The sequence below is a fragment of the Panthera tigris genome, chromosome D2, assembly GCF_018350195.1.
Source record: "Panthera tigris isolate Pti1 chromosome D2, P.tigris_Pti1_mat1.1, whole genome shotgun sequence".
Taxonomy (NCBI): domain Eukaryota; kingdom Metazoa; phylum Chordata; class Mammalia; order Carnivora; family Felidae; genus Panthera; species Panthera tigris.
In genome coordinates, this window is record NC_056670.1 from 44902904 (window position 1) to 45045201 (window position 142298).

At 47.4% G+C, this 142298-nt stretch overlaps 5 protein-coding genes across 7 annotated transcripts; 1 reads left to right on the plus strand and 4 right to left on the minus strand.

The window, feature by feature from the left end:
- Window positions 1-6962: 6962 nt before the first annotated feature.
- Window positions 6963-64958, minus strand: LOC102951144 (anthrax toxin receptor-like). 3 transcript variants are annotated; one of them, XM_042960807.1, is made up of 17 exons: window positions 64479-64958; window positions 41273-41344; window positions 39869-39940; window positions 37314-37395; window positions 37180-37213; window positions 36427-36506; window positions 36282-36350; window positions 35872-35952; window positions 35708-35768; window positions 17112-17207; window positions 15803-15872; window positions 15156-15234; window positions 13332-13547; window positions 12029-12064; window positions 10816-10899; window positions 9303-9380; window positions 6964-7536 (listed from the first exon to the last, which is right to left on the minus strand). In XM_042960807.1, the coding sequence occupies exons 1-17, from the start codon at window positions 64751-64753 to the stop codon at window positions 7309-7311; spliced, it is 1713 nt and encodes a 570-aa protein (XP_042816741.1). In that variant the 5' UTR covers window positions 64754-64958; the 3' UTR covers window positions 6964-7308. The 3 variants fall into 3 exon arrangements, with proteins under 3 accessions (XP_042816742.1, XP_042816741.1, XP_042816743.1); XM_042960809.1 differs by lacking the exon at window positions 64479-64958 and adding an exon at window positions 62456-62538 and having other exon boundaries at window positions 6965-7536; XM_042960808.1 differs by lacking the exon at window positions 12029-12064 and having other exon boundaries at window positions 6963-7536.
- Window positions 64959-65030: 72 nt separating this feature from the next.
- Window positions 65031-78830, plus strand: ZNF488 (zinc finger protein 488). The gene is made up of 2 exons (XM_015542494.2): window positions 65031-65316; window positions 77489-78830. The coding sequence occupies exon 2, from the start codon at window positions 77647-77649 to the stop codon at window positions 78616-78618; it is 972 nt and encodes a 323-aa protein (XP_015397980.2). The 5' UTR covers window positions 65031-65316; window positions 77489-77646; the 3' UTR covers window positions 78619-78830.
- Window positions 78831-88758: 9928 nt separating this feature from the next.
- On the minus strand, window positions 88759-97757 carry RBP3 (retinol binding protein 3). The gene is made up of 4 exons (XM_007093164.3): window positions 94710-97757; window positions 92336-92526; window positions 90678-90820; window positions 88759-89153 (listed from the first exon to the last, which is right to left on the minus strand). The coding sequence occupies exons 1-4, from the start codon at window positions 97755-97757 to the stop codon at window positions 88759-88761; spliced, it is 3777 nt and encodes a 1258-aa protein (XP_007093226.3).
- Window positions 97758-112485: 14728 nt separating this feature from the next.
- On the minus strand, window positions 112486-116318 carry GDF2 (growth differentiation factor 2). Its single transcript, XM_007093165.3, has 2 exons — window positions 115973-116318; window positions 112486-113427 (listed from the first exon to the last, which is right to left on the minus strand). Exons 1-2 carry the CDS (start codon window positions 116316-116318, stop codon window positions 112487-112489), a joined length of 1287 nt encoding a protein of 428 aa, XP_007093227.2. The 3' UTR covers window position 112486.
- Window positions 116319-126160: 9842 nt separating this feature from the next.
- GDF10 (growth differentiation factor 10) lies at window positions 126161-138989 on the minus strand. Its single transcript, XM_042960454.1, has 3 exons — window positions 138435-138989; window positions 129072-129997; window positions 126161-127110 (listed from the first exon to the last, which is right to left on the minus strand). The coding sequence occupies exons 1-3, from the start codon at window positions 138748-138750 to the stop codon at window positions 126919-126921; spliced, it is 1434 nt and encodes a 477-aa protein (XP_042816388.1). The 5' UTR covers window positions 138751-138989; the 3' UTR covers window positions 126161-126918.
- Window positions 138990-142298: the final 3309 nt, after the last annotated feature.

Consider the following 142298-nt stretch of genomic DNA (forward strand, 5'->3'; position numbering starts at 1 on the left):
AACCACAAGAAAAAATTTGGAAAGCCCTCACAGACACGGAAGTTAATGAATATGCTACTAAAGAATGAATGGATTCACCAGGAAATTAAAGAAGAAATAAAAAAAACATGGAAGCAAATGAAAATAAAACAAGTAAGTCCAAACACTCTGGAATGCAGCAATGGGACTCCTAAGAGGAAACTACATTGCAATTCAGACCTATCTCAAGAAGCAAGGAAGGTCCTATATACACAACCTCACCTTGCAACTAAAGGAGCTAGAAAAGGAGCAGCAAATAAAGGCCAAAGCCAGCAGAAGAAAGGAAATATTAAAGATGAGAGCATAAATAAATTATAAAAACAAACAAACAAACAAAAAAACAACCCAGTGGAAAAAATCAATGAAACTAAAAGTTGGTTTTTTGAAAGAATAAACAAAATTGGTAATGTCCTAGCCAGACTTCTCAAAAAGAAAAAAATGAGAGGATGCAAATAGATAAAATCATGAATGAAAGAGGATAGATCACAACCAACACTACAGAAACGCAAACAATTATAAGAGAATATGATGAAAAATTATATGCAAACTAACTGGGCAATCTGGAAAAAATGACAAATTATTAGAAACTCACACGCTACCAAAACTCGAACAGGAAGAAACAGAAAATTTGAACAGGCTCATAACCAGCAAAGAAATTAATCAGTTATCAAAAATCTCCCAACAAATAAGAGTCTTAGGCCAGATGGCTTCCCAGGGGAATTCTGCCAGATATTTAAAGAAGAGTTAATATCTATTCTCATCAAACTGTTCCAAAAAATAGAAATGGAAGGAAAGTTTCCACACTCATTGTATGAAGCCAGCATTAACTTGATTCAAAAACTGGACAAAGGTCCCACCAGAAAGGAGAATTACAGGCCAATATCCCTGATGAACCAGGATGAAAAAAATTCTCAACAAGATACTAGCAAATTGAATGCAACAGAACAGTAGAAGAATTATTCACCATGATCAAGTGGGATTTATTCCTGGTCTCAGGGATGGTTCAATATTTGCAAATCAATCAATGTTATACACCACATTAATGAAAGAAAGGATAAGAACCACATGATTCCGTCAATATGATGGAGGAAAAGCATTTGGCAAAATACAGCATCCTTTCTTGATAAAAACCTTCGAAAATATGGATAGAAGGAATATACCTCAACATCACAAAAGCCATATATGAAAGGCCCACAGCTAAAATCATCCTCAGTGAGGAAAAACTGAGAGTTTTTCCCCTAAGGTCAGGAATATGGCAGGGATGTCCACTCTCACCACTGTTGTTCAACATAGAACTGGATGTCCTAGCCTCAGCAGTCAAACAAAAAGAAATATAATACAACCAAATTGGCAAGGAAAAAGTCAAACTTTCACTCTTTGCAAATGACATGGAAAACTCGAAGGACTCCACCAAAAAACTGCTGATACATGAATTCAGCAGCTACAGGATATAAAATTAATGTACAGAAATCAGTTGCATTTCTATACACCAATAAGGAAGCAGCAGAAAGAGGTATCAAGGAATCAGTCTGATTTATAATTGCACCCAAAACCAGAAGATACCTAGGAATAAACCTAAAGAGGCAAAAGAGCTGTATGCTGAAAACTATAGAAAGCTTATGAATGAAATTGAAGAAGACACAAAGAAGTGGAAAAACATTCCATGCTCATTGACTGGAAGAACAAATATTACTAAAATGTCGATACTACCCAAAGCAATTTACACAGTCAATGCAATCCCTATAAAAATAACACCAGTATTCTTCACAGAGCTAAGACAAACAATCCTAAAATTTGTATGGAACTAGAAAAGACTCTGACTAGCCAAAGAAGAGTTGAAAAGAAAACCAACGCTGGAGGTATCACAATTCCAGACTCGAAGCTGTCTTACAAAGCTGTAATCATCAAAAAGGTATGGTATTGGCACAAAAACAGATACATAGATCAAAGGAACAGAATGGAGAACCCAGAAATTCATCCACAAATGTATTGCCAACTAACCTTTGACAAAATAGGAAAGAGTTATCCAATTGAAAACATACAGTCTCTTCAGTAAATGGTGCTTGGAGAACTACTGGGCAGTGACATGCAGAAGAATGAAACTGGACCACTTTCTTACATCATACACAAAAATAAATTCAAAATTGATGAAATACCTAAATGTGAGACAGAAAACCATCAAAATCCTGGAGGAGAAAACAGGCAGCGATCTCTTGAACTTGGATGCAGCAACGTCTTACTAGACATGTCTCTGGAGGCAAGGGAAATAAAAGCAAAAATGAACTATTGGGACCTCACCAAGATAAAAAGTCTCTGCATAGTGAAGGAAACAATCAACAATACTAAAAGGCAACTAATGGAATGGGAGAAGATATTTGCAAATGACCTATCAGATAAAGGGTAGTACCCAAAATCTATAAAGAACTTATCAAATTCAACACCCCCCCCCCAAATAATCCAATGAAGAAATGGGCAGAAGACATGAACAGACACTTTTCCAAAGAAGATATCCAGATGGCTAACAGACACGTGAGAAGATGCTCAACACCACTCATAATCAGGGAAATACAAATCAAGACCACAATGACATATCTCACACCTGTCAGAATGGCTAAAATTAACAACTCAGTTAACAACAGATGTTGGCAAGGATGTGGTGAAAGGGGAACCCTCTTGCACTGCCGATGGGAATGCAAACTGGTGCAGCCACTCTGCAAAACAGTATGGAGTTTCCTCAAAAAATTAAAAATAGAAGTACCTTAGAGCCCAGCAATTGCACTACTAGGTATTTATCCAAAGGATACAAAAATGCTGAATTGATATGGTACTTGCACCCTAATGTTTATAGCAGAACTATAAACAATAGTCAAATTATGGAAAGACCCCAAATGTCCATTTACTGATGAATGGGTAAAGAAGATATGCCATATATATATATACATATACGTATATACATATACATATACATGTATATATGTATATATATACATACATATACACACACACACACACACAATGAAATATTACTTGGTGATGAAAACGAATGAAATCTTGCCATTTGGAACAATGTGGGTGGAAATAGAGTGTATTATGCCGAGAAAAATAAGTCCATCAGAGGAAGACAGATATTTTATGATTTCACTCACATGTGCAATTTAAGAAACACAACAGATGAACAACAGAGAAATTAAGGAAAAATAGGAAAGAGAGAGGGAGGGAGAAAACAGAGGGAGACAAACCACAAGAGACTCTTAAAGAGAAAAAGTTGAGGGTTGCTGGAAGGGAGGTGAGTGGGGGGATGAGCTAAATGGTGATGGGTATTAAGGAGGGTACTTGTTAGAATGAGCACTGGGTGTCATATGTAAGAGATGAATCACTGGATTCTACTCCTGAAACCAATACTACACTGTATGTCAACTAACTTGAAATTAAATAAATAAATAAAAGTAAAAATTAAAAAATAAAAGAAAAAATAAAATACTATGCGCATATATACTTATGTATACATTGATTAACTTTGGAAAGAAACAGAGGGGTTTGTAACTGAGGCTGCCTTCCAGGAAGGGAACTGGGCAGGCATAGTGACGGGGAGATTTCTTTTTCATTGCATACCCTCTGTAACTTTTGAATTTTGTATATATTATGTATCAAAATGAATTTTTGATTAGGAGTAAATGAATTAAAACACCCCCCAAAAAGACAGAGGCAAACTTAGAATCCTGAAAATGTTTGGAAGTTTCAAGATACCAGTTAAAACAGACATCCCATTCAATTTGCTTGTTTGTTTTCATTTGTTTTTGTTAGCCGAAGCCATGCCTTTCTAATTTAATTTTGAAAAAAACAAGTGTGGGAGACTGAAAATTCCCCACAGTGGTCAATGCAGTTCTAAATTACTTTTGGTTAAGTTGGTCCACTTAGTTATAAATGTGCATGAGGAGGCACCACAGATTTTAAATCTAAAGTCCCAGTGGTGGTGGGGAAAGTCTCAAAGCATTTTGATGACTGGGATCCCATTCTTGGAGGGTTTGTTGTTGTTGTTGTTGTTGTTGTTGTTAATCTAGAGCAAAAAGAACAATTTCTAAATGGTGCAGTTTCAATAGGAATGGGCTAGTTCCCAAAGGAATCAGACCAAAGGCCAGTACAGTTCAATAGCAATAGTCCATTTCCAAAAACGTGTCAGGCCAAAGGCTATACTCACAGAAAGGACAAGGCCTGAAAACAGATTCTGAATAAAGCAAGCCAGGAGAACTCATACACAGAGAGTGGAGCACAAAATCCAGGAGAAAACTTACCCTCAAACTCCAGGGTTGGCAAGAAAGCAGTGAGTCCAATTAGCTCTGGGGGTACCACCATCTGTTTGCTCACCAGCCTTGGAATTGTTGGGGGTCTTCTCTAGATCCCACTTCTGATCACCAATTATTGTTAACCTTAGAAATAAAACTGTCAGTTATTTTACCAGGAATAGCAGAGAACTGCAATTTGGAACAGGCAAGCTACTGCAAAACCACAGGCAAATCCTGAGAACAAAGGAGAGGACTGCTCTTTAAACAGAGGAAAAGGGAAGTTTGGAGGGCTGTTATAAAAAAAAAAAAAGTCACTGGAGTAAACTGGGAATCTGAAGTATAGTGAGTTTCCATTGGCTGAGTTGAGACAGTCTCTCATTGGCAGGGCTGTTGCTGGGGAAGGAGGAAAACCTTTCTTCCTCCTGTCAGCATAGTAAAGTAGTTGTGGACTTGAGGGGTTTGGTCTCTTCCTGTGGAGTCTGAAATTGAGGAAGAGAGGTAGGGCCTGAGAGCTCCCCCTGTTGGCCTTTTTAATTAAAAAAAATTTTTTTTAAATTTTTTAGTACAATTTATTGTCAAATTGTCTAACATACAGTGTGTAAAGTGTGCTCTTGGTTTTTGTGGTAGATTCCATGTTGGCCTTCTGACTCCATCTCGGTAAGGCTTTCTTTTCACAATGTTTCGATTTCCTTGCTGATCTTCTCATTTTGTTCATGTATTGTTTTTCCTAATTTTGTTTAGTTTTGTGCCTGTGTGTTCATGTAGTTCACTAAAGTTCTTCAAAATGATTATTCTGAATTCTCTGCCATAAAGTTCATATATCTCCATCTCTTTAAAGTCAGTTACTGGAACTTTATTAGTTTGTACTCACTGTGTCGTGTTTACCTGATTGTGATTTTCAGATTCATTGTGTTGGTATGTACACATTTGACTAAACAGTCTCTTAGTGCTGACTTTACAAGTTTGCTCCGGCAGACACAGTTCTTCACAAGTCAGCTCAGCTTGAGGTTCTGGAAGGGTCAGTAGACAGTGTATTTGAGTAAGTGGGGCTTGCTATCAGGCTTTCTATTTGAGTGAGGCCACTGTCCAAGCCCTGAGGTCAGTGGAGTGATACTGGCTGGGAACAGTCAGATAGCACTGTTTTCTTGATTCCATGCACCAGTGTGGTTGTAGAATGGGCTCTGTAGTTGCCCAAGTTCTCTGGTCAGACTGCCTAGTGCTCTACTCAGTAGCATGTGGGGCCATGAACCCATTTCCCTCTCTAGGCAGGACAGCAGAACAGACTCCAAGATGCTTCATTGGTTATAGACAAAAATCAGGCAGAACTGCCCACGAAGTTCTCTGGCCAGATAGGGCCACCACTTTGGTTCTGCAGTTGGGAAGAGTTGCCGGATGCATTCTTTGCTTGGATGCCACTGTAAGCAGTGCAATAAGATGAGCTATGCAGCTTTCAGGTATTCTGGTTAGGCTTCCTGACTGTGAACTGGAGGCCATATTCACTCGTAGATGGGGGTAGAAATTTGCTTCCCTGCCTGGGTGAAGGGCTACAACAGGCTGTAAGGGCTGCATGGCTTGTTGGCTGGAGGCCTGAAACAGGCAGAACTGCCCTAAGTTTCCTTGACTAGATGGGACCATTGTCTTGGTTCTCCTTGAGAACTACTTGCTAGTATCTGTACTCCAGGATCACCAAGAGGGGGAACACAATCTGCCAATTTCTGAACACTGGTTGCTATGAGACCTTCCTATCTATTCCATCCAAATCAAATTCCACACTCAATCCCTACAGCTTACACCTGTGATTCTGGTTAGGGAGACCAGAGTAGGTTTTCTGGGAGTGTCCCATAAAGGTGGGAAAGGCTAGATGTCCACCTTAGTCTCTCCCCTCTCCCCCCCCCCTCCCGGAGAAACCATAGGCCGGAGGGAACCCTTTCACTGTAGTGCAATGACAGCCTGGGAGAGGGGTGGTGAGGTCAGAATGTAGTAATTTCTCCTGCCCTTTTCAGACACCATGGTCCAGGGAAATGCTATAACGTCACTCCCATGTTCTGGAATTTTAAAAATGGGGCCTTATATATGGATGGTTTTCAAACATGTTAGTGTAGAAGAAAAACTTTGATCAGGTCAACACAGACTTAATGAGAAAGGGTTTGAACAACTGGGAAGTCTGCCTCTGTCAGGAGGGAAGCAGATTTGAAAGCTCAGGAAAGTGGGCACCACGGTTCTCCTTTGTATCATGAGAAATATTAAGGGTATGGAAAAGGAACTAACATTTTTGAAGGAGGTAGTAAATACCATGGCTTTTCCCACTGGTGTTTTGGAGGTTATGTGCGTGGTGGACCTGGGGGTATACCAACCCCATGCCCTGGTGGCCAGAGCTGAAAGGCTCAGGCATGGTCTCCATTCTGACTGCCCTGACCTCACCAGATATTTCTTGATGTCTCTGAGCTCATCTTTCTGTCCACTCCTAAAACAAAAAACAAAGACATTAGCTACTGGACATCTGAGTCTTTAGTAGGGACCTGGCCCTGTGCTAGGCACACTGCAGTGCACACCATCACCCTAAAGGCCATCCTGTAGAGAAGACACCATTATCTCCATCTTTTCAATGAGGTAATTGAAACACAGAGAGATTAAGTAACTTGCCCCAAATATTAAATAATAGCCAATGACTGGTTGACACAGGGCATATTCACATTTCAGAGACACTATGGGTTTTCCTCAAAGAACAGAATTTGGCTAAATCTCCACATGACAGATAAAGAGTGGGCTGTGGGGACTCGGGCGCATCAACGTCTGCATCCACAGAACAACAGGGTGCTTTCTCCTGGCAAGAGCAGTATAGATACGTCACATACAGAGAAACAGTGCTTACCAGGCAACAAATTCTTGTTGATCAGCCACAATTCCAACTCCTTTGATCGTAAACCAAGACTCAATATATATATATCCAATTTGGTACATAAAGAGCTCTTAACAGTCTTGGGTCTTGGGGACTTTAGAGGCTGGGTTATGGGGGTGGGAGTGACAAAGTAGTTCTGGAGAGTGCATGGGCAGGAGGAGGGAGCAGTGACAGCATCCTGGAGGGTGGCTGGGAGCATATGAAGCAGGGGTGTTGGCATTGTGAGCAGCAGCTGTTGAGAGGAAAGCACTCCTGGCTGGGTGGAAGGCAAATGTTTGGGCTATAGGGCAACTGCCCGCAGAGGGGATTCACGAAGTTGAAGATGATATACTTCCCCTGTAGGAAAAGAAGAGAGAGAAGGTCACTGGGAAGCCACTGGAATTAGGACCAGAAGGCTTTGGTGTCTTTGGCTCAGGGATTTAAACCCTTTGGACCAACACAGTAGGCCTTTCTTGATGCCCTTCCTCTCTTGGGTGCTGGTTTCCAGGCTGGGCTGCTATTTTAAGACTCTGTTTGGCTGTTGGAAGTCTTCCCTGTGTCCCCCAGCCACCCCAGGTTTTCTGACTCAGAACACCCTTTCCCTCTGGTATTGGACTTGATGTTCCTTGTTGGACTGGGGGCCTGGGAAGCAAGGAGGCCTTGCAGCTCCAGTGTTTCCCAGGCTTTCTGTGGGAGTATGTGATGAAGGGATAAGCCTTCATCTCAGCCCTCAGGCCAGGATCCAGGTCCCCCAAAGTCAGGGAGTGTAGGGGTACCTTCCCATGGGTGATGGGAAGATGGCAGCAGAACCCATCGGTCTCTTGGTGTGGGAAGAGAATGATACTGCTCAGCATTCTGAAGGTCCATCTGCCCAGCCAGACAGTGAGTATTCATTGAATGTGACCAGGGCAGGCCTCACTACAGATACTGGGGACCACAATATTCTCTAGGCACTGGGCCCAGTCTTTGAAAAGGGTCTGATCATGGGGAAGCCCAGGGAATGATTCCCAGGCAAGCCTGGATGTGTGTTAGCACACATCCAGTGTGTCTCCTCAGCAGGGTCCCCACTCCCAGGCATGCCCAGGACTCCTAATGCTCACCTGGCCACCAGGGACAGTCATGCTTGCCTGAACCAAGCAAATGACTAATGCAGCCCGCACTATAGATACTGGGGACACCACGTCCTCCAGGCACCTGGCCCAGTCCGAGGTTCTGATCATGGGGAAACTTAGGCACATGATTCCCAGGCAAGCCAGGAGCATGCTATTCATGGGCCCTAATTCTGAGCCCTGCATTGGTTTTGGGGAAACCATTATGGTTTCATGAGTGCTGACCTGATGGGGGGGGCAGGGCAGTGAGAAGGGTGGTGGCAGGCCCTGGGGTTCAAGTCTAGCTCTGCCACTCCCAGGTTCTGTGACCTGGGGCAAGTTGCTTGATTTCTCTGTGCCTTAGTTCCCCTTGGAAAAAGTGGCATATTAGTACCTGCACGTACAGTTACTGGCAGGATTGAATGTGAAATTATGGAAAGTTCTTAGACTGGCAGCTGGCATAGGAGGAACTCTAACAATTAGCCGTCACAACTATTAAATTCCAAGGGGAACACCTGTAACATGCAGGCTTCTCCCCACTGTCACAGGCAGTGGCACGTGGAGGGAATCTACTAGCTGGCAAAAGCACGCAATGTTGGTCAACAACATGGGGGTGTCACCATGCCCTCCAGCATTCCTGGCACATGAGGGAGCCGCCCAGGAGAGTCTCAGAGGATGAGGGTGTGGATCCAGCAGATACAGGTTGGGGAGCTCGGTGGGGAGGGATGATGGTTGAGGGTCAGGAGAACTTGCTGGCCTGCTCCTTCTCCAGCTTCTTTCACTTAAGTTTGGAGGCACTGGGTAACACTCTCCCCAAGAAAGCTTCTTGTCCTTCTGATGGGGACCAGCAAGGAAATGCAGGCGCCCCACCCAGAATCCACACGGGAGGCTCATGAGCACCATGTCTCCTCGTCTGGGGCATCCTCCCGGCTGATGCCTGGACAGGGCTCTCTGACCCATAGTCCCTGAGCTCAGCTGCCAAGGGCAAAGAGAAAAGGGCGCCTGCCCAGGGAACATCCCTGTGCCCCTGCTTACCGCGTTCCTGGGCTGACACCACATCAATGGGATCTGGTTGCAGCTTTGCACAAAGTCACACAAGGTGTCCAGTTTGCCCTGAAAAGCAGATGTAGCTGTGAGGAAGCTCCAGGGCCTGGCCGTCACCTCCAGAGGGGTAGAGGCCCCTCTGCCTGAGATGGCTCCAGAGGGCTCTGTCCCCAGGAACACACCGAGGCCGCCCTGTAGTCTCCACCTGGGGCAGGGGCCTGGTGGCCTTGTGTGTTTCAGGGCAGGCAGTGTCAGTGTAGGTCACAGATTGTTTTGGAACCCGAAATGAGTCTGTATTTCTGCTGTAGGAGGAGAAGGCAGGGGCTACTTTGAGAGGAAGGGTCCAAGGTGGGGGACATGCAGGGTCACAAGGAGAGGTCTTGCAGGGGAACGTGATGTGGGCATCAGGGAGCTGGGCAGGAGCTGGGAGAAGGGGACAAGGGCCTGCACTGGGGCACACCAGGAGCAGGTGGGGACGAGGGCTGATTCCGGGGCTGCTCCGGAGAGAGGAGGGGAGGACACCAGTGAGAGGCCCTGGACCCAGGGGCAGGTGGCCTCCCGACTTCAGGACCTGCAGTTCAGGCCTCTCTGGGCCCTACTGAGGGGGCAGGTGGGGCTGTGCCTTGTGAGCAGGAACAAGCCCCAGGCCATGACCTTTGCCCTGTCTGGAGGCGGTTTGGCTTCTTTGAGCCCCCAGGCTGACTGTCTGCAGGCTGTCATGTTGCCATCTGGGGCTCCTTGCAGGGTCAACAGGGAGACAGCCGGACTAGACTAACGTGCCCGGGCCCTGGTAGAATGGTTCCAACAGGTGCATCACCACAGATGCAGGACCAGGAGGAGGGCACAGCCCATAAAGGAAGAATATTGGGTTCTTCCTTCCTCAGCCAGGACTGCCTGGGGCCTCCCCACCCTGTCTTCATGCCTCCCTGCAGGGATGGGAGCTCCCTACCAGGGTGCGGCCCTAGCACTTTCTGTGAGGATGTTTCCTCACAGCCTCCTCCTCCTTGAGGCCCTTGTCCCCATGTCAGTGTGTCCAAGGACAACGTAGTTAGCTTAGTCCCTCACTCTGCTGAGCTGACTCATGGAACAAACTTTGCTCAGAATTTTCCTTAAATGATTCTTTTTCTGACCTGTGGGAGACTGTGATTGAGCTTGTGTTTTACTCCTCTGCCTGCTGGCCACAAAAATGGAAGCCATTGTTGGTGCTGCTGACAACCTCAGACAGCCTGGGACTGGTGGGCTGTGGCCAGCCACCAACATCTGCAGACCTGGGCCCCTTCCAAGCCTGGTGCCGGGCTCCAAGTGGTGTTGGTGATGGCAGGAGACCTCACACTCTTTGCCTTCTCCTGGGGCCCAGGATTGGGATGGCCTCGGCATTTTCTCTGGTGCCCAGCAATCGATGTAGTGCCCACAAAGTTCATCTCCACCCAAGCCATGGTTCATGTGGGGGCATGGACTGGCTGCCCTCCCTTGTCCCTCAGCCCCACCTAAAGGCCCTTCTCACCTCTATCCGTCTTATAGTGTCTTCCTGGTACATACAAGAAGGGACAATCACCGGGGTACGTGTCTGTATACATGTCTCTGGCTTCTAGGAAGAGAAAGCACATTTTGCTGTTTTGTCTGGGAGCTTCTGGTGCAGACATATAACATCTGTTGCTCCCGCACCTCTTAGTGGCCACTCAGCAATGGTGCATTGGGAGATTTTAAGGACACATCAGTAGCATCCTACACTATGTCAGTGTCCCACATGGTAAAAACCAGGAAATGCAATTTATTTGTAAATATGACCTTTTCCCCAAAGGCTGACAAAGTCTCTCCTGTCCCTTTGGTCCCGGGGTCTGCCTTTGGTGGAAAACCCTGGTCTTAGGGCTGTGCAGTGGACAGGAAGGCTGTCAGGGTGGGAGCATTTGCAGGGGCCCAGGCTGCATTCATTTGCCCCTGGCAGATGCAGCCTCCTCAGGCAACAGTGCCATCAGTCAGTACAGCGCTGGCCAGTGGGGTCTTTTTCCTACCCAAACCCAGGCCCGGTCCCCTTCCTCTGACATAGTGTCCTGCTATAACTACTTCCTCTGGATCTCTTTTAGGCTTCTACCCTGAGGATCCACAGACAGCTCACCGGCCCTGGCTCTTTGTGCTCATCTGGGCCGGGCCTGCCTCACAGCTCAATGCCAAGTAACACACTCTCCTCCAACCTCCCCAGCCTGTAGTCACTAAAATATAATTGTGGCCAAGCCTGTTGCCCTGGCGGGTGACAGGGATGGAGATCAACAAAATGCAGCCCAACATACATCAGAGCCTGAGCAGGGACCAAGTTCTGAAATCGAAGGCTCCTTTTCTGAAAGTTCACCTGTGTACTATAAATAGTCCTTTGGAAATTGATAAAAATTTAAAAAGCCACTAATATTTCAATGAGGATCACAGCACTTGCTGAAACAGGTTATCTCAAGTTACTAATTTGGTGGCAAAGGCCCTGGATCAGGCTGTGGCGCACACTTGGGAAAGGTGTTTTGAGTCCTAAGGCCTCCTGAGGCCCCTCCCTGCCGCTCCATCACCCTCTTTTTTCGGCCAGCTCTCTCTGCCCAGGTAGGTGGCAGGCAGTGGGGCAGGGGGTAGAAATGTCCCACAGGCAGGTTTTGTGAAGGTCTGTGTGGTTCCCTTTTGTGAAGGTCTGTGTGGGCACCGGGCACGCTGACATGAGGACAAAAATCAGGACTTACCATTACTATCTTCTGCACTGGTGGCTCCTTGCAGGGCTAGAATGTTAAAGAGACATGAACATAGGCTGGAGGAGCATGAGGGCACTGGCTCGGCCATGCAGACAGAAGGGGACCCTACTCAGCACCAGTGGGACAGAACGTGGGCTTTGGGTGTCAGTCTGCGAGCCCACTGTCTATGGGATGTGGCCAACCGGCTCCAGCATCCCGAGGCTCAGGCTCCTGGGTTATCACAGGGATATCGGACCTCCCTGGCGGTGGACAGGGAGACAGCCAGACTAGGGTGCCTGGTCCCTGGCGGAGGTGTCCACGCAGTAGTTTTCATTAGGAGCCCTTCCGTGACATGAAGACAAGAGAACACATCCAATTCCCTTCCTCCTCTTCCCTCACCTCCCACAGCCCGCAGCCTTCCCTAGTCCCCACTCTGTGCTGACAGCCCCCACTCGCGCTTTCTGTCCTCACAGCTCCCCCTCCACAGCAATCCAGTCTGCTTCTGTCTTGCTGTTTTGCTCTGTCCTTTCCTACCTCTGTGGTTTCCTCTTCCTTCACCCAGCTCTGTCCCGGGTCCTTGCAAACCCAGCAGCCAGTACGTCTGCCCTTCTCCCTCCCCGGAGGCCAGTGTCTCTCCTTTGCTAGGGCCCTGATGCCACAGCCTATGAGGCTGACATTTTACCCGCCACCCCCAGGTACCAATACCAGAGCAGACACCAGACTGTGAGCTCCTGTGTGCAAGATGGTGGCAGCTCCTTTCCCATCCCTGTGTGCCAAGTATGGGGCCCATCATGTCCTGGCCCTTAGTAATGACTGAGGAAGGAAGGAGGGATGCACTGGTTGTGTGCAGAAATCTGTACTGGTTTCCAAGGCTCAGTTGCCTCAGAGGCTAGGAATCATCCCTTCCAGCAGATTCTCTTTTGTGGGCCCCAGTGCCTCCTATGGGACCCGCTTTCCTCTCTCAGCATCAGAGGCCTCTTCTGGTGCTTGGTCTCCCTGAGTTCTCCAGAAGCCTGGCTGCTGTGATGCCTCCCTTGTCACTAGGTACTGGGGTGACTTCTCCCCAGAGGACAGGGCAACTCATAGGCCACTTCTGGAAACAAGTATGAAGCAGGGGGTCCCTGAGATGCAAGCTGAGTCTCTGCCCAGGAATGGTAGACACAGTCTGTGCCTGTGTTTGCTCATGTGATGAACTGGGAGCTGCTGGGAACCTGCCCACTGGCAGGATCATGGGGTGAGTGGGGCTTGGTTACCTTGTGGCCTGGGGACAGTTTGTGTCATAGGGCCGTGTGGATCACTCACAGGGGTCACTCACTTTCCTGCAGCAGCAGAGACAGCAGATCACCACCACGATAATGATCAGGGTTGGGACGAACAATGGGAATAGGTAGTCAAGGGTAGGCTTTTCTGTGACAACCATGGGTGCTGGTGCCTCCTGTGTGACAACTGTGGGCACTGTTGTCTTCTGTGTGCCAACTGTGGGGACTGAAGTCTCCTCCTTTGGGGCATCTGTGGGCTCCGATGTATTGGCCTGCAAAAAGCACAAAAGTCAGAGTCCTGGGTGGGTCTGGATGGCCCTCACTGGGTGCCTCCCCCCAGCACCTTACACTACACCTGCACATCGCCTGTTCCCACTCACCTCAGATTTCCCCACCTCCAGGGAGCACTGAAGGCCTGGAGGACAAGACTGCACTCAAAGAGCCGCTGCGGAGCCCCGGGCCACAGAGCCCACCACTGGCTTCGTTCCGAGGCTCTGGCCCAGAGCCCTGACAAGGACCGGAATCCCCATGTGTGACATGCCAGCCCCCACTGCATGCCTCAGCCGCACGCGGTGCAGTCCTGCCCTAACCAAATGCTCGGCTTTCCCTGACGCAGGGGAGCTACAGGGGACAGAGTCTGTGCCCAGGAGGGCGAAGCAGGGTGGGGGCCCATGAACTCAGGCTCCTCCTGAGTTCTTTCCTAAATGTGCCTGCTGAGGGCGGCCTGTCAGTTAGGCTCCTGAGGGACAAATGGCTGAGTGTGGTCTGCTGGTCGGTGAGTGCCTGTCCTGACACAAGTGAACACACAGTCGGAGGACTGTCTGTGCTGCTGGAACCCTCCCAGCTGGGACTGGACACTAGGCTGGTGGCAATCAGGCACGGGCATCGCTCCTCCCAGGCAGCCCTCTTCCTGTGCCTAACGTGCTCTGTCGCCCATGTCATGCTGCCCCGCCCCAGGTGTCCGGGTGACGTGGAGCTCCGAGAAGTGGGCACCTGGGAGCAGCACCCTCTTTCCCACGTGCCCGTCCCTGAGCTGAGTCCCAGGCCCTCCCCACAGCCCTGGCAGCTTCCCACCAAGTGCCGGAGAGCAAGGTCCAGCAGAGGTCAGAGAGTTAGCGGAGACGGATGGCTGAGGAGCACAAGAAAGCAGCAGAGGCAGAGGGGAGGCTGATGCCCTCTGCAAAATGACAGGGGTGTTCCTCAAGCGGGCTTGGGCTTGCGGGCAGTGATGGGCGTGTGTGGGTTCATCTGTGTCAGCAGCTGCTGAAACACCCTGACTGCACAGGGCCACAGTGGGTCCCGCCCTCCAGATCCCCTGTGTCTGGGGCCCAGGTTTGGAGCACCCCACTGACCCAGAGGTCCTGGACTCGGGCTCCTAACACTTGCCTCCAAGCCTCTCCCACTTGCCCAGCTGGAATGCAGGATGGAGCCCCGAGCTCCCCACCACTATTCTTGGGCCAGCAGAGGTGGCAAGGGGCGAGGCGGGGTGGCAGAGCCCCAGCACCATTTCTGGACTCTGCTTAGAGCTCTAACCGTTCCCTTTCCTTTGCCTTCAGGGACACCTGGTTCCCAGAGAGAGACAGCAGAGGTTCTGTAGCACCTGCTAGACAGGAAGCTACATGGCAGGTGCTCTTGTGGAAGCGCTCCCAGGGCACCTCACAAGCCTGATGTGCGGATGGTTTGCCGATGAAGGGCTGAGGGCCCCAAGCTGGCTGTGAGAAGTCGTCCCAGCTGCCTGTCTGCATAAGCTACTTTCTCAGGCCCTCCAGCATGTGTCCTCTTTCCGTGCCCCCCCTCCCCCCCGCCAACTATCTTCTCCTCCAATGCCAGTGCTCTTGACAGTCCCAGGATGGAGGATGCCGCCCCACTGTGGCACTCACACAATTCAGGCTGGTTACTTTCATGCTCTCCTCAATGAAGGTGACACCATTGTTCAGGCTGTATTGAACGATGACCACCCTAAAGCACAGAAAGGTCATGTCGTGTGTACTACCCTGCAGACGTTTTGTTCTTGCACTTGGCTCAAACCACAGCCTACAGCTGTCCTCATTGTAAAGACTCTGATAAGCAGGCTTTTGATCCATCATTGAGCACACAGCATGGATAAGAGGGGGCTCATCCCAAGCCCTACAAGGTCAACCTCTGCAGTGAAGGCTGACCAGGCATGAGGAACCCTGCATGGGTCAGATGCCATCATGGCCATAGGCTAAGTTTCCAAGGAGGTCGGCTTGGTATCACCATCCTGACTCTTCTCTATTTACAAAGTTTTGGCTTAGCCCTGATAGGCTGCATGTAGCAAAGGCACCACCCTTGGGAACATCAGTTCTCATATTCTGCCCTCCTCAGCAGAGACTGGGCCACAGCAGAACCCTGAGCATCTCAGGGGAGGACCAATAAGAGTAGTTATGAAGGATGCCCTGAGCCCTCTGAAACAGACATGTAGTGTCACAGCAGAAGTAGCATGCCACATTCTGTATAGCACATGGTGACAAAAACTGCCCACTGGTCCCTGACCTGAGGTACTTACTGTCCAGGCTCCTTAAATATATGTCCTGGGCAAGCTAAAGATTCATCATCCTTAAGTAGAGGTTTTTTATCTAGGAGAAAACCACAAGAGAATAATGTCAAGGAGCATGTCCATCCATCCATCTCCCCTCAGCTGGCCCCTGGCAAGCAGACTAACACTGGCAGATGCCAGCTTCTCTTTGCTGCCTTCCTCTGAGCCCCTGCCATGCACCAGGCCCTGTGCAATGCCTGGTTGGAATGGAAAAGATTAAGTCCCTGCTCTCAAGGGCCCTACATTTGAGGGATGGGAGGGAGACAATGAAATAACAAAGAACAAAATAAATGTTGAGAGGGACACTTCTTTAGACCACAATAAACAACAGAAGGCACAGCGAATAGAGGGGAAGGGACAGCTGCTTAGGAATGTGGGGCCTGTCCTGTCCCTAAGAGACACCATTTCTCTTAAGGGACTGAAACATTTACTGTGTAATGTTGTGATGTCTGGAGGTAGCTCTGGATTTACCAGATGGCCCTGCAGTAAGACATCACGGCACACAATCTCATCAGGTCCAATGAATGCACTGGGGAGGCTCAGCGGGAGATAGTCCTACTGTACCACCCTGCTCTCTGGGGAGGATCACACCCATCTCAGCGTGAGGGCACATCTACGTACCCAACATGTGCTTCTACTGGCCACTCACCCATCATGGAGGAATACCTGATGCCTGAGTATTTCCTTACATTATAGGCTTACATAGGGGATGTGGTTTAGCTCGACTGTCATATTGACTTCCTCTTGCAGTAGAGGAAAAAGAAGCTGAGAATAGAACCCTCATTTGGTCAAGGTCAGACAAGTAATGTGTGCCTGTGCCAGGATTCCTGGGCCTGGGCCTGGGCCTGGAAGCTGGCATCCTGTGTCAATCCCAGATGCACACATTCTCCTGTGAAGCTCCCAGTGCACCTGGCCCAGGGCTGCCTGTGTTTCTCGCCAGCAGACTCAATGGATTCGGGTCCTTGTCTCTCAAGGCCAGTGAGAGCTGAGCCAAGGGAGGGGGAATACAGCTCTGGGGCACACCCAGCACACCACAGCCATTCCTGGCAAGGGTTAAAGCCCTGCTAGGAGAGGCTCTTGTGGTTGATGACTTCCCAGCTTTGAGGTATAGGTCACCAGGCTTCCCAGCCAGGTCTCTCCTTCTACTTGTCCATGCTGATCTATCCTCACAGGACCAACAGTGAATGGCCAGCAAGGGCTTTAAAGGCCTGGTGGGCTGAGGGGAAGGCAGCCTACTGTAGGGAGTTTGTCACTTAGAGGCACCAAGGTGGCTACTTACGGAGGATATTGTCGACATCCAACTTATATCTGCAAACAATTTCATCCATCGTGTGTTGATGTAAGTCAGTATCATAAAATCTCATATCATATTCTTCTGCAAAGTCAATATCCAAAGATCTGTGTGAGGGAGGGATGAGGGCTGTCTTTCCTCTGATTGGCTACTAATAGCAGGTCACCCAAAAACTGCATTTCCAAGGACTCCTCATAAGGAAGCAACTACGTCAAAACCAAGATGTGTGACCCGTGTGGTCAGATCCTCACCTGATTTCACTGAGGGTCCACTATGAGTGCTGAGGGGGCTTGAGCACTCAGGGTCCCCTCACCTCCACCCTTGATCTTTGGAGCCCATTAAGGCATTCAGCCTCATCTCCTGCATAGGGGCAATGCCAGCCCTGGGTTTCTTACCCCGAAATGTCCAAATACTCTCTGAAGGGTGCAGGAGGTCCTCTCCATGGGGTCTACCATATACATGAGAGAAGAGCTAGGATAACAAGGCTGAAAACAGCCCTGTCCCATGCCGGAGCTGGTTGTCCAGGCCTGGGTGCCTTATGACTTCCTGATGCATGGAGTTTCCTCCTCCTCCCAGTCTTTCTGTTTGCCTATCACAGGCTGAAGGCCCAGGAGCAGGGATGGGACTCAGGTGAGGCAGGCAAAGAGCCCAGGACTCTGTACAGAAGAATCCCCCAGGTAAAGATAAGTTCTGTCTTAGCTGTGGTTCTGGAAGTCTCACATGATTGCTCTTCCCCTGCCTTTGCCTGAGGCTTCATGGACTACAGACAACCCGCCCAGGATTCAGGAAGCACTAACTCTCTCAGTGTGGAAACACTGATATGTGAGGTGCAAGTCTAGGCCCTAGACCTTTACCAGGGTGCTGAGGCTTCCCTAGTGCTTCCCAGACCCTGAAGTAAACACCAGGAGACAGAGAGGACAGATGGTAGACAGGATCCCAAAGGATTCAGCCAGGATAACATGCAGGTCTTCAGCTGCAAGCCCAAAGTCATTAGCCTCCACTGCTGCACATGTCCAAGACTGAATCATTCCAGTCCCTGAAGCCTGATTAGCCTTAGGTCGATGAACTAATGGAACAATTTCTCAAAATTCCAGGGCAACCTTGGGTATGGCTATCCTGATTTCTCCTGCTTCAGGTCTTCTTGCAGCTCCCACTGATTGAGGCAACATTTACAAATTCTGCTTTAAAGAAAATAGATTCTTGCCCTGTAGCTGAGCAAGTCCTGCTGATATGGTATGTTAGTCTTTCAAGTGTTTCCCCAAAATTGAATTCAACATTGAAAGTCTACATATTGTCCCTAAAAATCCATATTACTAGCTTTTATGGAAAATGGGAGCACCTGGCATCAGCGGGTTCACATTTCTACATGTCAACCATTGGCTTGAACATGGGCCACTGTTTTGTTCACAAGGGAGCAGTTTGCCATGGCCAGCAGACCACCACTCCAGAACCAATCACACTGCAGTGAATCATCCTTTGTTTGGCCTGAGCCCATCCTAATGTGCATGGAACCTGCCTGGCACCTAAAGGCTCCTGCTGGCAGTGGCCCTGCCCAAGGAAGCTCATGAGTCTTATAGAAGTGAGAAGAGAGCACTGAGGTTTTGATAGAGGGCAGGAGGGGCAGCTGATGGCCCTGTGCTAAAAAAATCTGCATGTTGTCCATCTAGGCAGGCTTGATGTCCTTAAGGAATATGTTCTCTCTAACCAAGCTTCAGGGACTGGAATGATCCAGTCTTGGACATGTGCAGCAGTGGAGGCTAATGACTTTGGGCTTGCAGCTGTGTAAACTGTGGTATACAGTAACCAATACCACAATTGTGTCAGGTTGCCTTCTCACTGTTCACACTTCATAAGGACCCTTTCCATCATGACACAGGGCTCTATGATTGGCCTGGAAGGAGCAGTTGGCCTTGTCTCCTGCAAACCCTTTCACCAGCCCAGCTAGGAGCACCCTCAGCAGAGCTGCTGGCCCTCAGTCTCAAGGAAGTGTCATCTGCAATTTACATTCCAGGATTTTTTGTTGCAAAGAAGCATTTCCTTGCAAGACAGAACTGTAAATTGATAGCCCACATTATAATTAGATACAGGCAGAGAAGGGAAAAGTCAGCTGGCTGCATGTGGACAGATCAGGCTCCAGAGGAGGCAAAAGGCAAGTAGAGCCTTTCTTCCACAAGCACACAGGCAGAAGGAACCCTAAGTGGGCAAATCTGTGCCAGGCCCAAGCCATGTAACACCGGTGTTCATCCAAAATGACACTCCTCACTAACTGAGCATATACTATGGGCCAATCTACACTTTCCTTAACCTCCAACACCCATGAGTTAGGCATACCTATCCAAGCTTACAGAGAGGGAAACTGAGGCTAAGAGAGGGCAGATGGCCTCTCCCAGACCCCTGGCAGGTACAAGGCCAGGATCTGACATCTAGAGCCTAATCCAGGCCACTTCTGCCCCCCTCTGTTCTTGTCTTAGTTCCGAGCATCTATCACGCCATTGCTCAGGATGTAGGGCAGCCACTGAGGATAGGGCTGCTTGACAGCCTGGAACCTTGCAGTGTCTGCACTACTCGGGAAACTTGCACACTGTCCATACGTCTGTGACCCCCTTCCCACCATGTACGCCTTGCAGCTCTTCAGGCCCTGCTCAATCATTACTTCTCCTCTACAGCAGTGCCCTCTGTGTCCCCAGGCACTACTGCTCTCAGAAAACGTCACTATGGAAAGTCTTGGTAAGTGGAAGGCAGGGTGATGGTGTCAGACTTTCGAGCAGAAGGGACATGGAGTTAAAGGATTTTGCTTTGAAGCCAAGGACAGATGAACACTGGCTTTCAGGGAGCTGTGTTTCCCAGGTAGAGTCCCACTGTGCACCCACTCTCGGGTGGCACAGGGACCATCCAGTCCCTGGCAGGGAGACCAATCCTTCTTTATGAGAGCTTTCTTTCTGGAGGAAGAGTTCTACACCAGGCCTCCTGGGCTCCAGAGAGAGGAGATGGGAAGGCAGGCAGCCCACTGACAAGTCAGGAGGAAGCCAAGCAGTGAGGAAGGACAACCAACCAACCATGAGACTGACAAGGGCACCGGGTGGAAGTGACCTGTCCTGGGAGGGTCAGGCTCTGGGACACCACCTGCTGCTCAGCACCGGCTCTTTGGGAGAAATTCAACTCTATTGACCAACGTTTAAGCTGTGTGTCCTCTTAATGCCACAATTCTACTTCTGGAATTGATCCGGGGAATCCTGACCCACGCCCACAGAGAGGTGAGCCTCAGGGTGTGCACAGCCTGCTGTAGCCACAATATCGACCAGGGGAGACTAATGAAAGAAATTTCCTCCATCTGTGTAATGGAGTATGTGCAGATGGCTGGAAAATGTTATGAACTGCATGATCCCATTAATGTAAAAATACCTTGAAAAGCATATACAAATAGCTATTTGCATCTATATGATCAATTATATATGGTAGCTATTTCTGGGAGGCAGTAGTAATAGAAAAAGGGGAACCTCATTGTGGGGGGACAGTAGCTATCCAAGCTGGTGGCAATGGTGTCTTTGCACTGCTTTTGCCTTCTGGGTCCTACTGTCCTACAGTCTGCTTTGCCTTCTGCACACAGTGAGTCTCCTGGCCACCCTGCAGGACCTGTCCACCAGCTCTCAGAGAAAAGCCCGCCTCTGCCCTGTGTCCTACTATGTGCCACCACTGATGTGCCATGGTTGTTGGGCTCTGTAGACACTCGCTCTGGGCCAGCCACACACAGGAAAAAGAATGAGAACGTGCCACCTCCAGCTGTCCTCCCAGACACAAATATCGAAGTATATCCAGCAAACATACAGGAGTGATGATTCTCCAAACCACTGTGCCAAGAGTACCTGGCCAAACAGAATGTTTAAATACAATGTTCATGCTACCTGAGTGTACTGAGAAGAGATTTTACAGGACCAAACAGCCTATGGAGGAAAAACTGAGAAGAATTGCCTTCAGGGGTTGGGGACAAGGATTGCCTGGCAAGTGATCTGAGGAGATTTTCCAGGGACAATGGTAAATTCTGTCTTCCTGGAGTGTGCATTTTTTCATAAGTTGTCAAATGATACACTGAAGTTTGCTGCAATTTAAGGAGAGCTCTTAAGAAATATTAGTATAAATTAGGGCCACCTGGATGGCTCAGTCAGTTAAGCATCTGACTTTGGCTCGGGTCATGATCTTGCAGTCTGTGAGTTCGAGCCCCATGTCGGGCTCTGTGCTGACAACTCAGAGCCTGGAGCCTGCTTCAGATTCTGTGTCTCCCTCTCTCTGCCCCTACCCCATTCATGCTCTGTTTCTCTTGCTCTCAAAAATAAATAAAACATAAAAAAAGAAATATTTGTGTAAATAAAGATATGCAGACTGATGGGTTTTGGAAGCGAGGTAGCCTGATGTCTGTAATTGACTTGAAACACATAAAAAAATAAGATGCAATGTGTGTGTGTGTGTGTGTGTGTGTGTGTGTGTGTGTGTGTAAGAGAGAGAGGGAGAGAGACAAAGCACATTGGATAAACAATAAAGAAATATGGTGAGATATTAAACAGTAACTTCAAAATCCAGGTAGTATAGACAGAGGTGTTCATTGTACAGTTGCTTCCACTTTGCTGTAGGTTTGAAAGCTTCCTTCATAAAAGGTTGGTAACACATCAAAGAACTGAATGAGAAGAATCAACCGTGACACAGCCAAGCAGAAGTCATGGCACATTCAAGGTGAGAAGCGACTAATGAGAAGGACAGACCAAGGGCTGTGGGAATCCAGAGGGGCCAGTGAACCAAGAAAGGGACAAGGATGAACCTCCTGTGAGTGTGGCGTCAAAGGATGGATGGGCTGGACCCTGTAAAGTGGGGGGAAGTAGGGTCTTGTAGGAAGCCTAGTGACACCCCCAGCCTGAGAGCTGAGGGAAGACCTGACTGGCCCTGCTGTGGGGCCAGGGGCCTCAGACTTCCAGGCCAGGCTGGGGTGAGGGAAGGGGCTTTCTCAGTGCCCTGAGGTCCTGTGCGGAGCACAGGCCTAGAGGCAGGAAGGCCAGCAGAGGCCTCTCTGCCTCATCCTGGAGAGCACCCTGAGAGACTGAAGAGGTCAGGAGTGTCGTGCTCATGCCCTGTCTGCTTCCCAAGGCACCCTGACCCACTGATTTATTTCAAATGACAGCCTGATGAAATGGCTCTTTCTATTTCATTTGGGGTCCAGGTTCCTGCCTTGAGCTTTGCCTCCAAGTGACTGTCATGTCGTGTGGCAGCTTTCGTCAAGAGGGCGACAATCTTAAAGGTCAGAGCAGGAAATGCTGAGTTGAGCTGTCAGCGGGTGTGTGGCAGGCACCTGTAACCCTGGCCAGGCCGCCATGGGGGATGGACAACGACTGATGTCTGCACCTGCAGTTTGACATGCTGCTCAGACGCCATGACCTGCGTGTGTGCGGGGGACATAATCAGAGGAATGAAGCTGTCAGGTCGGCTGCACGGCAGGGTGCTTTAAAGCAGAAGCAGGGCAAGAGCCTACTTGTGTGGGAGTCTCCTGCCCGCCTCCAACCTCTCACTGCGAGTTGGTTAAGAAGACAGGAAGAGTCGGAGAGCTGCTGCCAACAGCTGGCTCAGCGGGAGACGCTTTCATACTGGTGATTTTATGCCCTCCCCCCCCCCCCCCCGCCCATGAGCTCAGCCTTGGGGTGGAGGCGTCAAGGATGGTGGGGCTATTAGTACCACTACTATTGGTTAGGGCTTCCCAGCTTCTAGATCCTGTGCCGGTCCTTGTAAGATTGCCCGGCCTTACGTCTTACGATAGATGAGCTAGTGGGTGTTGTTGGAGACGAAAGGGGAGCTCACAGATATTTGGTAATTTGCTCCAGGTTGCAGCAGAGCCAGATCTGAACACAGCTGTGTCTGACCCCATGGTCTACTGCACGATAGCCTTACAGTTAAGAGCACAGAGGCCGACCCGGTCTCTGGGTCTGCGTTTGGCCAGATCCAGCTGTGTGTGCTGTTACCAGGGGAGTAAGTGTGCTTATCCACCCTCCTCAGTACCAGTCTCCATGATGAGACATATAAGCCTGTACACACAGAGCTCATCGCAGGGAGGGGGCTTCTATCACAAAAGTCACTGCACAGGATGTCCTCACCAGACTGACTCAGGGACCTTTGTAGGGGGGGAGAGGGCACGCTTGTGAAGTTCCAGATGTCGGGGAGAGGCGTTCCCCATAGAACAAGGTGTGTTTAGTTGTCTTTGTGTGGATACCTTTTGTCGGACTATGTTTCTAGTATGATGCTGGCCACTGAACTGTATCTAATTCTTTTATTTTTTTTTTCAAATTTTTATTTAAGTTCTAGTTAATATACATTGCAATATGGGTTTCAGGAGTAGAAATCAGTGATTCATCACTTACAGATAACACCAAGTGTCCTCATAACAACTGCCCTCCTTAATACCCATCACCCATTTAGCCCATCCCCTGCTTACCTCCCCTATCAAGCCTCAGTGTGTTCTCTATAGTTAAGAGTCTTTTGTGGTTTGCTTTCCTTTCTTTCATCTTACTTTCCATATGGTCATCTGTTTTCTTTCTTAAGTTCCACATAAAATGAAATCATGTAATTTTCTTTTCTGACTGAGGTATTTCACTTATCATAATACACTGTATCTCCATGGCAAGAGATACACTGTATCTCTTTGCAAATGGCAAGATATCATTCTTTTTTATGGCTGAGTAATATTCCCTTGTGTATATATAGGGCATCTTCTTTAACTATTTATCAGTCCATGGACATTTGGGCTTTCCATAATTTGGCTATTGTTGATAATGCTGCTATGAACATCAGGGTGCATGTACCCCTTCAAATCTGTATTATTGTAATTTTGGTGTATATACCTAGTAGTGAAGTTGCTGGTCATACGGTAGTTCTGTTGTTAAATTTTTAGGGAACCTCCATACTGTTCTTCAGAGTGGCTGCACCAGTTTGCATTCCCACAAACACTGTAAGAGGGTTCCCCTTTCTCCACATCCTCACCAACACCTGTTGTTTCTTGTGTTGTTAATTTTAGCCACTCTGACAGGTGTGAGGTGGTATCTCACTGTGGTTTTGATTTGTATTTCTGTGATGATGAGTGATGTTGAGCATCATTTCATGTGTCTGTTAACCATCTGTATGTCTTCTTTGGAAAAATATCTGTTTATGTCTTCTGCCCATTTCTTCATCGGATTATTTGTTTCTTTGGGTGTTGAGTCTGATAAGTTTTTTTTATAGATTTTGAAAACTAACCCTTTATCTGATATGTCATTTGCAAATATCTTCTCCCATTCAGTAGGCTGCCTTTTAGTTTTTTTGATTGTTTCCTTCGCTGTGCAGAAGCTTTTTATCTTGATGAAGTCCCAATAGTTCATTTTTCCTTTCGTTCCTCTTGCCTTCGGAGACACATCTAGTAAAACGTTGCTATAGGAAAATCAAACAGGTTGCTGCATGTGTTCTCCTCTAAGGTTTTGATGGTTTCCTGCTTCACATTTAGGTATTTTATCCATTTTGAATTTATTTTTATATATGGTGTAAGAAAGTGGTCCAGTTTCATTCTTCTGCATGTCACTGTCCAGTTTTCCTGACACCAACTGTTGAAAAGACCGTCTTTTTTCCATTGGATACTCTTTGCTGCCTTGTTAAAGATTAGTTGACCATATAGTTGTGATTACATTTCTGGGTTTTACATTCTGTTGCATTATCTATGTGACTGTTTTTATGCCAGTACCATATTGTCTTGATGACTACAGCTTTGTAATATAGCTTGAAGTCCGGAATTGTGACGCCTCCAGCTGTTTTTCTTTTTCAGGATTGCCTTGGCTATCTGACGTCTTTTTTGGTTCTATGCAAATTTTAGGATTGTTTGTTCTAGCTCTGTGAAAAATGCTGCTGGTATTTTGATAGGGATTGCATTAAATGAGGAGATTGCTCTGGGTAATATAGACATTTAACAATGTTTGTTCTTCCAATCCATGAGCATGGAATATTTTTCCATTTATGTGTCCTCTTCAATTTCTTTCATAAGTGTTCTATAGTTTTCAGAGTATAGAAATTTTACCTCTTGTTAGGTTTATTCCTAGGTATCTTATTGTTTTTGGTGCAATTGTAAATGGGATCGAATCCTTGATTTCTTTTTTTGTTGCTTCACTATTGGAGTATAGAAATGCAATGAATTTCTGTACATTGATTTTATATCCTGCCACTTTGCTGAAATCATGTATTTGTTCTAGCAATTTTTTGGTGAAGCCTTTAGGATTTTCTACATAGAGTATAATGTCTGAAAATAGTATGGGTCTGTTCAAATTTTCTATTTCTTCCTGTTTCACTTTGGTAGTTTGTGAGTTTCTAGGAATTTATCCATTTCTTCCAGATTGCCCAGTTTGTTGGCATATAATTTTTCATAATATTCTCTTATAATTGTATCTGTGGTATTGGTTGTGATCTCTCCTTTTTCATTTGTGATTTTGTTTAATTGGGTCCTTTCTCTTCTCTTTTTGATAAATCTGGCTTGGGTTTACAAATTTTATTAACTCTTTCAATGAACCACCTCTTAGTTTTGTTAATCTGTTCTATTATTTTTGTTTGTTTCTCTATTATTTATTTCCTCTCTAGTTTTTATCATTTCCCTTCTTCTGCTGGCTTTATGCTTTATTTGCTGTTCCTATTCTAGCTCCTTTAGGTGTAAAGTTTGGTTGTGTATTTAGGACTTTTCTTGCTTCTTACGGTATAGCTGTTTTGCAATATACTTCCCTTTGGGACCACTTTTGCTGCATCCCAAAGGTTTTGTAGTGTTGTGCTTTCATTTTTATTTGCTTCCATGTACTTTTTAATTTCTTCTTCAATTTTATGGTTAACCTATTCATTCTTTAGTAGAAGGTTCTTTAACCTCCATGTATTTGTGGTCTTCCCCAATTTTTTCTTGTGGTTGACTTCAAGTTTCATAGCATTGTCATTTGAATATATGCATGGCATGATCTAAATCTTTTTGTACTTGTTGAGGGCTGATTTGTGACCCAATATGTGATGTATTCTGGAGGATGTTTTTGTGCACTCAACAATAATGTGTATTCTAATGCTTTAGGATGAAATGTTCTAAATATATCTGTTAAGTCCATCTGTTCCAGTGTGTCATTTAAAGCCATTGTTTTCTTGTTGATTTTCTGCTTAGATGATCTGTCCCTTGCTGTAGTTGGGGTGTTAAAGTCCCTACTATTATTGTATTATTGTCAATGAGTTTGTTTGTTATTAATTGATTTACATATTTGGGTTCCCCAAGTTGGGGGCATATATAATTGTTAGATCTTCTTGATGGATTATGATATAGTGCCCTTCTTCATCTCTTTTTACATTCTTTGGTTTAAAATCTAGTTCATATGGGTAGACAAAAGGACCACGGAAGAGGGTAGGAAGGGTGGAGAGGCGGTGCATGCTACACAGACTGGTGGGAGGGAGCCTGGGCGGTGGAGGGGCAGCCCGCCCAGAAAGGCAGAGCCCCCGAAGTCTGGCTTACAAAAGCAGAAGGGCCGGACTCTGTGAATTCTAACAGCCAGAGGGACTTAAAATCTGGAAGTTAAAAGTCAGCAGCTCTGCTCTTGGAGAGCGAGGAGGGCAAGAGGACACCAGGAGGGAGAGTTGTTGAGACCCGGAAGACAGAGCTCAGCTTGGCAGGGGAACAAAGGCTCTGGCAAGCGCCATCTCCCTCTCCCATCCCCCAGCTGAAATTCCAAAGGGAACCAGTCCCCATCACCAAAGTTGCTTGTACCATGGAAACGCCCAAAGCTGTGCTTCTGTGGAGCCATCCCTCTGACAGGGCTGTCTCCCTCCCTGTGCTGCAGGGCCCCTCCCGCAGGGGACCACTGATGGCAAAGCGAGCTAAGCCTGTCCCTCCTACCCCTTTGCACCTTGCGGATCCAGCCCGGCTAATATGCCAGATCCCATCAAAGCAGCACCACAAGCCTGGCAGTGTGCAAGTAGCCCAGACAGGGGCCACACCACTCCACAGTGAGTCCTGCTCCTGGGACAGGGGAAGATAAGGTACACACCAGTCTGACTGTGGCCCCAGTGGTGGGCTGGGGGCAGACACTGGGTCTGACTGCAGCCCCACCCACCAACACAAGTTACTCCTGACAGCACAGGGGAAGTGCTCTGCAGTTTGGAGCCACTACAGGGACTACCCAAAATGATGAAATGTTAGAATTTTCCTCAAAAGAAACATCAGGAAGTAGTGACAGCTAATGAATTGGTCAAAAACGATTTAAGCAATATAATGGAACAAGAATTTAGAATAATAGTCACAAAATTAGTTGCTGGGCTTGAAAAAAGCATAGAGGACAGCAGAGAATCTATTGCTACAGAGATCAAGGGACTAAGAAATAGTCATGAGGAGCTAAAAAATGCTATAAATGAGGTGCAAAATAAAATGCAGGCAGCCATAACATGGACTGAAGAGGCAGAGGAGAGAACAGGTGAATTAGAAGATAAAATTATGGAAAAAGAGGAAGCTGAGAAAAAGAGAGAAAAAAAAATCCAGGAGTATGAGGGGAGAATTAGAGAACTAAGTGATGCAATCAAACGGAACAATATGCATATCATAGGAATTCCAGAAGAAGAAAAGAGAGAGAAAGGGGCTGAAGGTGTACTTGAACAAATCATAGCTGAGAACTTCCCTGATCTGGGGAAGGACAAAGGCACTGAAATCCAAGAGGCACAGAGAACTCCCTTCAGACGTAACTTGAATCGATCTTCTGCATGACATATCATAGTGAAACTGGCAAAATACAAGGATAAAGAGAGAATTCTGAAAGCAGCTAGGGATAGACAGGCTCTAACTTACAAAGGGAGACCCATAAGAGTAGTGGCAGACCTATCTACTAAAACTTGGCAGGCCATAAATAAATGGCAGGAAATCTTCAATGTGATGAACCAAAAAAATATGCAGCTGACAATCCTTTATCCAGCAAGTCTGTCATTCAGAATAGAAGGAGAGATAAAGGTTTTCCCAAACAAACAAAAACTGAAGGAATTCATCACCACTAAACTAGCCCTACAAGAGATCCTCAGGGGGATTCTGTGAGTGAAATGTTGCAAGGACCACAAAGTACCAGAGACATCACTACCAGCATGAAACCTACAGACATCATAGTGACTCTAAATCCATATCTTTCAATAATAACACTGAATGTAAACGGACTAAATGCTCCAACCAAAAGACATAGGGTATCAGAATGGATAAAAAAACAAGACCACATCTATTTGCTGTCTATAAGAGACTCATTTTAGACCTGAGGACACCTTCAGATTGAAAGTGAGGGGATGGAGACCTATCTATCATGCTACTGGAAGTCAAAAGAAAGCTGGAGTAGCCATACTTATATCAGACAAACTAGACTTTAAACTAAAGGCTGTAACAAGAGATGAAGAAGGGCACTATATAATAATTACAGGGTCTATCCATCAGGAAGAGCTAACAATTATAAATGTCTACATGCCGAATATGGAAGCCCCCAAATATATAAAACAATGAATCACAAACATAAGCAAATAAGAATGTGGTAATTGCAGGCGACTTTAATACAGGGGACTTACAACAATGGATAGATCATCTAGACACAGGATCAATAAAGGAACAAGGGCCCTGAATGATACATTGGATCAGATGGACTTGACAGATATATTTAGAACTCTGCATCCCAAAGCAACAGAATATAATTTCTTCTCCAGTGCACATGGAACATTCTCCAAGATAGATCACATACTGGGTCACAAAACAGCCCTTCATAAGTTTACAAGAATTGAAATTATACCATGCATACTTTCAGACCACAATGCTATGAAACTTGAAATCAACCACAGGGAAAAGTCTGGAAAACCTCCAAAAGCATGGAGGTTAAAGAACACCCTACTAAAGAATGAATGCATCAACCAGGCATTTAGAGAAAAAATTAAAAAATATATGGAAACAAATGAAAATGAAAATACAACAATCCAAATGCTTTGGGATGCAGCGAAGGCAGTCCTGAGTGGAAAATACATTGCAATCCAGGCCTATCTCAAGAAACCAGAAAAATCCCAAATACAAAATCTAACAGCACACCTAAAGGAAATAGAAGCAGAACAGTAAAAACACCCCAAACCCAGCAGAAGAAGATAAATAATAAAGATCAGAGCAGAAATAAACAATATAGAATCTAAAGAAACTGTAGAGCAGATCAATGAAATTAAGAATTGTTTTTTTGAAAAAAGAAACAAAATTGATAAACCTCTAGCCAGGCTTCTCAAGAAGAAAAGGGAGATGACCTAAATAGATAAAATTGTGAATAAAAATGGAATTATTACAACCAATCCCTCAGAAATACAAGCAATTATCAGGGAATACTATGAAAAATTATATGCCAACAAACTGGACAACCTGGAAGAAATGGACAAATTCCTAAGCACCCACACACTTCCAAAACTCAAATAGAAAGAAATAGAAAACTTGAACAGACCCATAACCAGCAAAGAAATTGAATCAGTTATCAAAAATCTCCCAACAAATAAGAGTCCAGCACCAGATGGCTTCCCTGGGGAATTCTACCAGACATTTAAAGCAGAGATAATACCTATCCTTCTCAAGCTGTTCCAAAAAATAGAAAGGGAAGGAAAACTTCCAGACTCATTCTATGAAGCCAGCATTACTTTGATTCCTAAACCAGACAGAGACCCAGCAAAAAAAGAGAACTACAGGTCAATATCCCTGATGAATATGAAGTAAAAATTCTCAATAAGATACTAGCAAATCGAATTCAACAGCAGATGAAAAGAATTATTCACCACGATCAACTGGGATTCATTCCTGGGCTGCAGGGCTGGTTCAACATTCGCAAATCAATCAATGTGGTACATCACATTAATAAAAGAAAAGAACCATATGATCCTCTCTATCAATGCAGAAAAAGCATTTGACAAAATTCAGCATCCTTTCTTAATAAAAACCCTCAAGAAAGTCGGGATAGAAGGAACATACTTAAACATCATAAAAGCCATTTACGAAAAGCCCACAGCTAATATCATCCTCAATGGGGAAAAACTGAGAGCTTTCCCCCTGAGATCAGGAACACGACAGGGATGTCCACTCTCACCGCTATTGTTTAACATAGTGTTGGAAGTTCTAGCATCAGCAATCAGACGACAAAAGGAAATCAAAGGCATCTACATTGGCAAAGATGAAGTCAAGGTTTCACTTTTTGCAGATGACATGATATTATACATGGAAAATCCAATGGACTCCACCAAAAGTCTGCTAGAACTGATACATGAATTCAGCAAAGTCGCATGATACAAAATTAATGTACAGAAATCAGTTGCATTCTTATACACTAATAATGAAGCAACAGAAAGACAAATAAAGAAACTGATCCCATTCACAACTGCACCAAGAAGCATAAAATACCTAGGAATAAACCTAATCAAAGATGTAAAAGATATGTAGGCTGAAAACTATAGAAAGCTTATGAAGGAAATTGAAGAAGATACAAAGAAATGGAAAAACATTCCATGCTCATGGACTGGAAGAATAAATATTGTTAAAATATCAATACTGCCCAAAGCTATATACACATTTAATGCAATCCCAATCAAAATTGCACCAGCATTCTTCTCAAAGCTAGAACAAGCAATCCTAAAATTTGTATGGAACCAGAAAAGACCCCGAATAGCCAAAGTAATATTGAAGAAGAAGACCAAAGTGGGAGGCATCATAATCCCAGACTTCAGACACCACTACAAAGCTGTAATCATCAAGACAGCATGGTATTGGCACAAAAACAGACACACAGACCAATGGAATAGAATAAAGACTCCAGAATTGGACCCACAAAAGTATGTCCAACTAATCTTTGAAAAACAGGGAAGAATATCCAATGGAAAAAAGACAGTCTCTTTAACAAATGGTGCTGGGAGAACTGGACAGCCACATGCAGAAGAATGAAACTATACCACTTTCTCACACCATTCACAAAAATAAACTCAAAATGGATAAAGGACCTGAATGTGAGACAGGAAACCATCAAAACCCTAGAGGAGAAAGCAGGAAAAGACCTCTCTGACCTCAGCCGTAGCAATTTCTTACTTGACACATCTCTACAGGCAAGGGAATTAAAAGCAAAAATGAACTACTGGGACCTTATGAAGATAAAAAGCTTCTGCACTGCAAAGGAAACAATCAACAGAACTAAAAGGTATCCAACGGAATGGGAAAGTATTTGCAAATGACATATCAGACAAAGGGCTAGTATCCAAAACCTATTAAGAACTCACCAAACTCCATACCCCAAAAACACGTAATCCAGTGAAGAAATGGGCAGAAACATGAATAGACACTTCTCTAAAGAAGACATCCAGATGGCCAACAGGCACATGAAAAGATGCTCAATGTCGCTCCTCATCAGGGAAATACAAATCAAAACCACACTGAGATACCACCTCACACCAGTCAGGGTGGCTAAAATGAACAAATCAGGAGACTATATATGCTGGAGAAGATGTGGAGAAATGGGAACCCTCTTGCACTGTTGGTGGGAATTCAAACTGGTGCAGCTGCTCTGGAAAACAGTGTGGAGGTTCCTCAAAAAATTAAAAATAGACCTACCCTATGACCCAGCAATAGCACTACTAGGAATTTGCCCAAGGGATACAGAGGTGCTGATGCATAAGGGCACTTGTACCCCAATGTTTACAGCAGCACTTTCAACAATAGCCAAATTATGGAAAGAGCCTAAATGTCCATCAACTGATGAATGGATAAAGAAATTGTGGTTTATATACACAATGGAATACTACTTGGCAATGAGAAAGAATGAAATATGGCCTTTTGTAGCAACATGGATGGAACTGGAGAGTGTTATGCTAAGTGAAATAAGTCCTACAGACAAAGATAGATACCATATGTTTTCACTCTTATGTGGATCCTGAGAAACTTAACAGAAGATCATGGGGGAGGGGAAGGAAAAAAAAAGTTAAAGAGGGAGAGAGCCAAACCATAACAGACTCTTAAAAACTGAGAATAAACTGAGGGTTCACAGGGGGTGGGAGGGTGGGGAGGGTGGGTGATAGTCACTGAGGGCACCTGTTGGGATGAGCACTGGGTGTTGTATGGAAACCAGTTTGACAACAAGTTTCATATTAAAAAAAATCTAGTTCATCTGATATAAGTATGGTACTCTGGCTTTTTTTTTTTTTTTGATCTCCAGTAGCATGATAGATTATTCTCCATCCCCTCACTTTCAATCTGGAGGTGTCTTTAGGTCTAAAATAAGTCTCTTGTAGGTAGCATATAGATGGGTGTTGTTTGTTTGTTTGATTGTTTGAATCTATTTGATACCCAGTGTCTTTTGATTGGAGCATTTAGTCCATTTACATTGAAGAGTGATTACTGATAGATATGAATTTAGTGCCATCATGTTACCTATAAAGTTGGTGTTTCTGGTGATGTCTTTTTTTCCTTTATACTCTTCGTTGCTTTTGCTCTTTCATTCCCATGCAGAGTCCCCTTTAGTATTTCTTGCAGGGCTGGTTTGGCGTTCATGAACTCCTTTAGTTTTTGTTTGTGTGGGAAACTCTTTATCTCTCCTATTCTGAATGACAGCCTGGTGGATAAAGTCATTTTGGCTGCATATTTTCCCCATTCAGCACAGTTTATATATCATGCCACTACCTTCTAGACTGTCAAGTTTCTGTGGACAGATGTGCCATGAACCTGATCTGTCTTCCCTTGTAGGTTAAGGACTTTTTTTCCCTTGCTGCTTTCAAGATTCTTTCCTTGTCTGTGTATTTTATGAATGATATGTCTAAGTGATGACTGGCTTTTGTTGAATTTGATGAGAATTCTCTGTGCCTCTTGGGTTTTGATATCTGTTTCCTTCCCCAGATAAGGGAAGGTTTCAGTTAAATTTGCTCAAATAAACCTTTTTGCCCCCTTTCCCCTCTCTTCTTCTGGGATTCCTATGGTATGTTACTACACTTTAAGGTGTTGCTGAATTCCCTAAGTCCACATTCATGATCCAATACTTTTCTTCCCCTCCTCTTCTCAGCTTATTTCCCATAATTTTATCTACTATATCACTGATCTGTTCCTCTATTTTGTCCATCCTCTGCATTGTACCAAGTCGGTTTTGCGTCTTGGTTGTAGCATTTTTAATTTCAGCCTAACTAGATTTTAGTTCTTTTATTTCTGTAATAAGGGATTCTCTAGTGTCTTCTATGCTTTTCTTAAGCCAAGCTATTATCCATTGTGATTACTGTTTTAAATTCTGGTTCAGGAATCTTACTCATATCTGTTTTGATTAAATACCTGGCTGTGATTTCTTCCTGTTATTTCTTTTGGGATGAATACCTCCATCTTGTCATTTTTGTCTAGGTCACTGTTGTGTGTGTGTGTGTGTGTGTGTGTGTGTGTGTGTGTGTGTGTGTTAGGAAAGGCTGTTATATTCCTGCTCCTGAGAATAATGGCTATAATAAGAAGGGGTTCTATACTGTCTTGTGCCTGGTGCTTCAGGAAATGTTTCAGAGTGTGGACTCTACTGTTGTGTTTTGGCTGCTCCGTCCCTCAAGTCAGTCCTCTGCAGAGTTTTTCCTTGCTTACAGTACAGAGTGGTTGGACCTTGTCCACTATATGGAAAGTTTTAGGTGTGTTTTGGTCTGCTTGTTAAAAGAAGCTAGATCTTATTTCCGCTAGGCTGAAGCTTTGGAGCACTGTATATGATCACTGAACTTGGTGCATGCAGGGGATTTGTTCCAGTCTTCTGGGGGAGGGGCCTGTTGTGCTGGTACTCAGAGTGACTTGTCCTTGTAAAGATGTACCTGCAGGTGCAGTGGGGCGGGGCTTGGTGTAAGTCGCTGCAGCCTCCGGTGGAGTTGATGTGCTGCTCACCGAAGTCTGTTTGTATTAATGTGCAGGCAGAAAATGGTGTCATCCCACTCTTTCATCCCTGGAGAGGGGAGTACACACCTGCCACTATTCAGGAAGCCATCACAGAAGAGCAAACAATCTCGACTCTTGTATCCCAGATTTATGTCAGAACGCTGCCTTCACCCTGTCTGTCTGAGCCGTCTGTCTGCCTGGCAGCACAGTACTCCTGTGTTTTATCTCAGGCATGTGACTGGGTTTCAGAGCTCCAAATTTAGGGACCTGGTGTGGCATGGACCCACACTGATCCTCTGGGGGAGAGTCTTGCTGTGCTATGGCTGGTGTTTATTTGTGCCAGAAAAACAGTTGCATGACTGTGCAGTGGTTTGACGTTTATGGTAAAGCACAGAAAAAGCCATAACCAAGGTTTGCTGCCTTCAGCAAGTGTCTCTGTTCCTATTCTAGTGAACAGGGCAGCATGTTGGTGCCCACCAGCTCTTTTTTTCCTGGGAAGCCATGCCACCTCTCCCAAATGCATTCCAAGAAGAGGAACTGTCTCCCTGTGTGTCTCGGGGGATCCTCAGACCACACTGCCCACTCCTGGGCTTCTGGTCTCCTTCCCCATAAGAGCACTACTAAGCCCACCAGGTATGACCCTGGCAATGGCATGGACTTCTAAAACTTCAGCCTTTGAGCTCTGCTGCTTATAAAACCTTGTGGTAGTCAGTCCCTCTCCTTTTCCCAGTCCATGGTTTTGGGGAAGAGTTTCTCTTGTGCAATCCCCTGCACTCTGCTTTCTCTCTCTCTCTCCCCCCCCCCCCACTCTTTGTCTCCATGATCAGGGCTCCCTCCCCTCCAGAGCACATGCAGTTCTTTTCTGCCCTGAATAAACTCTCTGCAGTTCCTACATTTAACAATGTGGCCATTTTTCTCCCTCTAAATGTGCAGTTTGTTTTCTCAGCCCTCAGATTGATTTTTTGGGTGCTCAGAATGATTTGATATTTATCTAGCTATGTTGAAGGGACAAGGCAAGCATAGGATCCCTCTACTCCTTCACCACCTTAACTCTTCCCCCTCTAATTCTTTTATTCATCCATTGAGATAATCATGTTTCTCTTCTCCACATTGCTGATATGGTAAGTTACATTGATATTTGAACTACTGAATCAGACTTGTATTGCATGGGTGGCCCCTAATTAGTCTTGATGTTTTGTTCTTTTAATATGTTCTCAGATTTCATTTTGAAGTGTTTTGTTGAAGGTTTTTAAATATACTTTATTCTTATTTTGTATTAAAGTTTTGGTTTTGAGATTAAAAAAAGTAATTACAAAGATCTTATTGTGGTAATCATTTTACAATATATGCATGTCAAGTCATTATATGGAATACCTTAAACTTATACACAGGTGTTTGTCAGTTATATCTCAAAAATAATGGGGAAAATAATTACACACACAAGCACACCACAACCCATGCTTGACATGCACACTCCAATAAAATGTAGACACACCTGTATACCCCAGGCACACTCATATATCCAACATATTTCTACACTACCATGCTACACGTGCACAACACAGACAGCCACACACTACCCACATGCCACATATTCACACACCTCACAGAGCCCCCCCACCCCGCCCACCACTCTCCATTCTGCTAGAACAGTGACTATAGCTCTTACCTCCTACACAAACAAAGTAACTCTCCCCAGCCATAATTTCATGACAGGAATTTACCACCAGCTGGAAATAGAGAGAGGGGTGGCAGGTCAGGGATAGTGACATGGGGGGAGGGACACGGTGAGAAGCCATCCCATTGCTCTTCTCACATTTAGCCCACACTCACCATGTTAACGATGTCTTCCAGGGACTCGAATCCACTGTTTACCCCATAAAATTGGTCATTTCTTTCTACAATGTCTTTTAGCTACAAGAGAGAGGAAGCACCTTGGGCACATGGCCTGGGCTTGAGGACAAAGAAATCTCCACCCCAGGAGACAGTCTCTTCCCTTATGCCATATTAGACTCCAAGAGCCAGACCCTGGTTTGTGGGCAGCAGCCCACACTTATGGAAGGGAAAGCTCTTCTGCCTCCACTGCTGGTGGGCAGGTTTTACACGCTGTTATTCATTTCTGGAGTAGCTATCTGCTGTCCAGACACCGGGGTGGGTTACAGGACCACCTTTGGGAGAGCTGACTTTGAAAGCATACCCCATTTGGGCTCGCAAGGGGCACCAGGTTACCTGTTCTGAATTACCTGGTCATTCTTATAGTCTTTTACACCCACAGAATAAACTTTGGCGCCCCTTTCACGAGCCTTCTCAGCCTAAGAGAAAGAACCCTTTGAGTATAAAATACCAAATACATGGGGCAAAACGCTGGTACTGATGGGTTGGACTCACTTCAGACTTAGTCTCCTCAAATGTCCTTGGTGTCAGTGGTCCTGCAGTCAGACCAATAATCAGACTGGGAGCATTGCTGCCTGCAGGGGAAATGGGGAGTAACCTCATTGGTAAAGATACACAAAGTGACTCTCTGCAGGCTGCTGGGGCCACAACACTGCTCCCCATACTTCCTCCTCCAAGGAAGAAGCGCCCAGACCTGAGCACCTGCCATCAGGAGTGCCTGGAGAGCTAGCATCCCAGTCCTGGAGGGAGAAGGAGACTTCTCTCTCTTAGATGAAGACAGTTCTGGGTAGAGCACAGCCTTTTCCAGTGTTGGAGACACAGTTACAGGACATCAGCCAAAGGGAAAGAACTGAAGGAAAAAGGAGCCAGGGCCAGAAATGTGATACAGACAAAGTGTGGGCGGCAAAGGGTAAACCCAGCTCTTTTTTTCTGAAAATGGAATCCTTCTGCTCTTGGTTTCCCTGGCTTCCTGTTTTCTTGTTCAGGCAGCCCAAGTGTTGGTCAAGCACCTCACAGTTACCAAGAGCCTAGAAGGTACACACATGATCCCATGTGGTTCTGAGACTCATCACTGGGGGTGGTTTTCATCCTCACTGCACAGAGAAGGAACCTGTGGCACAGAGAGGGCAAGCACCTTGCTCCAAGAGTCAGCGCTAGGAAGGGGCCGAGGAGGGTCTGCACCTTGCTGAGGCCCAGGCCTGGCTCTGTCCCCACACCTGCCCGTAATGAAGTCACCAGGAAGCTTACCTCCATAGATTGCTTTTTCAATCTGCTCATTTGCCTGCAAGGAAATGAAGGAGTGTTGGAGAGGGCGGTGGGAGGACCCAGGATAATCTAAGAACTCCATAAAGCAGAGATCCTCAGAGCTCTAGATTTGGTACCTTTTTAAATCCTTCATGCATGTTTGCGGCTCCGGTAGGCACTATATTCTGAATTTTTTCAAGACTATTATGTATTTTACTTCTGAAAAAAAATTAGAAAAGGGGTTGAGGTATAATCTGGGGTTGAATTTATAAGCAGCCTAAGCTGTCCTGGAGCCACTGTGCACTGTGAAGACCTGTCTAGTCGGGACAGGATACAAGTCAAGTAGCCTGGTCATGACCTTATGCTCTGTGTCCTCGATATGAACAGGCCTTGCTCAGGCCTCCTCTGTCCCCCATCTGGTGAGCATGGGGTGGGGGGAGGCTGCTCTGCTGCTCCCATGGGTATGGCCTGGCTTTCTCTGAACTCACCACTGTCTCAGGCACACTACCTGGGGGACCCTCAAGAGCCCTGCCTTGATCATCTGTGGTGAACGTGGGGCACACTCATGGATGTGCCACTGTGAATCTGCACTCACAGTGTGACTGGCAGGGCTGCTAGCACCTACCGGGTCCCTTGGGAAGGCACACTCTTCCTTCAGCAGGTAAGGCTGAGTTTGGAAAAGGTCATCCTGCTGATAGCTCTGCTCTGTCCCATCCTCCCCGTCACAGAATCCTGAGATTGACTTGCACCTGCCCCAAGCCTCTTCCCCTTCTGTATTGGCACCAAAGGAAGGAGAAAGCTCCTTAATGAGAGAACTAGGGCTCCTGGGCTTACATACTCCTGAAGAAAAAGGCCAAAAGCTGGGGAAGTGCCTCGAGGGCTGCCCATGCAGGTGGAGGGGCAGTGCTCCCCTGGCTGCCATGGGTATGTGGCCAGGTGGCTGCTGCTAAGGGGGATTTCACAGGTGGGACTGGGGACCTAGGTTCAGGCTAATCTCATGTGACAAGCTGAGCTGGCACAGCAAGGCTAGGAGAGCTGGGACCCTGAGAGGGCTTCTTACTGTGGAGAGTGGAGATGTTGCTGTGGGGTGAGACCTGAGAGCTCCAAGTCTAGCCCCACCCAGCCCAGGAGGTGAGGCCTGGCACCCATGGCCAGTGGAGATCAAACCAGGTGCTACTCGGCCCAGCAAAAATATTCTCCCTCCTCTCGCCACATTTTGTAAGTTTATTTAACTGAGCCCCCAAATCTGGGGCGACTCTCATGCTTCCCCAGTCTATGGCCCAGGAGCCTCCTGGTCAGGCATATGGTTGCCTGAGCCAGTGCCCTTAAGGGAGTGCTGCCCCTCCAGCCCTACTCCTAGCTCTGCATTTGGAAGGAATACAGGCTCCTAACACCCTCAGCTAGACTCCTTCCCTTAAAACATTACTTCCTCAGAAAAACATAATTTCATATAGTTTCCATGCCCCTGGGCCCCATTCCCACTCCTGAACCCTGAATCAGGGAAGACATTACTGTGTTCACGCTCCAGAGAGGACCAGGCGGGTCCTCCCTGAGCCCCCTCCCCGCCACAGCTTCTCACATCTGGGGCCCTGAGCCCCCCACCTTGGAGGAGGCAGAGGTCTTACCCTCCCCAGTGGGCAGCTCTTCCTCCAGAGCCCCCTGCCCAGCAGCCCTGCATCTCTCTGCCACCTGCCAGCATCTCTCCCAATGGACTTGCTTCCTTCCACTTTCAACCTACTCAGGTCTCTCTGTCCTGAATGCAAAACCCCACCTATGCACAAATTTGTGCCTCCACTAGTGCTTGGGGCAGCCAGCCCTCTCTCCCTGCTTGTCCTGGAGTCAGGCAGAAGAGTGCTGCTACCTCCAAGCATTGACACCACCACTCTGCTATGCCTGGCTTCTCTCCATGGTCCTGAATGGTAGCTCTGTGCCACAAATATTGGGGCCCATCTAGTCCTAAGAGGTGCTCAACCTCTCTTTGGTGCTTCATTGGGTTCCAGTCATTTGTGTCCATGGGAATCTTAACCTCCTTAACCAGCTATTCAGAAGCTCCATAACTTCCAGACTTTTGCCCAAACTTCTGGGCTCACCATGGCCCACCTAGTATGAAGGCATGTCTTACCTTCCTCAAGCACCCTATCCCAGCCTGATGTTCAGGACCCCACTCATGGGTTTAGACCTACCAAGGGAGCAAAATTCCCTCCACTGAAAACATCAATGCTTCGATGCTGCCGATCTCTTCCTCCCTGGTTCTGATCTGTCTCCCACCCACCCCTCCTTACACACTGGCTCAGGGCAGAAAGTGACATATAACAACAGTAGGTGTCAGACTCATATCACTGTTCATAAAGGACCTGTACATCTGCTCCCTAAAATCCTGGGAATCCTAGATAGCCCATTCTAAGAAAAGGGAAGAGCATGGAGGGAAGAACTCAGGACAGCTGTAGGTCAGGGCTTAGAGGGGTGGAGAGGTCTAGCAGCACATAGTCTGCCAGTGTCAGTGCAGCCAGGGGTCAGAGAGAGCTGGGGGCCCAAAGCTAAGGATCAGGGTGCACAAGGAAAGAAGTCCAGGCCAGCCCAGCCTGCACACCAGTGGGCTCCCCACTGTGGTTTCAGGGAACCCCTAAGCCTCTTAGCTCTCCCTGAGACCTGGTTTTCTAGGTCTGCCATTGGGGATCATATCAGTGCTTACCTGTCAGAGGTGAGATTCATGATGGTGTCGCTCTGTGTGGAGTAGGTGATTAAGGACATCCTCATTTTTGAACTGTGGAGGAAGCATGTGTGAGATGCCATCAACACAGGCTCAAAATGAAATCAATGAAGCTCAGAAAAACAAGGCTCAAGGCAGCCAATGAGGGGGTCTATGTCAATTTCTATACTTCCCACCACAACTCTTCTGCTTTGGGACCCATTTCCCAAACCTGAAAGTTGCTGTAAATTTAGTGAAAATTTTTTTAGACTGTAAGATGTGTGGCCTCCTTAGAATAGAATGACAAGATGGCATCCTGATCCATTCTTACACTCTTACATTCTTACAGTATTCCAAAAGACAGACACACACACATACACACACACACACACACACACACACACACACACACACACACACACCCCAAGCCATGTGAACAGTACATTGCAAGGAGATAGACACCTGCACATTCCTGCATGAGGGGTTCCCCCTGGTCTCTCTTCTACATTCTTTGGACCTTCATTCCTTTCTCTCCTAACTCCTTCTGTACTTCCTTCTCTTGTCAAAGAAATTAATTCTCTTTCTTGGCAGCCATTTATCTAAATCCCTCTCTTTCCATCCTCTAGCCACTGTCTTCTGACCTGTTGACCCTCATTATCACTTAGATAAATTGGTACAATAGGTCCCTAGCTGAACTTCTTATTGTTCTTGGCTCTTAATCCAGCTCATTTTATCCACTATTATAAGAATTTTTTCTTGAAGCACAACCTCGATCATGTGAGACCCCTGCTCAAAAATCCTATACCCACCTATTGCGCACAGCAGGAAATTCAAGCTTGTGGTCTGGCATAATGAGCCCCTATGTTCTTGGCTCTTGGCTTACTTGTCCAGCCTCATCTCTGGGTCTTCTCCTGACTAAACCTACTCTGCAGGCAAACAGACCATTCCCATCACCAGAAGCCTCTTTGATGGTTCCTGTTACCCTGTCTTCCCCTATCTTTCAAGGCCTAGTTCAAATTTCACATCTTCTAGGTAGCTATCCTTGGCTTTTTCTCTAGGAATTCTTGCTTTTTCCTCCATATTGCCATGCAAGACTTTTGTCCCTTTCTCTTGGCCTTCAGCATCATTTAACCAGGTTTTTGGTTACTGAGTCAGTCTGCTTTAACTTCCTCTCCAAGCCTGTAAAGTCCTCAGAAGCAGACTGTGTCCCCCTTAATGTGGACTGACTTTCCAGCAAGAGTCAGTGAAAGCTGCTAAGAACTAATGGAATCAGTGTGATTTTCCTTTTTCAGAACACCACCATGGGCTCTGTGCTCCTGGCCTGAGGGACTCCCATGCCCACTGAGTCTAAGCAGCTGTGTATCTGTCTGACAGAAGAAAATACCCTGGAGCATGGAGAAGCCTTACTTTGGAAACCTCTTCACCAGATCATCCACAAATTTATAAATGTCCTTCCAAATGCTGTTTGCATTGTCTGACCTGAAAGCAAAGACTTGAGTCAGAGGGATGAAAGACAATCATCAGGAGAGCAGTTTCTGTCCCCACCTCCCACAGTCCCTTTAGCAAGCTCCTCTGCATCCCACATAACTGAAACTTGCCACATACCCACCACCCTGGTGGTGATTTTCATCAGTGTGAATGGTGGGGAGGTTGAATAACCAGGCCTGTGTCCTTGGGACCACGTGACTTTCATGGATTAAGGACTTTGGGTGGCAAACCAGGATGGTTGGTTTGGCCATGGTAGGGAGACAAGAAATGAAGGAGGATGCATTCATTGGAAAACACATTCTGATTTTGAAATGTTGGCTCTCTTGGCCCCCCACTTCCCTTTGGAATAACCATTAACACTGTCCTCTTCTACCCCTTAAAGGTGTGTAGTGGGATGCAAGACAGGGTTTTCTTGCACCACATTCCATCAAATGCCTCTGGAAAGCAATACATCTAGGCTGAGAGAGTGACCCAAGCTTTCCCTGTAATTCTTTAATGGACTCTGGATTCTTGGGTATCAGAGCTATCCTGACATACCTCCTTAGATTGGAGATCCATTTGTAGGCCAAAGTCTGACCTGCCGACCATTCCTCATGACACACACACAGATTCTGTTCATACTTTCATGTTTTCCAGCACTCACAGAGTAGGAAAAGACATTCCCAACAGGAGCCTGCACCTCAGGCAAGGGAGGCTATGCTACTCAGACTATTTAATTTCCCTTCATCCTTCAAAGCTGAGCCACTCTAGACACAGAAGGCCTATTCCAGCACCACTGCAAGGGGAGAGATAGGAATAGACCTAGGATACTGATCTTCTGTCACCATCATGCTCTGGCCAGCAGGGAAAGCCACAGGAAAAGCCACTTCCTCTTCTAATTTTCAGTTTCTCACACTCATAGGCTCCCACTTTAGTTCCTAGTTGGTGAAGATGCTCAAGCAGGTTAGAGCCTTATGATGTCTCCTTCTGTCTAAGCAGGAAGCCCTTAAATGAGTCTTACCAGCTCAGGGTTCAATGATCTTTGCAATCCAACATCTCTATAGTTCTGCACTATTCCAGGTTATGATTGGCAAATGTGAGGGTCACTAAGAGTCTTGGTCAAGATCCTATGGATGTTAAGGGGTAAAACTGTCTGATTCCCTGGCCTGGATTCTTTTTCTGCATCTGACAGTTTATGTCATATGAATTCGAGGAACCCACAAGGAGGCCCTTCCTCTTTCCTCCAGTGATAACTTTGTCAATAAACATCCTAAATGTCATATTTATATGTGTGGTCCTCATATCCAAGGACATCCTCCCTTTATCATTTTTACTGACTCCTCTAAGTTTCATCTAAAACTATCAACAGATGGTGAGGAAACTAAGAATAGATGATTATAACTATGTCAGGATGATCATTCATGGAGCACTATTTATGAAGCACTTTATATGCATGATTTCCAATTCCAAATCAATCCAATGGTATTAGCATCATTCCTATTTTACAGATGAAAAAACAGGCTCTCGCAGGTCAAGGAATTTGGCACAATTTCCATGAATAGCATGGATATGAACCCAGATCTTCCAGCAAATCCCATGCTCTACCTATTGGACTTGGGAGACTGGGGTGACACTACTGTACCAACAGTTGCTGGGAGCATAGCAATAGACTCTGACAACTTACCCACAATACAGACTTTCTCATGGAAGCTCCATGATAAATTACAACAAAGGCAATTCCTCTCCTAACCAATGGTAATCCTTTTCACTTTCCTTCTCCCTACTACTCTCCTCTGTTCTCCCCCAGAGTGAAGAGGATCTTCCAAAGAAGATTCACAGGATAAGAGTCTTCAACCCATCTACCAGCCCTGGAAAAGTTTGTGATGATTTTGAAGGAAGGTCTGGCTTCTAGAACACAGAAGAATGTGAGTGCTCTTGTGTAGTGGGAAAAACCACAAGGATATAAGTACCTAGGAGAGAGGCAGTATGGAACAGAGCAACCACATGGAGCTCCAGCACACAGAGCTCCAATCATTTTTATCACCCCACACTGAAATGAGAATGGAGAGATGGGGATCACCAGACATTTGAGGGCATCTCTACTGTTGAAGATTGAGTCTAAAATATCTTACTGATGTCACTACTCTGGGGGAATGGAAAGAGTGGGGAAGATCCATGTAGGAGAGCTGAACTATAAGAAAACTAAATTCTCTTCTTTCCTAGGCAGAAGTCAAAGTGTTTGCTTTTAAATTTATGTTCAAGCATTTTTTGACAAATGAAAAAAATTAAAGTACAAACAAAAACTAATAGCATAGAGGATGTCAGCAAAAAGGCAGATTCTGAAACTCCAAGCCTTCATTCCCCAATAATAACATTCAAAAAAAAAAATAATAACCAAAAGCTTTCTTCACCAACTTTCTACTCTGTAGGAGCTCTACAAAACAATCAAAGGTTTATAGCAATAAATAAAATGCCCAAATCAAGAAACAGCCTCTTCAAATGACAGGAAAGATTTGTGGCATTTTTAATCATTCTTTCCCCACTCTCTTTCTAGTCTGGTGGCAGTTTTGGTCTTGATCTGTAGCCCAGTTCAAAGTTCTCCTTGAACCAGAGGGGACAGCATGGACCTTACTCACAAATTACTGTGTACATCTCTTCTAACCTGGCTGGGGTAAATTAGAATGTACAAAAGCAGGTGTGGACAAAGGTACATCTAAAAAGCCACATGTATGCCCAGTCAGAAGCATGCTTAGAAAAATCCCATAAAAACCCTTAAGCTTTCCAACAGAAAGACAAATAAAGAAACTGATCCCATTCACAATTGCACTAAGAAGCATAAAATACCTAGGAATAAATCTAACCAAAGATGTAAAAGATCTGTATGCTGAAAACTATAGAAAGCTTATGAAGGTAATTGAAGAAGATTTAAAGAAATGGAAAGACATTCCCTGCTCATGGATTGGAAGAATAAATATTGTCAAAATGTCAATACTACCCAAAGTTATCTACACATTCAATGCAATCCCAATCAAAATTGCACCAGCATTCTTCTCGAAACTAGAACAAGCAATCCTAAAATTCATATGGAACCACAAAAGGCCCCGAATAGCCAAAGTAATTTTGAAGAAGACCAAAGCAGGAGGCATCACAATCCCAGACTTTAGCCTCTACTACAAAGCTGTCATCATCAAGACAGCATGGTATTGGCACAAAAACAGACACATAGACCAATGGAATAGAATAGAAACCCCAGAACTAGACCCACAAACGTATGGCCAACTCATCTTTGACAAAGCAGGAAAGAACATCCAATGGAAAAAAGACAGTCTCTTTAACAAATGGTGCTGGGAGAACTGGACAGCAACATGCAGAAGGTTGAAACTAGACCCCTTTCTCACACCATTCGCAAAAATAAACTCAAAATGGATAAAGGACCTGAATGTGAGACAGGAAACCATCAAAACCTTAGAGGAGAAAGCAGGAAAAGACCTCTCTGACCTCAGCTGTAGCAATCTCTTACTCAGCACATCCCCAAAGGCAAGGGAATTAAAAGCAAAAGTGAATTACTGGGACCTTATGAAGATAAAAATCTTCTGCACAGCAAAGGAAACAACCAACAAAACTAAAAGGCAACCAACGGAATGGGAAAAGATATTTGCAAATGACATATTGGACAAAGGGCTAGTATCCAAAATCTATAAAGAGCTCACCAAACTCCACACCCGAAAAACAAATAACCCAGTGAAGAAATGGGCAGAAAACATGAATAGACACTTCTCTAAAGAAGACATCCGGATGGCCAACAGGCACATGAAAAGATGTTCAACGTCGCTCCTCATCAGGGAAATACAAATCAAAACCACACTCAGATACCACCTCACGCCAGTCAGAGTGGCCAAAATGAACAAATCGGGAGACTATAGATGCTGGAGAGGATGTGGAGAAACGGGAACCCTCTTGCACTGTTGGTGGGAATGCAAATTGGTGCAGCCGCTCTGGAAAGCAGTGTGGAGGTTCCTCAGAAAATTAAAAATAGACCTACCCTATGACCCAGCAATAGCACTGCTAGGAATTTATCCAAGGGATACAGGAGTACTGATGCATAGGGGCACTTGTACCCCAATGTTTATAGCAGCACTCTCAACAATAGCCAAATTATGGAAAGAGCCTGAATGCCCATCAACTGATGAATGGATAAAGAAATTGTGGTTTATATACACAATGGAATACTACGTGGCAATGAGAAAAAATGAAATATGGCCTTTTGTAGCAACGTGGATGGAACTGGAGAGTGTGATGCTAAGTGAAATAAGCCATACAGAGAAAGACAGATACCTTATGGTTTCACTCTTATGTAGATCCTGAGAAACTTAACAGAAACCCATGGGGGAGGGGAAGGAAAAAAAAAAAAAAGAGGTTAGAGTGGGAGAGAGCCAAAGCATAAGAGACTGTTAAAAACTGAGAACAAACTGAGGGTTGATGGGGGGTGGGAGGGAGGAGAGGGTGGGTGATGGGTATTGAGGAGGGCACCTTTTGGGATGAGCACTGGGTGTTGTATGGAAACCAATTTGACAATAAATTTCATATATTAAAAAAAAATAAAAAAAAACAAAGAGCAAAAAGAGAGACAAAAACAAAAACAAAAACAAAAACAAAAACAAAACCCCTTAAGCTTTCACTTTGGGCTGATCTTTAGGCTCTGAGCAAGCCTAACTAAGTGGTAAAGGAATGCCCACCAAAGTACTATTTGCAAACACACTGGTTGATGTGTTTGTTCTCTGTGTTTTGTTTTGAATTTTTGTGCTGTTTTATGTTTGCTCTAGCTCCTGGCATTCAAGGAAATCTCTGTCAAAACCTTAGCTGAATGTGAGCTAAAGGAACAAACACTCCAGTAATCACATACAAGGATATTGTTACATTCTTTACAGAAAATGTTTGGAAATCTCACAAAAGAAACAAAAATCTACACACTTGTACCATAGATAACAAAAGCAAAAGCAATCTAGTATCCATGGGGAATTCTGATTTCCAGAGTACCACATTAAAATAATAAAACACTAGGGGAGGCTCGGTGGCTCAGTTGGGTAAGCATCCAACTTCGGCTCAGGTCATGATCTCAAGGTTTGTGAGTTCAAGCCCCGTGTTGGGATCTGTGCCGACAGCTCAGAGCCTGGAGCCTGCTTCAGATTCTGTGTCTCTTCCTCTCTCTGCCCCTCCCCACGCCCATGCTCTGTCTCTGTCTCTCAATAAATAAACATTAAAAAAATATTTTTTAAAAAATAATAAAACACCCAATTTTTAACAAAAATAAATCACAAAACATACAAAGAAATAGGAGAGCATGGCTCATTCAAAGGAACTAAATATAGAGAGCCAAAGCATAAGAGACTCTTAAAAACTGAGAACAAACTGAGGGTTGATGGGGGTGGGAGGGAGGGGAGGGTGGGTGATGGGTATTGAGGAGGGCACCTTTTTGGGATGAGCACTGGGTGTTGTATGGAAACCAATTTGACAATAAATTTCATATTTAAAAAAAACAAAGGAACTAAATATAAATTTGCAGAAACCAACCCTGAGGAAGCCAAGACATCAGACTTAATAGGCAAAGGCTTAAAGCAACTATCTTAAATATGCTCAGAGGTAAGGGAAAAGTAAGGACTAAGAATCAAGGAAATCAGGAAAATGATATATGAACAAAATGAGAATATCAACAAAAAACTAATTATTAAAAAACACAAATCTGAAGGTGAAATTTGCAATAATTTTATTGAAAAAATTATTACAGTGGTTCAATAGCATATTTGAGTATAAACAGCAAAAAATCTGGGAAGCTGAGGATAGGAAAATTGAAATTTTCAAGTGTCAGGAGTAGAAAGAAAAAAGAATGAAGAAAAATGATAAGCATCTTTTGGACCTACATGAAACCATGAAACAGACCAACATCTACACTTCAGGAATCCTAGAAATAGGTAAGAGAAAAGAACGTAAACATTATTTGAAGAAATAGCAGCAAAAAAAATGTCCAAAATTGAATATTATTCAGCCATAAAAATGATTGAAATCTTGCCATTTGCCACAAAATGGATATATCTAGAGAGTATAAATGCTAAGTGAAATAAATCAGGCAGAGAAAGACAAACACCATATGAATTCACTGGTATGTGGAATTTAAGAAACAAAGAAACAAGCAAAAAAAACAAAGGAAAAGAAGAGCCAAACCAAAAAAACAGACTCTTAACTGCAGAGAATAAACAGATAGTTTTCAGAGGGGAGGCGGGTGACAGACGGGTGAAATAGGTGAAGGGGATTAAAAGCACAGTTATCTTGATGAGCACTGAATGAAGTATAGAATTGTCGAATTACTACATTGTACACCTACAATTAATATAACACTATATGTTAACTATACTAGAATTATTTCTTTAAAGTACATGATTGTATGAAGTATATAAATCAACCTATCCAAGAACCTCAACAAACTTCAACTGTGATAAACTAAAGAGACCCACCCTAAGACATATTATAATAAACCTACTGAAAGACAAAGACAACAAAAGAATCTTGAGCAGGAAGGAAGACTTGTAACATGCAGGTTGTCCTCACTAAGATTATTTCTCATCAGAAACCTTGGAGGACAGAAGGTAGTAGAGAAAATATTTAAAGTGATGAAAGGAAAAAAAATCAAATTAGAATGCCAAATTCTACAAAACTGTCCTTTGTAGGTAATAGAGAAATTTAGATATTCACAGATAAACAAAAGATGAGGGAGTTCATTTCCAATGGACCTGCCCTAACATTAAGTAATGTTAAAAGAGCCATACAGATTAAACAGGAGGGCACTAACCAGTAACTTGAAGTTATATGAACATAAAAAGATACAGACTTAGCTTTCTGGTAAAGATAAATACAAGAGCAAATATAAAAGCTAGCATCATTGTAATCTTGGTTTGTAACTGAACATTTACTCTCTATAGAATTCAAAAGAAATGCATTGAAGTCATTAGAAATCTGTTACTGGGCACACAATGTGTAAAGCTGTAATTTGTGACACTGATAACACAAAGGAGGGGTTGTAGCAGCTTAGGAGTAGAGTTTTTATATGTGATTAAAGTTAAGATGGCATTAATTATAATTAGATTGCTATAAATTTAGCATATTACAGTTAGTGGTCATGTAATCATAGAGAAAATATCTATAAAGAATGCACAGAGGAAATGAGAAGGGGATAAAAACTTGATTATTCTATTTTGTACTAATAAGTTTTGATTCCCTTCCCAGAAGTAGGCAGTAAAGGAGAAAATAAGGAGCAAAAGGGCCTAAGACAAACATAAAATAAACAGCAAAATGGCAGAAGTAAGTCCTTCCATATAGCAATTATTTTAAATGTAAATGGATTAAACTACCCAGACAAAAGGGATAGATTGGCAGAATAGATGAAAGAAAGATCTAAGTGTATGCTATCTACAAGAGACTCACTTTGGATGTAAGGACATAAATAGGTTGAAAATGAAAGAATGCAAAGATATTCAAGGCAAACTGAAACCCAAAGAGAGCTGGGTAACTATATTATATAAAAAAGACATTAAATAAGAAACTGTTATAAATAACAAAGGACATTATATATTCATAAAAGGGTCAAATAATCAAGACAGTAAAACAGCTATAAACAGATATTCATCAAACATTGAAGCTCCAAAATTTATGAGGCTAACATTGACAGAATTTAAGAGGGAATTAGAAATCTCTACAATAAAGGTTGAAGACTTCAATACTCTACTTTCAATAATGGATAGAGAAACTAGACAAAAAATCAGGAAATGGATAAGGGAATTGAGGATGTGAACAACACTCTAAACCAGTTGTACCTAACAGATATGTAAAGAACGCTCTATGTGACAACAGCAAAATGCATTTTCCTCAAACGCTTGTGAAATATTCTCCAAGGTAGAGAATATAGGCCACAGAGCAAGTCTTAACAAATTTAAAATGATGTAAATAATTCAACAAAGAGATAGAAACCATAAAAATAAATCATGCAGAAATCCTGGAGCTGAAGAATATAATGACTGCACTGAAATATTCAATAGAGAATTTCAATAGCAGACTCGAAGAAGCAGAATAAACAATCAATGAACTAGAAGATAGGACATTTGAAATTATCAGTCAGAAGCAAAAAGAAAAGAGAATAAAAAAGAATAAGGAAAGCCTACCGGGCTTATGAGAAATCAACAAAGGAAACAATACAGGTATGGAAATACCAAAAGAAGAAAAACAGAAAGGGACAGAAAGTATATTTAAAGCAATAATGGCTAAATAAACTTCCCAAACATGGAGAAAAAATAGAAATCCAGCTTCAAGAGGTGCAATGCCTCCAAATAGGTTAAGCCTAACAATGGTTACACCAGACACATTATATTTAATTTTAATAAGTCAAAGACAAAGAGAGACTTTTGGGAGCAGCAAGAGAAAAACACAGTCACATATAAGGGAACGTACCATAAAACTGTCAGAAGATGTCTCAACAGAAACTTTCTAGGTCAGGAGAGAACGAAATGATATATTCAAAATAATTAAAGAAAAAAATTGTCAACCAGAATACTATACTGAACAATTCTGTTTTTCAGAAATGAAGTAGAGATAAAGACTTTCCTGAATAACAACAAAAGAAGGTAAGAGAGTTCATCACTAGACTTGCCTTATAAGAAATGCTATAGGGAGTTCTTCAAGTAGAAATAAAATAATGCTACTTAAATAATAAAAACATAACATTGGTATAAAATCCATTGATAATACTAAATATATATTCAGAGTCACATTCTCTAATAAATTGGTGGTTCATAATTCACTCACAAGTCTAATTTAAAAGTTAAGAAACAGACATAATAAAATTATTCATAACCACAGCAATTTGTTATTGGATACAGAGTATAAAAATGAATAACTTGTAATATCAATAACCTTAAATGTGATGGAAAGAGGTAAAAGTATATAAAGTTTAGTTAATGGTAGCAAAGTTAAGTTGTCAGGTTATATGTCAGGTAATGTTATAAATATAAGATATTTTATGTAAGCCTCATCATAACTACAAAAACAACAACATACGGTTGGCCTTTGAACAACATAGGAGTTAGGGGTGCTGACCCCCCAATGCAGTTGAAAATCTATGTTGTTAAAAAAAACACAAGCCCCAAATAGCATCACTTAGGTTAAGGTCCCAAGTCAGTAAACCAAGACAATATTTAAAAAAAATTTTTTTTAAATGTTTATTTTTGAGAGACGCAGAGAGTATGAGACGGAGGGAGGGGGAGGGAGAGAGAGAGAGTGAGATACACAGAATCTGAAGCAGGATCCAGGCTCTGAGCTGCCAGCACAGAGCCTGATGCGGGGCTCAAACCCACGAACTGTGAGATCATGACCTGAGCTGAAGTCGGATGCTTATCCAACTGAGCCACCCAGACACCCCAAACCAAGACAATATTTAACCTAACTCAGTTTCAACCCCCCATAAATGTAACCATTAACTAGTCACCATGAAGATTTCCTGGTCAGTACTGATAGATCCCTTCTGTTCCTCCTAGGAGTGAAATCTTGCCTAAAACAATTAATTCTTTGCTAATGATTTCCATTTTCCTACATCCTTTCTACATTTATTTTTAAAATGTTTATTTATTTTTTAGAGAGAGAATGAGTGTGTGCATGCATGCGTGCAAGTGGGGGAGGGGCAGAGAGAGTGGGAGAGAGAATCCCAAGCAGGCTCTGCACTGTCAGCATGGAGCCCAACATGGGGCTCAATCTCACCAATTGTGAGATCATGAGCTGAGCCAAAATCAACAGTTGGACTCTTAACCAACTGAGCCACCCAAGCCCCTCTATTCCTTTATACATTAAAAAACCTTTCCTTTTCTGTAGCCCTCTGGGTCTCCCCTCTACTTGCTAGATGGGGTACTGCCTGATTCATGATTTTTTAAAAAATAAATTCCAATTAGACCTTTAAAATTTATTTGGTTGAATTTTTGTTATTTGACAGCATATAACATTTGACTCACCCAAAACTTAACTACTAATAGCCTACTGTTGACTAGGAGCCTTACTGATAACATAAATAGTTGATAAACACATATTATGTATTTATATGTACTATATACTATATTCTTAAGATAACATAAGCTAGATAAAAGAAAATGTTAAGAAAATCATAAGGAAGAGAAAATACAATTATAGTACCACATAGTATTTATGAGAAAAATCCACATATAAGTAGATGTTTATACCTGTGTTGTTCAAGGGTCAACTGTAGTAGTTACACAAAAAAATTATGATAAAAGAGTCAAAATATACTGTCACAAAAAGTCATCAAATCACAACAGAAGACAAGATAAGAAGGAAAGAACAATGGATTTATCAAACAATCTGAAAACAATTAACAAATGGCAATATAAATGAATTAAATTCTCCAGTCAAAAGACACAGAATGACTGAGTAGATAAAAACATAAAACCAAAACCAATAATAACACAGACCCAATGATACACTGTCTACAAGAGACTTACTTTAGCCTTAGAAACACACATCTTAAAGTAAAGGGATGATAAAAGATATTTCAAGCAAATGGTAACCAAAAGAAAAGAGTGGTAGATATATTTACATCAGACAAAATAGACTTTAAATTTAAAATGGCCAAAAGAGACAAAGAAGGTCATTATATAATGACAAAGGGGTCAATCCATAAGGCAGATATAATAATTGCATATATTTATGCCCCAACATCAGAAAACCTAAACATATAAATCAAATACTAACGGAAATAAAAAGGGAAATAAACAGCAATACCATAATAGTTGGCCCAGGTCTTTAATACCCCATGCTCAACAATAGACGTATCATCCAAAGAACGAATAAGTAAACAACAAATTTTAGTCATACTATAGGTCAAAAGGACCTAAAAGACATCTATAGGATAGTTCATCCATCCATAAGCAGCAGGATACACATTCCTCTCAAGCACACAAGGAACATTTTCCAGGATTGATCATATGTTAGGACACAAAATAAGTCTTAATACATTTAAGAACACTGAAATCACACCAAGAATCTTTTCTCACTGCAATGGTATGAAACTAGTAATCAAACAGGAGGAAAACTGGAAAATTCACAAATGCATGGGAGTGAAGAAAATACTTCTGAACAACCAGTGGATCAAAGAAGAAATTAAAATGGAAGAAGAGTATCTTGAGACAAATGAAAATGGAAACACAATATACCAAAACTTATGAAATGCAGCAAAAGCAGTTCTAAGAGGGACGTTTACAGCAATAAACACATACATCAAGGAAAAAGAAGTATTTCAAATAAATCTATCAACTGAATGAATTAGAAAAAGAACAAATTAGAAGCTAAGTCCAGTTTAGTACAGAAAGGAAATAATAAAGAACAGAAATAAGTCAAGATAACAAGAAAAGAATAGAAAAGATTAAGACTTGGTTCTTGGAAAAGATAAGCAAAATTGACAAATCTTTAGCTGAACTAACCAAAAGAAAAAAAAAAAAGAGAAGTCCCAAATAAATAAAATTGTAAGTGAAAGAAGAGAGATTACAACTGATACCACATAAATACAGAGGAACATATGAGATTATTACGAACAACTATATGCCAACAACTGGGCAATCTAGAACAAGTGGATAAATTCCTAGAAACATACAAACTACCAAGACTGAATCAAGAAAAAAGAAAAAACCTAAAGAGACCAGCAATGAGTAAGGAGATTGAATCAGTAATCAAACCCCTTTCAACAAGGAAAAACCCAAGAGCAGATGGCTTTACTAATGAACTTTACCAAACATTTAAAGAATTAATGTCAATCCTTCTCACCCTGTTCTAAAAATTGAAGCAAAAGAACACTTCTAAACTCATTTTACAAGGCCATTATTACCCTGATACCAAATCCAGATAAGTATACTATTAGAAAAGAAAACCACGGACTAAATCTCTGATAAATAAATAAATATATATACAAAATTCCCAACATAATACTAACAAACCAAATTCAGCAACACATTAATAAGATCATACACCATGACCAAGAGGGATTCCTCCCTGGGGTTCAAGGACAGTGCAACATATGCAAATCAATAAGTGGGATACATTGCATTGGTAGAATGAAAGATAAAAATTATATGGTTATTTCAATAGAAGCAGAAAAAGCATTTGACAAAATTGAACATCCATTTATGATAAAAAAAAACACTCAAGAAATTAGGTTTATAGAAATAACACACCTAACAATATAGGCCATATATGAGAGCCCACAAATAACATCATACTCAATGGTGAAAGTGTGAAAGAAATTCTAAGATAAGGAACAAGACAAAGATGTTTACTCTCATTACTTCTATTCAGCACAGTACTGGAAGTTGCAGCCAGGCAGGAGAAAAAAATAAAAGGTATCAGAATTAAACAGGAAGAAATAAAGTTGTTCTATTTCCAGATGACATATTTTATACCTAAAAAATCTTAAAGACCACACACACACACACACACACACACACACACACACACACACACTTAATCAACAAATTCAGCACATTGGCAGGATGTGCTGCCAGAAGCATTTCTATATATTAGCAATGAATTACCTGAAAAAGAAATAAGGAAAACAATCTTACTTACAATAACACAAACAATAAAATATTTATGAATAAACTTAACCGAGGTGAAAACTCTTTACACTGAAAATTAGAAGACATTGATGAAAGAAATTGAAGAAAACACAAATAAATGGAAATAAATCCTGTGCATTGAATGGAAGAATTTATATTGTTAAAATAGCCAAACAACTCAAAGCCTTCTAAAATTCAATGAAATCCTTATCAAGATTCCAACAGCATTTTTCACATATATTGGAAAAACAGTTCTAAACTGTGTATGGAACCACAAAAGACCCCAAGTGGCCAGCCAAAGCAATCCTGAGAAAGAAACTAAAGCTGGAGGCATCATAATTCCTGATTTCAAACTGTATTACATGCTATAGTAGTTAAAAACAGCAGGATACTGGCATAAAACAGACACAGTGATCAATGGGATAAAATTTAGAATCTGCAAAATAAACCCATGCTCATATGGTTAATTAATATTCAACAAGGAAGTCAAAAATATTCAATGGAAAAAAGACTATCTTTTTAATAAATGGTTCAGGGAAAATTGGACATTCTAAATCAAAAGAATGAAACTAGATCCTTATATCACTCAAATTAACTCGAAATGGAGTAAAGACTGAAATGTTAGTGTTAAAAAAATGAAATTTCTAGAAGAAAATGTAAGAAAATCATTTATTGACTTCAGTCTTGGGAATAATTTTTTAGTTATAACACCTAAAGACAAGCATCAAAGGCAAAAATAAACAAGTGGGACAACATCAAGATAAAAAGGCTTTGCACAGAAAAAAGATCAACAAACTGTAAAGACAATCTACACAAATGGGAGAAAATATACGCAAATGATATATTCTGCTAAAGGGTTAATTTCCAAAATATATAAAGAACACATACAACTCAATCACAAAAAAACAAACAATCCAATTTAAAAATGGGTGTATGACCTAAAATGACATGTTTTCTCAAAGATATTCACATGTCCAAGAGTTACAATATAATAATTAAAAACCCAATTTTCAACAAAGTAAAATCACAAAACATAGAAACAGCAGAACATTGCTCATTCAAAGGATCTAAATAAATTTACAGAAATCATCCCCAAGAAAGCCAAGGCATCACACTTACTAGATAAAGACTTAAAAAACTATTTAAAATATGAGAGGAGGCAAAAATAAAGTAAACCAATTTTAAAATGGTAAAAAACCCTGAAGAGACATTTTTCCAAAGAGAGTAACAGGTGCTCAGGATCACTAATAATGAGGGAAATTCAAATCAAAACCACAATGAGATCTCACCTTATATCTGTTAAAATGGTTACCATCAGAAAGACCAGAGATAACAAATGAGAATAAGGAGGTGAAGAAAATCTCCCTGATATACAAATTGAAGGCAGTGTAGTTAGAGGGTTGGTCAGCCCTTTGATATCATTCAGAATGCAATCCAGTTCTTTGAGTAATAAAAAATAATCTTACAAATTATTTCATTATGAGAACAAAAAACTTCTACATAAGTGATTCAAAGCCCACTTATTTTTTTTTTAATTTTTTTACCTCTCTTAGTTACCTAAGAGAGGAGACTACTGATCACTAGTTAACAATTCCAGGAGAGAACCCTAACACTTTTGATCAGTACATCATGGTTGGGAGTCCCCAAGAAAAACCCAATAGTCAAGCACTGGATGGAACAATGTTTTATTGACATAAAGAGACAGAACAAGATGAACTTCACTAGTGGGCATTAGACCCCATACCCAGTGGGCCTCTCCTGGTGGCTTAGGCATGGCAATTGCCCTAAGCATGCATCTCCTGCAACAGTGGAAGGAGCCTTGCCCCTTTCCACAGAAGACAGGTGTAACAGTGGATTGGTCAGGTACCATATGATGCACATCCTTTAAGCAGAGACAAAAGAACATTCAGAAAGTTAAACAAGGAGCAATGTCCTCACTCAAGGTGCTAAGCCTGACACAGGCTGTACGGGTTCTTTATCTCTTTGGAAAAACATGTTCCAGGCTCAAGGTTTATTCTTATGTGGCTGGATGCACATGAGTCTACACACATGAGACTGCCTTTTCCAAACAAGATAAAATATGGAAACACTAATTATTCAACATAAGATTACCTACATTGGGCTGCTTATTACAGAGAACTAAAGCTATTTGGGTTTGTTAATAAACGTGTCTTATGCCACACTGAAAAATTTACTATGAGGAAGAATATACATACTTCCAGAAATTATGAAATTTATTCACAAACTTGCCAGTCTACAGAATGCTGGTATAATAGTCCTTAATAGCTCAATTTTAGTTTTCACTAGAAATTAAAGGACTAAAAATTTGAATCAACATATGCAATTAAAACTACTAGAAATAATAAGAGAAATGACTCTATATAGGGAGAGTAGAATGTATTTTTGTAAGAAAAGGTATGAGGTATGAAAATAAACTTTTGTTAAGGGAAAAGAGTAATTTTGTTCTAAAAGAATGGTCATTTTAGAATGAAAAAAAGGAATGGAAGATTAAAACTAAATGGAAATAGAAAGCAGAAAGTGAGAGAAACATTTTACTTGGTCAAGCTGGTGAGAAATGAATGATTTTATTAAAATATTATAAAATATTTTAAAAATAAGCTTTAATATCAATAGTATACTTATGCAAAATTAAAATGTAATTCTCTTTCATATTTTGAACAGAAAAAGTTTCTTAAACTATTGGTGTGCTCTTTTTAAAATTTATTTATTTTGAGAGACAGCATGAGTAGGGGAGGTACAGTGTGAAAGAGAGAGAGAGAGAGAGAGAGAGAGAGAGAGAGAGAGAGAGAGAGAGAAGAGAATCCCAAGCAGGTTCTCACTGTCAGTGTAGAGCCCAACATGGGACCTGATCTCATGAACTGTGAGATCAAGACCTGAGCCAAAACCAAGAATTGGATGCTTAACCAACTGAGCCACCAAGGCACCCCTCTTGGTGTGCTCTTAATAACAGATTATAAAAGGTTGCTCTATACCCTTGTATAATCTATCTTGAAATCAAATATATTGTGTCTTACCAAAATAATTTCTTGTGCTTCATGCTGTCATTACTGGGTCTTTGATTACTTGGGGGAACTAAGTCTCCTCTACTGAAAGATTTTTTTTTTTGTAAGAGCTAAGATTTTTTACAACTATGTAACTTTTTATGTTTGCCTTAGAAATCTTTATCACTTAAAAAATTTTTATTGTTTATTTATTTTTGAGAGAGACAGAGACAGAATGTGAGTGGGTTAGGGCAGAGAGAGAGGGAGACACAGAATCTGAAGCAGGCTCCAGGCTCTGAGCTGTCAGCACTCGAACTCACGAGCTGTGAGATCATGACCTGAGCCAAAGTCAGACGCTCAAACGACTGAGCCACCCAAGCGCCCCAGAAATCTTTATCACTTTAGTTGGATAGATAACCCAGATGACTTTTAATCAAGTGTTCAAATCTTTTGCTATTTCTTATAAACTTCCCATAATGAAATTCTAAATGAAGTCTTTTTTTATCTCAAATTAACTTTGGGATATTTTGGAGGGTCCCTGGAACATGTCAAAAGTTGTTTTTCTCTTTCCTTATAAAAGAGACATGTTAGACAATTAGGCTAATTTAACATGTCAAATCACATGGGAATGTATGAAATTCCTTAGAATTCTGTTATGTCTGTTATGTCTATGTAGAATTCTGTTATGGTATAACGTTATCAGTCATAATTCTAATTATTATCTTAAAGTTTATGTCAGAAAAAATAAAATTTCCTTATCAATTTCACTGTAATAGGCTCTCATAAGATCTTTAATATTGGCCACTTTTACGTCTTTTGACATTTACAGTTATTGTTTTACTCTCATGCTTTTGCAAAAGTGCTTCCTCTTCAAAGAGATTCATAAAAGGGACTGCCAAGTACAGATTCTGAATAACTTTAATGTCATACCTTGAGCTGGTAATGCCATGAGAATTTTTTGAACTCTAGTGGAGAAACTGATAGATTCATAAAACTTTTAACAAGAATTAACTATATGGAGCACCTGGGTGGCTCAGTTGGTTGAGCATCCAACTCTTGATTTCGGCTTGGGTCATGATCCCAGGGTTGTGGGATCAAGCCCCGCATTGGTTCAGCATGGAGCCTGCTTGGAATTCTCTCTCTCCCTCTGCTCCTCTCCCTGTGTCCCTCTCCTATGCTTGTACACATTCTCTCTCTCTCTATCTCTTTCTCTCTCTCTCTCTCTCTAATAATTTTTAATTTTTTTAACGTTTATTTATTTTTGAGAGAGAGAGAGACAGAGCATGAACAGGGGAGGGTCAGACAGAGAGGGAGACACAGAATCCAAAACAGGCTCCAGGCTCTGAGCTGTCAGCACAGAGCCCGACGCGGGGCTCGAACTCACGGACCGTGAGATCATGACCTGAGCCGAAGTCGGACGCTTAACCGACTGAGCCACCCAGGCTCCCCTCTCTAATAATTTTTAAAAAGAATTAACTACATGGAATGGGACTGAAATAACTGATGAGGATGATTATAATTTTTTATGACTTTGAAACACAGCTGTTTCTTCTACATTTTGTTTTCCATACTTAAGAGGTCCCTTTTCTTCTTTCTTTTAACCTATCTATAACTTATAGCAATTTGGCAAAGCAAACTTTTTTAAACAAAAATGCAATACTGCTGGTTTTTGTACAACATCAGTGTTAGGGGTGCCAACACTCTGCACAGTTGAAAATTCACATATAACTTTTTCCTCCTCTCAAAACTCAACAAATGTGTTTAACATTGTGATTTAAAAGTATAGAAATTACCAAATGACTAGAAGTGAAGGGAAGTTGGAGCAAAGATGCAGGGAAGGCTGGAACAGCAGAGTTCTGGTCTGTTCCCGGCACTCCTCACTCCAGTACCTATGTGAAGCTCATATCATTGAGGTCTTGAACTGAGAAGCACAAAGAAACCAGTTCTGTGAAGGGATTCTTGCCAAAGTGGTGGGTCCAGTCACTGGTCAGAGTTGGCAAGGACCACAGAATAGGAGCTCTTCGGTAGGGAATCTGGGAGAACACCAGGGCAGGATGGCACCAGGCAGAAGAAGCCTGGGCCTTAGAGCAGACAGCAGGAGGGGCGCTGTCCACGGTGCTGACAGTTCTCTGAGGCAGCACCAGGAAACTGGAGGCTCACTGCTTGCCAGAACTTCCTGCAAGCAGAAACTGTACTAGAACCACATAAGAGGGGTCAGGTAGAGCAAGTGACCTAGGGAGGGAGATGGTCAAAGGTACTCTGTCTTCTCCTAGACTCTGCTAGGAAAGAGGGTTCCCATATTCCTGGGTAGAAAAGCCAGGAGTAGGTGTCACTCCAGGATCTAGCTTTGCTAACTTTGGGTGGAGATGAAGAGATGTGTAGTGCCTCTTTCTACGAATGTCTTGCATTTATAAAAAATTCATGTGTAAGTGGACCCATGCAGTTCAAACCCCTATTGTTCAAAGGTCAACTGTATTTCTCTCTTTCTCTCTACCTCATCCTTCTATTATCCGGAAATTCTTGAGTATTCTTACTGTACATAACAATATAGACATTTGCGTAAGTTCAGTGAAAATCTGTTCTTATTACAGGACAAATTTGGGCAACAGCTTAGTTTGGCTTCTTAGACTAAGAAAACTTTTAAAAATTGAATCTAAGTCATTTCCAATTTTAAGAAAACAACATGGACTGTATAAAGACAATCCCTTTAGATATCACCAAAGCTTTAACTGGAATATTCTTGCTGCACATATGCAAATAACTAGACCCAGTTTAATAAGACTAGACATGTTTTGCAAACAAATTAGTCTTATTATGATTGTTTTTGGTAGAAATTGGGGTAATTGTAGAGATGAAAAATATTTTCAGTAAAACCTACAACACACCCTAATGGATATCAGATTCTAAACCTGTTCATTGTCTTTGAGGCACTGTTATCCATTTGTAAAATGGAGTGGATACTAAATTATTCTATTTTTCTCCAATATCTGTCTACAACTTTCCAAATTAATGATCCCAACTTTCTTCCACCCTTCTGATTTGGAATTGCTAAGAATAAAAACTGCCCTTTTCCCAAAGTCCTCCAAACTGAACTGGATAACTTGATATAAACTTCATAGAAATCAACACAATGGCTCATTTACAGAAAACCATTGTGTCTGATGCTGTGTGGACCACTCAGAACAGTCACTTGAACACCCAATAACATCACCAGAGACAATTAAATTACACAAGAGACACTTTGAACCCACATCTAGAAGCCTAATGTCTGGAAGTCTTCTCAATTGGCTGCTCTCTCGACTCAGGACCTGATGTATAGTCTGCCCCAATCATTAACTGTTTCCTTGTTTTCACTGAAATATCTCTTATTAAATATCTGATTGCTCACATGGTATAGGTCTAATTTTGGGATCCTACCTGCAACACTGCCTCTTGAAATGAGACATCACTGTTTAACTGAGTTGGCCTATTCTCAAGACGAAGGGATGGATTCAATGAGATGAAACAAGCTACCAACTCAACTTCTAGACTGAAAATTCTTGGGGAAATTTCAAAGGAGGTAGATAATAGGTAGTAAATTATGCTACCCCCCAAAGTATGCCTCTTTGTTTCAAGGATTATTTCAAGCTGATAAGGTGGTTTTAGAAAATAGGATTTGTTTAGATTCCTTACTGGCTAACAAGGAGGAGTCTCTGCCATAGCAATTACTTCCTGCTGTATCTGGTCCAACACCCCTGGTATTGTAGACATTGAAATATGAGAAATTAACAAACAAGCCACTTAGCTAAACAGGTTGATGCCTCTTGTGATATATTCTTTGATTTATCTCATGCCAACTGGTTTGGTTCATGTGTACCCTGGCTAAGGAACATTCTTTAGTCTCTTGCTGGCTAAGGAATATTCTTTAGTCTCTTGCTATTATCCTCCTGATAGTCAGCATGGTAGTCTCCATGGTGTGCTGTATTCTCTCAAAGGTCTTAAATATGTGTCCACAACCATCATCAATACATCAGATGGTCTCATTGCACTTGGAGAAATAGAAAAAAAATGAACAGATGAATAGCAAAACAAACAATTCTTCCGATGTTCCTGACATCATTACCTACAAGTTTCATGAAAGACAAGAACAACTTAACCCTAATGGTAACGAAAAGTGGCACTAATACTAAATTGTTGGTCAGTCTCTCCTGTATGAGAGGATGACCAAAAGGGAGTAATTATTAAAGTATTAACACGAAAAGCCATTGGACTGAGGTAGCTCTGATACCTTGAAAGCCTACACAGGCAAACCAATCACAAGCAACAAAATAGGCTTTTCCAAATAAGGCTAGTAACTACTTAAACTACAATCATTCAAATAATTTCTTTGATGTTCTTTCATATATTCTCTATATAAACCTTGACACTGGATCCTGTCAGTGCTCCTAATAACTGAGGTTTGGTGTTTCCTGATTCCAATTCATATATGCTCAAATCCTTAAAAATTACAAAGTGTTTCAGTTTACCTTTTAATACTAGGAAAGACAGTGGTGAGCTCCTCTCCAATCCCCAATGCACCCACAGTGGCAATGCCCAGAGTCCCAATGTCCCCAGAATGAATGGATCTTGAAGCTCTACTTCTCTTCTCTACACTAGCCCCTCTTTCTGCATCCATACCACACATGTGGGAGCTGCCTAGCAGTCTGTCTGCCCATTCTCCTTTCACAGGGCACATCTGCCTTAGGTTCCTACATATTTTCCCTAGTCTCTCAGGCCTTCTGGGAATTTCTAAGACCTTCTCTTTTTCACTGCAGCTGCTGCTTCCATCCTTCCTCCTTCTTACCCATGCTTCTCAAGGAATCCAGTGGCTCTAATAAAAGCATAGATCTGATCCATCTCTCCTCTGTTAAAAGCTTTTCTTCTATTGATCCCCAGTTGCCCTTAAGGTGAAGAACACACCTCCTACATGGGCCCAAGGCCTCCTCATTAGCCTGTCCTCTTCCTTCTTCCACTCTTTTTCCTTCTTCCTCCTTATACTTGGATCCTCTGGGATCACCTGAGGGCCTCAGTGCTCAGGTCTTTGCATAGACCAGTCCCTCTGCCTGGAGCTCCCTGGCTTTCATATGCCACTGGCCAATAAGGCAGGCACATGGGAACACTCACTCATTTTCATCCTGTTCAATCTAATGAATGACCAAATTAATAAGGAACCTAATGAATAAGCTGAAAGCAAACCACTCAAGACCTTCCTGCAGGTGACAAATTCCGTTTGTCTTCAAGAACAATCACAGGTATTCCAAGAAAGCTACCCAGCCTTGAAGTCTTTGAAATGAGCTTTGGAATAAGTCACTTCAGAGTATCAATTCTGGGTCCATGTCTTCCTATCTGAGAAATCTGAATGAGGCAATGCCAAACCTTAAGGGCATCATTCCTTCCCCTGAGCAGCTTCCTTCCCTCATCTATAAAATAGGGATAATAACATTTACCTGTAGTTGTGAGGAAGATGCAGTGATGAAGCTGTTTTCCTACCTTACTCTTGCCCCCAGTCTGGGCTCACACATTGCCTCCCCCATCCAATCTGTCTGGATTCCTGTGACCTCTAGTTTCAAATAAGATGCAGAACTTGGCCACTCTTTATTACCACGCCTACCCTATTGTTCTATGCCACTATCATGTCGTCTGTGGACCTCTGTGCCAGCCCCTCACTGGTCTCTGCCTTTTTGCTCAACTGTGATTCACTTAAAACCAGTTCCAATCATACACCTCATCTGGTCAAAAACACTGCCCCTGCCTGAACTCCTCACAATCCTGTCTGTCAGCCCTGACTTTCCTGACCACCTCTTTAGAATGGTACCTTTTCATACCCTTACTTTACACCCTCTTTGGGAGAGAGGGGAGGAGACCAACCCCTATTATCTAATCTTTTGCAGCAAACTAGCTTAATTGACACTGAGAAAACACTGGACTCTCCAGACTCCGTTGCATCACCCTAAAATAGGAAAATAGATCCTGTTCCTCTAAGCAGGAGGAGACCAAAGTGGTCAACACATTGCCTGGCACACAGTAAGTGCTCAATTAATGTTTTTCTCACATGTCCTACTTGTGCAAAGAGCCCTTCTTATCCATTGCAGGGTTGAACCGTACCCACATCGGGCCTAATGGCAGAAATATGCATTGGCAGGAGCACTGTAACAGCATGGCACCTGAGGGGCCCCTTTGGACTCATTACCATCCTCTGCAAAGACTGACCCAGAGAGGCTTTCATTCCTTTACAATGCCCATCCGTCTCCCAAGCCCAATGCCCAAGAGAGAAATCACCATCCCTCTGGGCTGTGCCAAGTATCAATGAGGCATAACCTGCTGAGGACAACTCAGAAGTCCCTCCACAGGACAGTGAAGAGGGACTTATTCAGTGGGCATGGTGGCTCCCAGCTCTGCTGGCTTTCCTTAAATGCTAGTGGGCTGGGTACACAACTCCCCAATCATCAGCCTCCATGGAGAATAGAAGGAATCAGAGGCAGTACAGCCTGGGATGCTGCCATCAGGGCACACATGAAGCCTGAGTCTTGCCAGTCCTACCAGTCTCAGTGCCACTTCATCAAACTCTAGATTCCATCCTCTTTCCAGGAGATTGCAAATGCAAATACGTCCGTACGCTACATGCTGGGGTGCTCCCCACCCCCTGACCCCACGATGATTATGAGGATGACAAAAGTACAATAAATGGGCTCTGGAAACCAAAAAGTGCTATATTGACACTATATTGACAGTCATGCTACTGCTACCACTGAATCAGTAAAGTTTATTCTCAACCCACCAGAGGAGTTGAAAAGGGAACCAAGGCAACCTCTCCAGTCTCTCCAAGCACGAAGATCCACCCCCTTTCCATCAAAGACCATAAGATGCACATCCCAGTTTCCTAAGACAAAGCTTGATCAGACCAAACTGTTGTGAACGTGCACACAAACTGTAACATGGTCTCCAAGTGGCTGAAGAAAAACCAAAACATTTAGCAGCAGGAGAGCAAAGAACTTTCTAATCGGTGACACTATGACAATGCCTAACAAAAGCAACATGGCAATCTCTGTGGCCCTGTAAAAACAGAAATCATTTGGGTAAAAAACAAAACAAACAACAACCAAAAACCATACAGAGTTTCTAACAACTGCTGAGAAGGAGCTCCTAGTAATCACCTGCCTCTCCAGCTATATAAGGGGCATGCAGGCCACAGATCCAGGCCATGCTGATGGGGAGACTGAGAGCCATCCAGCAACTCTATGGTGGCACTTTTTCCTCTCCAAAAGGAGAAGTCCCAGGGAACAAATTTTGGGGACATTCCTTCAGCCTCAGGAACAAGGGGATTGCAGAGGGTCTTATCTTGGGTCTGATCAAGACTGTTCCCACCTCCCCTTTCTCAGAAGCTGGGGTCTACTTGAACCGCTTCATGCTAGCAGTAACCCTGAGGTCAGAGGTGCCCTGAAGAACACCCAGGGTGGGAGGGCTGCTCACGTGTCGACGATCAAGTAGAGATCAAAGGCACCCTCGCAGGTTTTTGGCTTCTCTATCTTGCTCCTGTAGTGCCTGGTGCCCTGGTGGAAGGGTCTCCAGGCTGGGAGACGGTCCAGGAAGCTCCCTGTGCTCAGCAATGGAGGTGGCAGCAGCAGGAAAAGGAGCAGGAGCAGGGAGAGTGCAGGGCCTGGCACCCAGAGGCTGCTGCTCCCCATTTTCTTAGTTGTCCCTGAGGCCCCACTCTCTCCTGGAGCAGGGGGATCAGCGCTGGCCATGCCTGGCCACCACAGGCTTCTGCCTCATCTGCTGTCTCCCCTTCAACCCTGTGTCCTGGAGCCTTGTTCTCTCAAGCTCTTTCTCCAAGGTGCTCTTAGAGCCTCCACCTGGTACCTGCCCTTTGGGCGGAAGAGGCAAACAGCTGGATCTGGGGCAGTAGTCCCACTACCTGAGTGGCCCTTCCCTGCCCCACAGAGACAGAATTCCCTGTGATGTCCCTTATGATGGACAGGAAGGTTGGCATGGTGACTTTGTGACCTGCAGCTCTGCTCGGTGTCCTGCCTGTTGACAACCCCAGGCAGGAGTCATGGGATCTTTGGATGGGGGATAAGATGAGGCCTCCATTTGTCTCTTACCCTAAACCCTCATAGGTGGCCATTAAAATCTCCAAGACTCTGCCTTTTTGTAACTCAAAGAAGGCAGCTGAGGTGGTTTAGATAAGGACATCCCTGTGGGTGTCCAGGAGGTCGATGAACTGGAAGACTACAGTACAGTAATTAATGGTCATGGTGTGAACACTGAAGTCATCCATGGACATGGAAGGATCTAGAAGGCCTAGAAGGTTTGTGTAAACATTCAAAGTTCTTTGTGAATAAGGGACATTCTTGTTATCTACTGCTGTGTAACAAACCACCCAAACGTAGTGACATACAAGAGAACCATTTTATATGCGCACAGGTTCTGTGGATCAGAAATGCAGAGAAGGCTGAATGGGGATGGCTTGTCTGTGCCCCATGGAAAAGCATAGGCCTGACAACTCTTGAGTCAAAAGTGATTGCAAAGAGTCAGTATGAGATGCAAAAAGTATTTAGAAATTCCTTAACTGATTTATTTTGTTTTATTCATTTTTTTGCATGTACAAAACAAGTGTGATATGCACTAAAAATCCTTCTAAGTTTAAAATAGAGCTTTCAGTATGTATTTACAAAAAAGTATAAGTGATAAAAAGCTTTGTGTTGGCAGTTTTATTTTGTTTTTTATTTTGTTTTTGGGGGAGTGGTATTTAAAGCCATGGAATATCTTAAATGATATTTGGAATTGATAGATTGGTATGCATGTCATTAGCATATTAGCTTTTCCTTGTTTGACACTTGCTATTGTCATATTTTTGCATACTCATCTATTGATTAGACATCTCATGGTGGGCTTAATTTGCATTTCCATAATTTCTGATGGTTTTCTGTTCAAGAGATTTGGGGTCATTCATTTTTCTGTTTGTGAAGTGCTTGTTCCTACCTGTATCCATTCTCTGATTCAGGTGTTTATGCTTTTCATATTGATTCTTTGGCATTTCTTATACATTTTGGATTCTAATCCTTTATCAGTTGTTGCAAATATTTTCTTTTAGCATGTGGCTTATTTTATACTTTAAAGATTTGCAGGATTTTGTATCTGACTTAAGTAATTCTCCCCTGTTAAGGTCAGGGTGAGACACACGTTATCCTAAAAATTTTAAAGATTTTAGGGGCGCCTGTGTAGCTCAGTTGGTTGGATGTCCAACTTCAGCTCGGGTCATGATCATTCAGTCAGTGAGTTCAAGCCCCATATTGGGCTCTGTGCTGACAGCTCAGAGCCTTGAGCCTGCTTCGGATTCTGTGTCTCCTTCTCTCTCTGCGCCTCCCCTGTTCAGGCTGTGTCTCTCTGTCTCTCACAAAATGAATAAACGTTAAAAAGAAAAAATTTAAATTAAAAAAAGTTTTAAAGATTTTATTTCACATTGAAGCCTTTGATCAAACTGTAATTAATTAATAAGTGCAATTTGTGCTAGGGATCTTACTCCATGTTTTCCCAAATATATGTCTCAGCACCATCCTTTTCTATTTGTTGACTATTCTATGTTTTTTTCAATGATTTGCACGTCACCTCTGATGTGTTTCAAATCCCATATAGGTGTGGATGTGGTTCTGTGCTCTCTGTCCTATTCCTTTTATCCATCTGTTGGTTTGTATTTATAGTGTCAATACCACACTATCTTATTATAGTATGGATGATCGTTTTATTTTTCCTTTCTGTCCCTTACTCCTGTAAGGAAGGATTGTGTTTCCCTGCCACATTCATAGCAGGCTTGGACTTGATTCCACCAATGAAATGTTAACATAAGTACATGTGCCACTTCTGGATAGAATCCTTAAGAATGTAGGTATGATTCAGGTGAGCACCTGTGTTGTGCAATGCCCTCTTAGAAACCTGAGGTGGATACGTATATGCAGGAGGGTATGGAATATAAGTGGAAAATAAAGTTTGTGCTTTTAAGCTAATCATATGTGGGGGGCTGTTACAAGAAGATAACCCAGCTGAATCTGATACACACAGGGCATCAGTTATTTTATCTAACATACAGAGCTCTACAGCAAGCCTTTGCAGGGCAGGGTAAATCATCCGCCTTATTTTTCTTATGGCCACTTGTTCTTTCATGTACATTTTAGATTCAGCTCACCAATTCTCCACTCCTCCAAACGCTCTTAATATTTTATTACAATAACATTAAATATATAGATACATTTGAAAGGATTTGAATCTGCTATCTAGCCTCCCCTATTGGTAAACATGATAATGTCTCTATTTATTTGGTCGTATTCAACGCCTTTCATATAAACTTCCCTATAAAGATCTTAAACCATTTTGCCAAGTGCCTTTCCCTACAGTGTGTATACATATACATATGTACTTATATATATACATACATACATATACATACATACACATATATTTACATAGATATATATACATATATAGCAGCTCTTGTAAATAGCATTTTTAAAAACAAAGTTTTCAAACTGTTTATTGGTGTTGTGGACAAATGTATTAATTTACTGATTATTCACCTAACTTGCTAGGCTCCCTTATTCTAAAATATATCTGTAGAGTTGTTTTGGTTTCTATAAAAAATAAAAACCAAAAAACACTGTACTGACTAGTTCTCTAATGACATTTGACTGGAAGCTGTGATGGAGGCATTCTTGACTTTAAAAATACCTCTAATACGTCACCATTAAGAATGATATTTATGCAAGGCTTTTGGTGGACATCTATCAGATTAGGGAGTCTCCCTACCCTTCTTGGTTTGCTACAAATCATGAATGAGTGTTAAATTTTATCTAAATTCTCTTTCTGCATACTTTGTGATGAATATAATTTTTCTCCAGTAAGTTATTAATATGATTAACTACATTAATGCATATAAAACCAATTTTAATATTTTATAAATAAACCTGACCAGGCCATGATAATTTTTGTAAATACTGCTGGATTGAGTTTACTATTAGTTTAGAATTTTTTTTATCTATGAACATGAGTGAGGCTGATCTGTAATTTCTTCTTTTTGTGCTGTTCTTAACTGGTTTTATATTAGGTAACAATAGCCTCAGAAAATGTGCTTGGGGTGTTTTTACTTTCTTTCCTTTTGAAAGTAGTTTCAACATGATCCCAACAATCTACTCCACGTATACTTGGTATAATATCATCTCTGCCTAGTGTTTTCTTTGTGAGGATTTTTTAAAACTACTGATATCATTTGTTTAATGTTTACTGAACATTATGGGCTGAGATGTGCCCCCCCCCCAATCTCAATTAATATTATGAAGTTCTAACACATCATGTGACTGTATTTGGAGACAGGCCCTATAAGGAGATGATTCAAGTTAAATGAAGTCATAAGAATATGGCCCTCATCCTAAAGGAACTTTCTTGTGGTACTTTGTTATGGCAGTCTGAGCAGACTAACACACTGGATTATTTTGTGCTTGTATTTCTTTTATCAGTCATTTAGGTACCACATTTTTATAGGAATTTGGATATTTATTTCCACATATTGTTATGAAGTTGTTAAGAATATGTTTGAGTCTTAACTTTCTGCTCGATTTGTGGTTATAGCTTTTTAATTCCTAATATGACTTGTGTCTTTTCTCATTCTATGCATTCACAACAGGGAGAATATTGTCCCAAGGGAGTTAAAATTAGTCTCACAGTTTTTAATTATAAAGCACAGTACATAAAGAGATATACAATAAATCCTTGGTACTAAAATTTCATGAGCCTATAAGGAAAAATGTGTTTGAAAAAGCTCCTGGGGCGGGGGGGGGAGGTTATAATTTAAAAAAAAAAATTGGGAAGCACTGTCTTATTTTACAATCAATTTCATTAGAATATTATTTATATTAACAACTTTTCAAATAACCTTTGGCTTTGTTTTACTATTTTACTATTTTCTGTATTTTTTTTCTCTAATATATTCTCCCTTTCATTTTCTTTGGGTTTAATTTTATTACTCTTTTTCAACTACTTTAGGTCAGTTATTAACTCCTTTATTTTCACCATTTCCTCCCCCATAACATAACCATTTGGGGGCACAAATTTTCCTCTAAGCTTCTCCTTCACTAAGGCTATATAAATGCTCACATTAGGGATTTCCATATTCACCAAAATAAAAGTTTTGCTTTGTGGACCACCCCCCAAAGTTTTAATGTTTATTCTGAATCAGCTTTCCCCACCTCAGATTTAGCATCATTTCATTCCTTTACAATCTTATTTGTGTAATAGGGACTCCAAAACCTGGGGAAAAGCACAGAGCCTGTCACCTTATGTCCCCGCACCCTCTGCCTCCCCAAGGGCGTCCAGAACATTTACAGAGTGACTGAAGGAAGGCAGGCGCAGGGACTCAGGACTGGTTTCCCTTTCAGTCCCTCAATGTCCTTCCTTGGTCTCATCTGCTCTGCACTCCAGTCTCTGTGCTCATGCCCTGTGACCCGCACATCTGGCTGCCACTGCAACAATTCTGGTTACCTGAGACACTTCTCCCATCTCTTCTCTCCTGTCACCACGAGGTCATTCAAGCCCTGCCATAACCGTCGCCCACTCAGAAGCCATTCCCTCCCGTCCCCCAGCCCTTCTTTGGGGCCGAGTCCGTCCCACCCTCCGTGGGTGGGTCGGTTCCCTGCCACCTTCGCTTCCTGGGAGGTCGCAGAACTCACCATGACCTGGCGCGGTGCGGCCATCTCACAGCTGAGGAGGCGGCGAGGCGGAGGCACGGCTCCGCTGAAGTTTGGGAGATTCTCGGGCGCGCTGCGAAGATGCAGTTTGCCCGGCCGCTCAGCGGGCAGGGGAACGACTGCCCGGACGCCCGGGGGACCCGCCGCGGCGGGGCGCAGACCGCGCGCACTGACGTCCCGGCCGTAGCCTGGGGGCCCTCCGACCCCAGCGAAAAGTAGCGGCGTCCAGAGCGAGTGAGCAGAGGCAGGGGCGGTTCCGCCGCGGCCCAGGAGCCGCCTCCAAAGGCACCCGGGCTTTCCGCGCGGCGCGGCGGCCGGCGCCAGGACGCCCCCTCAGGCTCGCCGCTGCAGCCAAGGCCGAGCCAGCTGGCGGCGGCTGGGGTTTCGCGGAGCCGAGCGCACCGGGCGTCCTTACCGCACCCCTGGCGGCGGGTCGCGTCTACTCCCAGGCCCCTCCCGGCATGGTGGGGGGGGGGGGGGTGCCCGAGGCCCCGCCCCGGAGGCGGGAGCAGTCCGGGAGGGCGGGGTCCGGCCGGCCCCCGGGGCTCGCGCGCTGGGTTCCCACACGCGTGTCGCGCGGCGCAACCTGCAAGCGGCCGGGGCTGCCAGCGCGTCTCCAGCGCCCAGAGCGCCGCGGGAGAGCTGAGGTGAGACGCGCCGTCCTGCCCCCGGGACGGGCCGCGAGTGGACGTGGGCGGCGCGATTCATCCCACTTCTACCGGCCTCTCCCTAGGGCAGAATGCTCCGTCCTGCCCTTGACTGCCTGCCTCTTTCCTCCCCTCGGGCGCCTGCTTCCTTGGTCGCGCCCTCCTTTTTTTTCACCCCGTGCCCCCCAGTCCCTGCCTTATCTGCCTCTTTTGTCTCCTTATCTCTTCCTGTTTTTCTCTGTCGTCTATCTCACTTTTTCTTGTCTGTCTCTTCTTCATTACGTATTTCCCCTGTCCTACCCCTTCTTTTCTTCCTTCTCTGTTTCTCTCGGTGGTCTTTCCCTTTGCCCCCACCCCTCCCCGCCCCAAGAATTCCGCCTTTGATTTTTCTTCTCCTAGGTTGACTTTTGGGGCAGCAATTATTTTCATTCATCCATCTATCCATCCACGCATCCTCTCATCCTGTTGTTGCTCTGTCCCTGTCAGCTAGGGCTTGTGCTGGGCACCAGGGTAATGGTGCATCTGCCCCAGATCCTTTCTCCCAACAGATTATATCCAAAGATTCGAGCACGTAACACATTCAGTGTCTGTTTTGGGGGAAAAAAAACCCATAAATGATTCAGTCGTAAATATCTGAGTTTTTATGGTGAGCTGGAAGAAAATACTTGGTTTTACAGACAAGGAATTGATTGAATCCTTTCTTGACACTTGCCTTTAGTAATAGGCACAGACAACACACCGGGAAGCTAAAGCATGCAGAAACATTTAGGGGACATTGGGGCCCACACCTTCCTTCTGGGGAAGTAGGGTAAAGCCAGGTTGGTGGGGAGGGAAGGGGCGGAAATCAGAGCTCAGTTGTGGGAAGACAATAGGGAGGTCAGGGCTTTGCGTGTGAAAACGTTAGCTGAGAGTTAAAACATGAAATTAAGTGTATATTTCTAAAATACATACTTGTCAATGGTGCTGATGTGCAGAAATTAAATTACTGAATCGGACAGTATGTTGAATCAGACAGGCATCTTATAGCAATTATTGTGCCATTTAAAATTAATGTTTTTGTGTACGTTGGGTAGGACCACAGTTGAAAATATTTTAGTATCAAAGATTATCTTAGACACATATTAAGTGAAGAAATCTAGAAAAACAAATCTGACTCATTTGGGGAGAATAAAGTAGAGGTATTGTATGTTAAAGCAATGTTTTGTTTCTTGTTAGCAATGTAATTTTGTCAGAGACATAATTTTATTATTTTATGATATTTTTATGACATCTATAGAGCTGTATGTTCAAACACACATATACACACGATATATATATATATATATATATATATGCACCATATATATATATATATGTATATATATATATATATCTCATATGGTTGTAAAAAGAAAGCCTGTTTATTTTTAAAGCTATTAATTGCCACCTAACACTTGAAGCTTTTTTCAAATAAATAATTTAACCTTTTAGTTTATGATTTTTAATGATTATTCAGTTTATTTGACTTTTCAGTTGCTATGGAAAAGGAAATTTGTCATTACATAAATCACACAAGAAGTAAACAAAAATGAAATATGGAAGAGGATTGGAGTGTGTTTATTGAAAGAATTTTTTCATTTTAAATCAAAGAATGTTGGACAAATTCTTAAGTATATGCTTGGAACTTTGATTCAGGGGACTATTTTCTGCATCAAAGAGTCAAATTGCCTTTTATGTCATTGTACCACTGACTTCCCATGTGTCAAACTTCTGGAGGGGTGGAGTGAAAGGGATGCTTTGCAAATGATTTAAAAATATCATACCTTCTTTGCTTAGCAGATTTCTTTTTCAGAAACCCAGGAAGTGACAAATTTTCTTTAAAACAGAAAATCACAAAATTAAAAAAAAATTTTTTTTCAAGGTTTTGTGTCGAGCTCCAGTGCTTTTAAATTTCTTTTCTTTCTTTCAGTAGGCTGTGTTTCTCTTTTCTAGAAGGTTATGCTGTCATTGGCATCAGGTAGAATCTGGCTGAACAGTTTGATGTACAAGCCATGGACTTACCCTCGAAGGCTGCCACTGAAATTGGTCTACATGGCCAAATTGTGTTAGGACTCCTGCTGACGTCGTTATGGCCCTGATGTGTGGTTGCATCCTGGGAGTCCTGCATTTGGTTTTGCTTGAACACAATAAGCATTGCTGCTGAAGCGGTGCAGGCAGAGCTGGACATAGAGCCTGTGGGGACTGGCTGGGAAGCCTTCCCCTCTCCCAGCTCCAATGGCACTACCAGCCAGCCTCCAGGAAAGCCTGGATAACTCTCCAGTTTTTAATTTTCTCAGGGGTCCAGAGCTAGGAGGATGCATGTGTATTTCCCTTCTCAGGAAAACCCAGGACATCACAATCCATATGTAGAAGAGATGGATAGATAATTATCCTCTGGAACCTTCCTTCAGGGTCTGAGAAGCATCTCCAAAGTCTAGGGAAATCAAATGATTGGAGCACAGGAGATATTATCTTCTCCTGTTTTAGCTAAAAAGGAAGGCAGACACAGGAAGACACTAGCTGGTGATATAAATGGTATCATCGAATAAGATCCAGTTTCTGAGTGAGCTGCAGCTTGGAAAAGCTGGAGACTGGCCAGCTGACATAGGCTGGAGAGTACCTTCAGATCTCTCAGGAAATGAGGTTGCCCAGTTGTTTGCTAAAACCTCTTTCTTATGTGAATGAAGGGGAAAGGAGGAAAATGCCCAGGGCATTTGGTCACTCATTAAACAGTATTGTGCCCTGGTTCCAGGGAGCATGTGAGTAGAGGGAAGGCAGCCATGAGGTTGACTCTGACCCTTTGTACTAGTGTGATAATAATTGATAAATTGATGCTACCTAACACTTACTGAACCAGGCTCTTTAATACTTTAGGTATATTAATTCATCTAATCTTTACAACCACCTGGTGAAGCGGACCCCAGGATGATCCTTTTTAGAAAGGGTCCTTTTTTAGATGAGAAAGTCGTCAGAGAGAGGATCAGCACCTTGCCTATGGTTAAAAGATTGGTAAGAGGAGAGGTGGGTTTGATCCAGACATCTGACGTAAGAGGCCATGCACTTAACCTCTATGTGATGGAAGGCTTGATGAGTACATGGGATGGGCCAGTCATAGCACAAACAGAAAAGTAATATGGAAGAATGCGGCCAGTGTTTCCCAGGTGAAAGGATGATTGGAGTCTGCACTCAGTGCCCTGGAAATGGGTAATAAACAGAGACACACATGCTTATAACACTGTGGGGTGGGTGAGTCTTCATCTCCAAGTGGGTAGCCGTTCCTATGTTGGTCAGTGGAATCCTCACTGTGGCCCAGGAAGATTGAGAGTCTGAGGGAAAAGGATCATGTATGACAGGGAAGGCTGGATGTGGTCACACCATATCAACTTAGGAAACTCAGATTCAGAAGGTTTCAAAGATCATTACTTCATAATCCCACAATCTAAGGGCTCAGAAATGTTGCAAAGTATGGGATTGAAATCAGGTCCACTCAGTAAGAAGACACAGGGTGGCACTGAACAATGTCCGTGTGACTCAGAAGACTATCTTGCTGAGCTCAGACTGAAGAGATCCAAGGAGGACAAGAGAACCCTTCTCAGGACACACATAACAGAGTGAAGAGGACGAGTAAATAGTGTCTGGGTCGAGAGCCCAGAATGAACTGAGGCTATTGAGGACAGTGGAGGGACAGCAAAGGGCCCCTTAAGATTGCATGGGAACAAGGAGAACAAGGGCTGCATACATCCACTGGAATCTCTGGCTGAGAACCGTCTCTAGTGACAAAGGGCATGGGTAGGTCCACATAGGAAGAAGGAGCAAGGCAGCACCAAGCTCCTGTGCCTGTGATCTCCTGACCCGGAACTCACTGGCCAGGGCATGATGTGACCCCAGAGGTGACATCATACATCTGCTCAGATCATCTGAGAGCTGGATCACAGGGGAGGTGCATGGAGCCTGGAGCTGGATGAGACCCAGAGTCTGATGCTGACCCTGGGAAAGGGCCTGTGAGTCCTTCGACAAGAAGAGACGAGCGTCAGGAGCTGGCACAGGCTCACTGGGGACAGGCCACGTCAGGCACACGTCATTTTCGGCTGTGAGAGGCTTCAATCTGGCAACGTCACAGACAGAGTGGACCAGTTAGAGGGAGCCCCAGATAGAATTTTGTAGGACATTGTTTGCACTTGTGTGAGTGACCTTACCCCAGCAGTGCTGATGCATGAGAAAGAGGTGACCCTCTGGGAGCTTGGTCATGCCAAAGGTCCCCAGCTAGTTCAGTACCCTCATCTTCTCCTTTTCTTCTTCTTCTCCTCCTCAATATTATTATTTTTTTTTATTTAAAAATTTTTTAATGTTTATTTTTGAGACAAAGAAAGAGAGAGAGAGAAAAAGAAAGAGCACATGTGTGTGAGGGGAAGAGAGAGAGAGAGGGCTGAAGCAGGCTTGAGGCTCTGAGCTGTCAGCACAGAGTCCGATGCAGGGCTTGAACCTATGAACTGTGAGATCATGACCTAACCTGAAGTCAGATGCTTAACTGACTGAGTCACCCAGGCGCCCCAATATTATTATTATTATTATTATCATCATCATCATTATTATCATGTCCTTTTCTTTCTTCTCCTCCTGTTGTTCTCATTATTATGATTAAGATTTGAATAATAAAATTGATGGAGCATGAAGATGGGTGAATGTCTAACATAATGATTGGCAGAATCCAGGCCCATATTGGTCTAAGAAGCTGGAAGGCAGTGCTGCCTTTAGCAACGTGGCATTTGTCAGGTTGGAGATTAATGCCCTTGGGTTGGATCATGCACTTCCTTTGTGTGGTTATCATGAAAATTCCATGCAATAAGTCATACGAAGCCTTTTAGCATCTCTGGCACGTATTCACTTACATAGTCAATAAACAGTTACTTCTATTCTCATATCACAAAGCATCCCTGGTAGCAAATATTTCATCCTGCAGTAAGATCCCATGTTCTAAATTTGAATGCTGAAAGCAGGGTTGTGACATCTGTGGCTCAGGGCACTCCAGACACTTCTGAAAACTAGGTCTACATGACTGTGGTTGGCAAAGCTGTGAAGACAGCCCAGTAGAGCTGTCTGCAAAGGGATGTGGGGGTGCAACAGGACCGGGAGGACAGCAGGGTGGGCTCCAGCCCAGGCTCGGGGAAGACATTGTATGGTTCTAAAATATAATCTGGAAGGCTGTCTGAGGCAGAGCTGGGTGGAGAAAGAGAGAAGGGTTAGAGAAGGGATGTTTGTGTGTGTATGAGTATTCCAGTGTGAGTGTATGTAAGTGTGTGTGATCATATGTGTGTGTGTATGTGTGTCTGTGAGTATATGTGTATTTGAGTGTGTGAGTGTAGTGTGTGTGAGTACATGTGAGGGTGTGAGTGTATCTGGGTGCGTGTGCATCTTTGTGAGCTCAGAAGCTCAGCAGTGGGGCTTCAAGCAGACCAGCTATTCTTTGAGGATGAGGGAGAATCGGCTTCATCTCAAGTAGTCATACACTGGTAGATCTGGAAAGCACAGTGAGATAATTTAGCATCAGCTCTAGTTTATAGACGGGACACTGAGGTTGAGAGAGGTGGGATGGTCAGTGCAGGGACACTTGGTAGACTGGTGTGGTCGCCTCTGCCTCTTCAAGAAGCATAAGCTAGCACTAAACTTTGATGCCAAAGGCACCCCATTTGAGAATGAATTCAGAAAGGATGTTAGGAGTGGCTTGGACTCCCCTGGAAGCATATAGTTTGGACTCAGAGCTCACCACTTGGGGTATCGTGAGGGCCACATGGGCAGTTCAACCAAAGTGTGCTTTGGGGACACACCCTTGGGTTTCATTCCCAGCAGTGCCTCATACTGCAGAGGACTTCAGACGGGGTGTTCAGCTTTCCAGAACCCATGTCCTCTTCCTCTGTGAAAGAGGGTGACGGTCCTCCAAGTGCAGTGAAGGTGGAAGGAGGTAACACGTGCAAAACACCTGTCCACACTCTTGCCACTGAGACAGAGAGGAGGAGGGCAGGGTACCTGTGCTTCCATTTACAGGTGGGCGGGAGCTGACTTGAACCCAGTGATGTTTATGAATAACAAGCCCGTGGAGGTCCCTGTGAGGAAGGGGCTTGGTCGCCCACTCATCACGGTCCTCCTGGGCCCGAGGATAACTGCTTTCTAACTATGAAAACTCAGAACACTCAGTGGGGTCTGGTTCAGCCAGTGCTGCTCGCCAGCTGGGATTGGGGAGCTTGAAGATGGGTGTCCTGGTTTCAAGAACTGGCTGGTGGAATTGATTAGGGGAGGGCAGGTATGAAAGCCTCCCCAGCAGGGCTGGTGGCACTCTCCCCTCTTCAATGCCACCTCACATGTGGCCGTGAGTGTCTTTCCTCTGAGCCTTGAGCACCTCCAGGCTGAGTGGAAGCTGGTCTCCCTGAGTAGGCCCAGCAGGTTGGCTGGCACGAGAGGACAGTTGACAGGGGAGCAGAGGAGAAGGAAATGGATTAATGTCTGAATGGATACAGGGTAGACTCATGCTTGTTCCAAGGGGCAGGGCTGGGTGGACAGGTGGCTGCCCCCCAGGAGTGGGAGTGGGGCCAGGTACAACCACAGACGTACTCGGGATGCCTGGACATTTACTGTCCAGCTTCTACCCTCTGGCCACCTGTGCTGCAGGAGCTCCAGTCCCCAGGTGCTTGTGCCCTGGCACTTCTGATGCTTCAGAAGAAAAATTGGCATGCTGAGTAGCAAGAATGCTCTAAACAAAAATGAAAACTTTCATAAATCAGGGTGCAAGCACATTAGAGTTGGCAACCAGGTCAGAACTGCCTGGTGGACACCTCGTGTGCCGTGTGAACATGGCAGCTGCTGCCTGGATGCTGGCAGGTGCGGGGCAATGCTGAGCCATGTCCCTGGGTGGCAGGGTCACGCAGTGTGGTCCTTCCTCCCCGACGGAGTCCTGGAGGTGAAAGCGGGTGGCATAGCGCTCTGAGTCAGGGTGAGCTGTCGTGTCTATAGCAGTCAGGATTCTTTGGATGCAAACAATGAAGATGGAGGGCTCGTGTCTCACTGCTGTTGCTTCCTCTCTATGCAGAGTCCTGTGGTCCAAGTGTGGCTGGCCCAGCCAACAGGGGAGCTTTCCAATCTCACGGTTCCTCCCCGGGGCAAGCCCTCCGCAATGCCAAAGCCCTGAAGACTGACAGCCGTTGGAGCATCCGCCTTCTTCAGCTGGCTCACACCCTGCTGGTCGTCATGGCTGCTGGGAAGGGTGCTCTGCAGAGCTCTTCGGCTGAAAACACATGGAGGCTTAGTGAAGCTGACCAGGGCTGGAGCTGCAAGCCAGTGCTGCTGGAAAAAATGAACAACCTGGGCTCTGAGGCTGCCATGGGTGGTGATGGCCGGGAGGAGACCTCTGCTGAGGTGGCACTGTCAGCAACCCCAGGAAAACTCAGACTGGGAAAGCCAATGGCCCAGAAGGTGTGCTGGGAACAGGGGCAGAGTGCTTTCACAGAGGTGCCTCGACTCAAGAAGAGGCTGGAGGGTGTGCAGGCCAAGGAGAGGGAGCATGATAACCCCACAGGCCAGCCTGGTCCCCAGAAGCTGACCCAGGGCACCCCCAGGGACCTGGCTGACAGCAAGACCTCTGTGTGGCCCAGTGGAGCCCGAGGGGAGCAGAAAAGCGCCTTCAGCAAACCAGCCAGGTGTCCAGCAGGGAGACCTGGGCCAACCTCTGTTTTCCAGGCACGTGGACCTGCAGATGCCCTTGGGGAGCTGTTGGGACTCAGCAACACGGTAGATGTCCCTTGTTGGGATCAGCTTTCGAATTCTAAGTTTTTGGTGGGTGATTTCTGGAACCTGCAGACGTTGCCACAAAATGCTCCTCTCTGCAGTGCTTTCCTGGGGGCCCCCACACTGTGGCTAAAGCATGCCACAGCCCAGATGTCCACACCGTCATCATCCTCTTCCACTGCCACTTGGGCCCTGCTGCCACCTACGTTCACCTCCCTGGGCCTGTCCACCCAGAACTGGTGTGCAAAATGCAACCTCTCCTTTCGCCTGACCTCCGACCTGGTCTTCCACATGCGGTCCCACCACAAAAAGGAACATGTGGGGCCTGACTTACATTCTAAGAAGCTGAGAGAAGAGGCCCTCACGTGTCCCATTTGCCATGAGTATTTCCGGGAGCGCCACCATCTCTCCAGGCACATGACTTCTCACAGTTAGCAGGTGGCTGTGGAACAGACCTGTAGATGCAGCTTCTAGCATTTGGCAGTGGGGCGGAGATGGCTCACTGGTGCTTCCTTTGAAAAGGCTCGTCATCGTTGTCTGCAGGGCTGTCTGCATTGGAGTTGATAGATGAACTTGGTCATCATTTGAAAAAGACGGTCCTTGGCTCTGATGTATTTTGATGGAAATAAAGTCATGAGATAAAATGACACACTTTGCTAACCTAGGGTATCAAGACTGCTAGGCACGGAGTAGAGGCCCTGGTCCTGTTCCATATGGAGGCAAGTTTGACACACAGCCTGGGCTTTGGAGGCAGACAAACCTGGATGCTAACCTTTCAGATATTAGCCCTGACCTTGGACACATCGCTTTCACCATCTGAGCCCCAGTTTTCTTCTCTGCAAATGGAGAGGGCGACACCTGTGTCTTAGGGATGTTGTCATGGTTACGTGGGAAGGTGTGTGGAAAATAGCCAGGATGCCACCTGGCACAGTGTGATTCCTGAGTGAATGATATTTTTTATCATTGTCCAGATTAGTAAGCTGTTGTTCCATGACAGAGTCTCAGCGGCAAGCAACCCAAAGCATCTAATTCTCGCTCGAAGGTCTGTGGGTTGGCTGGGTTGGGTTGGGCTTGGCTGGGCTTGGCTCCAGGTTGCAAATTATATTTAGGTTCATGTTCTGTTACTCTAGGACTAGTGGGCTTCCTAGATAATACTTCTCTTATGGTCATTCCCAGAGCACAAGAAGGAAAATCCAAACTCACAAGCACACCTCAAGTCTCTGCTTGGGTCACTTCTACTAACAGCCTCCCAGCCAAAGCGAGTCAATGACCAAGCCCAAAGCAAGTGGGTGAAATGTGCCACCTGCCCACAGGGAAGCCGTGATGAGGGAGCGGATGTAAGGTCCTACTACAGAGGCATGAAGAGTTGGGACCAGTCATTCAGCTGACACACTTGGTCCATGGTTCTTCACATGCTGAATATGTGGAAGGGGGAGAAAGGAGCAACATCCCCCCACCCACACACCCCTTATCTCTCAGCAAGCAAGCATGTGCAAAAGCTTAAGACTTAAAACATGGTGAGAATTCGGAGCGTTCTGGTTACCATTATCCACTGCAGGTTGCGCTTCTCTCGGTGACTGTTCTATTCATCTGCATTTGCTCTTGCAAACCTCAGGTCATAAACTCTGATGTAACTCGGGCCAGTTTGTGGGAAGGCCATTCGTTGGGAGCTCTTTCAAGTTAGGCGTTCTTTTGACTGGTTTCCCCTGCACTTTCAGGATTTGTTCATTTGACCAGCAGTGTCCAACCCTCTGGTGGGGCCTCTGGCACCGAGCTCAGGCTGTGGTTGGGAAGGAGCTGGTGTGGGCATCTGAGACAGTGGCCAGTGACCCGTCCAAACACCCCCCAAGCTCCATCTCTTCTCTCCCTCTCCATGCATACACAGGGTCCTGGTGAGAGCCTGTCCCACCCGGCCCACCCTCCTTCTCGCTCACCCTCTCCCCGCCTCCCACCCACACACCCAGCCATTCTGCACCCATCGCCAGCCATTCAGTCACCCATTTATTGGCCTCCCTGGGTACCCTTGCTGTGCCAGGCTCGGTGTCAGGCCCTGGGGGAGGCCCAGTGAATTAGGCCCATGGTCCTTGTTCAGGGTGCGCAATGCCTGGTGTGCAGCATGATGGATGCCAAACAAAAGCCCGTGTGGGGTGCCTGGCACACGGGAGCAGGTGCACCTCAGACCTGTGGGAGTAAGTGCAGTGCCCCCTGAGGCCTCCTGAGGAGCAGGGGCAAGAGCAGATCATCCAAGTCCAGCAGATGCTGGAGGTGCAGGTGGAGGGTAGTAGCTGGGGAGAAGGCAGGGGGGCAGAGCTACAGAGGCTCTAGGATGCTTTAAGGCTGGTGTGAGGAGGACTGAGTGGGGCCCTCTGAGATGGAGACGTAGGAAGGCCTCAAAGGACAGGAATTTGGCCCAGGGCACAGGAAGGATGGCTCCAAGAGGCACTTTGAGGGGGCCTCTGATTGCAGTGAGAAGGGTGGGCTGGAGGAGAGGAGAAGACCCCCTGAGTCATTTCCTCTGCATGTGGAAGGAGCCAGCAATGCTCCCTGCAGGCACCAACAGAGCATCTCCATTCTTGCAGGGAGGTTTGGAGGACCCCCTCCCTGAGAGAGAAAAGGGAGGCTCTGCAGGGTGGTCCCTTTACCCACAGAAGGGGGCTGGAGCTGGGGGGAACCTTCCCCCAGGAAAGGGCATCTGAGGGAGTGTGAACCTGAGGCTCCACACTATGCAGTGACATATAGCCTTTAACCTATGACAGGTGCAGGAGGTAGGTATTTAATTCCCATGTTACTGAAGAAGAAACAAACCACCGAGAGGGTAAGCTTCTTTCCTAAGATCATAGGTTCAGGAGAAGCAGCGCAAGAATAAGGCCCCAGGACCACTCACATCCTTCCCAGCCTGCCACACATCTGCTCAGCATGTGGGTCACATGGTATCATGGGTGGTTTAAAAAGTAGGATTTAGGACCAGGCATTGACCCCTTCTGGAATTTAAACTTGCAGCCTGCATACACCCCCACATTTCCTATCACCCTTTTCTTAGCACTTCTCTATATCTTGTATGCTACATGAGTTTTCTGATTTGTGTTATTTACAGCGTCTCTCCTGTTACTAGAACCTAAGCTCCACGAGAGATTTTTGCTGTTTTGTTCCCTGCTGTATCCCCAGCAGGAAGGACAATGAAGGCACATAGTAGTTGTTCAACAGACTTTTGTTGCATGCATGAATGAGATGCCTAGATCCAGTCTCGCCCCTGACAAACCCCGAGCCAGCTGCTCATAGTGTTTTGACATCTGTCAAATGGTGTGCACAGCCATCCTCTTCTGACTTATTGGATTGGTCTGTATTTCTGTAAAATCCCTTTTTAAAGTCATAAGTGCACTTAAGACCGGATAGAAATTTAAAATGGAAAGGGACTCTAGATTTCCAGTCCATCCTTCCAGTGTATAAGGGTGAGCACTGAGGTCCACTGGTGAGCTGACCTGCAAAGTGATGCAAGGGGAGTGGTGGTGAGGTCAAGGCTAGGACCCCTGAAATGCCAGCCCAGGCATCTTTCCTGACCCGCCCGCATGCCTCTAAGAACATTGCCTGTGGCCGCACACAGAATTACTAACAGCAACCGCGTCATTTTCAAGCAAGGGAGACATTTTGAAAAAAAAAAAAAAAAAGTTAATCAAATAAAAGTTATGAAGAAGCATAACAGAACATCTTCTCCCAACTCAACTTTGTAAGATGGAATTCATTTTAATAAAAACGGATGGACATGCGAGGTGCTTTGCAGCCATTTAAATTGACAAACTCCAAGATGACTTATGGAGGTGAAGACTTTGCAGTTGATTAATGTGGCAGCTCCTACTTATCACCAGACTGGGTTCCCAAAGTCCCCTTGGCTGTCAAATCCTGTCTCATCCCTTCTTCTCTCCTGCCCTTCCAGCCATATTGGAGAGTAGTCACTTTTAATCATGACTTTGCCCAAGGTCCCTCTGCCACCTTCCATACTAGTTAAGAGTTTGGTTGGTGATGTTGCCACAAAACATCACATCAGCAGGTAAGAATTTTCCTCTATAATTCTGGAGTAAGAATTGCCACATTTCTTAAATTCCCTATATCTAATTTAACCTGCTCTGTACCCTGATCCTGTAGGTTCTGGTAGGATATGCAATCTGTTATTTTCAAATTCCTCCCATCTTTCAAGTTCGCAGAAAGTTCCACAACATGCCCCGCCTAAGAAGGTAATCTCTCTTAGCATCATGCGGTCTCCCCATACTGCACCTCCCCATACAGAGGTGTCTTTGCCTCTGTCCTCCAATGTGTTCAGTCTTCTCTCCTCCACCTCTTCCAGGATCTTAGGCCTTGATGGTTTTCTGTCAATGTTGTCATTAGGCATGTCACACAAAAACCATTGAGTCAATGATCAGAAAGTCTTGGCTAATTTCTTGGAATAGGCTAGAGAAAATACCTTATAGTGGCTGGGAAAATGGCAATGTATACCTTTTTTTTTTAATGTTTATTTTTGAGAGAGGGACAGACAGTGCAAGTGGGAGAGGGGCAGAGAGAGAGAGAGAGAGAGAGAGAGGGAGACACAGAATCCAAAGCAGGCTCCAGGCTCCAAGCTGTCAGCACAGGGCCTAACAGTAGACAGCCCAATGTGGGTCTCAAACCCATGAACCATGAGATCACGACCTGAGCCTAAGTTGGACACTTAGCCGACTGAGCCACCCAGGTGCCCCAGCAATGTATATATAGAAATCTCCCAAGCAGCAACCATTCAAATAAGATTTTTAAGAGACCCCAACATGTGCTAATGAGGCTAAAATAAGACATTCGGAATTCAGGTCCATTTTAGTTCTCAATTTTAACTAAAATCTGCCTCCTCTCCCACTCCCCCAACCCTCCCCCCCCCCCCACCTGCTTTTATCTGGAAGAGAAGTGAAACCTTAACAAGGCTGGTATCCTGGATTTCAACTTCTGGCCCCTTCCTGAATCTTAGACCTTGAAGACAGGGTATCCTAGTCAAATAACTGTATAATTAGACTGTATAATTAATGAACAGGAGTGAAGTCCACTGAGCTTAGGGAAAGGGAGGGTAGAGGAGGGAGGTTGGACCTGACATCTAGAGCTCTTTTGTCTTTGGTGAAGGCTCTTTAGCGCCAGGCTGAATGCAGGCCTCAAGAGAGATTGAAAATCAGGACTGTATGTGAAATTGGTGATTCAGTTTTTAAAAAACCAATGCCCAGAATAACATGGATTTAAGGAAGCACATTAGTGGGGAGGGGGTCGGGGAGGGGGAGAAACGACCAGCAGTGGAAACCCCTGACTCCGTTATGCGTCCAGACTTGGAAGAGGCTGGGTGCTGGGCCTGGCCCTATTCTTCTGGGCACAGTAAGAGAACCCCTCACATACGGGAGAAATTCACCAGTTGTTCCAAGGCAAATTTTGCATCCTCCCTTTCCTTGGAAGGTTCTTGGCTCCCTCTGGAGGCTACAGACCTCCCCTGCAGGCCACTTCTCTTGAGAGAGGGCTTTACACACCCTGGTTAATTGTATAATTTGTTTATTTTGTTTGGAGAAGAAGTCTTGAGAGAGGACTAAAAATCATATCATAAGAGATAGATCCCATAGGAAAAAAACTTTTATTTTAAAAATAAATTATTCTCCAATAGGCTTTGATTTGTACCACTTCTTAGTGATTTTCAGACACTAATTTTGAGTGGGGGTTGGGAGGCAGTACATTCTGGAAGGAGGGTTGGGGTTCCTTAAATTTAACATCTTCTTCCCTGGTCATCTTGTGTTGTCCTGGGGTAGGAGACAGGAAGCCAGTGGCCTCTGATACCCTCGCTATTTCTAAGCCGCTTGGATTAGCAGGCTATTTTCACTTCCAGCCTCTCTCATCAGCAAGGAAGCAAGGAGGTCCTTAGGCCAGGTGGCAGCTAATCCTATGGAACCCAGGAAATGTGAGACAGGCGCCCTCCAGTGGGGATCTCCTAGGCAGGCTTCTTCGCCCACAAGTAATTTGGTATGCATCCTTTTTTTCTGAGTCATGTTCTCTCATTGCACTAAAGCTGTGTGGATAACCAAGGCCCTCACTGACACACAAACACAACCATTGGCCATGTGACGGGCTGAGTAGGCAGATGCAGGGACATAGGAAGCAGGAAGGTGAGTGAGATGGGAGAAAAGCTGGGGTCCTCCCCTCTGATGCTCCAGTGTGGTCCCTGGCCTCTGCTGGACTGGGGTCTTTGGCCAAGTCTCCAGCAAGGATCCTGATGGTGAAGTAAAGGCCCAGCCTGTCTGTGGGCTGGGGTTACCTTTGGGAGATGGGGAGGATAGCCTGGCCCGGTCCCTCTCACCACAGATCAGTGGTGCCTTGGGGGGGGGGTCCTCAAGCAGGGGGAGACCTGAGAAGGTTACATGGCAGAACAGTGGCCCTGACTGCAGGCTGGGCCACAGAAATGGGGTAGGAGGCTGTGGTGGGGATTTAGGAACCAAACCAGGACTCCAAAACAAGGGAGAGGGGAATGAACTATTAACTATTAATTCTGACAACTCATTTAGTGTCCTGGTGATTATGTAGATACCTGGGTGGGAGTGGTGGTGGGAGCAGAGAGGAGGGAGCTGGGGTTAACTCTCATATCTCTGCCCTAATTTCAGAAGGGAGGGGTAGCTGTGTAAAGGATGGGGTCCTGGGGGCAGGAGCAGATCTTATCCAGGTAAGGTGAGAGAAGGTGGAGGTGATGAGCTCATACTGGGACATCAAGAGCAAAAGGGGCTTGTAGTCTTTTGGAACAGAGGCTGCTAGGCAGCTGTGGGTCACCTGGTTCTGCCACCAGAAGAGAAGCCTTTCCTTTTCCTTTTTCTCCAGCCTTCTGTCTCCAAGCAGGTGGTAAGAGTATAAGAGAGCTGGCTCAGGAACGCTGACCCTTTCCCTTTGGTCTGCATGGGACCCTCTGGGTCTGCTTCTCCCACTATAGACCCTCTCCCCAGGCTGGGCCCAGGACCTCTTCATGGTATGGTGGGAACATCAGGGTCTTTGGAGCCAGACAGATGTGGGTTCAAAGCTCGCCTGCCCCTCGCCTGGATGTCTTGAGGGGAGCCTGGGCTGTACCCAGTATTTGATGGGCAGGCTGGGGGCTTGAGCTGGACAGTGGGCACGAAAAAGGAGCTGGTCAGCAGGACCTCAGTCAAGGTCAGCCAGGGTGGCCTATGGAGGATGTTGCTGCCATCCCTGCTGAGTAGGGGCATGACTATGCTGCCCTGCACATGGGGCACCTGGCCGCTGCTGCTGCCCAGCTATCACTTGCTTAAACATTCAACTTGTATGGGGCTCCTGAGTGAGTCAGTCAATTAAGCGTCTGACTCTTAGTATCAGCTCAGGTCACGATCTCATGGTTTGTGAGATCGAGCCACACATCAGGCTCTGTGCTGACAGTGCAGAGCCTGCTTGGGATTCTCTCTCTCCCCTCTCTCTCTGTTCCCCATCCCGCCCCCGCTTCTGTGCGTGCTCGCTCTCTCTCTCAAAATAAATAAATAAACACTAAAAAAAACCCATTCAACTTGCTTAAACAGATTAAACATTCTTCATAGGAACTTCTGATTGGCCCAGAAAGAACCCTGTGCCTGTACCCTGCTGCCAGGAAGCTGGAAAAGTGAACTTGTGGTGTGTCCAGCTTGGTAGTGGGGAAATGGTGAGAGGTGACATTGGCTGGGCACTGGATTAACCTTTTTCTTTTTTTTTTTATAAATTTTTTTTTTAACATTTATTCATTTTTGAGACAGAGAGAGACAGAGCATGAATGAGGGAAGGTCAGAAAGAGAGGGAGACACAGAATCTGAAACAGGCTCCAGGCTCTGAGCTGTCAGCCCAGAGCCTGATGCGGGGCTCGAACTCACGGACCGCGAGATCATGACCTGAGCTGAAGTCAGACGCTCAACCGACTGAGCCACCCAGGCACCCCTGGATTAACCTTTTTCATCTTCATAGCCCCAAAGGTGCTATTGTGGATCTCATTGTACAGATGAGAAGACTGAGGCCTGGAGAGGCAAAGTGACTTGCCCTGAGTTCCATAGCTGGGAAGTAGCTGTCCTGGCCTATCCATCCAGACAGGGCTCCCAAATGCCTCACTGCTTCTTAGGGAGTCTGTTTCCCACAGGATCAGATGGGGAGCGATTCTCTGAACATTCAGAGGGTGTGCCTTTGCTGGGTGGCCTAAAGTAGGGCGAATGTCCGCTGTGCTGCCTATGTAAGCCCCTGTGAATTACTGAGCTTGACTGAGTGTCCACTGACTTCTGCAGAAATGATAAGAATGGTTGTGCAGTGCTCGCTTCGGCAGCACATGTACTGAAATGTCTGTCTATGGTACTGAGAAGATTAGCGTGGACCCCACACAGGAATGATATGCAAATTCGTGATATGCATAAGAATGATATGCAAATTAAAAAAATGGTTGTCTCTGCACTGTGAAGCCCAGAAGAGAGAAGTATGTCTGTCACCCACCCTAGGAGCTGCTCCACCCCTCCCCCTATTTAAGACCCATCGAGACCTTTGCCATCTGCAAACCCCACAACACCTAGCCTGATACCGTAAACAAAATAAACAGTCAACAAATGTCAGTGGTGCAAATCAAAGAAATCCAAGTGATATACAAGGAAAACCCGTGGGAAAAAAATCAGCAATCGCTAATGATCACTAAGGTATGGTTAGGGACTCACGGTATAATGTATCTTATTTTATTTTTGGAAGAATGCTGTATTTGAAAATAATAATACATGCTTATTATAAGGATTTAAGGAAAGAGAAGAGTTCAAATATTGCCCCTGGTTCTACCAACTAGAGGAACCATTGTTTGATGTAGGTGACCATCAGATAGCTATGGGTGTGTGGGGGGCGGGGGGAGCGGGAAGGAGGAGGGAGGAGAAAGAGCCCCTAGAATATAAGCATGTAGGGGCCTCACACATCTGCCTGGATGTTAATAGGTCTAATGAAGAAAAAGGTGAAATCCCAGTATATGTGATGCTGCTAGAATTCAATCATGCCCTTCGTGTTACTTGAATCTAGCAGAAGGGAAAGGACCCAGAACGCCTTGCATCAGAGTTTTCCTACTTCAGCAGGGTTGGTTCAAGGTTTTCCAGGTGGCGAACCTCCTAGACATTGGTGGTGACCCAGGGGTGTGCCCAGATTCCACAGCTCCCTGGAGCCTGGGGAGGGGGCTGGTGGAGTCAGGGCTGTGTAGTGAGGTCAGCCCGGTGCCCTGGGGAAGTCGCCTGTGGCAGCTGCAGGCTGGACTCACCAGACAGCGAGGCCAGATGGCAACGGTCCCTCATCCTCCCTCACTCAGACATCTTGGAGCCCGGGGCTCTGAGAGCACTGATTGGCAGGGTGGGGGATGTCCTTGCTGTAACGGCTTCATCCCCACCGTGACTTTGGGCAGAGTCCTGGAGGTCTCTCACTTTTGGGTCCCTGTTGATTCTAGTGGAGTAAGGTTGCCTAGCTCCCAGGGGCCAGCCAGTGGCTGCCTTCCTCCAGGTCACCCCCGGGCTTCCTGTCTCCTCCTGGGGCTTGCCCAGTTCTGGAGGAGATCTTGGGGTCTTCAGCCCTCTTGCCCTGTTAGGAGTGGGCTTGGTCACCACAGCCAGTGCAGTGACAGACTGCCCTAGGCCAAGAAAGGCAGGCACCCAGACCACCGCCCAGGGCCACTCTACCCTCAAACAGCAATGCTGCGTGTCCAAGTGCCGCATGACACTAGAGCTCACTTTGGGGACCCTGGCGGAAGCCAGAGAACAAGGCCTTGGGCGGAACACATGAAGGGAAGACAGACTTGCTGCCAGATACTCACGTGCGTTCCTGCACCAGGCGCTGTGCTAAGCGATGGGCAGTGGGAGACCAGGGTGAGCACGATGGCTGCCACCCCTGAGGAGAATGCTGGGACAGAAATGATCCCAGGGCAGGAGGGAGAGGTGCTTTAATGGGGAAGATGCGGAGCCAGGGAGGGCAGACGGGGGACAATGTGCTGGGGGAGTGGGGGTCCCTGACCTCTGGGCCTGCACTGTCCCACAGGGGATCCGCCGGCCGCAGGTGGCCCCTGAGCCCCAGACATGTGCGTGAGGAAGGGGAAGAAGCACTTTACGTGCAGACTACCTACCAGATTTCGAAGGCTCCGTGCAAAAACATCTCATTCACAATCATTTTTATGTTGCTGAAATGATACTACTGTGGATATAGTAGGGTAAATAAATCACACTAGTAAAATACACGTCACCTGTTTCTTTTTACTTTTTAAGAAGGTGGCTACTAGAAAAGATAAAGTGACGTGAGTGCTGCGATCTGCGGCTCACGTCGTAGCTCGGTCGGATGGAGCTGCTCTAGGGCTTGGCAATTAAGAAGCATGGGTAGGAGGTACATCTGACTTCGCCTCCCCAAAATAACTACTATGGAGGGGGTTGCCTCTGAGGGGTGAGCTGCCTGTCCCTATGTGCTCAGAGATGTTGGCAATGGTGAAGAGACCATCGGGTGAACCGCAAGGGTGCCTTCAACTCTAAGCCTACCGGGGCTCAGCAGGTCCCTTTTCTGAACCCGGAGACCTCAGGCAGGACCACGTGCTGGAGTGCCCTTGGTGTGTGGCCTGGAGGTCCCACCCATCCTGGGGCTCCTCCTCGCCCTCAGCAGAGTGTGCTGGAGCATCTCCTTGGCTCTGGTGAGGGCTCCCTCAGCAGGGACAGCCACGTGGGGCACCACACCCACCCCTTCCCAGGAGCTGCCATCCACAGCCCCCACTGAGCGGGCCGTGGGGATGGTGATGTAGAGATGAGTGTCATCCACGTGGTAGGTTTGTGGTGGCTGGCAGCCCCCGCTGGTCACTTCCCCGATGACCAGTGCCCGGCCCAGCTTCTTCATGATGTAGGTAAACTCCTCCGCGGCGCCGGCTGTCAGCGCGCTGGTCAGAATGGCCACGTTCTTCTTGGAGCCGTAGCGTTCACCTGGAAGACAGAGGATGGGGAGTCCAGTCAGCACTGTGGGGCACCTGCCTTCTCCGTACTGTGTGGACCCGCAAAGAGGAAGGCCTGGGATTTGGTTCTGTGGCCTTGTGTCCACATGCAGGGCATTCCTTTGTGAGCCCCAGTTCTGCAAGTGTCAAATGGGGCTACGAGCGTGTGCCCCATCTCCAGTTTGTAAGGGCTTGACAGCTGCTTCACGCACTTCTGGCACTTTTATCTTTGAGTGACGGGAAAAGCCTTGACTCTCCCGAGGAAAGGATGCGCTTCCTCTTCATGAATCATAAGAATGCCTAACCTGCCAGATTCTCTTTTCACTTTGGACTCCCGGAAGACCCAAACTCGTGGCTTCACGACAACAGCCCTCTAGGGCAACGATGTCCGATAGAAACACAACGTGAGCCAGAAAGTGAGCCACAGATGTCGCTGCAAGTTTTCTAGGAGTCACATTAAACAAGGAAAAAAAAAAAAAGCACAGATGACATGAATCTTAACCATATTTTATTTAACTCAACATATCCAAAACAAGTTTGTCTCAAAAATGTAATCAGTAACATTGTGGAGATATTATACATCTTTATTTTTCCATGAAAAGCCCTAAAATACCTGGTGTATATTTTACACCTGTCACATCCCAATTCATATGAGCCACATTTCAGTGCTCCGTGGCTGCATGTGGCAAGCGGCTCCCATACTGGACATCATTGCAATCTAGGACCCCATGCTCTTGCAGATTTGAGTCTGTTTGTAACTCCTGGTTTTGAATACTGTTTGAATTTACAGTTCACCCGGTTCTAATTTTTATTTATGTTTTGCAGTATTTGTGAATGTGTGCCCTGGAATCTCCCTCGAATCCTTGTGTGATAAGGAAGTGTACAAATGAAAATTGTGGGGTGTTTTCTGGTCATATGCACCCTTCCTCCCACTGCTCTCCCAGCCCCTCGTCGGATGGGAGCGTAGGTTTCTTGGTTTGTCATGCTGAGCAAGGGAGTCAGAGTGAGCCTATCACCCGTGACGGGGACCACGAGAGCCCTGGCTCTACAGAGCGTGGCGCCTGTGCAGGGCAGAGACCCCATCAGAACCACAAACTTTATTCAGGCAGGTGTGCTGGGCTGCTGCTGACAGCTCAGGGAGGATGAGCACCAGAAACTCTGTGGGGTTTGGTGAAGGGCAAGGGTCCTTCTAATTCTGCTGTGCCTTGCATGCTGATGGTTGTCGTGGCCAGAACGGAGGGCATTTTGGTTTTAGAGAAACCGGCATTCAGATTTGGGCGCTTCCACTTATTAGCTAGGTGATGTTAGACAAGAGACTCGACCTAGTCAAGGCTCATCTAGAAAATAAGCATAATGGTAGAATTTTGTAGGGATTAAGAATCATATGTAAAAGTGTAGTGCATGCAGAGCTTTATATTCCATTTACTGTTACTTTTCCCTGGACCCAAGCTGTCTTTCCCTGATTTTCCAGAAGCTTCTAGAATGAGAACAGGAAAGGGAAAGCGTCTGTACATACCTGCGAGCCGGGTGTGGGTCCAGAGCTCACTGACAGAGTTGTTGGGCCGGCTGTAGATTTTGTCCAACAGAATTGGAGGACCTTCATCAAAGAAGTAGGAGCACAGGGCAGAGATGGAGGAGGTGGGGCCACCGATGTTGAACCTAAGGGAAGGGAAGTGGGGGTCATTGGGGCAGAGCTCACAGGGAGGCCCTCGGTTCCCCTCTGGGAGCCTGGGACCTTTGCCCTGAGGAGGACACTAATTCCAGGCAGCCTCCCTGTCCCATCCTTCTCCTGCAGAATTCTATGGTTGGCATTTCCCAGAGTACAAGTCTCTTGAGAAATTTCAAAACACTGGTGCCATACCTGCCCTTTCTGATCACATATTAATACATTATGTGATACATATTGTGTCCATTACATTAAAGGCTCTGACAAGTCCTGCAGTCATGAACTTGCTGATAGATTTTCCTCATTTACTAACCATAGACTCCTCTCCACACCCATGCTGCCTGTGAGGACACTATTTTCCCGGCTGCATTCTCTATAATTTCATAAGACCCACTGGGCATTTTTGTTCAGGTCTCCTAATGAGCTGCTACTTAGTACAGCAGAGTGCTCAGAGTTGTGGAACCACACTGGATGGGGAGTGGAAGAGTGGGGGAGGCGACAACCTGTGCCTGTCCTAGGACGTTCGGATTTGCCCTGTTATGTGAACTCTTTGGGACCCTGTCTCCTCATCTGTGAATAAGAAGTGTGGGCTGGTGATATGATAGGAGTCTCTTCTGGTTGAAGGTCTAGGGTGGCCCAGCTGGGTTTAGGGCCTTTGACCTCAGTGTCTGAAACTCCAAACCTCAGGTTAGAAGGGTCTGGAAGCACTCTGTAGGCTGGGCCACTTCCTTTTTTACAAATGTAGCCACAGAGCCCTGGGAGAGGTTTTGGAGAACAAGCCTCTGAGATCTGGAGCCCTCTAGTGACAGACAAGAACCACAGCTGAGCTGCAGACAAGCAAGTCATGACTTGGCCAAGCAGGCAAGTCATGACTTGGCCAATTCTGGCAGCCTGTCTCCTGCAGCTACAAAGTGGGGTTCTGTATCCCTGGGGGAGCAGCCTGCCCCTCCCTGTGTCCATGGAGGCAGGGGCCTGGTTGCTGGGGGTGGGTATCTACCTAAAAGCGTCCCTCCACCAGCCATTTTGTGATGCAAAGAATTCTTTTTGCCACAATAGTGGCTTATTTTCACATTCTCTCGGGGACTCTGGCTTTCCAATTCTCATGATCAGGGTGGTCACAGGCTGACTTTGTATGACATAAGAGGCACAATGCAGGTGGTGGCCTAGCTAGCTGTCCCAAACATGACTGATCACCAGAATCACCCGGGGTGATGCCTTTCAAATACACAGATGACTGGGCCTCACCCCGGAGCTTTAGATTCAGTAGGGTCACGTTAAGCCCCCAGAATCTGTTTTTAAAGTCTCCCTTCCTCCTCTCTCTCCACTGAGTCCTATGGCCAGGCAAGTTTGGAAACCACAGGAGTAGCCCAGTGATTCTCAGCCTGGAATTAACACTGGGATCATCTGAGGAGCTTAGAAAGATCACCGATGTTGGGGTCCCCCACGGCCAATTACGCCGGAACCCCTGGGTTGGCTGGCCAGAGACCTCTGCCCCCCCAGCCACTGACCTCATGTCAATGATCATGGCATCCGTGTGCACGATCTTCTTCCAAACATGCTCCACCAGCAGCTCTGACACCTGGGTGAGCAGCTCACAGTCCCCAAACGTGTCAAACCTCAAGTAGCCAAGGTTGTCCTCAAACACATTAGTATGAAAGGAAAACTTGATCAGGTCCTCAAAGACTTCAGGGGAAGGGATCTGAAAAAAATGGGTGGGGGTCCAGCTCAGTGTCAGCAGAGGAGCAGATGTTACAGCTCAGGAAACCGGGCACCACAGTTTCCCTTTATACGTGAAAGATATTGAGGGTATGGGAGGGAATTAACATTTCTGAAGAAGGTTTCCAATGGAGCGCCTAGGAGGTTATGTGGGTGGTGGGCCTAGGATGTGGACCCAAATGCGGTTGGCAGACTCCTTACAGAGAACGTTCATGCATGTCAAGCCCACACCGCGGTGTCCAGAGCTGCAAGGCCCAGGCGTGGTCTCCACTCTGAGTCCCCTGACCTCACCAGATACCTCCTGATGGTTCTGAGTTCATCTTCTTCCCTAGGGCTGGGAGGGAAGACATTAGCTAGCTCCTGGGCCCCTGAACCTTTAGAAGGGGGTTTGGCCCTGTGCTGAGCACATTACAGCCCTTACCATCACCATGAGGGCACCCTATAGCATCCCCATCCTTTCAATGAGGACACTGAAGCACAGAGTGATTAAGTAACTTGCCCAAGGTCACACAGCCAGTAGGTGGTGGAACCAGAAGCTGAATCCATATGTGACTCCAAACCATGAATCCTGGCGATGCTGGAAAGGAGTGAGTCCTCGATTTGGAATCTGGTGGCCCTGTGAGTCCAGCACAGTGCTGGCACATTCTAGGCTCCCCCAACATGTTTTGTGCCTCATCTTCTCTCTCCAAGACTGCTAGAAGGACACAGGCTCTGTGGGCCGGAATGTTAACTGGGACACCCAGCCTCCAGGGTCTGCTTTGCCCTTAGTCACAAGCTCTTCAGCCATGGGTCACACTCCTCTGCACCCCTCTGGGTTTCCATTTCTCTTTTTGTAAAACAGGGATGATGATTCTGCACTAGATGCTTCTGGTGCCCTTGGCCCTCCTCTGATTTTTGCTACAACCGCTCCTCACCTGACAGGGCCTTGCCTCCAGCACACCCCTATGTCTTTCCATTGTCGATTTCAGGACCTTCTCCAAGCTGCCTCAGAGTTTGAGAGAGTTCATGTCCCCAGGGGGACCTTTAGCCAAAGAAGGACAGGAACTGCTGGGTCCCGTCTGTAGATGGACGGCTCCAGGAAGCCTTCCCCACACTTGTTAGGGTTCTATAGGAATTTTAGGAAGCAACAGCTTCCATAATGCCCTTACCCATCAGCTTTTCCTCCTTTCCTATCCCATTCTCCCTGCCCCCTCACTTCTGCTTCAAAGACGGCCTCCCACCTGAACTGCCTGCATCCTAGACCTCCTTTCAAGGGACCCTGAGACAAATGTTGCCCTGACTACTTGTGACTCTGCCACAAAATCACAGAGGATAAATGATGTGGAGAGATGTTGTAAATATCGCTTCCCGATGAAGCTCTTAGCTTATGGGAGTGTCTGATGAATCCATGGCCACTGGTCTAGAGAACTTCTCTCTCATCCACCCAGCAGCAAAACTCCTCAACCTTGATTTACCTTTTCAGTGTTTTCCCCAAATGCCATTGCCGGCTTCGAATATACTGACCACAATAGCCTGGCTCGGAATTTGCCATCCAGCTGGCCCTTGGACCAGACTGCACGCCCACCAAGTGCAGCTCCTTCTGGAGGCTTTGCATCATGGGAGGGGAGGAGAAGGCAGGTGGTGCCTGACCACTGCCATGATTCTCCAGGCTGTGCGCCGTCAGCACCCCTGACCATGCCACAGCCTGTGTCTAGGCTCCATGCTTTAGCTCTGAGGCAACTGTGAGGCCAAGACCTCTGCCTGCTCCTCTCTCTCCATCTGAAACCCCACGAGGCAGGCAGGTGGTGAGAATGAACACAAACCCCGCATTTCCAGGGGACGAAACCGTAGTGACTTCTCATGACCTGACCTTTTCGCCAACACTGATGATGAGAAGTGCTGCAAACATTTGCCTTCCACCCCGCCAAGAGTGCCACTCCTTCTATACCAGGGGTTTTCAAACTGAGTCCTCATGGGTTATCAGTGCTCTACAGAGGTGCTCAGGGACACCAGAAGAAGAAGGGATGACAGGATGAGAGGAAGGGAAAGATGTGACTAATGAGAACTTAAACACGAAAACGAGTCTGGAAGCGATTGCCCGGCACTGTGCACAGAGCCCTGGATGTGCAGACAACCAGTCGGCTCATGGCTGGGACTGTGCTAGGCTCAGTCTCCCTTGTGTCTCACCTGCATGGGCACAATCCCAGGAATGCGGTCCTTGGCATCCTCGGGGATATGGGCTGTCTTCAGGTGTGGGTCTCCGGACAGCATCTGCAGATCGGCCCCCAGCATCTCAGCCAAGGCCCCTTCTGAGGTCACCCTTGAATAGCGGCTCTGCATACGGCTCAGTTTGGCCGCCATCTTGGCCCCCAGTTCAGGGGAGGCATAGTTATCGGCTACCAGCTTCCCGGCTGTCTGCAGCACAGTGGGCACCTTGGCCCGCAGGGCCACTATGTCCCGGGCTGTGGAGAGGGCCTCACTCATGGGCACGGTGATGTCGGGCTCCACCCCAGCCAGGTCCCAGGCTTCGCCTGTGGTGGCGCTCAGGGCCATCTGCGTGGGCATGGAGGCGTATAAGGGGCTACTGCCCACCTGGTAGATGCCCACAGAGAGTGCCCCTCCAGCTGTGGGCTCCCCAATGATGGTGGCCCGCTGTAGGTCCTGCATGGTGTGAGCAAACGCCTCAGCTGCCGACCCGCTGATGTGGCTCATCAGGATGTAGAGGTCTTTGTGCGGGCCGTAGCGCTTGCCAGCCACCTGGGGCAGGGTCCACACTTCCGTGACCCTCGAGGTCGCCCTGTCAAAGACAGAGTAGAGGTGCTGGCGGGGCTCTGCTTCAAAGAAGTAGGAGCAGAGCAGCGGCACAGCCGTGGAGTAGCTACCAGGGTTGTATCGCAGGTCGACAACCAGCGAGGCTGTGTCCACCAGCCTCTGCCACACCAGCTGCACCAGCTGTGGCCCGATGGCCTTCACCGTCTCCAGCTCGGCCATGGCGTCGAAACGCAGGTAACCCAGCCGGCCAGGCAGCACCTCTGTTTTAAACAGGGCTTCGATGAGGTAGGAGACCTCCTCTGGGGAGGGCACGACAGGGGGTGGGGGGGGCACCTCCTCGGCCACCATCTCACTGGGGCTGTGGAACACCAGCAGACGGTGGTCCCCAGACATCTCCTGCAGGTCGGCCGTGAGCTGGGAGGCCAGTGACTCCAGGTCCACGGCGGTGCGGTAGGCCCCCTGGGCCAGCTTGGCTCGAAGCAGGGCACTGGTCTGCCCGATGACCTCTGGCCGTGCATAGTGAGCCTCGACCAGGTGCCCCGTGCCCTCCACCAGGGCCTCCAGGCTGCGGTGGAACTCCAGCACCTCCTGGGCCCTGTCCAGGGCTTCCTCGGCCAGCACGATGGCATCGGGCACCACGCCACCTCCCAACCAGCACTCGCCGTGGTTGTCGATGAAGGTGAGCACGGGCACGGTGAGCACCAGGCCACCCTCCGGCGTCTCCAGCAGGGGCACCGTGCGGGTGTGCAGCAGGCTGCCCGCGGTGATCTCGCCCACCAGCGTGGCCCAGCCCAGCGACTGCATGAGGAAGGCCAGCTCCTCGGCCGCAGTGGCGGTGCGGTGGCTGGTGAGCAGGTACACGCCGCGCTGGGTGGGGTAGCCCTGGCCCAGCAGCTCCATGCGGCTGAAGTGCTCCTGCGTGATGTTGGTGCGGCGGTCATAGGTGGTAAAGAGGCGCACGGAGCCGTTGTCGGGGCCCTGGAAGTAAGACAGTAGCAGGGGCACAGCAGAGGACGGCCCCCCGGGGTTCTGGCGCAGGTCCACGATGAGGTGCTCCGTGCCCTGCAGGGGCGCCCACACCTGGCGCACAATGTAGGGGCTTAGCACCTCCAGCACGGAGGCATCGGCGAAGCTGTCAAAGCGGAGGTAGCCCACGTTGCCCGGTAGCACCGACACCTGAAACATAGAGACCACCAGGGCCTGCCGGGCAGCCTCGGCTCTGGGCACCGTGGGGACTACCTCCGGAGGCTCGTCCTCGCCAACCTCGGGCCCAGAAGAGGCGTCCTTGGCCCTCACGGCCCGCACCAGGAGCCTGGGGTCTTCAGACACAGTCTGTAGGCCAGCGTTGAGTTTGGTGACCAGGTCCTCCTCCGAGACTACTGCGGAGAAGTCCATGTTGGCCAGGTGGTGCAGCAGGCTGGGCACACGGTCCACCAGGGTGTAGTAGGTCTGCAGCGCCTCCTGCAGGCGCCGGACAACTCCTGGGAGGGCCCGGCGCAGAGTGAGGATGGCCAGGGCTTTCTCTAGGGCCTGCTCGGCTGGTGTCCCCACACAGGGCAGCACCCCACTGCCCTCCCATGTCTGGCTGCCCCCTCCCAGGGGCCCTAGGGACCTGGACACGGGCACAGTGAGGAAGAAGTCAGACTGGCCTATCCTCAGCTTCTGGAGGTCCAGGGCACCCCCCACAGTCCGCTCACCCACCACGATGGCCCTGCGCATCTGCTTGAGGATGTAAGTGATGTCCTCAGCCACGCCCCCAGTGTGGCCGCTGGTGAGGACCACCACATCCTTGTCGGCACTGTACCTTTCTCCCAGCACCTGGGGCAAGGTCCAGATCTCAGTGGTCGTATTGGAGGGACGGTCGTAGATGGTATCCACATGCAGGACCGTGTTCCCTGGGTGCAGGTAGGAGATTACGTACGGGATGCCGGAAACGTGGCCCCCGGTGCAGTGCCGGAGGTCCAGCACCAAGGCAGAGGTGCCCATGAGCTTCCTCCAGACGCTGGCCACCAGGAAGCCCCCCAGCTTGCTCACCACCTCCTGGCTTGGGATGTCGTCCACACGCAGGTAGCCCACATTGCCCTCCAGAACCTCGTGGCGGATGCCCTTCTGCAGCCGGGCAAGCATTTCCTCTTTTGTGAGGTTGGTGAGTGCTGGGGCTTGCCGGGGAGCCTCGAGGGTGCTGGGCTCATATGAAATGACCAGGCGAGGGTCGTTCAAGGAGCTCTGCACCCCAGTCGTCAGCACATGGGCCAGAGTCTGAGGGTCCGAGATGGCGAGGATCTCACGACTCTTGATGGCCTGCTCGATGGCTTCCTGCATCCCCATCAGGTTCTCCGGGAAGCAATAGTTATCCAGGAGGACCTTGGCCATGTCCAGCACCAGGCTTGGCTGGAACAGGTGCGTGGGGCCAGCCAGGCCACAGAGCAGCATGGACAAGAGCAGGGCCCATTCTCTCGTCATGGGGATCCAGAAGGAGAGCTGGCTCCCAAGCAAAAGCTCCCTTGACTGTGTGTAAGGCCACGGCACTGCCCTGTGCGGCTGCCTTCCTCCCTCGTCCTTCTCAGCGGGTGGACAGAAGGTCCGGGGCTAAACTCGGGAGTTGGGGTGCGGCTTCCAGCTCCAGTAAGCCTTTAATCCTGTCTAATTCAAGCGCATCAGCCCTGGGGACTGGGGAGAAGGGCCCGAAGTGGTTTGACCCAGAAGGTATGTTGGATCTCATGCTACTGTGCTATCTCTGTGTATAGTAATCTGAATAGCCACCGTTTATTTGCAGTGCCTGCCGCATGCTGGACTCCGTGCTTCATGCTTCACAAGGTGACAGTTTTCACCAGAGCCTTGCAAAATAGAGCTGTTAACCTGCTGGAAATAGCATCTTCCCACTACACTGGGTGATCCACGCCTCTGGAATTAGGTAGAGCTCACTGGAGGCCCGGCTCCGCGACTCACTGCTCTGTGGCCTTAGGGAAGTATCTTACTTATTGTGCAGACCACGTGAGAAAATATGTGTAAAGCATTTCACGGTTTCAGGCAAGACGGAAGCATTCCATCACTGATAAGTTCTCCCTGGTAGGTATTATCTCTGCTGTAGAGCTGAAGAAATAGATCTCAGTAGCTTACTGAAGCCCATCACCTTAGGGGTGAAGGGGACATTGAGAAGAAGTCTGGGGGGACTGCAGTCAACCCAGACAGTGCAGAGGCTGAGTCTGGGGCTCCCATCTACTTCAGGGCTTGCAGCTTTTTTCTATATCTTGGTAATGCATCCAGGGAATTGGGGTGGTCCCCCCCTCCCGCCACCACAACAGCTTTCAAACAGTAGGAATACGATGTCCGGACCTCCATGCAGGATGTGGTGAGTGGGAGGGGCATCTGCCTTCTAGACACCATGGGACCAGTGATTCTAGGTCAGGTGAGGTTAGCTCTGAGACCTGACAAGTGTCCATTCTCCTGGCTAAAGAAGACCCCCTGCTGGGTAAGGGCTCAGCTCTGGCCCGCTGCTTGTAGGAAGAACCCAATTGCAGGACTTAGGTCTCTGTGGTCCCAGACCTCACAGGCATCCAGATCATTCCCTCACCTGCACAGAGCATACAGGCCTGTCTCAGGTGAACAGCTGGACTCTTAGGCTCCCAGATCTTGCTCCTTGGCATGGAAGGGACATGGGTCCTGCTGAGGGCTGATTTGCCACAGATCTCCAAGTGTATCTGCCATGGAGCCCAGAGTCTAGAAGCCCTGCTTTGTCTCCGCACCCCTCGGAGGGTGGGCACTTTCCATATTTATCAGACAAGCACGGCTCAGACTGCACAGCCAGGAAGAGCGCTGGGAGAGCAGCCTGCCTCCACTCTTCTCACTTTGTCCTGTTATTGCCACCACACACTTCTTGAGTCGTGTGGGCAGCAGGCAGGCACACATGTGTCCCTCAGCAGGCACCCCTGCAGGAGGTGCCCCGGGAGACGGGGGGCTTTCTCAGCGCCCCCGAGAACCACAATCCGCTCTCTGGAAATCGTTGTCTGAGGATGTTTACCAAGTGGTTTATGAAAGCCAAAGAGGTCAATTAGCTAAAACAAACATGTTTTTAGCTCATTAGGATTTGTTTAATGCCCAAGTGACATATGGTCACATCACTCCACTATTTGCAGCCAATGAGGTGAGGCTGATTTATTATAACAATAAGGCCTCCTTAGTCCCTACTGGGAAGATTGGGCCTTTCACTCTGGCCCCAACTTGGGGAATGACGTCTCAGAGTATGCCATCCTGGGCCTCTGAGGGCACTTCTCTGTCATTGCGTGAGCTCAGGCAAAGCCTCTGGACCAGGAAGTACAGAGGATAAAGACAATCAGGAAAAGGTCCTTCTTTGGGGAAGGTGCTTCTCCTGGACATTCCTTAAAATGCAGCCTCAGGATGGGATTCCTGCAGCTGTTGCTGGGCCCTGATTTGTGGGGATGGCCCAGAACCTCGCAGAGGATGTGGAAAACAAAATGAGGGTCCATTTCAAGTCATCAGGGGGGCAGAGTTAGTGCCTGCAAGGGGATGTGATGTGTCCTCTTGTGGGTGTGGGAGAAAATTCTGTCCCCAAAGTTCTCCAGTCTGTCCAGGAACTAGGAATGTTCTCTGGTCCCCAGGTGAGGGGGAACATAAGTACTTGGCAGTCAGCTAAGGACAGTGTACCTCAGACAAGTCCACAGTGAAATCCAGGAGGAGAGAAATTCCACACGTTCCCATCCAGTCCTTGCTAGCCATCAGTCTAGGGGGCTACCGAGAGTCCCATGTGACCTTGGGTTGGATTTTGGAGTTGGGATGAAGTCAGAAGCCCCTGCCTCCCTGTCACTTGCACAAGCAGCCATGTGGACAGAGATGTCAAGAGTACAAGCTTGGGAGCCTCTCCCCTGACCAGCCCTACTACCTTCTAGGGTAGAGACCTTTATTAAGTAACATGACTGCTCTGTGCCTCTTCTTCCTTGGAAGGGAAACAGGATAAAGTTGGCATTGTTGCAACAGTGTTGGCAGGTGTAACAGAGAAGCTGAGGACTCAGTAGAAGTTGGTGAGGGGCAGCCTATGATCAGAACTCCCCTGTGGGGGTGGGGAGAGATACCCCAGCAGGCAGAAATTGCCCTCGGGCCCCTGGCATATGGAATGTTTCTGAGGCCCCAAACCTTCCATTGGCCTCGGTGTGTCTGGAGAATCTGTATGCCTGAGAAAAGCTCGGGCTTAATGTTCACCCCAGAGCACAACCCGCAGCGATCCAAATGTCAGATTAAAAGGGGGATGAAGCACAGAAGATGTGCTGTTGGGATGGTCACATGGAACATGCCTGGAGCCTGGGCAATCCAAGAAGGAGCAAATCACCTGTTACATTACAGATTCACTTTTTGCTGTGGGCAGAGGCCTTATCTCTGTCTATTATCCATCCATCCATCCATCCATCCATCCATCCATCCATTGTTTGATGTTTATCTTCCCCTCGATGTTCTTTATGGACATTTTCAAGCAGTACAGCCAATACCCATGTACTTAGATTCTAACATTGACATTTTATTACCCTTTCATTATCTCACCTCTATCTCTCTGACTCTCTCCCTAAATCTCAAACCAACATATTTTTTTTTGGATGCATTTCAAAGCACGTTGAATCTTGTCTTTATTTTAATCCTTTTTCTTTCTACTCTTTAAAAAATAAGAGTGAAACATACTGCTTTTTACAAGTTAAAGAATTCATAAATGTGTGAACAATCTTTTTCCAAAGCCATTCTAACCCAGCCAATAATAATATGTATTATACATACATAAATGTTTAATGTGTAGCTGTCCTCACCTTTCTCTGCGTTCATACATGGAAGCACATATGCAGGAGATGTATTGTCCATTCACCCATGGATGCTTATCCATCTGTCCATTTGTTTAGTGTTACCTATGTATACATAGTGTCTATACTGCATACACATAGTAGTTTGTATCTCGTTTTACTTACTTAAGCATACAGCAGAAACAACCTTCAATGTTGAAGCCTATACATAAAGTTCATCCTTTTAATGGTTGCATCGTAGTCCTTGATAATTTACTGATCTTTTGCTTCTGTTTTTTGCTTCTATGGTTATAAACGTTCTCCAACATGTGTTCACAAGGACTAGTGCTTCTTGTTTCTGTAGACTAACTGTCCAAACCTTGGCTCAACGAATCAACGAGTACGTGTACTTGTTCACTTCAAGTTCACTTATCATAAGTTCACATGCACTTATGATATTTTCTTTATCATATTTTCAGTAACTTTTAAATTATCTAATAAATGTGTATTTTTTCTGTTTTTTTTTTTAAACCATGTAATTGATGTATAATCAACATACATCGAACTGCCTGTATCTGAAGCATACAGTCTGGTTTTGACATGTGTATTCACCCATGGAGCTATCACCAAGATCAAGGTCATGTATATTTCCCTCTCCCTCTGTTTTTCCTCATGCCTGTTTGTTACTTACCCCTCACCCCCTTGCATTTGCCTTCTGTCACCACTGTGGGTCAGTTTTCATTTTCCAGGACTTTAAATGGGATTATAGTATGTGTACTGTTTTTTTTTTCCCTGTCTTTTACTCAGCATAATGATTTTGAGGTTCGCCTATGTTGCTGAGTTCACCATTCGTTTATTTATTTCATTGCTGAGTAGTAGTCCACTGTATACCACAATTTTTTATCCACTCACAGGTTGATGGACTCGCAGGTTGCTTCAGTTATAGAACTGTTACAAATGCAGCCGTAGTGATTGTTTAAGTAGAAGTCTCTGTGTGGGTATATGTGTTTATTTTCACTAGAACAGAATATATGTCTAGCATTTTAAGAAATAACCTGTTTTCCAAAACTGAAACTTATACCAGCAGCGTATGAGCCTTCTAATTCCTTCACATCAATGCCAACAATTGGTATGTATGGTCAGACTTTTTGATTTTAGCCGTTCTAATAGGTATAGAGTGGTTCCTCATTGTGATTTTAGCTGACATTTCCTTGATGACTAATGGTGTTGAGCATCTTTTTATATATTTATTGGCCATTTGTATATATTCTATGATGAAAAATCTGTTTAGGTCTTTTGCCCATGGGTTGGGGCGGAGGTATGTCTGGGAGTAGAATTGCTGGGTCATGAGGTAATTCTCTGTTTACCTTCTTGAGGAACCGCCAAACTGTTTTCCAAAGCAGCTGCACCATTTTACCTTCCTGCCAGCAACATGTGAGGGTTTTGATTTCTCCCCATCCTCATCGTCAACACTCATTCTCATCTGGCTTTTTGATACTAGCCATCCTAGTGAGTGTGAAGTAGCTTTGATTTGCATTTCTTTAGTGAGTAACAATGCCCGCTATTTTTTCATATGCTTATTGGCTATTTGTACAACTTCTTTAGTGAAATGTCTCTTTGAGTCCTTTGCCTCATTTTTAAATTAGGACAGTTGTCCTTGTATTATCGAATTATGAGCACTTTTCACATGTTTTAGGTACAAGTCCCTTATCAGATATATGATTTGCAAATAGTCCCTCCTATTCTGCGGGTTATCTTTTCACTTTCTTGATGGTGTCCTTTGAAGCACAAAAATTTTTAATTTTTTAATTATGTCCAGTTTACCTGGTTTTTCTTCTGTTGCTCTTGCTTTTGGTGTCATACCTAAGAATCCTTTGCCAAATCCACGGCCATGAAGATGTATCTTTCGGTATTCTTCAAGAGTTTTATAGTTTTAGCTCCTATATTTATTATGTCTTTGATCCATTTTGAGTTAATCTTTGTATATGATGTAAGGTAGGGGTACAACTTCTTTCTTTTGCTTGTGGAAGTCCTGTTTTCCCATCACTTCCTCATTTGATCTTCAGTAGTGGACCCAAGGAACAAGATGTGTGTGTGTGTGTGTGTGTGTGTGTGTGTAGAGAGAGAGAGAGAGGGAGGGAGAGAGATGATTTATTTTTAAGAAATTGTCTCAGGCAATCAATTGTGCAGGATGACAAGTCTGGAATTTGTAGTGCTGGCCCCTGCAGGCTGGAAACCCAGGCAGAGTTTCTATGTTGAAGTCCTGAGGCAGAACTTCTTCTTCATCAGGAAACCTCAGTCTTTCCTCTTAAGGCCTTCAACTCATTGGATGAGTCCCACCCACATTATACAGGGTAATCTGCTTTAATTAAAGTCAACTGATAGTAAATGTTAATCACATTCACAAATACCTTCCAGCAATATCTAGACTAGTGTTTGGCCAAACAGCTTGGCACCAAGCTTTGTTGACATAAAATTAACCGTCATTGTTGATATTGTGATATTGTTCCCATTTTATAGGTGAAAACACTGAGTCCTGGAGAGGTCAAAAGTCTTCTCCAAGGGCACAGTAAGTAGCTGAGTGAGAACTTGAACTGAAAACGAGCTCCAAAAAGTCATTCAGCCCTCACATCCACACGAGGCCTTTCTGTTTGTTCTGAGAACAGTCTAGGCTCAGAGAACACTTGAGTACTCTGCAAACAGGTTCCAGAAAGAACAGTTTCATCGACCACAAATACACACATACTGCAAGTGACTTGAATTTCTCTAAAACCTAAATTCCTCATTCCACTGGCCCTGAATTTTTAGCCCCAACGGTGCCCTACTTCTCACCAAATGAAGTCAGACTTAGATTTCCTCAGCTCTCTTTCTCCAGATGTCCAGAATGGCTTGGGCTCACTCCTCCATCTGTTCTGCCAAGGCCTCCAAGAACCGCACTTGCGTTAGAATGGCCTCTCCTCTTTGGTGATCCTGTGAGAGTTTGCTTCATCATCTTCTATCCTCAGCTCTTAACAATGTACTGTGTTACCCTGTCTCCCCAGGACTCGGCAATTCAGGGGTTCGGCCCAGTGCATGGCCTAGCCTAACTAGTAAGGACGGCCCATCTCTGCTGGTTTTGTGCGTGTATGTGTGTGTACATGGGTATGCACGTGTGTGCACACAGATACTTGTGTGTATTTGTGTGCTCACATTTGTGTGCACGAGATCACACTGTGCTTCTGAGCATACGCTCCTTGCTTAGGAGCACACTCTGCCCGACAGACTGACTGCGTGGCCTAAGAACAAGCAGGAAGCTAGTCCACACAAGTCCGGCATGCAAAGCCACCAGAGCAGGGCCACACACTGTATTGCTTTTCTGTGGCTCCTGTAACAAATGACCACAAACTGAGTGGCTTAAAACAACTGAAATTTACTCCTTTTCAGTTCTGGAGGCTAGAAGCCAGAGATGAAGGTGTTGAGAGGGCCACAGTCCCTCTGGGCCTCTAGGAGACAATGTGTTCTTCACCTTTTCTGACTTCTGGTGACTGCACCATTCCAGTCTCTGTCTCTGTGGTCACCCCCCACTCCTCCTCTTCTGTCTGCCCTCTTCCCTCTCTCGTGAGAATACATGTGATTGCATTCAGTGCCCACCTGGATAACCCAGAGTATGGCCCTCCTCTTGAAATCCTTCATCACATCTTTTGCCAGTAAAGTGATAGTCCCTCTGTGCCATATATGGTCATACTCATAGGTCCTGGGGTCCATGTCCAACCCACCACAGGGCTGAGCCAGGCTTGAGATCTTGTTAAGTGATGCCACAGCTCCTATGCCCTGTGTCCTCTGGGTCCTGTGCAGGGGGCCTCACTGAAGTCCGGGGTCTGTCTCTCCAAAGGACCCCTCTGCCTTTCCATCTTCCATCAGCCCTGGCTGCTGCTGTCTCCTCGGTGATGTCGTGTGCTTCCTCCAAATCTCATGTCTTTTTACATCTAATTTCAATTTCTCCAAACAAATGACGTTTAATGCAAACCCTGCAAGAGGGAAAGACAAAAGTGATCAGAGGCAGAACATAGGAAGTGAAGAATTTAAAAGCAGCTCACATTCTGCCTTAATGGCAACACAATTAATAAGAACAATGGTCGTTGTTGTCTGCAGCTGGAAGGTATTTTTGCAGATCTGGTGAGCAAATTCATAGTCTGAAGAAAGAATGCTTGATGGATCTTCATGGAGAAGACTACCAGTGTTATGGACTTGCATTCCCTGGGTGGTCTGTAGGACAAGAAACTTCTAACGTGGGAACCCCCCTGGGGGGCTGGGAGATGGCTAGTCTGCCTGTGTCAGCATTTTCAGACCCATAAATTTTTTTCTAGTGTAGCCAATATGCTGTACTTCATCCATTCTGTGTATTAGGAAGGCCCAGGATTGCCCCTAGAAAGGCTGCGTAGGGTAATAACTCTCACAGGCCCTTCCCATCCAGGATCCTGGATTGGTGGGTGGCCCCAGGGCCCCACCCGTAGGGACAGCTGGGCTTTTGCTGCTGGACATGTGTTTGGGATTTAGCTGGTAAGTTGGGACATACGCTTGTTTCAGCTTATTCTCAGTTTCCATTGCTTTCTGTGATTTGTGTGGCACATATCTGTCAGTAGGTTCCCACACGGCACACTGCTCACTGATGCTAGTTCACAATTTCCAAGAGAGGAAGTCTTGGTCAAATATGTTGTTAGAGTCTTGCCATGTTTTTTCAACACCTCTTCAAAGGACCAAGCTGCAGAAGGAGGTCAAGCTGCTGTTCTGTATGTGTATGTGACAGCTTCTCCTGGTGACACCGAGACACTATACTGTTCCGTCATGGGGTCCTGGGCAGACCTCCTGTACCCACATGCCAGCTCCGGGAGCGGCCACCTGACTGGGGCCTTGTCCAGCAAAGGAAGGAGACTCCAACACTGACATGGAAGACCTCAAAGGCTCCGGGAGGTGGGGTCAGGCACGGCCTCCAGAATGTGAGCGTGACATTGGGGTCCTGAGAAGGTCACAGAAATCATATACTCACTGTCCAGCTCTATAGGCCCCTTTTATGTTTTTAGCTCTACCTGTTACCTACATCAGCACAGAACAACCCAGACAGGCCTCAAAGGCTCTTCCTCCCTAAAAAAGTGGGGAAAGGAGGAAGAGAGGGAACGCTTATGTGATTTGGGGTCCATTTTGGTACTGCAGTTAGCTAAAAGAGACCTCCATGAGGAGGCCCAGAGACCCCAGGTTGGGGACTCAGGAGCACAGCCATTTCTTGGGTTCCTTCTGGAGGTGACCCTCCAGTGCTTCTCAGGTTACATTTCTTCCTGAGAGGGTATGTGTGTGTACCTGGCATTTGCCCAGCTGGCCCCGGCTTCTACATCTTGTTGATGGGAGGTGCTTTCCTGTCAGGGAGTTAGGTGGGCAGCTGGTATGGGTCCCACCGAGCAGGCAGAAGGTGGGGCATCACCACCCATGTGAAGGGACAAAGAACTTGCCGTAAATCATATCTGAGAGTGAGGACCAATGTCAAAACCAGAGAGGAATGAGAAAATGGGCATCGTGCGTGGGTCTGTGGTGGGCAGGTGCTAGGCACTGGTGTCCAAAACCAGGAGTCTGCGAAGCAGAAAAGAGAAAGACCAGACCAGGAGAGGCATGATCGGAGGGCATGATGGTCTGGCCAGATTCTGGACACGGGGGCTGCAGCTGGGCCCAAAGTCGACAGGTCCCAGATCGAGGTCGGCAAGGTTGGCTCCCTTCATGGATGTCACAGCATCAATAGGCATGCCTGGCTGAGGGGCTTCTGCTGAGAACTCCCAGGTCCGTAGGTGGGGAACAAACTGAGAAGGAGCCAAGGACTTGGGTCCTAAAACTATAATGGTTCAAAATCCTTTTGAATAGTGTATTTTATTTTGCCCAGTATGGACCTTATAAAGAAGAAAATCCTGTTACCTGTGATGTCCATCATTTCATTAAAAAGGAGGAGATGTTTGAACTGCACTTGGCTGTTGTAAACAATACTTGCTTGCCCTTAGTCTGTTTACTTGATCCCGATTGGAGAAGGCTGCTGACCCCTCATAGGCCCATGCTGGCCATACGCGGCAAAGCCCCTCAGCCCCTATGCAGATGGCTGGCATGGCAGGGCTCTCCTGGACTGCAGGGACCCATGAGCAGGAACAAACACTCACGGGAGGGAGCTACAGAGAGGCAGACTCGGGCCCTTGCTCAGGCATATCTTTCTGAGAACCGGAACTGCCCACTCATGAGACAGGCTGCTTGGAAGAGGGGCAGTCCTAAGTGGGAAGTGTTCTGGGAAGCTGAGGCCCATGGTGTTAGACTTCTGCCTGATTTGAAAAATAAAGAATTTCTGGAAGTTTCATTCAGTCTGATCCAATGTAAGCCACCTGTGTGCAGGGCTGCCTGCTTTGGGTATAGTCACCCGTCCCCACGTGAAGGCAAGTCTGGGAAAAGCCGCACCCCTTCGTGTCAGGCTGTTCCAAACTTTCTCAGCAACCTTGGCTCCCCAAGGAGCTGCCATATGGATATAATAGGCTTGCCTTTGAAAGCCTTTGATCACACACTGGAGACGCCTCTGGGCCCCCTCTGCAGGCACCAGGGAGAAGGGGGTAGGGCTGGTCCTTTCACTCGGACCCTGAGGCAAGCTCTCAGCAGCAAAGCTCAGACTCCCTGGCACATCAGAATCACATCAATGTGAAGGTCTGAAGCAGCCTCCAGGGTGTCCCTGGGACTTGGGAAACCAAGCGCACACATGCATTCAGGATCAGCTACACCAGTGTGTGAGGCCAAAAGCAGAATGGAAATGCAGGACCCTTGTTCAAAAATTATTGTGAATTTCGAGATTGCAACAGCAGAACATTAAATCAGGCAGGTCCCATGCTATTGCCCAGGCCATAGGGATGCCTGTGTGCATTCTAGAGTGGGGTGAGTGCAGGTTCCCTGCGGGGAAGAGGCTGGCAGGGGCCTCTCCTCATGTCGCTTAGTGCCATCATAGCTAATGCCTGGAGCCTGCTGCAGACTGCACCCACCCAGGTGGGCTTGCCCTGGATTCCTCACTATGCCCTGCAGAGGAACTGATGTCCAGGACAGAGAGAGCTGGTCAGATGAGCTATATATGGAACCACACCCTTGTATATACGAGGAAAAGAGTTTCTGAGTTCAGAGGGATGTGACCTCCCACACCCGCCTGTGTTGGCTCTGCTCATATGGGAATTCAGTTGGGCTTGGAAAGAGAAAGTTGCAAGGAAGGATTGACTCAAGGATTCCTGCTTTCTCCCAATTTTGATAGAATTCCGGAAGAGGTACAAGCCACGGTGTTTCTGTTACAGGTAGGAGAGTCTGCATTGTGTGAACGGAGGTATTGATTCTTGGATTCCCCAGGAATCGTGGGGATCCACCCTGGAATAAAGACAGCCAGAAGGGAAGTAGCTCGAAGCAGTTTGTAAAAGTGAAAGTACACTTCCAAGGTGGGAGAGCTGGCAGGCCTAGAGGTGGCCACTGCCCTGAGGCTTTTGTGAGCTGGGTCTCAGGTCACAGACAGGGTGGTCTCTGATGGAGTCTGCTTCCAATCTTTTGGGAAACTCCTCCCACAGGGTGGGAGAGGGAGTTTTTACCCCTCCAAGGTTTGTACTTGAACCAGCATGGCAGCCTTCCCCCATGGCAGGGGGCTAAAGCTGCAATGTGAATGCATTATGGTGAGTCTAGGGGCTACCCTGGGGCAGAGGTGGAAGAGGAGAACATATGTGCTACCCCTGTGGCTCTTGGTCTGTCAGCCCCAGGATGCTGGAGCCAAGAGGTCAGGATGTTGAGGGGTCTTGGAGGCCACAAAGTCAGGATATTGTGCCCCCAGGTTTCTAATGTGTAATCTACTTATCACTGTCCTTGCCTCCAGCTCCTGTCTAACTAAGTGCCTACTCTATCATTTCGTGACCCAGTCGATAGAATGTTAATCACAGTGGACAAGTGTGTCCTTCTCCACCTTCTCCAGTCCATCGGTGCCTGGCTGACCAGAGGTCTCTGCACAAGTAGCACCAGAGAGGAAGTGGCCAAGAAGGGCACAGAAGGTGGCACTTGCCCAGGAGAGCACAGGCTTTGTCTTTGCTTCTTCCTGCTAACGTGACCATGACCTTCACTGTAGAGAAGGTCGTTAGGACAGAGGTCAGGGCAACAGAGCGAATTTGGGCTTAGCGTCACAACCAGGGTTCAAATCCTGGCTTTAGCAGTTCCTGGCTAGTGGCTCTGAGTAAAGTGTGAGGCTTCCAAGTGCTTCCACATTTGCAAAAGTCTTCTTCATTTGCAAAAGTCAGGATGAAAATGTCATTTATTCTGAGGTTATTGCTTGAGCCACTAAGTACAAGTCCCCAGCCCTGCCTGGTCCTCCAGGAGCCCCCCAGCCTTCCTCCCTGGCTCTTCTTCTGGCCTCTCCACGCCACCCCCATCTCTCTGTCTCTCTGTGTCTGCCTGTGGCTTTCTGCTTGACATCCCTGAACCTCTCTCTCCTCTTGCTCTTTGCCCGGAGAGTAGGTCACACGAGGAACAGGGGATGGCCCGTCAGCCCTGCAACTGGTCATCTCACTGGGTTTCAGCTTCTTCATACGTGTGGTAGCGGTAATTCACCACCCAGATACGACAAAAATGAATGCGCTTTAGGACACGTTAAAAATGCAGTACTAAGGGTGCTGGTCATTAGGCAGAGGGCTAACTGTCCGCATAACGGAGTGTCCAGAGGATGGCGCTGTTGCATTTTGTTCTCTGGCCGGGGGTGAAGAAAGCTTTGGGGAATCTGGTGGGAAGAATAACCCAGGGAGGTGGAAGGCAGACAGCATTTCTTGGGGGCACTCCTTGCAAGTTCTTTTCCCTGCACATCCGTCCAAGTCAGTTTGTCCTGAGCCACAGCCCACGGCAGCCCTCTGAGAGTGACTGAGGTCAGAGGCTCTCAGACCTTGCCTCCTGAAGACTTGGTGGCACATGTGGTGACAAGACACCTCAGACAAGAGGTGAGCAGGTCCCCACGCCGAGCCCAAAAGACCTACGAGACGGAAGCACTGTAGTGCTCTTCTGAGCAGGAAGATCAGAGCCGGAGCATCAAGAGAGGGGACAAAAGGGGTGCCACTAGAGTCAAGCCTTCACGGATGGCGACTTGGGCTCTGCAGCTGGAAGTGAGGTGGCCAGGCAGCCGGCTGAGGGCATCGCCAGGGAGTGGACCTGGGAGTGGGCTGGAGCTTGGCATCTGAGCGGGCACAAACTGGGAGCCGATGCTGGAATAGTGGAGCAGGGCCCAGGCCGCTGGGCAGGGGTGACTCATGGCCCAGACCTCCCTCCCCTGACATGGGGGAAGTGAGGGACGGCATGGGGCTAACTGCTGCCCACTTGCAAACATCTGCTTTCTCACATACCCACACACATGCCCTTATATGGACACGTCCACTCTCCCTGCAGACAGAGACGCTGCCCACACCTGTCCACTTGCCACCGTAGCAACTCTGTCTCCATGCCCTTCTCCTCTGCCCCCCACCTAGGGAAAGAAGGGCCTGTGGGGAGGGGTGGTGAGGGTATGGCATTGAGGAGTCATCAAACCCAGGTCTCAGATTCAGGAAAAGTCCACAGTTTAGACATTTGACTTTATTTCCAAGTGAAACTTTGATGCAGGCACAGAATACACCACCAGGACTAAAAGATGTTCCTCATCCATCTTTATGGTTGAGCAACGTTGTCGTACCAGGAATTAGTACTTTCTGTAACTCCAGTAATTAATTGTATTTAAATTAATTAATTTGCATTATGTTAAAGCTCTTCATTAGTTCCTTGTAAACATTTGGCGCAAATCACTTTTTAAAAAAATATACTGAGAGCTTCAACCAGTGGGAATGGCCTGGGCCTCTCTAGGCCTCTTATAGGCTCTGCTCTGGCCAGCGGTCAGAAGGGCCATGGAGTGGAATCTTCACTACCTCTAGACTCTTCCTCACTCCACCCCATTCCATGTGTGGCCTCTAGAGTCAGAGAAGAGAATGAAATTCAGAAGAAATGGAAACTCTGTCCCGTCTTGGGGTCAATGGGGCTGAGTCCAGTCCTGAGGCCCAAGCCCAGGACAGAGCTGAACACACACTGCTCGAGGAAGCCGGCAGGTGCAGGCAGAGCTGGATGTGGCCACTAAGGACCTGAGTTCTTCAGTGGCTGGGAACCCTCCCCCAGGAAGGCTGGACATCATCACTTGAACACATGTCACCGAGGAGTAAAAATAGGGACATTGCAAATACCAAAGCAAGAGCGCATTTATTCCAACAAATGCAAATCCAGGTCCTGTCTCCCACGGAGTCCTTGTGGGAGGGCAGCCCACAGATGTGTTCTGCTGGTGAGCTGGTTATGCTGAGTAAATTAACTGCAGAGATGCGGGCCGTAGGCTGCCCCATCCCTTGGGGTAAATTGTGCCTGCTCCTCCCAAACCATCTCAGAGTCTGAGTTTACGGGCAGCCGGTGGCCCCGTGTGAACCGCTGGCTGTGCAAGCATCGTGCCACTGGGTCCAAGCACCTGCAGCCGTGGTACAAGCTACTACCCGAGGGCTTCTGTCATGCCCTCTTTCCATCCTGCAGATGGTTTTGGGGGTAGTGTTTAGTGGCTCAAGGGTCATCTTAAAAAGCACTGGGCCACTGATACAACACAGGCACCAGCAGTCAGAATGTGCTCCGGACGCTCCAAGCAACCCAGTCATCTGGGTGGGTACTGGCCAGGGCTGAGCCCAGCTTGCCCCTCAATGCCTGCCTCCCGGCATCTAATTGTTCTTCAGCTGAAAGGTGACCTGATAAACTTTGATGGGATATTTGAGAAGCTCCTGGGCTTTGGTGGCCGACAGACCGATGGAGACCTATGGGTTGGAATCATGCCTTTGACCGGTGTTACTTGAACTGCATTTTGGTTTCTGCATGTGTAAGCTGGGACTCGTCACACCCATCTCACTGGGTTGTGGGAATCTGTGAAGTGATGGGTGTAGAGCACATAGCTGTCCCTGTCCCCTTCACGCCCTGAAGTTACTGGAATGCACCCCGTCCTTCTTGTCTCCATAAATCTCTGCCCCATCTGTCTGTACTCCTCTGCCTCCCTTTTGTTCTTTTCTGCTGGCTCTGGATTATTTTTCTACTCTCCCCTTTTGGTTGTCTCCCCTAGCACCCCAACAATCCTTCTAGGCTTTCCTCTTCTCCTAAGCTCTCACCCCCAGCCGCTTGCTATTGTCTTCCCCTGAAGCTGGACCCCGTGGTGTATGCGTGGGCAGGCTTTTACCTCTAGGATGTGGCAGCTTCCTTTCCTTCTTCAGGCTGGCATGCAGACAGACTTAGTCCCTGTCATGCCCAGAGGGACACAGGACCTCTCAGCAGGACCCCTCTACCCTGTCTCCCCCTGCCTGCAGGCCGGCACTACCTGCACCCACACTCAGCCACGCTCATCCCTTCGTAGTGGTACTTGAGGGTGGGGACCCCCATGTCATCCTTGTAGAGGATGGAGATGGGGCTCAGTTTGGTGGGCACGCAGCAGGCCTTGCCCACTTTCATGGGGAACTTGAGATGCACCAGGGTCTGCACAATGGCGTGCTTCGTGGGGGTCACGTCATCAGCCAGGGGGAAGAAGCAGCCCCCTTTACATTCATACGCATCATACTCCTTGGGTGCAATGATCCAGCTGTCCCAGCCGATGTCCTCAAAGTTCACCCTCAGGGAGGTCTTCTGACAGTGGTTGTTGGCCCCGGCACTTCTCTTCCGTCTGGCTAAAGATGACCCTGTGGCCTTGTGACCTTCCCCATCCTCATCCTTGTTGTCCCCTGCTTCTGCCGGACCATTCTTGGACAACTTCTTGAGCACACTCTCCTGTTCATGGCCAATCATCTCCCTGAGCTCCAGCCTGGTCTCTTTGGTCCCATTGCTGCGGTCATTGGAGAAGACGACAAAGAAGGGCAGGTTTTTGGGGCCTGGGGGGACACTGATATCCAGCTTGTCACAGCCCTTCCTGTGACTCTCCACAGTCACTTCCAGTTTATTCTTGCTCTTGGTGGAGTCTGCTCTGACCCACCGCTTCACAGCACTGGAGACCTCAAAGGTCTCCCAGCCCTCATCCCGAATGTCCTGGGACACCAGGAATGTCTTGGTTCCTGTAGAAGCATCCCAGGCATCTGCTCCATCCAGAACATCATAAATGGCCATGTTGCCTTTCAACTCATGTGAAGAATCTCCGTGGTTTTGACAGGAGGCATAGAGTCGGAGCTCGGCCCTGGTGATCTGCTCATGCCTGGGAATGGAGATGTTGAAGAGCAAGATGTGCTTCTGGAAGGGAAAGTCTTCCGTGGCAGCAAGAGAGACAGCATCTGAAATGCAGGCACACAGTCAGCGATGGGCATCTTTCATCACACCAAAACAGACTCATGGCTCGTGTCAAAGGGCACCCAAGATGACATTGACCGATTCTACCAAACCTTTATTGGGTTTCACCTAAGCCCTTAATGTAGAAGAGAATTTTCAAAGTTACATTTAGGATCTTCCAAAGAAAACCAGAGGCAGGAGAGGCCTTGCATTGGAGTTCATGGGTCCAACTCTTTAGTAAGCATCTAGTCAGTGCCCAGCCTTGCACTACTAGCTTTGCCTTCTATATTTCACTTTGCTTTTCTCACTAACCCTGCAAAGGTCTAATTATTATTCCACTTTTACAGATGTGGAGACTGGTATTTAGAATGTTTAACTGCCAAGCGAACACATCCTGTAAAGCTCTTCACTTAAAAAAAAAAAAAAAAAAAGAACAAATAACATAGCAAAGCACATTGTCAGCCTCAGAGTGCAGATCCTGAGTGTATAATGTTAAAGGAGACACCCTGGGAGGGGGCGGTGAATTTCCAACATCAAGACAATGTTAAAAATCTCAGCGTTTAAATAGTATAGAAATCATTCAGAATTGTAATTTCTGAGCAAAGTTGAAGTGGATTTTTTTATGTTTGAGGAAAAAAGAAAACATATTAGCCTCCACTGCTGTGTTATGGTAGGCAAAAACAGGGCTTGCCTTTTAGCTACACAATGGTGTCCGTTTCCAACCTCTCCTGGCTGATGCACAGCCATCAGGACACCTCTATTATGCCGTGGCTCAGTCACAAACATGAGACCACAGCATGCTGCGGTGATATCCAGCGGTGTCTGACAGGCCAAAGTGCTAATCCAGACCTTGCCCTTTCCTAGGCTTGTGACCTTGGAGGAGCCCCGCGTCTCTCTGGGCCTCCGTTTCTTCATCTGTAGAATGGGGCTCATCTTACCTGCCTTCCAAGGTTGGTGTGAGGCTTCCACAAGAGGGCACATGGAACTTACGGACACAGTCCCTGCCTCACAGCTGATAATCAATCTTTTGCCTCCTTCCCAGACCCTCCTCCCCAACACGCGTTCCCCCCTCAAAGCATGTAGCCCCTCACCCAATGTGGATGTGCCATTCTAGCTCCCGCAGAACGTATGTGAAGAGCGAACGGGCTCTATGAGCATCAGTGCCCTACCGTGCTCTTATTGTGGCATGCTTTGAAGATGGCTGTGGAACCACATCACACATCTAGAAAACAAACACCCTCCCTACCTGAGCTGCAGGTGGACCATCTGTAAACGGAAGCATACCTGCCCTCCACAGGAGTGCTGGCCACAGGCAGGGGTGGGATCGAGTCAGAACACTCGTTTTGGGGGCATGGACAATGCTGGGCGGGGGAGGGGATGGTAACAGAGATGGCTCCAAATGCTGGACTCCCAGATTCTGGGATTTGGTGATGAGATTCAGCCGAAGAAGCTCAGCCTTCTCCTAAAGCGCAGGTTACAGGCACGTCCCATGGGGACGGTGAGGTGCTGGCAGCATCTGGGTGACCCGCACATTGTAGTTTTTAAAATGAAGCCAATATTTTAAAAATCAGGCAAGTTCACATGAAATCTAGATTATTCTTCTTCTTTGGGGCAATCAGAAAACGCAGCACTGCTGGGCATGTATCATGACTCTCACGTCCTTTAGACTGGGCATGAGCTCTGCAGGCGGGCACGTCTGGCCTACCATGGTCCTGGGCAAGGCCTGTTAGGGGTCGGCAGGGGTCAAGTCCTGGAGGAGAGAGGCCGCAAGTGCTTGGCTGTTCGGAGAAACAGCAGAGGCAGGAAAAGCCTGAGCTTTGTAGGCAGGTGGGGCCTGGGTCAGAATGCAGCTGCCAAACCACTGTGTGACCCGGGTAAGTTCCCTCAGCATCTGCAAGCCTTGGCTTCCTTCCCTGCTCACAAGATCATCTCACCTATGTCACGGCCATTAGTGGGCACAAGCCCTAAGTCGATGTTTGTTATCTTCCAGTCCTATTAAAGCAGGCAAATCATTTTGTATTTAGAAAATAAGAAAGCTGTCTTCTGATGTTTCTCTCACAAAAATTGATCAGACTTGTAGATACTTTTTGGTGGGAGAGAAATAGCCATTCTTTCAGAGTTAAAAAAGACACCACTTGGGTGAGGCTAAGTAAATTGTCTGTTTCAAAGTAGGAAGGGGGCCATAAAGGAAGGGGAAGAGGAGAAGGGATGGAAGAAAGGGAGCTGGCATTCGGGGGCACCTAATGTGTTAAACGTGGCACCGGGCCCAGGGAGGGAGAACCTTCCACAGCAGAGCTGTCCAGTAGGACTTTCTGCAGCGATGGACGGGACCCGTTTCACACTCGGCACTGTCCTATAAGGTAGCCATTAGCCACACATGACCATTGAGCTCTTGCATTGAAGACAGTGAACTAAGTTATTAATTTTATTTCATTTTAATTTATTTAAATAGAAACGCAAAGAGCCTCGTGGGTCCAGTGGCCACCGTACTGGGCAGTGCAGCCGTGACCCCTGAGTCCCCCCGGGGTGCCCTGGTGGAGCCGACTCTACCTTCCACGCTGAAGCTGCGCACGATGTTGGATGCGGGGGTGGTCGACTTGTCGGTGGTGTATCTGTTGTACAGGTCGATCATGTACTGCGGTGGCTCCGCTCGGGTTTTGTCCTGGGAAGGGACCCCGCTCAGGTTGAGGCTGCGCAGGAAATCCACCTTCATGTTCTCCAGAAACATCCTCAGGTCGAAGGTGCCTCCCTCCCGCTCGCCTCCGGGCCCCCCTAGCAAGCGGTGGGCGTCTCCCCCCGCGGGCGCGCGCCCCCGGCTCTCCAGCGGCTTCCCCTGCGCGGAGCAGGCCAGCAGGGAGAGCACGGGCAGGGCCACCCATAGCGCCCCGCAGCACATCTTGGGACGGCGCTGTCGCCCTGGACAGGAGACTGCGGGCGGCCGCCGGGGGTGTTAGCGGGCGCGGGGAGGAGCCCAAAAGGAGCGCGCCCGCATTTTCTTGCCTCTGCACGGAACCACCGGCCGGCTCACAGGCTCTCAGCCGCAGTCCCCGGAGTGGCCTCCGCGCGCTCTTATCTGGCCCTCGATGCTGCGCTCCCACCTCTTATCTAAGTGAGCTCTCCGTTAATGAAGGCTCTATAAACATCTGACAAACACGCAGGGCTTGTGGGAAGCCCACGGCCTGCTGCAGAGAATCTGAACTTCTCCGTGGGGTTATCGCCCCCCTAATTAGGATCCTCTCTCATTTCCTTGCCAGCTCCGTTCAGAAGAATCTAGAGACAGGGTGACCCAGGCTCCATCTCCGGGGCCACAGAAACAATTCGGGAAACAGAGAAGACCAAAAAGTCCTCCAAATATAGAAACAACACAAAACTCCCAGAAGACTTCCACAAGAGAAGTGGTGGGTGGGGTGGGTGGCCGAGCGGGGTGCCCCAGGGTCAGTGGGAGGCCGGCTCCTTACAGAGCACATGTGTGCCTGTGTGTGTGTCTGGAGAGCCCGGTGTCCGCGTTGTCGTCTGTCAAGTGAGATCCCTGAACATTAGGGATCAGGGAGGATGGAGGCTTTGGACCTCTGAGAGGAGGGTTCAAACCCTGGCTCCCTCATATACCACCCACTAGTGTCACATCACCTCTACGACCCTGGGGTCCAGAAAAGAATTGTGAGGAATCTAAGATGATTCTATGCTAAACATCATGGCACCATCTGTTGGGTGGCCACATTCTGGCTGCTACTTCCCTGTGCTTCCCCGGCCTGCCCTCCGGGGACACTACACCCACCCTGAGACCTGTTGCCCAAGCCCCAGAAGCGCTCTGTGCCTGGGCTTGGGGGGCTCCTTGCTCATGTCAATTGGGCCACACTCGTCAGCCAGCAGAAGTGTGCAGTCTGGGGACAGGAAGGGAGGCAGGGAAGCCCTGAGACCAGCATATGCCCAGGAGATATCCCCCTGGCCCCAGGAGGCCAAGGTCCCAGGGTCTGTGTAATTGTAAGAGCATCGTGCCCACACGTAGGCTCTGTTCATTTCCATTATGTGTGGCATTGACCAAGGTAAGGAATGGGGATAGTTAACAATCTTGGGGGCCTATACTGAGGGGTATTTGAACACGAAGTTTTTCCATGCTGGCAGGACTCCTGGGGAGAGGTAGCACTGAGCTGAGTAGCTTCAGGAAGACGTAGGAGGGGCCTCGGCAGGCCAGCTGGCGGAGGTCAGAGATCCCAGTGTGTGCCCAGTGTTCTTCCCACCCCTAATGGGGGCAGGGTGAAACCAAGAGCCTCAGAGTTGCCGGGCCTGAACAGAACTTGCTGTCCCCATCCTCTGGGGACACTGTCAAAGGAGGGTGGACGGGAAGGGGTGCAGCTTCAGAAGTGCTGCTCTCGAGAGGGGGCAGGAAGCACGCTGGGCGTTGAGCCAGCTCAGTGCAAGAACTCCCTGGGGCGGGGAAAGGATGACGGGGTATGGAGCCTGAAAATGGAGCTGCAGCAAAGAAGGCCTGGGAGGAGCTGGGAAGTGAGCCAGGCGTCCCCCATGGTGCTCCAGTTCCTGGAGGTAGCCCAGAATCAGGTCCCATTCAAGAGGCGGAGCCAAAGGACACACGGGTGTGGCCTGAATGTGGGTCAGGGGAGCGTAAGGGGCTGCTACCTGATGTTTTCTTAAAAGCATGGTAGGTTTTATTTTCTGATTATCCCAGTGGTACGTAGTGCAGATTATTGGGGGAATGCAAAACATGAAGAAGGAAATAAAAATGACCAAACGTCTCCCCGACCAGTGATGCCCACAGTTAATATTTTGAAATAGAGGATATGCAGCTCCACAATCCTCTATCTACAACCCTTTCGGCAAGGAGTGTTTTGAGATTCTGAGATTTTCAGATTTTGGTAATTCGGTATGGCACATATACCGTACTATCCCAATGGGGTTGGAGATAATACCTTATAACCAAATACATTAACATTTCTGCAGTGACACAAATAGAAACATACATATCCATTCAGATCAAGTTTTGCCAGGAAAGGAGTTAAAAGGAGCTTCAGGTTTTCTGATAGTTTTGAATTTGGGATCTCAAATAAAGGACTGTGGACCTGTTTACATATGGGGTCACCACATGTGCCCATGGAGGTCGCACATGAGCCCTGCCTGGAGGCAATGGTCACATAGACCGTAATGTGGATGATGCCCCCAGAGGGGTGCAAAGCAACATGGCTGTGTATTTCTGGAATGCTCTGCCCAACAGACTCAGGGTATCAATATATCCATATGTCGTTTGTTGTTTTTAACTAATTGTATCAGGCCTCCTGATCCATGTTATCAGGAAGTCTGATCCATTGCCTACATTGTCCAAGTGTGCTATAGGTTTATTTAGTTCAAATGAGGTGGAGGTAGATGGTATCAGTCCAGCCTCTTAATGCCAGAAGTGGTTGGGGAGAAAGGGCTCCTAGCAGGTCCCAGCTGCTGTGGCTTCTCAATGACACCTGGTTTTGTTGTTGGGGGTGGGTCCCACACATCTAAGACCTGCTTGAGCACAGCTGCTGGGATGCCCTGGCTGGTTCAAGTTTCTGCCCAGATCTCCGTGATGTCCTCTTTTGGGCACCAAGATAACAGACTTCTCAAGCACACTCCCCGGCTTACCATTTTTCAGAAGGCAGGTGGCTGGGGTGAGAGAAGAAGCTGTCCATGGCCACATTCTGATCCCATTCTGCTCTCACACAGATCTCTAGGTTCTTGTAGGGAGCCTGGGTCACCAGCTCCGACTCCCACTTTCCTCAAGGTGGTGTGAATTCAGAGACCTTGTTACCTTTTTGTGCAAATGATCCTTGGTCCAGCTGGACAGATCCCCCTAACTCTGTGCCTTAGGGAACAAGGTTTGGGTCTCATTCTGTCTTTCCCAACAGATGCAGGGATCCTCATGCAAAAGGACCCCCTCCCTCTCCTGCCACCAGTCAGGCCTCAGGCTGCCTTAATTGAACCACAGAAGATAGTATTTACCCTTCTTCTCCCAGTTTTCTCCTCCCCCAAATAGGGTACCATATGGCCCAGCAATTCCACTTTTGTGTATATACCCAAAAGAATGGAAAGCAAGGTCTCGAAGAGATATTTGTACGCCTACGTTCATTCATAGCAGCATTATTCACAATAGCCAAAAGGGTTGAAGCAATCCTAGTGTTCCCTGGTGGAGGAATGGATAAAGAAAACGTGGTACACACATATGATGGAATATTATTCAGCCTTAAAAAGGAAGGGAATTCTGGCACATGCCACAATGTGGATGAAACTTTAAGACATGCCGAAGGAAGCAAGCCAGTCACAAAAGGACAAATGTTGCCTGACTGCACTCACAGCCAAATGCATAGAGACAGAAAGTAGCATGGTGGTTGCCAGGGGCTGGGTGGAGGGGCACTGGGACGTTATTGACTATTGGGTACGGAGTTCCAGTTTTGCAAGATGAAAAGGGTTCTGAGGAGGGATGGTGCTGTTGGTTACATAATAATGTGAATGTACCAAATACCACGCAGCTGCCAATGGTAAATTTTAGGATATGTATCTTTTGCCACAATTTGAAAAAGGAATTTAAAAAAGTATATCATTTAGAGTTCCTTTTCTTGTAGACTACAGACTGTTAAACGAAACAGGTTTAAACAACATGGATTACAGCTAACGAAAGCTGCAAAGTCCAGGGAAGCTTTGACTTAGCACAGTCTGGTCTAGAGTCTAGGCAAAGTTGTAATAATGTTAGAGCTGCCTTCCACTGTGTGGTCTTCACCCTCTGCCTCTCTGTTTTGGCAAGTTGACAGCAACAGGTCTGCATCCTGGGGAGGAGGGAAAAAGGAGGGGAAGGGAGAAAAAGCCCAACTGGAAGTCCCAGTTAGTCTCTTGGTGGCTTCTTGGTCCTGATTGGGTCATCTGCCCATGCCTTAGCCAATCATTGCGAACGAGGGGAATCTAATGCCCTGATTGGCTTAGGTGGGGGTGATGCTGCTGGCAGCAAGGAATGAAAGATTGAAATAATTCCCCCAGAGGGGGTTAGATCTGGTCACCAGAAGCCGCTACTAAAGGATGGTACAAGTATCTTCACATGCCATGAAAATTTTTCAAAAATTCATTTTTTTAAAAATGTTTACTTATTTATTTTGAGAGGTGAGGGAGGGGCAGAGAGAGAATCCCAAGTAAGCTCCATGCAGTCAGTCCCACCAACTGTGAAATCATGACCTGAGCTGAAATCAAGAGTCAGACCCTTACTTGGCTGAGCCACCACATACTTCATTTTTAATGACTGAAGACTATTCAATGGTATGGACATATCCTAATGTATCCAATAGTCTCCAACTGTAGGACAATTGGGCTATTTATTATGATAATGTTGCAAGGCACTCTGGTATAGTCTACATTTTATCTTCAGGCGGTTCATCGGAAGAGGGATGTCCAAATCAAAGTGTAGGCAAACGTCTTCAAAGCTCTGGGTAAACATCGCAAGTTGCTTTCCTGAAATGCTCTTTCAATATTCACTTACATTAGCAGAGCCTAGGAGTACCTGTCTTACCACCTCTCAGCGGTAGTTTTTTCTAGTCTTTAGTAATTTGATGAACAAAAAAAAATGTGAATTTGCTTTGCTAGCTGCGCTGGACTATATTTTCTCCATGTTTTGATGAGCCACCCTACAGGGTCTGGACGTTAGTCTTCTGGAAGGCTTCTGGAAGGTACAGGGGTAGCTGCCTCTTACCCACAGATGGTCCAGGGCCCATGCTTGGGAATCCTACTTGGTACCACTCTGTGTGTTCAGGGAGAGGGCCGGAGGGATCCACAGATGCTGGGTGCTCCTCAGGAACACTGCGTACCTTTAGCACAGAGCCTGGCACATGGTAAGTGCTCAAGAAATACTCATTATTGCTCTTGTCTGTACAAGGTCTGATCTTTCTATCGCTGTGTTTATTTCCCCTGCCTTCTGTTCCTCTGCTCCTGCCTTCTGCAGAGCCCCTGACTTAGATGTGCTTTCAGTTTGGGATGCCTCATACTCACTCCCCCGCTGCCCTCCACCTGGGCCCAGTCCCTCCTGCCTTTCAGTGCTTGCCCAGGACCCCGCCACCACACAGCCTTTGTGTTCTGAGTGACACCATTCAGACATCTGGAACCGCCCAACAACCACTATGAAGGGCCCTAGGACCACTGTCTGCTGTTGGCTTGCGCTGGCACATCCTTCCTGCAATCTGACATGCCCAGAGAGCTGGCCCTGTGTTCATGGTGGATCTGAGGCCTTCCCTGGGCAGGCCTCTACGCTCATGCTGCACTTGTCATGAACACCTCGGGGTACTCCAGGCAGTGTGTTGGTCAGGCTGGCTCTGCCCTGGTGGCTGCTGACCCAGCCTTGTCCCTCTGTCTGGACTTGATGGCCAGATAGTTTGGCATTACTATGATATGGTGATTTTTTTAATTTTTAATTTTTTTTATGTTTTTATTTTATTTTTGAAAGAGAGAGACACAGAGTATGAGTGGGGAAGGGGCAGAGAGAGAGGGAGACATAGAATCTGAAGCAGGTTTCAGGCTCTGAGCTGTCAGCACAGAGCCTGACCTTGGGCTCGATCTCACTGACCTTGAGATCATGATCTAAACTGAAGTCGGATGCTTAACCAACTGAGCCACCCAGGGCCCCCTGTGCTATGGTGATTTTTAACTAAAGCCTCTGTAGTACCATTTCTCCTGAAACTTATGAATTACTGAAATTGAGTCATCCCATGCAGTTGGTACAGGAGAAGCACAATTTAATTAACAAGAGAGGCATATCTGACTCATCCATTTATTCCAAGGATCGCTGAAGCTCATCCTTCCAGCAGACAGACTTCAGCCTTCATTTATGGAGGTAGGAGAGGATCTGCCTAAATTTTTATGATAACAGCTGCCTCCTGGGGGTCAGGAACCCCTTTGTCCCAGGAGGCATGGCAGGAGGACACTTATCTCTCTGTGAGCTTCTCCGACTCCAACGTTTACCCACACGTGGCTCAGAAGAATGAAAACTGGACCCACCTTAGGGCTGTAAGGAGAGAGAATAAGCCATGCAGAGCAAAGCCTAGGTCCCTTCCCAGCTCTGCGTCCAGCCTCAGTGACGCCCTACTCCCATTTGGCACACGGTAAGTACTTCCAATGCGAGCAACTTGTCTCAGGACTGCATCCAGCTGGGCAGCACATTTAGTAGAACAGTGGTTCCTAAGGTGTGGTTCCTGGCCCTGAAGCAGCAGCACCTGAAAACTGGTTAGAAATGCAAAATTTTGGGGGCGCCTGGGCAGCTCAGTTGGCTAAGCGTCCGACTTCGGCTCGGGTCATGATCTCACAGTCTGTGAATTCGAGCCCCACGACGGGCTCTGTGCTGACAGCTCAGGGCCTGGAGCCTGCTTCAGATTCTGTGTCTCCCTCTCTCTCTGCCCCTCCCCTGCTCATGCTCTCTCTCTCTGTCTCAAAAATAAATAAAAACATTAAAAAAAAAAAAAAAAGAAAGAAAGAAATGCAAAATTTTGGCCTGAGTCAGTAGCTCTAGAGGCAAGGCCCAGCAACCTGGTCAAGTCCTCTGTGTGATTCTAATGCACATTCAGGTCTGCACATTGCTTTTGATAAGAGAATTCATACAAGCCTTCCAAGAGATAAAGTATGTGTATACTTTATACATACTCGTACGGTATTTGGCACACAGTAGGTGCCAAATAATTGAATAAACAGGTGCATTCCTCTGCTCACCCCCTACTCATACAGACAAGACTGCTGGGGGAGACGGAGGAATTTAGAATGGGATTAGAAATAAAAGAGGTAGGAAAAGTACCGCAAAGCTTGAGTGAGCATCATTTTCTCTGAGAGTAGAAAAGAGAAAGGGAATAAAAAATCTCAGGGGCACCAGTTTATCAGTGAAGGATTTTATGTTTGCAGCTTCTGGGAACAGGAAAGAGCCTTGAACAGCCAGGGTTGGCAAGCTGGGCCTGCCCTCCTGGTCTTCCCACCGGAATCTGGTCCAGGCCCTAAATGCATTTTGCACCAGCTGGTACCTGTGATGTCTTTATGCCACCAGCCAATCTAGCTCTTCCATCCCGGCAGAGCCAACTGTATTCCTTTCCCCCTGGAGCCCCCTCCTCACCCCTCCCACCCTCACCCCAGACCTCTGCAGGCTCCTCCAGCATGGCCCTACATCCATCCTGGCCCCAGAAGGAGCATCAGTTGTAGGTTACAGCTTGCGTGGCATTTTATGAGTGACTCAGACATACAGAGGCACCTATCAGAAGGCCTCGGGCAAGACACTGGGTAGCACCTGGACTCAGTTTCCCCACGTGCCAGCGAAAAGAAAAAGATAACATCAGAGGTTTTCCAAAGTTTCCCCTCCACCTTAAAGTCTCTAGCTCTCCGTTTTACTGTCTATATTTGTCACACGAATTAATATAGGAGGCCCTACCCTTCCAGAGGATATAAATATTCAGGAATAGGGCTCTGCAGGCCACCACACTGCTGCCTCCAAGCTGATACAGAGGCGGTTGGGTGACCTCAGGGACCCACGCACATCTTGGCTGTGTCCTGGAGCCTTTTGCCTTTGTGACAATGTGATGTTGATACTTGGCTTTTGAGAGGGACAAAAAAAGTTGTTTCATCCGTACATTTCTTTCTATACCTTGCTCTCCTACAAGGTCACTCAGTGCCATTGGGAAAACCCTAATAGGCTTGCAGTGGGGGCCACTGTCCCAGAAGCTGGGGATCAGCACCAGCCACAGAGGCCTTGAATCAGGCATCCTTGAGCATCAAAGCTGACATGGCCTGTGGTCTTGGTAAGACACTGGGGCGGGGCATATTATTACCCCATCCTGAGCCTGTGTTTCTGTGGCAACAATTGGGTAATCCACTTGCAAGTTTGCTAGGAGGCTAAACAAGACGCTGTGTCGAAACCTCATGGTGCTTTACAAATGTGAGCAGTCACTGATGACAGCCGTTCCTTCCAGCGCACTCCGCAGTCACCACCGCCAGGGGACAGCCATCCTGGCACAAGCACAGAGGCTCTGCACGACCGGACCCAGGGGTCATCTTCCCAGCCTGCTCCCCGTCCTTGGAAACCAGAAATGAAGGCCCCGAGACTCAGATCCCCCAGACACTGCAAGTGCCAGAAAGACTAAGACAGAACTCTTGTAAGACACCCCAGCTTTATCAAGAAATGGAAAGAGAGCAGTGTATGAGAAAATAATTGAGGAGGAGGAGGCGAAAAAATGAGGAATCTAATATTGAGAAGAAAGGCATTTGGAGCCTTATCAAGCCCCAATAGTTTTACTCATTTTGTTATTAATTTATATCCTGTAATGTTCCAAAAAGGATTAGATGTGGCCAGCCAGGCGCTAAGTTTGCAGATCAGTTTGAGACACCCCAGCATCCAGTGAACGGACCATGTGGGTGCAGCACAGTCCCTGTAGGAATAGGCAGTGTGCGTGCTAGGGACCACCCTCACCTCACTTAATCTCTGCCGAGGCAGGGCCACACGCCCAGGGCTGCTGTTCCCACACATGTCCCAAGACCCTTGGAGGAGAGGTTGGGCAGACTGTGCTGGGTCCCCTGGGTGCCCTGAGACACCGCCTCACCTACCTGTTCTGGGCCCTCCCTCCAGGGTCTTTTGCTTTGCCTCTAGCTGCAGCCACTGTGGCCTTCTGCAGAGGCCACTTGGGCTTCCAGAGCTACTGTGACCGCCTATGCAGGGGGCCAGAGGCCTGGGAGTAGCCTGGAGAGGAGGTCTGAATGTCCAGCTCCTTTGCCTCAAGGCTGGGCTAACCCTGAGGTGTAATTAAGCTCCAGAGCTCCCCACAAGATCCAAGATCTGGGATGCTTGGCTTCTCGGCCTCTTGACCAGCTTTACCCCTTCCTTACCTATTTCTCCTGGGAGCACTTCCTCAGCCATCACTTGCCCAGGAACACTGGGCTCAGCAGCCAGACTTAAGACAGATGCCTTGGGTTTCTTTTTGCCTCCTAAGTCCCCTCTCAGAGGTTAGCTCATGGCCTCTCAGTCTCCTCCAAACAAGACTCAGGGCCATGTCACCCTCTCAGGTCCCAGCCGAAGGACTGTTATACACCTGCCCCAAACTGGACCCAGATTCTTCTTCAGAAATGCTGGTCAATCAGCTTCAGTCACTATAGTTGTAAGGTGGTGTCAGCTCGGAGATAAGGGAACCATTTAGAGGAAGCTATTTTGGGATGGAGCTGGGGACGAGGAAGCAGGGCGGCTGTTCTACAAACATGCACAGGGTGAAGCAGACATTCTAGTTCCCCAGGAGCCCCTGGACCTCAGGAGACACCCCTGACTCCTTCCCATTGGATCTCTTGCTTGAACTACCCCAAGTAAGAGGTCTCTACCCAGGCAACCGCAGACGTTCCTTTGAATGTCTCAGACACCTTTCAGTCACTCAATGTCCCTTCTGAAGCTAAGGACTGAGAAAGCTCCGTGAGACCACTGTGCCTGCTTGGGGCCCTGTCCCGCCTGGATGAGCCCAGGGTGGCACCTGTGGGGCAAAGTGGGTGGGCAGCATGCTGGAAGGCATAGGAGTAGCTGTTTTCTGGAGTTCAGTATAGAGACAAGAAGGTGTGAAGAGGCCTGGGGGGGGGTGCGGCTCTGCTCCTAAAGGAGGCTGTGTCCCCAGCAGCCCCCAAGATGTCATATTTATAGATAGGGATCCTTCCATATTTTGGAATGGGTGACATTCAGTTTTTCAAGATACCATTGTACCTTTAATTTATTAGCATCCCATAAAAACACATAACATACACAATCTACAGTATAGAAAGTATAATTTACAAAAATATAAAAATCTTGGTTATTTTTTAGTATTCCAACATATTATTGTAGGTGTTATTTCAATAAACATGTTTAAACAATGCACACTTAACCGGCACGATTACCTCTGCGGGGAATGGCGTCCACCCCCTCCTCTTCGTTTTAAAATAAAATATATATTAAGAAAAAGAAACCAAAATTGGTTATAGGTGCATACGGCTTCTGTGAAAGCTTTTGCAGCAGAGTTTGGAAGTTTATACCGTTATTTAGGCCCTGTTTTCCAGAATCAGTATGTGGCCCAGAGTGTTTTAAACAGATTCTTTAAACAGAGGTTCTTTCTTGTGAAGAGAGCAGGTGCCCTCAAGTTTGCAGTCTTCTCCCAAGGTTTTGAGATGATGGTCACAAAAGCCAACACTACAGACACATCCGGCTTTCAGGTCTTCAGAGCAGAAGGGATGGGCAATGGGCAGCCTTCAGGCGAGCCCTAATTCCCAGATTCTTTCAGGGGATTCAGACTGGCAGGTAGGGGGCTAAGTCATTGGCAATGAGAGACCCCAGAATGTGCCCCAGGGGACAGATCTTTCTAGGACCCAGCCAGGGTGCCTCTGAGCTCTGCCCCACATATACAGCTGCACCCCTCATCAAGGCCTCACCCCAGAAGGCCCTGAGGATGCTACCCTGCTGGATGTGGGGTGGGGTGGAGATTTCCTTCCACCCAGAGTGGCTGGTCTTACCGGCAGGCACAGGTCTCCACAGACATGTTGGGGTACACCTTCAGAACCACGTTCCGGTTCTCGTCCAGGAAGAGGACCCCAAGAGAGTTCATCTTGTCGGGAACGCAGCAAGGCTCTGGGATGCCCGGAACGATGCCCACAGCCCTGACGATGCTCTGGATGGTGGCGTGGTTGGATGGGCGGACCATCTGAAAGGCAGGAAAGGGCATGGTTACCTAGGCGCTCTGCCCTCACCCACCCACTGCGCCACCAGAGCGTCCTTGACTGAGGCCACAGAAAAGGTGTCGATCTAGGAGAAAATGGTGACTTTCCGGGGCTGGGCACACATTTCCTCTGAAGTCAGCCACAGACTGCGTCCCAGGGAGATGTGCAAGGGCCTCGGGCCTTCCTGCCCCTCACGTCTCCCGGAGGGAAGACACATCCCTTCGTGGCACCGGCCACTTGGGGGCACCTGTGCGTCGCTCATCCCCAAGGAGCTCCTGGAACTGGGCAGGAGTTATCCAGAGGGCGATGCCTAGCTGTTCTGCCTGGGCCACAGCTGCCCAGATTTCACAGTCCAAGGAGTTCAGACATGCTTCCAGTGGGAGGGTGTTCTCAGCACTGGAGGGGAAGGCCCGCAGGCGTGGGCGCACCAGCGTGATGGGGCTGGAAATGGACATTTCCCAGAAGGGTGTGACTGTGGGGAGCGGGGGGGAGGGATGTCAGGGGCTGCTTCATCTCGTCATAGTATCAGTGGTATGGGGTGGGACTACCTTAATTCCAATAGGAAATGGAAGCTTCAAATGTCAAAGTAACCTGATCAAGACCGCTCAGTTAGGAAGCAGCCAAAAGTCAAGGAAAGCTGGAGGATCCACGTGGGTTTTCTTTCCCTCCCCAGGCGGAGTCGCATACCCAGAAGAACCTGGGCCGTAGCCACAAACACAGAGAATGCTGTCTCACACACCTCCAACAAGAGAAACAAGACCAAGCCACGGGAGTTTCAGCTCATTTCGGGCCAAAGGAAGTTTTATATACAGTGCATTGATGAGGAAGCCCCCTTGCGTGGGGAGGTGAAAGGAGGGACATCTGATTTGTGGGTTCAGGCTGCTGTCAGGGAAGGCGGCAGGCAGCCAGCTAGACTGATAAGGTAAGTGCTGGGTCAGCCAGCTGGAGCCTGCCGACTGCTCATCCTGTATCTGCCCAGGCCTGTGATAGGCTCTTCAGGCCAATACCTGTCTCCCTGTTGGGCACCTCCCTTCCTCTCTCTTGCACATGCGTGGCTTTAAGGAAAAGCCCCTTAATTCCCCAAACAGGTTAATGCTGCCTGTGTCTGCGGCTGGGATTTCCCAGCTGACTGATTTATTTACATTCAAATTGGATTTATGCACTGACTTCCTTTCTGGAAGGGGAAGGAATGACCTGGAACTCAGCAGAGGAGCTAAGCTGGAGGAAAGTGTGCACACTGTGGGGAGGGGCGACATCAGCTGGCAGCCAGCCCACCACAGCTCTGGCTGCGGGGAACTGGATGGACAGAGCCACAACCCAGACTGGAGGGAAGGTGAGGTTCTGGAACCCCAGGGCCAGCACAATGGCCTCATGCGCTGTTTCCTGCAGACTCGTACAAGTGAAAGCTAGTTGTCCCGTGGGTCCCTGCCCTGAGTGGGAGGCGGGGAGCAGGGAGTCCATACAGGAAGCCACTGAGGCCAACTCTCCACTGGTCACATATGCCAACACCCTGAGTTCCAGGCCAGGAACAGAAATGAGAGCCTTGCTGAGGAAGGGGCTTCAGAGGCCTGTCCTGTCTACAGGGGGGCAGCATGGACTCAATCCTTGTAAGGCAGCTGCTATGTGGGAACACACACCTAAGGAGATGGGTTCTCCTTTTCAAACGAAGAAATGTTCTGATTTAAAATTCAAACTCAACTAAGTCAGCACTTTCAAAAGCACATCCAAACCACGTCTGTCTGTGGGCTGTATTCGCCTGACAGGCTGCTGCTCTAGGACCTCTGCCTACCTGTCTCCTACCTTGACTCGATGCGAGGTGTTCCAATCCCCATTTTACAGACAGGAAGCAGGTCCCGGGGCAGAGGGACTTGCCGGCAGGGGCCGTGCGGAGAGTCACAGCCAGACAAGGGGCTGAACGCAGCGGTGTTACTCAGACACAGCCTACCTTGGGCATGGGGAACTCGCACACGCCGGCACAGTAGTAGGCGTCGAAGGACTTGGGCAAGATGATCCATTCGTTCCACCCGATGTCTGCGAAGTCCACCTTCAAATACCTGCGGGAGCAGACCCTCGGCTCGGCCCACTGCTTCCTCCGGGCTTTCTGCATCGTCTTCTCGTCGAAGTCCAGCACCCTCGAGGAGCCCATGAACACATCCGGGCCCTTCTTCCGGCGGTCCTTGCGCCCAGGCCGCGGCTTCAGCGCCCGGAAAGGGCCGGGCCACAGTTCGTGCTTGTGGTAGTGCTGGGCGTGGGAGGCGTGCGCCGGCCTCTCGTCCAGCCCTGGCAGCTCGTTGTCCTGGAGGGGTCCGGTGGCCTGCGTGGCCCGGCGCACGCGGGGGTCCGCCGAGCTGTTGCGGGCAGCGCCGGGCTCCGGGTCCCCAGCCTGGAAGGGGTCATATCTCTGTAGTGTCACTGCCACACTGTTAGGCTCCGAGATGGCCAGGTCGTCAGCGTAGATGAGGATGTAGGGCGCGTGCGGGCTGGGCCTGGACACCCCTGGGGCCTTCTCCCCAGGATCCAGCTGCGCAGAGAGGATCAGCTCGCCATCTTGGCGGGCTGCCTTGACGATGGGGGAGATGTCCTTGGCCTGCCACAGTCCCCGTGGCGGGGGCGCCAGGGCCATGGCCCCGCGGAGCAGCCCCTGTGTGGCCGTGTTCTGAGAGAGACTGCGGAAGAGAAGGTGCTGGCGAGCGGGCAGGCCCAGGGGCAGTAGGCGGCAGGACACATTCTTGGCCCGCTGCTTGCATGGGGCCTCTCGTGCCCGGGGCCACCGAGGTTCTGCGTAGAAGTGGAATGTGGCCGCGAGGATCATTTCTGAGTCCTGCATAGAAGTCAGGTTGAAGAAATACACAGCCTTCTGGTCGACCACTTCTGTGAGGGAAGGACAGACCGTAGTAGGTTAGGTTCTTTCTAAGATAGGTCTGGGGGGGTCCCTGGGTCTCCCTCCAGGGGCCAGGTTGGAGGAACAGTGCCCATTTAGGGAGCATCTCCAGGCCAGCCAGGCTTTCTTCCTCTCATGTAATCCTCACAGTAAACTGAGGAGGGTACCCTTACTTATCCCCAATGAACAGATGAAAAACTGAGGTCAGAGCAGTTGGGGACCGTCAATAAATATACCATTGTTCCAAGCAAAGGGTAGTAGACACACAGGGGCTCAGGCCTGCGGGGCCCTAAGGCACATGCCTCCTCTCCCTGCACTCCAGTGCCATTCAGTGAACAAATGGACAAACATCACTGACAGCTGGTGGAGGAGATAAGGTGGAATCAGGTTTCTGGGATGGGTAGGGTTGGGTCCAAGCCCTGCTGACAGCCCCCCTCCTGTATCTGCCCAGGCCTCTGTTTCACAGATATCAAATGCAGTCATTCTTCCAAACGAGGTGAATGAAGTAGAACCCCTCTTACCTTACTTTCCCTGCATTCTGAGTGCTTTCTGAGGAAAACTGGCCTTAAGGGCACAGCTGTTTGGGTGTCTTCTATTTGTTTTGCCTAAGGGTTTTTAAAGCTTTTTTTTTTTTTTACAAAGAAAAGGCAGTATCAGGGTTGCACAAAACCACTCAACAGAGTCCCCAAAGACCAGGTTGCTCTCCAGAGGCCCAGATCATGATAAGCACTGGGATTCCTCAAACACTGCATTTGCAGCTCTAGAATGCTCTGGCCTCTGCATCCCTGAGGCTGTCAGGCACCTCTTTCTTGGTTCTACTAGGTGAACCCTAGGGTCACGGAGCAGAACATCCTCATCGGTGGCCCCAGGAAGCTGCCCCAAGATCAGGCAGCATGAGTTCTCTGAATGGCCACATCCTCTGGAAGGTTCGAGTAGGAGGGAGGGGTCATTCCCAAGGCCTCCCTATGACACTGCAGGCTGGCGGGACACCAGAGCCACTAGGTTGGCTGCCTTCCTCCAGCTGCTCTACTTCCTGATGCCAGGTGTCTGTCTGCTGGTGAAAACTTCTGGGAAAAGTTGCCAGAAGGACAGAGCCCCCAAGCATGGGAGTGTGTATGTGTGCAGGGACACTGGGCCCAAAGGGCATGTGTCAGGTCCTTAGCTTCTCTAACACCTGCACCCACAGAATCAGCTTGGATTTTTTTTTTTTTTTATTTAACCGAAATCTTCAGGTTAAGGTTATTTCCTTCTATTAGGAAGAAGGTATAATTCGATTGGGAATTGTCGTGTACTCTTAAGGGACTACGAGAGAAAGAGGAAGGAAAGGAAAAGCATATCCAAGGAGGGCCTGATAAATGTCAATCAAGGTTTGGATGACACCCTAAAGACCCTGCCTTTTGTGACCCCTTGGAGCAAACCCGCAGGAGACAGTGGCAGCCTCCCAACATGCTCCACACACAAGGAGCCGTGCAGGGGGCCTTGAAGGCCATTTACACTTGGCTTCTCCAGACACTGCAGCCTGGAGTGTTACGGGCAGAAGTTCCACATTTCCCCAACTTCCTGATCTCTGCTCTCCTCCCCTGGAGATGCTGATTCAGAGGGTCAGGGACAGAGGGGCCAAGGAATTTGTGTTATGAACAGCATCCCGGGGGATTCCAACCATCAGGCCAGTTTGTGAATCTTAGGTTGATGTGTGGGTGGGGAGCAAGCTCCCCAACAATGCAGCCCCCACACCCGTCAGGCTAGAAAGGGCCACAGGAACCAGGCCCCCAGGCTGCATCAGGACCACCCCAAGCTCATCTGCCCTGGACAGAGAGTCGGGTCTCCATCTCACATAATTCTCTGCAGAATTAAATAAAGAGCATATGTAGTGTGCCAGGCACCAAGGAAGATCCCCTAAATGTGGTTCCCTCCCACTTCTATCCAAACATCAAGGCTGGCGAGCAACTCGGTGTCCCCTCAGTGATCCAAATTATCTGAGTTGTAACCCAGCTCACAAGGCAGATGAAGTATTTCTTCTTTCATCCAATTTGAGCGTATTTTTCTGCTACAGATTCTTTGTTAGAAAATGCTGAAGAGGCTCTAGGATGGGCATCTCTGACTCTTTCCAAGGAGCTTGCCCATCACAGCAGGAAGCAAGCATCTCTGGCCTAGGAACTTAGAACCTTTGGTGAGCAGCAGACTGGGAGCACAGAGATGGGCCTCCCCAGAGAACAGCCCCTCAGCCTCCCTCTTAGTGGTGGAGCTAAAGGACTACAGGGTCTATGAAGAAGGTCGGCTGTGACCACCATGGCAGGGCCAGCAGCTTTGGCCTGAGACAGGTGTGGTCCAAGGAAGGTGCTGGGAGGCCTGCCCCCAAGGAGCCTCAGAGGAGAGCTGGCCTTCCCTGAGGGTTATTTATGCCCAGAATGCAGGAGAGGGACAGTAAATGCTGCCCCTCTCTTAAGGCTCCGAACCGCAGAGACGGGGAGAGACCTTTGAGGTCACGCAGCCTGATCCATCCCACTCAGGACAGGAGTCCTTCCTCCGTTGGGCTTGAGCCACCTTTGGACACCAGGAGCTTGCCCCTCATGAGGCAGTCTGCTGCCTGAAGACCCGCTCTGCTGGGAACTGTGGGTGGAGATGGGTCCCCCCGTCTCCCACCTGCGAAGGGCCGCAGGCTGGGTCTGCTCTCTGACCGCTCCTGAGTCATGTAGTGAAGGGGGCTCTGGGCTGTGGCTGAGATAAGGGGAACCTATGTGAAGTCTCCCGGCTTGGATGAGCCTGGGCCTCAAAGGCGAAACACCCAAGAGAACTTCCTATTTCCTGTGAACCGCGCTGGTGCCATATCTCATGGTCAGCAAGAAAAGTTCCTCCCTCCCTCCCTTCTTTTCTCCTTCCTCTCTCCCTCCTTTTATATGATTCTTTTCCTTTCTCTTTCTTGCTTCCCTCCATGCCTCCCTCCCTTTCTTAGTAAACATTTCGGAAACTCCTACTCTGGGCTAAGTGTTGGGCTGATGGGGGGTCCTGGAAAAGGTGGTCAGAGCCACCTCAGGCCATAGACAGGCCATCGTGATGACGCCATCTGCTGCCCTGTCACAGCTTTGCAGAGCACTGTCCAAGGGAGGCCCTGGGCATTCACTCACAGGTCACTGCCCTGCTCAGAGCCCTCCATTGGCCCTAAAGCAACACTGGACCCCTTGCAGAGGCCCTGTTTGACCTGGCCTGCCTCCGACCCCACCCCCATCTCTGCCCCAGTCACCCTGGCTTCTGGTCCTTCCAACAGGAAGCATCCTCTCTCAGGGCTTTGCCTCAGCTGTGGCTTTTTGGCCATCAAGCCTCCTGCGGCAGGCACCGCCCCCTCTCCCCTTCAGGTCTCTGCTCAAACTTCTGCTCAGAAGTACGTGGTGAATGACGGGGGAGAGTGGGGTCTTTGCTAGATCTGTCTGTCCCAGTTAACAAAGGGTGATTCCTGGCCTGCTGCCCTGGGGTTCAGCAAACACATCCTGAAAGAAGTCCAGAAAACCTCGTTCTTTGGTAAGACAGAAAACCTCATTCTTTGGTAAGACAGAGATGATACAAATCCCCCTGGAGACACGGGGCAGCAGGATCTTTGTCCAGTTACTTTCGCTTGAGCCTCAGCTTTCTCCTCTTTAAAATAGGAATAATCTTGTTTACCAGTTATGGAGGTCCAGGCTTCCAGCATGTATGCATGTTTGATTCCACATTTTCCCAAAGAGGAGAGCAGACGGGTCATTCACTCTCTGAGAGAAGATGGAGCTTCAGAAAGGGTATCTAACTTGCCTAAAGTCACACAGCTGGTAAGGGGCAGAGCACCCGGGTCTATCTGACCCCAAGGCCACACTCCCCTGTGTACTCTAGATAGAATGGTGATCTACCTAACAGCAAATGTAACAAAGGCCATGTGCTGTGAACTGCAAAACATTTTGCAAACACAAGTCATTATTTGGATGGGTTGGAATTCTGCCTCTCTGAGAATGAAAGGACTGACTTTATTTAGACAAACCCATCTTTCCTTGGAGTTTTTGAAATCTCAGAACCCTAACTGGGTCCGCTTTGTGGGCACTCAGCCTCCTTTCCGAGGGTATTGGGGATGGGACTGGAGGTGGGGGGAGAGGCGGCTCTAGCCCAAGGGTTCCCCCAGGTACCCTGCCAGCCAACCTTCAGGAAAGAGGACCTTCAGACTGCTCCTCCCTATAGGAACAGAACCCAAGCCACATGGGATTTGTCCCTTCAGCCACCGCCCTGGAAACAGCCGACAGGGAGACCAGAGGGAGAACGTGAGGCTGAAGCACCCATGGAAGCTGGAGGAAGGGAGCCACGGGCCAGCCATGGGCACAGAGGGAAGAGAACGAACATGCATCAAGCATCTATTTTCAGGCAGGCCTCAGAGGAATCCTGCTTGCATCACTTACGAGCTGTGGAGCCTTAGGCAAGTCATGGGGCTTCTTTTTGCCTCAGTTTCCACACTGAGCTGGGCAGAGTATTTGTAGGCACTTCCCAAAGTTGTAAGATCATCTCTGTAGAGCTCACGGCATGGTGCCTGGCACTGAACACGCTCAGAACATACTGGCCGTGTGGTGTCGCCAACTACTGCTACGCTCAGGGCACCTTGTCCTTGCCCCCTCCCTGTCCTCCTGTCCACACCTCTAGAAGGAGCCAGAGAGTCTCACAGCCTCTCTCCTCCTGCGTCTGACCAACCGCAGTTCCTCCTGGCTTTGTGTCCTGTCTCTCCACAGCCATCCTGAACTCTGCAGCCTTCCACCACTGTCCTTACCCATGGCCCCTCCTCAACTGCTACTGTGGCCCCAGATCACTGTCATCCCTCGCATCACACTCATGCTTTGTAAGGAAATCATCTATTACACATGAAGAGTCAATATCCTTACTACACAAAAAAGCTTCTACAAATCAGTAAGAAAAAGTCAAGAACCCCATCAAGGAGGAAGCCATTTCCATAGGGAAAACTGCAAATGGCCGACAGGCATGAAAACCAATTCGGGATGACCGGTAATGGGTAAAAGGTAACTTCAAATGAGGATATAGCAACTTTTACCTGCATGTTAAAGATATGATCTTATTAGATACTGTACATATATAGAGAATATAGTAACACGTTTATATAAACTATAATATATATGTATTAACTCTGGTTTGTGATTAGGAACGAGTTCTTTTCTTTAGTGTGATTTTCTATGATTTGCAGGTGAGCACAAATTTATTTCATGCTCTCTCTCTTCCCCCTCTCTTCCCTTGCCTCCCCCCCACCCCCCACCCCCCGATGTCTGCTCACCTGCTCTGGGAAGGTGTCACTGGCCCCTCCCCACTGGCCCTCTCCCTGCTGGGTCAGTGTCATCAGATCCCTTGGCCCCCAAAACACGCCCACCGCCCCTTCTCACTGAACAGCACTTATTTCTTCTTGACCCACCAGCTCGTGCATTTTTCTGAGCAGGGCCAAGAGTATCTGCATCTTTGCATCCTCTGAACTTACAGTACCTGCCACCTAGTGAAGTGCTCGGGAGAACTGAAATGAACGTGACTTTTGGCATTGTCGGTGGATAGGTATGTATTACTACTCTCATTTAAAGATGAAGGATCAAGCTCAGAGAGGTTAAGTAACTTGCCCAATTTCCGACACAGGTCAGTGGAAAAGCTCAGATTTAAACACAAGTTGTTTGGGGCAGTGGGGGCAGGGAATACCTAACCTTAACCCTCAGCGTCTGGCTCAGAAACTCTCTCCACTGCTGTAGACTTAATAGGGAACAAAATACATTTCAGGGGGCAATGGAAGGGAGGGAGGCAGGGGTGGCTGAAGCAAAAATAGTAGCATCTAATAAATTACGGACACACGTGCTAGGCACTGTCTTAAGCACTTGACATACCTCAGTTCATTTTAAAAACCCTATAAGGAAGGGAACATTACTAGCCCCATTTTAGAAGTGAAAAACAAAACCTGAGTGGTGGACAAGTTCAGTCCCTTATGCTGGTCGCAGCCTCAGGATTTGGACCTTACCAGTCCAGCTCACAGCCCACACTCAGCACTTGAGCTATGGGTGCGTGGTAGCATGCAAGTTATGTGGTTCCATTGCAACAAGGAACGTGGCTGCAGGGACTAGACCACTGGGGCTGCAGAGGCCACTGTCAGGCCACAGGATGGTACCAGTATGTTCGAGGGCCGGAGCTAAAGGCCCCACATTTGTGCCTCACCCAAAGATGAGGGGCCCTGCCCAGGCTCGCAGCTGGATCGCGGGGTCACAAACCAGGCATCTCTGAGGGCTGGCGAGGGGCTTGGTGTGAATGGAAGGAGGGGGATGAGAAACCAAACTGCCTGGGCCTACGCTATGTCAGGCACAAACCCACCTCATCCCACTGAATCTTCCCCTCCCCACTGTGTGCACAAGAAACCCATGCCCCGAGGGGTAAGGCTGGTGGAGCTGGCTGGGGCTGGTATTCATGGCTGTCAAACGGTTCCAAATAAGCGTGCTGCATTTGTCAGTCGCACACTGGTCCCGAATAATTCTGATCTCCCAGAGAATTGTCTTTTCTGCCCTCTGTCTCCTAAGTCCCGGGTTTAGTTCTGCTGAAGGTGGGAAGAGGATGCTAGCAGTGGGCACAGCAGATGGGAGGTGCCACTGTGAACAGCCCCCCTACCTCAGCCTCAGTTTCCTTATCTGTAAGATGGGAGGGCTGGATTTGAAGTACTGTCTCCAGGTCCTGCTCAGGGCTAACATCCAATGCTTCGCTATTACTTCTACTGCCCCCATTCTGTGAAAGTGGAAAGACAAGGCCACGCACCTCCACGCCCGGGCTGCGGCAATGGGTGCGCTCAGTGGACGCGCTCACCCCTGTTGCAGCGGTGACTTGGCTGGCCTTGCTTTCCTCAACTACAAGGCTTTGAGGACTGCGTCAGCGGGTGCAAGGTCAGGTCTTCACCTATATGAACACAAATGCTTTGTATTCCCATGGAAACAACATGCACCAATACCTCATCTGGCCAGTGCTGGGCTCTGGGTAACCCCACAGGAAAGATACTGGCATGACCAGCCCATTTGGTAGATGAGTACACTAAAGTCCACAGAGCTTTAGTGATTCGCCCGAGGTCATTTTTATGCTGGCTAATTCTTGAGTGGCTTAATTTAATAATGATGCTCCAGACATGGACTCCATGCGGTGAATAAAAAGTACAGGGGAGGACAGAGTTAGATCCGGTTGGAGCCCAGAAACACTGACCAAGTGGTCTGCTAAGTGGGGGGTGGGGGGGACAGGCCTCTCCGTGGCAGATAGTCCCCAGTACACAGTTACACACGGCCAAGCTTCCCAGGTCTGGCTTTGAAACCATAGGTGTTACCTTGAGTCACACAACCAGCAATCAACAGGTGGCCGACCTGATCCAGCCTGTCTGGCCCCAGTGCTGGGCTTGCTCCCCTCCACCTCAGGAGGGACCTTAGAGACCAACAGTCTTTCTCCTGATAAATGGTCTTCTCCCCCACAAGGGCTGCAGGGACCCCTACCCACATTTTCTGGCATGATATTCTGTGACCATGAGTGGTCTCCATGACAACCAGGGTTTTCCCGCCACCCCTGCCACCAGGCTGCACCTTGCCCAGGGCCTGGAGTGGTAGCCCAGCCGGGGCTGGTTGATAGCTGAGGCCACAGCCCCAAAGTGCTCTCAGTGCAGGACGGAGGGGGGGGGGTGCTCTGTAAGTGGCCTCTGTCCAGCTCCCTCCAAGAAATGAGGAGAGGGGAAAGGATCTGCTCAGGTGGGGCAAGGGTGGGAGGGGAGTAGGATGCCCCCACTGCCCAAGCTTCTGGACCCTTCCTGAAAGCCCTGTGGTCTTAACATTTAAGGTTAGTGCTGCATTTCATGGAGGTCTCAGTTGTGTGTACCCAAGACAAGGCACCCAAAGCCCTTCTCAGTTCACTCTGTTGGCCCAGCCACCCAACTCACTGTGTGCCCCAGTTAGAGCTTCATGTCCTCTGCCTGGACCGTGTCCGGCAGTATCTGGACTGCTTTATGCCCACCCGACTGGACCCACTCAGTGTCAAGAGCCTTCTCATCTGTCAAGAGCCAACAAGTCTCATCCCTATGACACGGATACCACCCACCATGAGCTTCCCCAGCCCAGTACCATCTCACCCTACGCTTAAAGCTTTGTGTATGGGGTGGTCTATGTCTACACAAGTGTGACACCTTCCCAGGTTTGGCAGCACGCTAGGGGCAGGAATTCTGTGTCACTGCCACTCTGGTGTCTCCACTGGAGTCTCAGAGCCTGGCATAAAGTGCTTGCTGAATAGTGAATGAATGAATGAATGAATGAGTCTATGACTAGAAGGAAGAAGCAAAGAGGGTGCAGTGGCAGGGGAGGATGAATAAATGAGGAAGGGGGACTAGGAGAAGAGGGGGTGCCCGGGGCCCCCTCTACTTACCCAGCCGGGCCCGGAAGCTGCGAACCGTGTTTCCCCCTCCTGGCCTCGCGCCCCTCCGACTGTATTTCTCATAAAGCCGGAGCATGTGGACAGCGACCATGTCTTGGGCGCCGGGGCCCAGAGTGGTGGCCGCGTCCTCCAGGGACCGCCAGGGGTCCTTGATCCCAGCCAGACCATCAGAGGCTGCAGGCGATGCGGACCAGGCGGGGGCCGGGTGGCTGCCTCCCGCGTCCCGGAGCAGCAGCAGAAGCAGAGGCAGCAGCGGCAACAGTTGGGGCCGCCTTCCCGGGCTCGTCCCAGCAGGGCCACGGGCCATGGTGGGTGGCGGCGGCGAAGGAGGGTCGAAGCCTGGGAGGAGGAGAGAACTCGCGGGCGCACCGGCGACTGCGGACCGACCCTGTGGCGGCGGGAGGGCGCGCGGGGCGCTGGATGCTGAGATCCGCGCGGGGCGCGGGGTAGAGCGGGACCCGAGGCGAGCGCGCAGGTCCGTCCTCGCCGCCCGAGCCGCGGGCCAGCGGTCACGGCCGTCCGGAGCCCCGCGGAGCCGAGCCAAACCTGAGCCGACGCGACGCCCCAGCGGACTCGCGCGGCGAAACTTTGCAGCCCACTGGGCGCCCTGCTCCGCGGGTTCGGGGGGCGGGGCGGGGCGGGGCGGTCGGCGGCGCCCTCGGGGGGACCGGTTGTGCGCCCGGGACCACGCGGGGCCGCCGCCGACACGGCTGTCCCTGGCCCGGCTGCGGTGTGCGTGCGCCCGTGTGTGGCGGCGTGCGCGCGCAGGGGTGTGCGCCCGAGTGTGCGCCCGGGAGTGTGGGGGGCGTGGGCGTGGGCGAGCTCGCTCCCCGCTCCCCTGCAGAGAGACGGAGACCCGGACCGGGCCGGCTCCTGTGTGTCGGCGCCACAGCCTGGCCAGGGTTGCGCGGGGGGCTGGGCGGCCTTGGGAGAGGGGCCCGCCTGCCGGGTTGCCCCTGTAATGGCATGTGATGACTATGTAGTTGCAAGATGACAGCTCCCCCGTGAGGACCCGAAAGGGTGTGTGTGTGTGTGTGTGTGTGTGTGTGTGTGTATGCCAGGTTGCCTCCGAGCCGATGTGTATCCAAAATGCAAGAGTGAGGCGAACACGGACCCTCCCTGGGCAGCCTCTGAAAAGAGAAATCCTAACTCCAAAGCTTAACCAACGCAGAGCAACTGGAACCAGATCCTCATTAAAATTCAGAATTAGTCCATTAACTGACCCATGTTTGGCAACAACGATTCCAGTTGTTGAAGAAGTACATCAAAGGTCTTTATTAATCTTTGGACAAGTAGCCATCAGGATTGTCTTGCAGAAGGATGTGGTTTCAAACTGCTTTACAAAACGTTTCCAAGGCGTCAGGACAGGAGGAGAGAAAGCAGTAGATTTTCCAAGGTTTCACAATAAAGTGACAGGATAGTGAGTCCCTGGCCCACTGCCCCTCAGCTTAGCCCTGGGTCAGAAGGTCCTGAACTTCATCCTGCCTTTAGTGTGGTTTCTTGTCCATGGAGAGAATTTCTGGGGGTCTGTGAACTTGGATGGGGAAAATTTACATTTTTATTTTCAATAACCTGTAACTGAAACTTAGCATTTTCTAATATTAGAAATGTAGGCAACCAATCACAGTGGCATTAAACATACCTGAGGCTTCCATTAATTAATAAAAAAGGCAGTTAGATTACTATGTTGGAAAGTTGTTTTTAAAAATATTTGGAGTGCTCACTTCGGCAGCACGTATACTAAAAATATTTGGATAACTATATTTTAATGGAATTGGCTTCCTTGTATATTGTATATTTAAAAAAAAACTCATTTGAAAAAGTGTCCACAGGTTTCATCAGACTGAGAAAATTGTCCAAGGCCCACACAAAAAGTTTACAAATCTCTGTGAAGGAAGGAAAGGACCTCTTCAAACCCATGTTCTTCCAGAACTATCTAGGATACTGCCTATGCTACATTTCAAAGGACTGCTTGCAAACTTGTGAACACCCTGTTCCCTTTACTTGGTAACTTTGGGCTCCCTGAGCCAGAATCGTTACTTTTCTTGGAGGGCTCACAATGCAATAATTGAAAAATTGCTGGAAAAAAGCTTCTGTTAGTGTGTAAAACACAACCTATTTGTAATTCTTTTAAATCTTGCAGTGTCTGATTAGAGGCTATCCTATTGAAAGCCTCTGACCCTCAGGCCTGTAGCTTTTGGAAGACTATAGAGAAGCATTTTATTTATTTTGATAATTATCTCACATCACATTCAACTTCCCGTTAATGTAGCTCCCGTTTGTTCTGTGAAACAGCTTTCAAAACTGCTCGCCTGGAGGTAAGATGATCAAGTCACAGCCTTAGACTTGATGGATCTGCCCTTATAAACGATCCACACAGACTTTTACAGCTCCTTTTCCCCCACCCCCACCCCTGCTTTCCTCCTTCTCCATGTGTCCCTCACTTCCCCTCTCCCCTCCTCTCCCCTTCTCCCCCAGAATGCCTCTGACCTGTACCGGCTGGGGGTAACCTCTGCTCATGGGTAGTTTTGTCTCTGCTGGAGCCATACACAATCGAGGCCTGTGAAAAGGAGGGTTAGTCCGCAGGAGGCCGGGACAAGCTGGGCTATTCGGGATCTGTGTCCATTAAAGCCTTCTTGCTCTCCTTAACTCATTCCCCCTCCATTCAAGCCAGCCTGAGGGTCAGGCTTTAGCCAGCACTAAAACCTGTAGGGTACAGATTCTCTGAATTGTTGGGAAAGAATTAAGGCATCAGCCAGGGACGGCTAATATTTCTTGCCTCATTTTATTGCTGAACAGCGGGACTTTAAGTCTTGAACACTGGAGCACTATGGCCCCCTTTCATGTAGCCGAGATGATGGGATAAAAATGTGTTTGGTGAAGCAATTCAGATTACCACCGGGTCACATCCTCGCTGGCTCCCAGCACGGCCTGCAAACAGCATCGCTAAGACAAGAAACAATTGCTGTGCAATTTCAGCTCATGCAGAACAGTGTTTCTAGCGTGGAAATGAGGCTAATTGTGGAGCTTGCCAACGAGAAGGTTTTGTTTTTAATAGCTCAGGCTGTAGCTCAGAATAAGAGTTGGGATGGCGGACTGTGGATTCCAGTCCTGAGAGCTGTGATTTCTGACAGCTTCCTCCTAAAAGGATCGGGGTCCTGGGGGCGTCATACACTGTTCTTATCGGGAGCCCCGAGGTCTTGGACTTGACGACTGGGATGGGGAGGAGGACTCTCTTCAGAGAGGTGAGAAAAGTTGTTTGGGGGCCCTCAGTCTTCCAGGTCTGTCTGCCACACTCTGGTTCCCTGAAGCTCAGAAACCCCCAGGGAAGAAGCGAAGAAGCTCAAATAGTTAAGAAGCTCGGTGTGTGAGTAAAGGAGAAAAACCAAAGCGGACAGTTCTGAGAGGGAGGCTCATTTGGTTTCTTCCAGAACCTCTCCCCAAATAAACACCGCGTGAAAGTTCCTGAGCAACCATTTCATGATCTTGTCCAGTGAGCTGGTGGGAGGGTCAGTTTTCGGCTCTCACCAGCTCAGTCCCCAGCCCCATCGCCTCTTTGGAACCCCAGCAGCCTCCCATTTACAAGAGAAGCCTGACCCCTGGGCTCTGTTTCAGTTCCAACACTGGATGCCTGAGGCTGTGGCCTCAGGTCAACCCATCCTTGGAAGTGAGAGAGCCATTGTGACCTTTGGAGTCAATTGGGACTAGATTTGTGTGCCTGTTTCCCCCACTACCCAGCTGTATGGCCTTCAGCAAGCTGTTTGAGCTTTCTGGGGCCTCAGTTTCTTTAGCTCTAAAATGGGGACAGGAGCAAGGTATTCCGAGGATTATTAGCAGGGTTTTAGCATGAGAGAG

What these genes read in the sequence shown, in the direction of transcription:
- LOC102951144 (XM_042960807.1), bottom strand. Translation starts at nt 64,753, where the DNA reads ATGGCCAGCGCTGATCCCCCTGCTCCAGGAGAGAGTGGGGCCTCAGGG. An exon ending in ATGAATCTCACCTCTGACAG is followed by an intron (nt 37,396 to 39,868) that starts GTAAGCACTGAT and finishes ATTTTTTTTCAG; the next exon opens with AAGTAAAATACATAATAGTC. An exon ending in CAGTGCAGAAGATAGTAATG is followed by an intron (nt 10,900 to 12,028) that starts GTAAGTCCTGAT and finishes TTCTCTTCCTAG; the next exon opens with AAGCCAGAGACATGTATACA.
- ZNF488 (XM_015542494.2), top strand. Translation starts at nt 77,647, where the DNA reads ATGGCTGCTGGGAAGGGTGCTCTGCAGAGCTCTTCGGCTGAAAACACA.
- RBP3 (XM_007093164.3), bottom strand. Translation starts at nt 97,757, where the DNA reads ATGACGAGAGAATGGGCCCTGCTCTTGTCCATGCTGCTCTGTGGCCTG. An exon ending in GCCATGATCATTGACATGAG is followed by an intron (nt 90,821 to 92,335) that starts GTCAGTGGCTGG and finishes CCCTTCCCTTAG; the next exon opens with GTTCAACATCGGTGGCCCCA. An exon ending in GACCCACACCCGGCTCGCAG is followed by an intron (nt 89,154 to 90,677) that starts GTATGTACAGAC and finishes TCTGTCTTCCAG; the next exon opens with GTGAACGCTACGGCTCCAAG.
- GDF2 (XM_007093165.3), bottom strand. Translation starts at nt 116,318, where the DNA reads ATGTGCTGCGGGGCGCTATGGGTGGCCCTGCCCGTGCTCTCCCTGCTG. An exon ending in GCGCAGCTTCAGCGTGGAAG is followed by an intron (nt 113,428 to 115,972) that starts GTAGAGTCGGCT and finishes CCTGCATTTCAG; the next exon opens with ATGCTGTCTCTCTTGCTGCC.
- GDF10 (XM_042960454.1), bottom strand. Translation starts at nt 138,750, where the DNA reads ATGGCCCGTGGCCCTGCTGGGACGAGCCCGGGAAGGCGGCCCCAACTG. An exon ending in CAGCTTCCGGGCCCGGCTGG is followed by an intron (nt 129,998 to 138,434) that starts GTAAGTAGAGGG and finishes CTTCCCTCACAG; the next exon opens with AAGTGGTCGACCAGAAGGCT. An exon ending in GCGAGTTCCCCATGCCCAAG is followed by an intron (nt 127,111 to 129,071) that starts GTAGGCTGTGTC and finishes CCTGCCTTTCAG; the next exon opens with ATGGTCCGCCCATCCAACCA.